This window comes from Lissotriton vulgaris, chromosome 5, assembly GCF_964263255.1.
Source record: "Lissotriton vulgaris chromosome 5, aLisVul1.2, whole genome shotgun sequence".
Lineage (NCBI taxonomy): Eukaryota > Metazoa > Chordata > Amphibia > Caudata > Salamandridae > Lissotriton > Lissotriton vulgaris.
This window is the reverse complement of record NC_141693.1, coordinates 1735996945-1736141123: the sequence shown is the minus strand read 5'-3', so window position 1 is coordinate 1736141123 and position 144179 is coordinate 1735996945.

The window sequence follows — 144179 nt, the reverse complement described above, 5'->3', positions numbered from 1 at the left end:
CGACCATGATCCCATGAGACTACTATAAGTTACAACTGAGTTTTTTGTATATTTCAAACAAATAACCTCCAAATGGAAGGTTGTTGGCGCCCTGTGACTGCTGGCATAGATTTGTGTGGCGGAAGTCCAAGCCTCTGCTTCTCCTCGAGGGAGCAACCAAGCCTGTGCTGGGCGGAGCGATGCAACATCTCTAGTTCGGTCCTTCCTGTCTGCCGCAGCCAGTGTGCCAGAGGAGTGGTGTGTGACGACACCCTGCTGAGCACCAATGGCTGAAGAGTGGTCTGCAGCAATACACACCATAGAATGTACAGTGGTGGAGACGCGCGAGCGCGTCAACCAAGATGGCCGCCGACACCGGAACTCCGTGATTCCTCAGAGCTTTTAGCTCAAATTAATGACGAAATCCTGTCAGAAACCCAGCGAAATTACTGGCGCTTGCCTCCTGAAGCCTCTACTCACCCGTTTTTGGACGACGGTAGTGTTTCTCCTCACCTCACATGCTTCTGCTCCTTGCTGCTACTCGAGGTACTGCCGAGATTGTGAGCCTGGGGGCGGAGAGTTATTTAAGAAAGAGGCTGGCTTGGGCCTAGCTCCGCCTACAGTTCTGTTTAGCTGCTGCACCTGGGTTTCTTCAGTGTTTTATGACGCATTTGTCCATATTTACAACACTTCTCCTCACATTTTGAGGATATTTTGTTTCACTCTATTTTTCCTCATATTAAGGCATATTTTTTCTCCTCAAAATGGATTCAAAAAATCCTCCCACTAATAAAAGGAAGCAGCAGGTTTCCCCTCCTCCAACAAAATCTAAAGTGGTGGAATCCTCAGAACCTTCTTTGGCTCTGATTTTGGAGGAAATTAAAGCCTTACGTTTGAATACTAACTCCATTGCCTCAGAAGTTAAAAATGTTCGTAAAGATATGGCTTCTATGTCCATGAAGGTGTCGGATAATACCATTAAAATCCAAGATAATAAGAATAAGTTGGATGCTTTTACACCTTTAATGACCAGAATTATGCCAATGCATACTCAGCTGTTGGACTTAGAAAATCGCAATAGGCAATATAATCTGCGCATCTTTAATTTGCCTAAAGAAGTTGAAGGGACCAATTGTCGGCTTTATCTTGAATCTCTTCTACCTGGTCTCCTGAATATTAAGTTCACAGAAAAATTTTAAATTGATAAAGCGCATAGAGTTCCGTCACTTCGTAATCCTCGTCATTCAAAGCCAAGGCAGATGATATTTAAGGTCCTGCGTCATCATCACTTGGTTCTTATTCGGAAAGCTGTTCGTGAAATACCATCATTGTTGGTGAATGGAACCAAAACCTTCATCCATCAGGATTTTGCTAAAGAAACTGTGGCTATTCGTAAAGAATTTTCTTCTCTTCGTCCGCAACTGAGGAGCCTTGGTTTCAAATATGGACTATTTGATCCTTCTACAATGCGAGTCTGGAAAGACAATGTCTCTAAATCTTTTCAACGTCCAGAAGATCTTCGTCTTTTCCTTGAACAGCAGGCTCCTCCATCAATGGATACACAAGATCCTAATTCTTGACTTCATCTAGCTGGATTCTTGTGACAGGTTTATCACTAAATTTCTTCATGAGCTCCAACGGTAACTGGCCATGCTTGAGGAACGGGTGTGCGTTTCCTTGTCTTTATTTATGTTGTATGTTTGTACCTTAATCTCTCTTTTTTGTTTCTCCCTTTCCTATTTTTCAGTCAGAGTTACTTTCTTAACCTGTCTTATCCTACCTTCTTCTTGTTCCCATTTCTTTCTTTTCCTTCTCTTCCATCCTAATGGCTAATGTTCATAATATTAAAATTGTTTCTCTTAATGTGAAAGGTTTACGACATCCAGTAAAACGTTTAAAAATTTTAGATTATTTAGGTAATTCTAAGGCTGACATCTGTTTTGTCCAAGAGACACATGTTGATGATAAAGTTTTAAGTTATATGAATTAAAAATGGGTAGACTCTATTGTCTCTTCGCCTGCTGCAGGTAAAAAGAATGGAGTCGCTATTTTCTTTGCCAAAAGGTTGCATTGTCAGGTTTTGCATAAGATCTCGGACTCTGATGGCAGATATATTATAGCTAAAGTTAAAATTCATTACTCTATTTTCTTTTTGATTAATGTTTATGGCCCTACGTCAGAGGATCCTGTTTTCTGGGCCACTGTTACGTCTGAAGTTTTAAAGTTGGGAAATGCTCCATTGATTTTTGGTGGTGATTTCAATATTTTTGTAGATCCCTTGTTGGATAGATTGTCTACATCTCGATTTCGACCGTCCAAGACTTTTCATACCTTTAAGACTTTTCTTCAAACCACCAAGTTAGCTGATATTTGGCGATTGCATTATCCAACTGGTAAAGAGTTTTCTTTTTTCTCCAATCCTCATAATTCCCACTCCAGAATAGATTATTTTTTCCTTTCCCCTTCCCTTATTCAATTTGCAAATGACCCTACCATTGGTACCATCGACATTTCAGATCACGCTATGATTTCTTTTGTTTTAAATGTATCATCTTCATTCACTAAACAGTCGAGGTGGCGTATGAATTCCGACATTGTCCTTAACGACACTCATAAACCCAAATTACTCCAGGCTATTCAGGATTATTTTATATTCAATCCGGAAGGTTCTACCTCCATTACCACTAGATGGGATGCATTTAAAGCCTATATTAGGGGTACCACTATCTCTATCATGGCTCATGAAAATAAGAAGTTTAATTCACATGTTAAATCTTTAGAGAAACAAATAGCTCCTTTTGAGCGTTTATTTATTACGTCTAGTGATCCCCAATATAAAGTAAAATTACAAAAGCTGAGGTATGAATTTTAATGCTATTCTCAGCACTAGAGCTGGGATACAACTCTCTAAATCCAATGCTAAATTTCGTTTTAACACCAATAGGTATGGTAGACTTTTAGCTAATTATTTACGTATTAAACGAGACAAAACTCAGATTACCTCCATTAAATGTCCTCAAGGTAAAATTGCTTTTTCCCATAATGAGATTGTTAATGAGTTTTTGAATTTCTATTCCACTTTATATAATAAGCCAGATTATTGTGACAATTCTATAATTGATTCCTTTTTACAACATTCTGATTTACCTCACATTTCTTCGTCTGATAAAATTAAGTTAGAGTTACCCATTACTAATGAGGAAATTCTCTCAGCCATTAAATCGCTGCCAAAGAAAAAATCCCCTGGTCCTGATGGTATCCCTGCAGAATTTTATAAAGAGTTTCAACATCATCTTTTGCCTTTTTTGAACCAGATTTTTTCTCATTTTTCTTCATCAGGTACTATTTCAGGTTCTTTTTCTGAAGCCTTAATTGTTGTCCTTCCCAAACCTGATAAAGATCCTACCCTTGTTGCTAATTATCGTCCCATTTCCTTGATCAATCAAGATTGTAAACTATATGCTAAAATTATTGCTTCCAGGTTAGCACCTATCCTTCATTCAATTATTCACCCTGACCAATCTGGTTTTATGAAAAATCGATATTCTGCTAATAATACGAGGACGTTATTACATGTTATTGAACAAAGCTCCACTTTCCTTAGCCCTGCTGGTGTTATGGCATTAGATGCTGAAAAAGCTTTTGATAAAATCCATTGGCAATTTTTATTTAAAACTTTGTTATCTTTTAATTTTGGCCCCTCCTTTATTCGTATGATTTCTGCTTTATACTATGCTCCCACAGCTCGATTATTTATTAATGGCCAGATTTCTAACCAATTTTCTCTTTTCAGAGGATCTCGTCAGGGTTGTCCCCTATCCCCTCTTTTGTTTTTACTTCGTATAGAGCCATTTCTTAATTACATTCGTAAATGTGATAACATTCATGGTATTACTATCAATGATATTACTGTTAAAACTTTAGCGTATGCTGATGATGTGTTATTATTTATTAGTAATCCTGTTTCCTCTGTTCCTTTTTTGCTGGATATTATTTCTAAGTATTCTACTGTATCAGGTTATAAGTTAAATGTTAGTAAAACTGAATTTTTTCCACTAAATATGTTATGTACTCATGATATGCTACCCTCACAGGATATCGTTTGGCAAAAGAATAAATTGAAATACCTTGGAATATTCTTTTCATCATCCCTTCATGCTACTTTAAAATTAAATTGTGACTTCATTCTAGAATATATTAAACAAAAAACATCCAAATGGTCCTCCCTTCATCTTTCCTGGTGGGGGAGAATGGAATCTATTAAAATGACTATTGCCCCTAAAATATTTTATTCTCTTGCAATGATCCCAACTCAATTTCCACTCAAATTTTATAAAGATATTCACAAACTTTTATCGAAATTTTTATGGAATAATAAACCTCCCCATATTGCTTATAAAAAATTAAAAATTCCCAATTGTCATGTTGGTTTTGCCCTACCTGATTTCCTTCTGTATCATAAGGCGTTTATCCTTAAACAGAGTTCGTTATGGTTTAATATCTCTCCTATGCTTACTCCCCCTATCTGGTTTCATATTGAGACTTCCCTTGTCAAACCTTTTCCTTTATTGTCCCTGTTAACTATGTCTCCCGTATCTAAAATTGTACATTCTTCTTCCATAATTAAATCATCAAGATTAATTTTTAATGATTTAGACTCCAATTTTGAATCCCCTTTACTTTCTACGGTACATTTGTCCTTATGGCATAGTGCCTTAATAAAATTAAATAGGAATATTTCCTTTTGGTCTTCCTGGATTGCTAAAGGTATTTTTTATCTTGGAGATGTTTTCATGGATGATGCTTTTATTCCATTTATTCAACTCCAATCAAAATTTAATCTGCCTTTATCTGATCTGTCAAAATATCAATTTCTCTGTAATTCTTTTTTAGATTCCTTCCCAAATGGCATTCCTTCTAAAATGACAGCTGATTTTATGCTATATGGTAATACTGTTTCTTTATCCCCTAAAGTGGTGTCTGTATTTTATAAGAAACTCACCTTATCCTTAGGTTCCAATGTTGATACAATTTCTACTTTTTGAAATAATGAGTTATCTTTATCTTTTCCAAACGATTCCTGGTCATTAATATGGACTCATTCTATTTCTGGATGTTTACCAGTGTCAATTTATCAAACTAATGCTTATATTTTATTTAATTCTTTATGGACACCATTGCGTTTATTTAAAGCTCACTTATTGCCATTTAATGTATGTTGGCATTGCAATTTGCATCCTGGTTCCTTACGTCATATGTTATTTGATTGTCCGACTATTTTGAAATTTTGGTCTGAAGTATGGAATGTTATACAGAAAATTTTACCTATTTCTGATTTACCTTCTTATAATTTAGTTATATGTAAATCTGTTGCTTTGAGCGTACCCCTTGATGATGATGAAGCAAAATTATTTAATTTTTTGGTATCGGCTGCGTTAAAATCCATCACTTTTTGTTGAAAGGATGCTAGTTCCCTTTCAGTCCATGCTTGGTGGTCTTGGATTATCTTTACAAGAAGAGGTGCTCAATTGTCATTACAAGGTGTTCATCATAATTCTTCAACTTTTCAATCTTTCTGGTCTCCTATAGATTCTTATGTACAGTTATAACTATTGTTGTTTTATTGCTCATATCATATTGGTAACTCTACTTATTTAAGTATTTATGCTAGGAAATGTATACTTCCCTTTCCCTTCTCCCTTCCCTTCCTTCCCCTTCTTATGTTTCCCTTTGAATGACAAATTTTTTCTTGCGATGAATTTTATTGATGACTGTATTTTTATGATTATTCTTTTTTCGCTGCTTTGTATTTTAATGAATTCCTTCTTCAATTTTTTGTATGTATTTATGTACTTCTCCATTCTTAAAAATTCAATAAAATCTTACTGAACTAAAAAAAAAAGAATGTACAGTGGTGTCTACACCCAACCACACTTGTGGTCTGGCCCATGTGAGCATGGAAGAGTGACTGGAGGACGGAACCCTAAAGGGGATTTGAAGGAAACCAGAATGTCTCCAGCATAAAAGATCTCATTGAAGAGTCACAGAAAGAGTACTTCATGAACCCTGGGTTCATGCTAAGAATTCAGCCTAAAATCACACATATTGAGAGTGATCCATGTATATGTAGCAGAAAGTTAGGAACAAAAGTATTTTCACCTTCACGTTGCCTGTAGAAAGCACAGTGGGGTGAAAGTATTCCTGCACCTTCATTGTTGTTACTTATTGCATTGCTTCACCACTGATTGGGGACACCGTGATTTGCTCTTCAGATATAGGATTGGAGTATTCGACGTTTTCCCCCAAAAATTCAAAGTGAGGACGGTGACAATTTTTTAAAATTTAAGTTAGTTGTATTGAATGTATGCTAGAAGGTCTTGCAGGGAGGCGACGATGACCAATTTCATTATTTCATATTTGCTGTTTTGTGTTGGTATTGAGGTATATTTTCTGTTGCAGAGTAAGAGGCATATTTACAAGGGCTTTATCTCCGCTATCTTGGCTTACAAAGCTAAAAAAGCGGAGATAAAACCTGCTCCCTATTTACAAGAGGGTGCTAACAGGCATAATCGCATGCTAGCACCCTTTTCCCAACGCCTCCCTTTGCATCTTCAATGAGATGCAAGTGGACGTTACTGGGAGTAGCCCAGATGGACTACCTTGCAAATATCACTGATGTTTACATCGCAATATTTACAAGGCAGCCCACATGATTTTAGCACACATTAGATTTTGGCAAAAACGTCTGTTTTCGCCAAAATCTAACGTCTGCTAAAATCCTGACTTAGCCATCCCTAACATAGCGGGTGGATTATGCTGATATGACCCTTTTGCAGGGAACATCACTAGAAAGCCAGCGATGTTCCCTGCTAAAGGGAGATAACCTCCTATCTATGGAATCTTTATTGCCCTGGAGTAACGCGTTGTTAGTGAGAAGGCGGGATTTTTCGATCTCTTATCTGATCACTCTAGATCTAAATCCCCACCTAGGTCGATGGAATCTTTGTTGCCTGTCATAGAGTAAAAAGCATTCCCCTACTAGGTTAATCAAACCAATAATTGGCACGACTCTGAAGAACCACTTACCACGAATAAGTTTTAAAGTTTTATTATAAAGCCAAAGATAATTGGAGATACAAACATCTCAATATAAGGTTCAAAAGGTATACTGGCACCAAAACAAACTTGAATTCTCTGAACGATCTTAGGCGACAGAAGAATACCACCAAAACCAACTCGAATATTAGCAGGTTTGCAAGAATAGACACAAGTTGTAACTTAAGCGTCATTTACAAAAGAGAAAAATCAGGTTAGCCTGTCCCTACACTAGGCTAGGTGACATTTCTACTTAGCGGAATCTTAACCTAAAAAGGTGTCAGCCGTGGTGACTTCCAAAGAAGTTCACTCACTTTCCCTTAGTCTTTGATGTAAATCTGTGCATCGCAGTCATGCCCTCTCTGCCTACCCATCCACTCTCTAAGGGTCCTCAGGCCATCTGCTCTAACTCCACCCCAGGGTGCTGTCCCTAATACAAAATCACAATTACAGTTGAAACGCCCCTCAGGGACGCCCCTCACGTACACCTCTCACGTCGTTTCGGTTCTGGCTTTTTCCATACTGATACTCCTCTGGGCTTCTTGTTAGCGTTGACCTTGCTTCCCAGGCTTCTTCTCGGCACGCCGGTACCCCCCAGGAAATTCCTGAAGCCTCCTCCAGGCCTGTGCCTGTCTCCCCGGACAGAGCTCTATTCATCACTCTCTTGATTGGAACCCCCTCACACCTGCAAACAGACACCCATGAATTGGGCCCCAAATTCCGACCTCCAGTTTATCTCTCAAGTCGTAAAACTTCGAACATGGTCAGCAATTTATGCTTAACGAGACCCGAATTTAACTAGCACATGCAGATCAAAGAAGCGACTTTATCTTTCCAGGCCTACTAAATTACTTTGCAAGAGGCCTGCACTCTGTGAACCTTTATTTCTTAAACTAAAACAAGTTCTACCTATTACACTCTGATTATATGAAACACTTCTATAAAACATAACTTTAACATATGATCAATAATATTCTGAATAATAGCAATCCATCTTATGTGAAACTGTAAAGGCACGTTTTCGTTCTTCAGACATTGCCATGAGGCCTGCACATTTCTGCGTTTGGCAGCATTAAGGGGCTCATGCATCAAACTCCCGTTTTGCGTTTCCAAATTTGCGAATTTTACCGAATCGCAAATATGGATTCGCAAAACGGGATGCATCATGGAAAGTGCAAAATATTTCCGATTCGGTAAAATTCGCAATTTTTACCGACTCGCAAATATTTTGTGACTTCAAAATTGCGAATTCGCAATTCCCATTGATTCCTATGGGCCAAAAGGCCCATAGGAATCAATGGAAATTGCGAATGGCACTTAGAAAATTTCATGGGTGCAGGGGGGGGTCCAAAGGACCCCCCCTGCACCCCCGAAATGTAATTTGAAATGGATGTTTCACACACACATGTCCTAAGGACATGTGTGTCTGTAACATGACATCGTTTAAAATGTAAATTAGTACATTTTAAACATTTTTCGCAATTTACCACGAGGTTCAACCTCGTGGTAATTTGCACTTCCAAACCTTGTTCTCGCAATTTCATTTCTGAATGATGCATTGCATTTAAGGAATCGCAAATTTGCGATTCCTTAAATGCATTCGCATTCTGGAAAGTCGCAAAATCAGCGAATTCCATTCAGAAATGATGATGCATCTGAAAAAGCACTTTTGCATTCGCAAACGGCCGATTTTAAGGAATCGCACCGTTTGCGAATGCAAAAGTGCTTGATGCATGTGGGCCTAGATCCTCTTCTGCAACAGCCACATAACATAGAGTCTTAACAGCACTCTAGCATTTCTAAACATTACTACATTAGCTTCACACTCTAAAATATGCATTCTACATTGATTAAACACTTGTGAGTATATGTATTTCTATATATTTTCGACACTTCTAAGTGCTTTAACTAAATTCGTGCATCTAACATGTAACTATGGTGTACTTATACATTTTACTCAAATTGCGCTCTCTCAGTTCCCCCCTTTGATGACCTCCAGGGGTCATCATCATCTCAACAACATCATTGAATTGAATCAAACAGAACTCGTTGCAATGCTCCCTCGTTTTATCATTTCTAGAGCCCTCAGACTCCTGTACTGGTTGTCCTGCATTGCAGCTAGTCTCTGCTCCTGTTCTCTCATGGATCTTTGCAACCTATTTGACCTATACCATTGATACAGCCTCACTAATCCCCACAATATGATTACACAGATCACTATTATGATGATAGGCTTCAGTATGTACCATATAAAGCTTTTCCCTAGATTGGCGAACCAACCTCCAACTTTACCCATTCCGTGACCCACTTTTTCCCACACATTTACTTTTGACAAATCTTCAATTTCTTGGTGTATTTCAGTGATGTTTCGTATGTACTTCTCAAGAGGTTTTGAATTGTCTGGAATGTAAGTGCAACATTCCTGGACCTTCAAAGCCTTACAGACTCCGCCCTCTTTGGCTAACAGAACGTCTAGAGCAAGTCGGGTCTGAAGAACCCTTGCCCTTATCGATTGCATCTCTCCCTCCACCAGCATTATAGATCTAGCAGTACTGGCGGATAGTCTGTCTACAACTGTTGCCAATCTCCTGATCTTAACATCATTCAGTATTAATCCTAGAAGAGGGAACATAGCGCCGAATACATCTCCAACTACCTCAGCATCGACTACATCTCTTCTCCCTCTGGCTTGAGTTTTTCCCTCGATGATCTCTAAATCCTTAGCATGATATATTTTGGGGAAGACAATTGCCAAATAACATGAACCATACCAATTATCCGGCAGTTTCACGTAGGCATTTCTTCCACAGACAAAATACACATTTGGGATCACCTGCATTCCTTTTAAGAAATCTTTCGTGTAGTATTCTAATTGAAAGGCATGTTCGCAACTTACTTCTCCCACGAATACATTTTCATAGTAGGTCTTACCCCTATGTATACATAGCTTCCCTTTTTGTGTTCGATCTAAAGCTATTGGACCGTTACTACCCTTTCTTTTGTGTGACTTTTCCTCCTCGGTCCAATCTGTTTTCCATTGGCCGGAAGCCTTCAGAATCTTCTGCCTCCGGTAACGGTCATCCAACTGCCCTATAAACTTTTTCTCAATTTCTGATACCTTGCAGGTCAGATTATTTCTTCGGGCATGTGAAGTATCTAAAGTTTTCCAAGGAATGAAAAAATTCCCTAATCGGTCCTCACTCTTATAATAGTCCCATTTATTCATATGCTTGTAAGCTGGGACTTCTGGTAACACTGCATCAAAATTTGAGAAATAGTATTCAAAACTATCTCGTCCATAAAATATACTAAGCAACAAACTACATGTAATCCCATAAGTCAATGGGACATGATGATACCTAATACCTTCATCTATAGAGGCTGGCAATTGCATACAAACGTAGTAGTCCTTCGCCTCCATAGCGTCAATGTATTCATATAGCAGCTTAGCATAGGCGTTTGATTTAAAGTTTCCCTGTGACTCATCTACGTGTAACCTACGAGCTTCTGCTGCTAGCAAAGCCTTTTCCTTCACTGTATTGTCCTCCTTTTTACCAGCAGTAGTAGGTTTCGATGTTACCACAACCTTTGCTTCTGTTGCTTTTGTTTCGTTTTCATGTCCCACTATATATGATACAGTAACTACTAAAACTATAAGAAAAATTACTCCCGCTAAAAGTGTACCTATTATGCATTTCGCTTTGCGGTTCGAGTTGCCGGCCTCCATGTTCTCCAGATAGTGTAGTTTTTAGTCTCTTTTCCAATGTAAAGTCTTTTCTCCTTATTTCTTCGACAGTCTCTCGTTGCTCATTCAGTCTTTCTCGAACTACACCTCAGGAAGCTGGCAATCTCTTTTGAAATCAGTCATTTGAACTGTAACAACAGACAACCCTAGCCCTTCTCCGTCAACTAAATGGAAAGGTCCCTAAATTTTTTCTTCTTCCACTTGGCGCTAGGTTATCTTCTCAATCTTTGCTAATTTACAAAATGTCTTTCGGTGTCTACGATCACCCGTGTTCCAGCAGCTCTGATCACATATTCTAACAGTTCTAGGCGAAGAATGGTCTCCTCGAGTACGGATACTGTTGTGCCAAACGTTGGAAAATTCTACTCTGTTTAAAACCAGTTCTCTTATTCTGCTCAGGTAAGGACTATTGGGAATAGTGAGTGTCAGTAACCCTTCAGCTTCAACTCCAGGCACCAACAACGCCACTTCCAACTTTATGATGGGATCACTGCTGGTCACTGTCACTTCCCTCACCCTCCCGGATCTCTGTGCACAAGACATCTGCTGCCAGGTAGGTCCACTCAGGAGTGGCGTATCTTCTGCAGGGCACACGCACCCTCCTTGATCTCCTTGGACCCTCCGCTTCTGGATTCTGTGCACCTTCGTCCAGGTCTGAGTCTTCGGATATAGGAGCAAGGGTTCTCTCAGGAGTTGACTTCAAGCTCGGCCTCTTCCTTCTTACAGGCCAACTAGTCTCTCCACGCCTTGTTCTCCTGCTTCTTGTCCTCACACTCGACTCTTGATCACTTGCAGCTTGATCAGTGTCTGATTCGTGCTCACAGCTACTTTCTCCTTCTGTGGCCATGTCAGTTTCACTGTCGCCCTGTCCTTCTTCCACTTGATCTGACACGCTCCCAGCTTCCTCCGACACCCCCACAGCTTGGCTGGTCCCCTCTATTGATTCTTCGTCCACAGCTGGATTTTCATCCGAGAGAGGAGCTGTTTCTTCCAGGGGCGCTGGAACTCTCCGCGTATGGGAGGCGTGAATCCAGTTGGGCAGCCCTCCAACTTTAACAGCAGTATTCGTTGTTAAGATGATTTGATAGGGTCCGCGCCAACGCAAGTCTAAGCAATTCTTCCTGACGTGTTTCTTCACCATGACCCAATCACCAGGGCACAGGTCGTGGCACAGGTCTTTGGACGATGGAATTTCAGCAGCCTGCACCTGAAGAGACACAGAATGAATGGCATCAGAAAGTCCCTTGCAATAATCCAGGATCAGATCATCTGTGATATTCAACAAAGCTGCAGTTGGAACTGATGGCAATCTCATTGCCCTCCCCATTAAAACTTCGTGTGGAGAGAGACCTGTTCTCCTGTCTGGTGTGCTACGTATACTCATGAGTACTAATGGCAATGCATCAGGCCAGCTTAAAGATGTCGATGAACACACTTTGGCAATTCGGGACTTTATCGTCCCATTGATCTGCTCCACAATTCCTGAAGCTTCTGGTTGATAGCTACAGTGCAACTTCTGATCAATATTTAATGCTGAGCAGAGCATCTTCACAATTTCGCTGTTGAAATGTGTTCCCCTATCTGATTCCAAAGAGGTCGGCACCCCGAACCGCGGTATTAACTCCCTAAGCAATAACTTTGCTACTGTGAGTGTGTCACACCTGCGTGTAGGGTAAGCATCGACCCATCTGGAAAATATGCAGACAACCACCAGAACATATCTGAGGCGTTTACATTTTGGCATCTCAATAAAGTCTAGTTGCATCCGGTTGAAAGGACCCCCAGACCTCCCTATGTGGCTCAATGTGACTGGTGTTCTCTTTCCCACATTCAATTGTTGACAGGTTACACACCGCTGACACACTGCTTCTGCGGCTACTCTAAACTTGGAATTATACCAGGTCTAACTAAATACCCGAAGCATAGCATCTCTGCCTAGATGTACCGGACCATGTATCTGTCTCGCCATTGGACTCACTAACTCATTTGGTAACACTGCCCTTCCATCTGCTGAAACCCAAAAATCCATTTCACTTTTTACACAACCTGCGGTTTCCCATGTCTTTTTCTCAAAGTCCGTTGTGTTTTCTTGTATGCCTTTTAAATCATCCCAGGTGTCTACAGTATCCAGCATCATAGTTAACTCTGTCTTTTCCTGTGTCCCACCCACTTCTACCTCTGTGAAAGAGTATCCTTGCTCTGCACAGTAACGTGCGACCTCGTCTGCGTATCTGTTTCCCTGGGACACAAACTCAGTACCTTTGGTGTGGGCTGCACATTTAACAACGGCAATTGCTGCCGGACCTTGCAATGCTTCTAACAACAATCGTACAAATTCCCCATTTCGAATAGGTGAACCTGAAGAGGTCATGTAACCTCTTTGAGACCACAATTGCCCATAGTCATGAACTACCCCGAAACCATATTGGCTATCGGTGTAAATGGTGACTTGAATCTTGCTACCTGCTAAACAGGCGCGTGTCAATGCAATGATTTCAGCTACCTGAGCGGAGTGTACTCCTTCCAGGCAAGCGGCTTCCACAACTCCAGTAATGGTGCAAACAGCGTAAGCTGCTCTCAACTGACCAATATTGTCTCTTACACATGAGCCATCAACAAAGAAAATTTCATCAGGGTCGGTCAACGGCTCATCCACAATATCTGGTCTCGGTTTGGTGCATAGTTCAGTTACATCAAGGCAATCGTGATCTTCACATTCTTCATCTTCTATATCATTGGGGAGTGGCATCAAAGTAGCAGGATTCAAGACAGAGCATCTCTTAAGGGTCACGTTCTCCGCAGCAAGAATAACTTGCTCGTAGCGCGTGAGCCTGTTATTTGTCAAATGCTGTGTCTTGGTCCTGGTCATTAACAGTTCCACAGAATGAGGTACATACACCACTAACTGGTGTCCCATTACAATACTTTCACACCTCTCAATGCTGACACCCGTTGCAGCAACGGATTTGAGACATCCGGGCAACGCTGCGGCTACTGGATCTAAAGTAGCCGAGAAGTATGCAACTGGTCTACGGGCATTTCCATGAATTTGGGCTAGAACCGACAAAGCACAACCTTCTCTTTCACAGCAGTAAAGTAAGAATGGTTTCTCGTAATCTGGCATTCCCAGAGCAGGAGCACGACACAAGTCCTCTCTCAGCTGCAAGAATGCCATCAAACAGTCCTTGTCCCATGGTACCGGATCACTCACCTCCTTGTGCGTCAGTTTTTGTAAGGGCTTTGCTTTCAGGGAAAAGTTAGCTATCCACTGTCGGCAATAACCAACCATTCCTAGAAACATCCTGACCTCTCTTTGTGTCGTTGGCGAATTCATTTTCATGATCGCCTCTATCCTGTCTGGTGACACCTTCCGTTTCCCTTTTTCAATTCTGTGACCCAAGTACTGTACTACTGTAAGACAGTACTGTAATTTGCTCGGAGACACCTTGTGTCCGTTCTCAGCTAAATGGTTCAGCAAGGTGATGGTGTCTATTTTACAAGCTTCCTCTGTTTCTGACGTAACAAGTAGGTTGTCTATGTACTGGACTAGAACCGAGTTCTGTGGCAGTACTAGACTTTCAAGATTTTTCTTCAGCAGCTGGTTAAAAATCGATGGGCTTTCTGCATACCCCTGTGGGATACGACACCATGTTAATACGCGATTTTCCAGCTTAAATGCGAAAATAAATTGGCTCTCTTCATCTAATGGGATTGAAAAGAAGGCCTGGCAAAGGTCTATCACTGTGAACCACTCAGCTTGGAATGGTATCTGAAACAATATCACTGATGGATTCGGTACCACTGGACAACACGAAAAAACTATGTTATTAATCTTTTGGAGGTCCTGAACTATTCTGAATTTCCCACTAGGTTTCTGCAAACCCATAATCGGGGAGTTACATGGACTACCCACGATTTCTTTCAGCATTCCCTGTCTAATCATGGAGTCGATCACGAGCTTTATTCCTGCAATCGTTTCCGGGGTCAACTTGTATTGAGGCGTTCTTGGATATTCAACATTTGGTTTTATCATGATTTTCACTGGCTCCACTCCTTTGATCAATCCTATCTCTTCCCCAGTGAAATCCCACACTTCAGATGACACCGTATCTCTTAAGTCCCATGGGAGCTCTTCCACCGTCAAGGTAGGATACAGCTCTATGCATACCTTTGAATTTGCATGAAAAGTAACACTCCCAGGCATACACTAAGGAAAGTACACAATAGATTCAACAAACAAACTAGTTCAGTTAGGAAAAATATAATTTTTTAATTTGATAAAAAAGGAATATTAAAATTAAGTGCATTAGTCACAATTGATAAAAATAGCAATATAATGATACATATGTATTCACAAAACAAATTAAAAAGAGGTTAGATGGCATCCAGTCGACGCGTTTCGACATATACAATATGCCTTCATCAGGACTTTAACCATCAAAATTCTGTAAAAAATAATCGTAGCAAAATATTAATGTTATTGATTTCCTATCGTGACAAAATTACAACTGAACTAGTTAACGGTTTGTTACTCCATTCTATTGGTAAGAGTATGATATTCATTCCACATTCTCGATGTACCGCTTTAATTAAACATCTCAACAACCTATGCGTAAACGTTGATCTCAAAAACAAAACATAATATAATTTATGTTCATAAATCTGGCGTTGATCTCAAAACCAAAACATGATATAATTTATGTTCATAAATCTGGCAAGGATAGCCTGACAAAAGAGTATTATCCTAATCATAGAGAACAGCAAATTCTAATTCTACTAGGGACAAATGGAAAAGATGGTACAGTTGTAAACTATCCTATTTCATGATCATATCTGAGGTAAAATGATGTAACTGATAATCATTATTGCATTTTTGCCACCATTTCTGTTTAGATGTTGGTACAGTTGTTAAAAATATCTTTTTATATGTTCGATTTCACAATTATTTGATACAATTTGCAAGAGACATATTCACAAACATGTTTACATATGTCTATCCCTAGACTATGAATAGGGCTGACTCATTCGTACTTATTAAAATAGTAAAGGTAAAGAAAAGGATGAAACAAGGGAGAAAAGAGGAGGGAAGGATAGGTATTCACATATTTCTACATTTATAAGTGATCGGTTTATCTCTTTATAGTTTCCTAGATGTTACTAGATTCCTTAACAATAATTCAGGTGGTGCTATTTAGTAGTTGACAAGTGAATGGTTGTCTCCTATTTCTAGATACTAACCTAAGGTCCGTTCACATAGTTATTATTTTCTTACCTAATACTCGTATCGGTATCAGTAGGCAACGGTCGTGGGCGTTGCTACAATTCTCTTCTACTTAGGCTATGGTATATAAACACAGTGGAATCCAGGGCGTGATCACAAACCTACGAGTGAATTATGCGATTCCATTAGTAGCCGTCCTATTGCTATTGTTAGTTATATGCGAGAGGGCACATATTCCTAGTTCTCTTACCCTGAAAACGGACTTTATATGTTTAAAGTCTGGGGTCCAGTCAATCAGTTGAACAACACCATAGAACATTAGCGTATAGTATAGGAATCCTATCAAAAAAGAAATACAAAATATGGAATAGATTCAATCACTGGAGAGGTAATCTGTTGTCAACAATTTAAGTACAGATACTATCCGCTTACCTAAATGGAGAAGTGAACGTGGCTTGTCGATAAAAATAATCCTTTCTTATGATGAGTTAAAATGTATGGCGAGGGCGTTCGTATGGAGCCGCCGATCACGTGAAGGCTCCTAATGAAAACATTTATGCTCCTTTTAGATTTCTATTTCCTAGTATAATGATGGTCATTTGATATATGAATTAATATTTTACCTTAAAATGGTAAAGTAATATTAGCCATGAAGTAAAAATATACCTTAATGATGCGGAGCAATTGTCGCAATGTCAACGAGCACGCCTCGCTCGCCAGGCGTTCAAGCTTTAAGAACCCGAGTCTTGGAGCCGACTTGATGTCGAGTGGGGTTAGGAGCCAAGCGCATCTAATTCCTATTATGCGCATGTAATTCCTATTAAGTGAGGGGCACAGTTTTAGTATTAGAGGCGATAAATATTTAGTTGCGGTAAAGTTTAGACTAATCTAACCAGTTTGCGCGTTCTCTTACCGTGAGCGCTACTGACGAACAGCTGCATCCGGGTATTCTGCCAACGGATCAGGTTACGAGAAAGAACGACTCTGATAGGGAGTTTCAGACGTTCTTTTATAAGGACATTTTCCATTGGATAGAATATCACCTGTGTGTCTTAAAGGGCAATACTAATATTGGCATTTCGTGTGTTTGTATCTAATCCTTCCTAGCACCCTTAATTTTATAACTTCTAGTTTTAATAAAAGGCGAGAAGTAAGGAATATTAGTTGTATTACGATCTAAGTGAGAAAAAGAGAAAATATACGCACTTGATGTTGTATTCTGTCTAAACTCCACAAAAAGATGGGTTCATATGTTCTGGTGTCGTGAAACCTACATTATAGTTGTATGTGGCAAATAATTTCATTGTAGGGTATAGTTTACCTATTCGGGATAAGGTTTCGGTATATATAGGGGATAAAAGGAGCTGATTCAAGATATGTCTGTATGAGGTATATGGACATATGCTGAATGAAAATGGGGACAGATTATCATTAACTGGGATCTTATTAGTCAAACAGATTACAGTATTTATAAGATTGCATTCTCCCAGGGCAGTTCATTATTGAGGCCCTGGGTGAAGGTCCTGAGGGAAAAGATCCAAAAAACTTCTCGTTTTTTTCTTATCTTTTCTCCTCCTTTACTGTTAGGTATACTGATCTTTTCCAAAATGCGCCATCGCAGGTCGGATGGAGCATGTTGGAAGTCCATGAAATGTGCAACTAAAGGCGCAGATAATTTTTTAGTCTTGATTGCTGACCTATGTTCGGTCAGCCGGGTTTTAATTGATCTGGAAGTTTCGCCCACGTAACCCAAGTTGCAAGGGCATAAGAGCAGATAAATCACATTGCTGGTGTTACATGTCCATAGGTCATTAGCTGTGATGTTATGACCATTTAGCTGAAATGTCTCTCCTGTTATAATGTCATTGCAGGATTGACAAGAGCCACATCTTGAGGTGCCTTTCACAGGGTTCGCACCTTGTATCGATTTCTGTATAAAGGGGGGCCTCTCAGAGGTACCTATGTGCCTTGATCTTACTATAAAGTCCTTTAAATTCTTATTTCTTCGATGGGCAAACATCGGTTTCTTCAGTTTAGGTTTAGATGGCTCTATATTCAGTAAATGCCAATTCGCATTTACTATCTGTCTAATTGTGGCATTCATGGTTGAATGTCGTGTGACACACACCAATTTAGGTTCCTGGGCTTCATTTTTAGGTCTCAAGAGTACATCCCGATCGTAGTATCGGGCTCTCTTATAGGCTTCTCGGACTAACCGATGAGGGTATCCTCTATCGAGGAATTTTCTCTTCATCTTTTCAGATTGAGTATCGTAGTCCTTAATATTTGTACAGTTTCGTCTTACCCTGAGAAACTGTGAGAAGGGTATTCCATCCTTTTGGCTCCTCGGGTGGTAGCTCGAAAAATGGAGCAGAGTATTTCTTGAGGTGGGCTTAGTGTACAGGTCCACTTCCAATTTATTGTTTTCATTTCTGATATATACATCCAGAAATTCAACTTGGGTGGCATTGAACTTGGCAGTGAAGTGGAGGTTTTCATCCGCAAGATTTATCCACTCTAAAAATTCTTTGAGAGTCTGTTCCCCACTGGTCCAGATGAAAAAAATATCATCAATGTACCTGTGCCAGTGGGAAACAGACTCGTAGAATGGGGCCATCTCATTATATATATTATGTGCCTCAAAGAGAGCCATGTATATATTAGCTATGGACGGAGCCATGGCCGCCCCCATGCTCACGCCCTTAATCTGCTGATACATACGGTTTCCAAATTGGAAGACATTCTCCTGTAATACTATAGACAAGCACTCGTGGACGAATTGCTTGTTGCAAGGTATCTGATGTAAATTTATGAACCACATGGTGGCATCAAGAGCTCCTTTCTGTGGGATATTGCTGTATAATGCTTCAACATCAAGCGTCACAAGAAGATCTTTATTCTCATTGAATGCTAGGTTTTCTACCTTTGCTATTATTTCTCCAGTGTCTTTAATGTATGATGGAGATAATGAAATGTAAGGTCTCAGTATATTATCTACATATTTGGAGATCGCTTCTGTGGGAGTGCCAATTGTAGAAACTATTGGTCGATAAGGTGGGTCCTGCTGATTCTTGTGCATTTTGGGCAGACCATAGATGCACACTAGTTTCCCTTGGGAGGTGTTTAGGAATTCATATTCTTTTTTGGTTATTATTTTTCTATCTAGTGCTCTCTTTGTTGTTTCACGGATTTTTCTTACTACCCTATCAGTTGGATTGTTCATAACTTCTTTATAGAATAGGTGATCGTTCAACATATTGAGCATATTAGTTTCGTATGCATTGCAGTCTATGAGGACAATACCACCTCCCTTGTCACTGCTTTTTATTATCAGTGATTTGTCATTTTTTAGATTAATTAATGAGTCGTGTTCTTCTTTCGAAATATTGTATTTTGATTTAGGGACAAATCTTAGGGCGTGATCTAGTTTTGCAAGGACAACTTTCTCAAACATCGCCATTTCTGGACCAAGTTGGTCCAATGATGGTGTGAATGTTGAGGGTAAGGCTACAATATTGTTTGTTATATTTTCCTGCTCAATTTCCACTCTATCCATAAAGAACTTTTGAAGTCTTATTTTCCTAAAAAATGCATGCACATCTTGATACATTTCAAATAGATTAACATTAGCATGTGGGACAAAGGTCAAACCTTTTGAGAGTAAGGATATGTCTGAGGCTTTAAGGTTATGTTTAGAAAGGTTGAAAATTGGTATCACATCCATTGCCTCTGGTACTGCCTGCTGCGAGTCTCCAGATAATGTTGAGGCTGAGGTTCCATTGGATGTTGATAAGACTGATGTTGACCCCGGGTAGACGGTTGGAAGCGTACTCTCTGCCGTCCCCGTTTCCCTCCTCGGTATCCTAAAAAAGGCTGGCGCATATTTCTACGGCCTTTGAATTTGCAACTTTAAAGGTGGCATCATCGTCGTTAGTCTGTACTTCCACTCCCTGAGGCGTGCAGTATATTGTGCAATTTAATTTGCACAACAAATCTCTTCCTAACAGACACACAGGGCTAGAATCACATACTACAAACTGATGTTCATCGCTGTATTTTCCTATTCGCACTAGTACTGGTTCCGTCAAAGGGCTAGTCATTCTCCTATTTGCAACTCCTACCACTTGAATTGTTTCCCCTGACATTGGCAGGTACGGAACCACTGCTGATCTCAGAGTGGATCGAGTGGCCCCCGTGTCCACCAGGAAGGTCGTAGGACACCCTGCCACTTCGGCCTCCACCTACGGTCCCCTTTGGTCCACCTCTAGAACTGCCCCCAGGGTGCAGTCTTCCTTTCTACTCACACGCTGTCCAGTCAACGGATCAACATAGTAACACTCTTCTCCTCCTACAAAAAGTGGCATCTGTCTATAGGTCTTTCCCCCTGTCGCTATTCTGGGTGGTTGAGGGAACTGGGCTCGAGGAGGTGAGGTCCCCCCTTTGACCCCCTTACCCTTGGGCAATGTCGTCCCTTTTACTGGGCTGCTCTGAGCTTCCTCATCCTCTATTTCCAGTTCTCCATTTTCAGGGTTATAGGGACACTCGCGTTTCCAATGTCCCACCTGGTGACTTTGTCGTCTTTGTCGTCTTTTTCAAGGTAGCCAGGTCTACTCTAGGTCTCGGATTTTCCTCATTGTCCCTATTCTGATTATTCGATCTCCTTCCCATGGTCCCTGTTCCCTGTTGCTGCTGCCCACCCTTTCCAGCTGACTGCATCTGAACGAACATCAGCTTTTCCTTAAGTTTTTTTGCTTTAGAATCAATTTCATCACTACAATACCTTGCATATCTCAAAATTTCATCTAACGGTTTGTTTTGCCAGAAAATTAAATGTTGCTGAATCATCAAGCAAATATCAGGTCTCAATCCCAAAACGAATTTCGACACAAACTGTCCTATGTCTTTGGGATCCATTACATCTAGTCCACTGTATTGTTTGAACGTTTTCAGTAGTCTCTCATAATATTCATGGACTGTCTCCTTGGGTTCCTGCCTAGTCCGATCTTTTTTGACCCAATCTATGTCCTGCGGTGGCACCTTATCTTTCAGCCATGTCATTACCCTTTCATATTTCTCCATGACTCTTTCTGACGGTCCATTAGTCTGAGCATCCCTCTCTGGTTCAGATGTGGGCCATTCTACGCTAACCTTACATGCTGTCCCCAAGTCTCCTGGGACTACGATATCAAATAGGGTGTTCAAATCAATCCACAGTACTTTAGAGATTTTTACAAGCCTCTCTACCTGTTTGTACCACTCCACGGGATTTTCTCTCAGCTTAGGAAAGGAATTGGTAAATGCAGCTAAATCTCCCCTACTCCAGGGCACATGCACATAGCTCCCATTCGCTATTTCTCGCAAAGGGTATGCTTCCATCCTCTGTAACCCTTCCTCCGGGGACATCACAATTGTGCTCCGCCTAACAGTCCCTTTCTTGGACCACCTTTCTTGCCACTTATCTAGATCTCTCCATGTCCTTATTCCTGTGATCAATTCTCTTATGTGTGTTTTCAATCCAATTGTTCTCCTCTCTTCGAGGTCCTGATCTGAATAATGCAACCTATGGTTACCCTGTAATGCCTTTGTTCTCGACAAGTCTACCATGTACTTGTCTGCCAATTCAGATAATTTCTCATGTACTGCTCTCGCTTTCCGAGTGATATCCTTTGCTATAAACAGTACCTCATCTTGCTCATACATGTCAATCCTCTCCAAAGGCAACGTGCCATCTATTATCTCATCCAAGTCAGATTTTAAACTGGTCACATCGAGTCATCTTGCCTTTATCTCAGCTGTCAATATTTTATTTTTAGAGTGTCCATTGACATCTCTCCCATCCCAGCTCCGAGCCCTACCCTGGGCTCAGGCAAGTTATGGGGAGTCCTCCCGTGTTCCCATCTTTCCAGGTCCCATGCAGTTCCATCCCCTCTTGGTATGTGGTGAAACGATGCTCTATTTCCCACAGTCCCACTCTGTCTATTCTGTTCGGTCTCTCTAAATGCATGATAAGACCTTCCATTGTCCCCCCTGCTTTCACAATTCCCTTGCTGTCTAGTATCACTCAACACATGGTAAGACCCTTCGCAACTCCCCATGTTCTCGCGATCCCAGTGTTGTCTACTATCGCCAGGTGCATGGTGAGTGCACTTAAAGCTGTCTCTGTACTCTTGCGTCCTTCGGTCTCCCTCACTGTGAATGAGACGAGACGCCCTTCCACACTCTGCACTCCTATCCTCTTGCTCCTGTCCATTTCCATTTAGGAAATGACGCGTAGCCCCTCTACTCTCCTGACTTTTGCCATCGCACTCCTGACCGCTTTCACTAGCCCCGCAGTGAGACAATGTTCCATCACCTCGACTTCCCCACTCGGCTTCCGCTCCTGACCTATTATTCTGGGTTCCCGTGTTAGCATCCCACTCTCTCAAGTCAGCCCTCAACTCCTTAAATGACTTCGGCCGTGGTCCCCTTAGATCCATCGGTCCTCTCGGACCCCCTTGATCTATTATGGGATCCACTGCTGGATTTAATGGGGTGCTCCGATCTCTTGGTCCTGGCAACTGCCTTCGGGAATTAATCATATTGTTCCTATTTTCCATTTCTGCTCTCTCCCTGTCTAGCCGTGCCTGTTCCTCCTCTTGTGCTGTCTCTGGGTCATAAATCGATACTATAGGACCTATGGTAACAGGTACTTGGAGAGCGTCTGGCAATTGATAGGACTTAGCACGCTCCGTTTCTGGCATTTTTTGTACCACGAACCTTCCAACTACTCTCTGTACTGGACTAGGTTGAGGTGTTTCCTCACCTTTGGTGTATTCCCTATCTGTTATAGGAGGTGGTCTATAATCTCCTATTCCAGCCCCATCCCCCCTTTGGAGCTCGGCACCTTCCATCCCTCTATTATACGGAGGCGGTCTGTCTATCAATAACCTATTTATCAGACTGTCCTCTGTCTCGCTCTCATCATCCTCCTCTGGTGATCTTTTGTCTCCTGCAACCTCTATCACTGGGTACAGTTTATCTACTTCAATAGTCTGCACTCTCCATTTTTTAGCTTCCTCATCCCATTTGGCGTCCTGCACTGCTCTTACTGATCGCCTCACTCTTTCTTGACGCCTGTTCTGGTTCCTGTTGTGCGCCGCCCTAATCCACGCATTAAGGGCTTCAAACTGTGTTGGTCTGGGCAGAGGTCTCATTGAGGTCATAACTGCTTTTAACTGGTGCAATACTTCTAATCTAAACGTTCCGTATTTCAGAAAAGTCAGTTCCTCGTTCCCCTCTGTAATCTTACTCCAATTAGAAATCCACAGTATAGTATGCAACCCAACATTCGTAGCCATATAATGAGCTGGTGTACCCTCTGGCGGGGCCTCTTCCCCGTCCAAAGATTCTCTCCTTTCTCTCTTAAAGATCGCTCTCAAGCATTTAAAACACTTCATGATCAAATCTACCAGTTTCCTTAATTCCCTGCGTTTGTTTACTTCCTGGTGACAATCCACCAATCTCAGCGCGGTTCTTGCTAATCACAGCGCGGTTCTTGCCAACCGGCCTATCCCAGCGCGGTTTCACACCAACCGGCCTATCACAGCGCGGCTCTCTCTGACGTCACTCGTCTCCCCTTCGCAGCAGTTCCCCTCCTTTCTCAGTTCGTATCCCGGTCATGCATGCGTCCCATTCACACTGTGAAAAATGATTACTTCCGACCAAGCGATCACTTTTCTTGACTGTACGCCCACAGTATAACTGTAATTGTCACCTCAACTGACGAAATGTCTTTCCGTAGACGTCCAGACAATCGCCTTAACTGATAGGTTACTTACACACAGTAACTTCCGACCAGCGTCCGTTACTCATACACTCACTCTTGCATTCCCCCTGTCACGGTCCTGCGGGCGATCAATGGTACCTCATGACCCCCTTCACAATGGTCGACAATTACTCTGGATGTCCGATACACCCGAACCACTTAAGCTCTTCTCTGAACCTAAGATTTTCACCAGGTTGCGCACGCTCACAACCCTGCCTCAATCACACTACAGGCATTCAACTCCGCATGACATTACAACACAAATACAACACAAAACACCGCAATCTGACAACGCATGACCCTTATTATACTCACTCTCGACCAACTCTGCTGCTTTTCTCTCGCACCATCAGCACTTTCTTCTGCAGGTGATTCTTCTGCTGGTCATCTCTCGATCTCTAGGGGCCTCAGGGTAATCTTAACCTAGTCTAGATCACCTTCCTCTAGAAGGCAACCATCCTAATTCTGCTACCAACTGAGAAGGCGGGATTTTTCGATCTCTTATCTGATCACTCTAGATCTAAATCCCCACCTAGGTCGACTGAATCTTTGTTGCCTGTCATAGAGTAAAAAGCATTCCACTACTAGGTTAATCAAACCAATAATTGGCACGACTCTGAAGAACCACTTACCACAAATAAGTTTTAAAGTTTTATTATAAAGCCAAAGATAATTGGAGATACAAACATCTCAATATAAGGTTCAAAAGGTATATTGGCACCAAAACAAACTTGAATTCTCTGAACGATCTTAGGCGACAGAAGAATACCACCAAAACCAACTCGAATATTAGCAGGTTTGCAAGAATAGACACAAGTTGTAACTTAAGCGTCATTTACAAAAGAGAAAAATCAGGTTAGCCTGTCCCTACACTAGGCTAGGTGACATCCCTACTTAGCGGAATCTTAACCTAAAGAGGTGTCAGCCGTGGTGACTTCCAAAGAAGTTCACTCACTTTCCCTTAGTCTTTGATGTAAATCTGTGCATCGCAGTCATGCCCTCTCTGCCTACCCATCTGCTCTCTAAGGGTCCTCAGGCCATCTGCTCTAACTCCACCCCAGGGTGCTGTCCCTAATACAAAATCACAATTACAGTTGAAACGCCCCTCAGGGACGCCCCTCACGTACACCTCTCACGTGGTTTCGGTTCTGGCTTTTTCCATACTGATACTCCTCTGGGCTTCTTGTTAGCATTGACCTTGCTTCCCAGGCTTCTTCTCGGCACGCCGGTACCCCCCAGGAAATTCCTGAAGCCTCCTCCAGGCCTGTGCCTGTCTCCCCGGACAGAGCTCTATTCATCACTCTCTTGATTGGAACCCCCTCACACCTGCAAACAGACACCCATGAATTGGGCCCCAAATTCCGACCTCCAGTTTATCTCTCAAGTCGTAAAACTTCGAACATGGTCGGCAATTTATGCTTAACGGGACCCGAATTTAACTAGCACATGCAGATCAAAGAAGCGACTTTATCTTTCCAGGCCTACTAAATTACTTTGCAAGAGGCCTGCACTCTGTGAACCTTTATTTCTTAAACTAAAACAATTTCTACCTATTACACTCTGATTATATGAAACACTTCTATAAAACATAACTTTAACATATGATCAAAATTATTCTGAATAATAGCAATCCATCTTATGTGAAACTGTAAAGGCACGTTTTCGTTCTTCATACATTGCCATGAGGCCTGCACATTTCTGCGTTTGGCAGCATTAGATCCTCTTCTGCAACAGCCACATAACATGGAGTCTTAACAGCACTCTAGCATTTCTAAACATTACTACATTAGCTTCACACTTTAAAATATGCATTCTACATTGATTAAACACTTGTGAGTATATGTATTTCTATATATTTTCGACACTTCTAAGTGCTTTAACTAAATTCGTGCATCTAACATGTAACTATGGTGTACCTATACATTTTACTCAAATTGCGCTCTCTCATTAGTTAAGCGCTACCAGGGTGATAACTACCAAGGATCGCCTGCGATAATATAATTATCGCTAAGCACGCTGTTGTTAACGTAAATGTAGAGTATTTATATAGCGCACTTCTACCCGGAGGCCTCGTAGCGCTGTATTCATACCGCTGTGGAACCCATCCTGGCTTTCTTGTGAAATGTCCACTCCTGGGCACCCCCAAGGTGAAGCCAGGGTTCCAAGCGCTGCTGGGGCCGTTGTGGAGATTAAGCAATCTATTGCCCAGAGTCACAGAGTGGGACCCATGATTAGACTAGGCGCCGAGGCAAGAATTATCAGGTCTGGGGAAATTGAGTCCAAGAGCCACCGAGGCGGGAATTGAACCCTGGTCCCGGGCCAGCCATCTGCATCAGGGTCTGCCGCTCTAACCATTGAGCCACTCTTCTCCAATATGCCGCTAACTTTGGGGAGAGGATGTGGTCTTAGGCTAGGGGGGGTGATTTCAAATCCTGGGAACCGGGTTCGAGTCTCGGCAATGACGCTCAACATCATGCAAATTACTTCATCTCCCCGTGCCTAACAAAAATCAATATTTCATTGTGGAACGCAACTGGTGCTCATGTAAAGCCCTCCGATACCTTCGGGTCGAGTTCGTGCTATATAACACTAGAAAAAAAGTTAGTAAAGCAATAGCATATAGTTCCAGTTACCAGGAGCTCCAATGACGTCTTTGAACAGTTCATGTGTAGGAGTAATGCTGTGGGAAGACTGGCATGAGGCATTTGAGACTTACATGGAGAAAGTGGGGGTGATGTATTCATGGCTAAAAGGAAATAAAACATGTTTAAGCATAGCATAGAGGATGAGGGAAGAAGAATTTTGAGAATACCCCCTGTGCTAGATATACAAATGGATGGAGCTGATGATGCCTGAAACATGGATGAAGGCTCAGATGACGAACGCAATGAGGCCTTAAGACCTTTAGGGGAAAATGTTGGAGAAAAAAATCAGCACCGTCGTGAAAGACATAGATTTTTCCATGTTTGCAACTGCAAGGTGAATCTGTCAAAAAATACTGAACGGTGCTACTCTCATTAGCAGCCATAAGCAGATTAAAAGAGCTGTTTGATGAGATCATAAAAGACGAGTTGATTAATAAAGCAAATCATTTAAAAATACAATAGATGTTGTTAGAACTTCAGTAGCCATCCTAAGAAAAATCGGTAAATGTTGTGAAGCGAATGGAGAACAGATCTCGTCATATGAAAGTGTTTAATACAAAAAGTAAGATGGCTAGATTAAGTCAAAGTTGTGAATCGAGTGTTATTGTGCAACCAGTGGGCGAAAACAAATGAAGAGAGGGCAAATAAGAAATGCTGGGAGCAGGTGAGAAACTGCAGTGTTACAGGTGTGGAATTATGAACCACATGGCAGCTCCCAGAGCGTGTCCTGTCTTAAAGGTGAAATGTTTTAAGTGTAAACCAATAGGGAACTTCTCCAGAGTTTGAAACTAAAGGGGAAGCCTGAATGTTGTTCGAACCAATAATAAGGCTAATAAAGAAAGTGAGGATGATAATGCTGTGGAGGTACAAGTGCTGTGTGAGGCAGGAGTATCTCGTGGAGAGGTTAACATTGTGAGTGATTACTATCACTGTGCAAGATGCTTAGTGAGTTTGTGTGGTACACATATTCAAATGTGGGCGGATTCATATTTGCTGCACGTGCTAATTGACAAAGATTGGCAAATCGGATTAATTCACGATGATATCCAGCCAGAGGGTGACTGCGGGGTCAAATTACCTATGACGGAACATCCTATTGGCTTTAAGGGGCTTATTGAAAGAGGAGCTGGATAGACTGTGTGGCAAATGTGATAGAACTAATAGATTCCTCAGCACGACTAAGTCCCATTGTGCTAGCACGAAAGACCAACAGAATGATAAAGATGTGTGTGGATTTAAACAATCTCAATGATAACATCTGGATAGATAGACACCTGCTTCACAATATCAACTAGTTGGTGATGGGTGTGAGGGATGCAGAGTTTTTTATTTCCATAGGTCTTTCTAATGCCTATCATCAGGTTTTGTCAACTCTGAATCCAAACATTTAACATCTTTGATAAAACTGGGGTGGGGGAGGGGCTTTCTGTTTTGTGCTGATGCTATTTAGCTTGCTTTTGGCTTCTGGGATGTTCCAACACCTCATGCAGAAACTGTTGGGAGATTTGCAAAAGGTGATATTTTTCCAAGACAATGTGTTGGTGTTCAATATTTTAGAACATATGTGTGCGGGCCCTCGTTTAAGTCAAAGACGGATCCCAAACCATTTGGAGATCTGTTTTCGATGAAGGGTGTCGGTAAGACAAGACCTGGAATGATTAATTGGTTCTATTGGTTGCAAGTTTACTCATTTGAGATCATGTATGTTCCAAGAGTAATGAATGTGAATGCGTACTGCATGTCTAGAATGCTGCTAGACGGACAATGAATGGTTGGTGGCTGAGGAAAGCAAGTGTGTCACGTTGCACTACTCAGAAGAGGAATGGAGGGGAGAGGTTTCCTGTGAATAAGGTTCTGAAGGAGGCGATTAAGCATTTGACCAATGAATGGCAGAAAACATGGAGTCATCGGGGAAAATTGATGTGTTTCATAACATGTGGTTAGGGTTTCAATCAGCGACGGCTCGTGGAGGGAGTTACGGTGGGGCAGGAGGGCGGGGAGGGGGAGGGGCAGGGCGGAGGTTGCTAAAAACCGGCATATGGATAATTGCAGGTAAGTAAACAATTTAATTAATAAAACGAATTTCGTAGTGCGCCTTGCATCGCAAAATGCAATGCAGTGCGAGCTACGAAATTCGTTTTATTAATTAAATTGTTTACTTACCTGCAATTATCCATATGCCGGTTTTTAGCAACCTCCGCCCTGCCCCTCCCCCTCCCCGCCCTCCTGCCCCACCGTAACTCCCTCCACGAGCCGTCGCTGGTTTCAATGTGTAAGGAGTTGGTGAGAACGGGTGACAGACTGGTAGTGCCAGAAACTCTATTAGGAAGTTTGATGAACTTGATGCATGAAGAACATAATGGTATGGCCACCATGAAAAGGAGGACTCATATGAACTTCTAGTGGAGATTTGTGAGCGGGTGTATTGTGTGTGCCAGCAGTGATAATTCACAGGTGGTAAGTGAGACAACAATATAGAGGTTTTCAAATCTGCCTGGCAAAATATTGGGATGGGTAGAAGGGGTTGTAGGAAATAAGGCTACTAGTTGAGGGTGGGGGGCCCTACTCAAGCAGAAATTATGATTCCTATCAGGGTGAAGTCACAAGGGAATCCCGAATTAACTCGTGCTCAACCCTCTGGTAGATTGGCCCAAAAGCAGTCAGGCTTAGCATAGATACAATGTGTAAAGTATTTATGCTGCACTTCAAATAGTAATTAAGTGAAATAACAACACAAGAAAAATCCCACACACATTTAGAAAAATAAGGTAAATCATTTGAGACCAAAGCAACAAAAATCGGATGTATGTTGTTACTACGCATGCTTTTACAACGCATGCCTTTACCACTCAATTTTTACAACGCAAGTCGTTACAACGACTTGCGTTGGGGGGCGCAGGATAGTGAATACTTTAATTTACTATTCCAACTCCAGTCCCCGTGGATAGTAGGGAAGGTTTTGGATAGTAAATTAAACCATTCCCTTTTGTTGTAACGACTTGCGTTGTAAAAGTTGCGTGGTAAAGGTAGTGCGTGGTAAACGTTGCGCTGTAAACGCTGTTCCCCCAAAAATCCAGACAGTAGAACGAAAAGTAGTTCCTAACTGCTCAAAGTGCCAACTGTGGTTTTCTGGTTGCACTGGACCAGGACAAAGCTAAAAGTTCAGGCTGATCACGTTGGAGCACAGGCCAGATACAGAGACCTACTTAGGCATGCTGAACAAAATACCTTAAATTCTAGTTGCAGACCATTGCGAGATCCCACATTGAGGATACGTCCTGCAGCGGCAGATCCGATATTCTGTGGGTGGTGATGTGAGCTCCTCATTTGAGGATGCGTTGCACAACAGTGGTTCTTATGGAGCCATCGACAAGGTTTGTGATGCAAAGTCCTGCAATAATGTCAAGAATGCTATTGATGGGGGTTTGTGATATGACGTCCTGCATTGGGGTGTGTCAAGCAGTGGTGGTTCTGATGAGCTGCGGGCTGCGATATGAGGTCTTACATTGGAGATGCGTCATGCAGTGGTAGTTCCAATGCGAGGCTGCAAGGAGATGCCTCATGCTTGATCGGTTCTGCCCAAGAAACCACACCCAGGCTGACAGAGCATCTTCAGGGCCACTTCCAAGGGTCCAGGACAGGGATGGCATCACTTAGGGGACAAGATTCACAGCAGGCAGACTCCAGGTACTGGGTTCAAGGTGGTGGGAGCCTTTTTGGTGCCTGAGTCTCTGATCAGAAGGTCAACCAACCAGCCCTTAGAGTCACTCTGGTGGTCCTGGGTTCAAGATGCTGGTCCAGTCTTTTTCACTCAGCCAGCAAAGTAGCAGGGTAGCAGCATAGCAGTCCTCTTGCAGCAGAACCGCACAGCAATCCTATTGATTCCTTCACAGGTCCAGAGGTGCACTGAAATGTTGGGTCTGAGGGTCCAATATTTATACTTCGTGGCAGCTTTGAAGTATAAAAAAGGTTCTGGAGGTTTTCATCCTTCAGAGGTGTTTGAAAAATCTTGCCTCCCTGTCCTGCTGGCCCCAGCCTGTCTGGGTGCACAGTAGACTGGTGTGAAACCCTTTGTGAGTCTGCTGAGACAGAACCTTAGTGATGTGCAAATGTGGTAGGTGACAGCTACCTCATCATCAAGTAAGAGAAGGCCTATCCTGCCAACACCTAGTCCCCCTTAGCCTCACTGTCTTGGAGAAATACATAAAAACCAACTGCCAGCTGCACCTAGTCATTTGACCCAGGATACAGGTTGCATGCACCATATGGTTAGGGCAAGAAAATGTCAACTTTCCAAAAGTGGCCTTTTCAAAATAGTGATTTAAAAATCAACTTTACCATTAAAGGGGATTTTAATTTACAATTCTTTTGACATCAGACTTCATGTTCCTACCTGCTCACAATTGAAAGTTAGCTCTTATAAATGTAATAAGGTAATCCAGTGTTATCCTATGGGGGAGGTAGGCGTTGTGGTAGTGAAAAACTAATTTAAGAGTTTTTCACTCCCAGGACATATACAAGTTTAAAGTACATATTCCACTTCATAAATACACTGTACCCTGCCCTACGGGCTATTTAGGGCCTACCGTATGGATGGCTTGAAAGAATTAAAAGAAAGATTTAGGTCTAGCAAATGTTTATTTTCCCAGGTCGAACTGTCAGTTTAAAACTGCACCCACAGGCTGCAATGGCAGGCCGGAGACATGTTTGAAATGGCTTCTTAAGCTGGTGGCTGCAGGTCCACTAATAGCATTTCATTTACAGGCCCAGGGTACATGCAGTACCACTTTACTGGGGACTTATAAGTAAATTTAATGTGCCAATCAGGTGTAAGCCAATGTTACCATGTTTTAGGTAGTAAGCACATGCACTTTAGCACTGATTAGAGTGATTAGTGATCAGTGATTAGAGTGCACACAGTGTATGGCCTTCAAAAACGAGATCAGCAAAAGTGGTGGAGTAAGACAGAACATTTGTGCGAGGACAACCCTAAGGCTGACAGATCTAACAGTCGTCTATCCAGCATACAAGTATTGGAAGGGAAGTATGCCATGGTACCAGTCGATTATTAATTAGCCCAAATGGGCAGAGGTAGGATTTCCACGGAAGTGAGGGGCACCAGTGGGGTACGTTTTTGTGATGACATTTTCAGAAGAGAGGGTTATACAGAGGAGGTAATTATGAACAACAGTCTTCATTTTGTTTCTCAGAAATGTGAAGCATACTTGCAGAAACCGGGCAACAGACATTTTAAAAGAGCTGCAGGAAGGGGGTGACAAAGATGTTATTGGGTTATAGGAACACCATGTTCTTTGACAGAAGAGACTTAATTTGTTTTTTTTTTTTGTCGCATACAGTAGTTTCCCCAACATGGAGTGGATGTAAAATTTTTGAGGAAAAGAGTGCGACACATGCAGAGTGGTTACACCGAGCGGCACAACACCAGAATCAAGGAGACGGAAAGGCGATGTAAGACTGTAGATAGGGTCTGCATGAGGGACGTAGATTCGCACAATTTACACAAAAAGTGAGCATCCAGGTATATACATCCAAAATGTGTGGTTAACTGCGCAATTAATCAGCAATTAAAAAATCTATAGAAATAATAAACAATTTAGGCAATGTCTCATACTTCATGTGCAACGTGCCACCACTAAGCATCAACTTCTAATACAGACCCAAAAAAGGGAAATAAAACGAGTTCAGAGGTCAACAGTGTGACTAGAAATTAGACCACAGAGTGTTAACTTATCTCCAGGACAGAGAAAGAGGAGCAAACCTGCAGCTTACACAGCCATGCATTCTATCACAAGCCATGCCGCTCTCCCTTACAGATATTTATTGTGTACTTAATTATGACTATTATACAGCCCTTTATTTTCTTTGATTGTAATGATGGCCAAAGTCTGTGTGGTTACTTGAGATAGAAATGGAAGTCAGATCTAAAACTGAGTTATGTATGTCATTTATTGATCACTGGCTTCAGACTCCACATTTATTACTTCATAGGGTACAAGTTAGATTTTAGACCAACTTGTATTTCCTTGTGTGAGTGCTTGTGTGTCTTCATCTATGTAACTGGTGTATGGCTGCAGGTGCACGGCTGATAGGTGGGCTGGCAGCAACTCAATGGAGCACTGTTCAAAAGCGTGTCACTGCTGCAGCATAATCTCTACTCAAAATATCCCCCAATTCTCTTATTACCCTGCTCCCCACCAGACAATAGTAAATGTATTCATCTCCTCGTTAAACCACATGCCAGAGGGAAGTTAATCAGATTAGCCACTAAGACCAAAGCATTTAATATTTTAGTGACTCCTTGGACTAAAACTTAGCCTATGTCTTCTTTCTGATATGATTCTAAATACATTGCTTTATTCAGGGACGATCCTGATCCAACCAAGGGCCATATTCCCACGCGGTTAAGAAGGCCTCCTTAAGGTTTTTGCTCAGTCCGAATCGGATCGGGAACGTGTCTTTCCAGCCGAATCAGAAAGGTTTCCGACTGACCGAGTACGATGCAAATTAGGCGTTAGGAATATCCCAATCCGAACATGACACATTCAGAATGACCGAGCTGTACGGAGCAGGATCGTACGTCTCTACGGGCCGTGTTTCCGAATGACCGATTACAATGCTGGATTCAGACAGCCTTTCTGAATCACGCATTCCGACTCGAATCGGCAGTTGGAATCAGACTTTGGGTGCCCGTAGTTGGGCCACTGCACATAGAGCCTTCCCAAATGGGCACTTGAGGGTAGCCATGGGTCCCCCTTTACCAGTCATGCACCGTGTGGCAGGTACCAGAGGGTGCCCACCACAGGGTGCCTGATTTTCTCCAGCCACACCTTTTTCAATGGGAGCTCATGCATTCGGTCGGAACACCTGCTCCCATTGAAGTCAACTGGAGTTCAACTAAATCATATCTGAAAGCATCCGGATGCATCGTACTCAGTCCATCAGACTCTCCCGATCCGAATCGGTCGTAAAACATTCCCAAACTGATTCGGTCAGAATGATTTCCTAACAAATCAGAATTGGGTCCTAAGTAATCAAAAATCTATACATTACTATGCAACCCTACCGTAGACCCTCAAATACTTTCCAATTATCACCCAATTTGTAACTTACCTATCAAAATCCTGCAAAGAATAGTAACTAATCAACAAGATTTCATAATAAAACATTGCTTCGTGATCTATTATTAAGTTTCCACCTATAAAGAAGAACTGAATAAGCCTTGGCGGACGTGATAAGAGCTCCTTGCCACCCTTGAAGGCCAGCAAGCGTCCTTGTTTCTCCTGCATTGTTTTGTATCCTATAGCACCATTGGCTGAGAGTGTGGTTGAGAATCTCCAGCTGTACCCTAAAGTGGATGAGCTCATTCCTTTGTGGCTGCATACAGCAAGTTTGGATGGACCTCTCAGAATACTCCTCCCATTTTTCTCTATATGGGTTTACCCAAAGTTCTACTCTTTCCCCTTCTCGGGTTAATGGTTACATACAGCTTTGTCGACATCCACATGTAAGCTGACGGCACCCATACCTGCATCTCACTGGAGAAAACCTCAGAGGGACATAACATCAACACCAATTGCTCAGGCAATATACAACAGTGGATGAAGCTTCTAAATGATAAAAGGAGGAGCCTAATCTGAGATGGTCAAGATAAAACATGTCAATTATTTCAATACCCAGACCCCCAACCCCTCTACTCAGAAATCAAAACATCTGTGAGTCATGCACGTTTGCTCCAGAGATCAAAACCATGGTTAAGGGAGTCAACATGTAATTATTCCAATTCAAACAAAATCCCCCTCCTCCTGCAAACCTCACATCAAATCAAATTGACAAGGTCTATTGTGTTGGGTCAGCAGGACTATTGAAATTTATTTATCTTACTTTAATCACGACTGGACACATGTGGATGCTTCTTATGTGGGATTTATCACAATCTCAGGACCCTTCAGACTGACAGTCAGGAGGAGGGGAACTGTACATCCGCCTCCTCACAGACAAGTCCCAGCTCGAGTGTCCCCACATTCCACCCTCCAGAATTCTACACCTACCCTGTGCATTCCAGTAGGCGAGGCGCGGTCACACAATAGAATACTCACCCACATAAACATGAGAACAACCCAATACATCCCCTCTTCCTAAATTAAGAAAATATTACAAACCATGAAAAAGCAAAACATGTACAGTGAAAATTACTTCGAAGACAATCAAAACCAGGAACTAACAGAATTGTATGAAGGAAGACAATTGAGCAACCATGACCTAAAAAAAAAAACCTAAACTAAAAATCGTCCAGCTCGTACATAAATCACGTGATTTAGTCACCACCGTTTCTTACTGATGGACTCTATTTTCTTAATCAATACGTGTGTTTTTGAATGGGCTGGCTACACCACTAAACACTTACATCACACTTACATCCTGTTACCTCTATCCACCCTAAAATCCTAAAATCTTCTATATATATAAATGAAAATATAAATTGAATTGAAGAGTTTGTGTATGTTTTCTTTTATTGTTTCGCACGTCAAAACCGTAATAAAAAATATTACCGTATACCTACTTTTGTTCAAGAATTTTTGCCAGCGGAGCACATTGTTATTTGCACTATACAGATCCAACCATAGCATCCAAACATGTCAACAGGTCCAGTACCTCCAGCTTCTGGCAGCCCAGCTCAGCAACCACACTGTGGTGGGAGGAAAATGGAGGCACAACATTTCTAGCCTATTGGAGACAGCAGCAGTGGCTCCCATTGGCTGGTGCAGCATGGTCAGCCGCACGTTTGGAGCCAATCACACACCACATATCCTCAGAGTGACCCGAAATGGGTGAGGATATGAAAACGGTTTGGGTCCATGAACCACACTTATGGCTCTCTTTGTATCCACCAGGACAACAGTCATACTAAATAAAACTGCATAGTAAGTAAAACAAATCTGTCATCATAATTTATTTCCTTTTTAAAACATCAATGAATCAGAACATAAAACAGTCATGAACTTCATGACTTAAATAATTACCATTTCAAGCATATTTAAATTGACACCACTGCCCTTTAAATCAACGTATTTAACTCATTTGGCATTTCCCACAAATACTAATGGTTGTCATTTTCACCTGCAAAAATATTTCTAAAAAAGAGTGATATGATACAAATCGAAGCACTTCTGACCAAGACCCTTGTCCAAAATAGGTTATATTTTCGTGTCATTTATTATGGAGCTTTGAGGTATTTCCTAAAACAGTATTCTAGTTCTCCTCAAACAACATTCTGACGTTTAGTGGTGAAAAGTGGTTTGGAGACACAGTGGATAATGGCCCAACATTGTATTGTATTGTAATTGCATTTATATAGCGCTTACTATCCCTGACGAGGCGTCAAAGCACTTTTTTGGCGGGTAGCACGCTACTCCGGGACCCATAGAGGATTAGTGTTGAATTAGTATAGTGAAACATGCAAGTACATTTTGAGTGGTGGATAGGTTAGTCAGTTATTTGGATTTGGAATGATAGCATAAGGATAGAGGAGGACAAAGGTTTGTATTTATTTATCGCTTGTTGACGCACGCTATTCAGGAAGCCTATAAAGGATTAGTGGTGAATTAATATGGTGACATATGAGGTAATTTCAGTGGTGGATATTAGTCTGTTACTTGGAGTGAGAAGGATAGCGGAGGGATAAAAGGGGAAGAAAGATTTGCATTCATATAGCACTTGTTACCCCTGATATGTGTTGAAGCGCTTTTCTGGCGAGTAGCACGCCACTCCGGAACACATAAGGGATTAGTGTTGAAAATTAGTATAGTATAAATATAAAGTAATTTGAGTAGTAGATATGTTATTTGGGCAGTATATTAGAATAGTTGAATATGGAATTTGAGAAGTGAACATGTTAGTCTGTTAATTTTGATTGAAAAGGATAGTGCAGGGATAAAGAGTGAAGGATTTTTTTTTAGGTCTTCGCAGTAGGAAGAGGCTTTATGATGAGTAAAAAGGAGTTTTGGAGGGGAGGAGTCAGAGGGGAGAGATTAAAAAGGTTTGTTTTAGGGGATCGTGTAGTAAAAAGAGGTGTCAGATGATGCAAGGAGGGGTAGATCAGGAGAGAGTCTAGAAAGGGTTATTTTGGCGATCATAATAGTCGTATGGGGTTTGGGATAAATGAGAGAGTGGATGTAGAGGATATATTGATAGATGTATAGGATGAGAGATAGGGTAGTGCATTGGAAGGAGTAGTAGAAAGAATTTTGATATGAGTCAGAAGGTTGGGCTAGAAGATATATTGAGCAAAGTATAGGCTGAGAAATAGGCTAATTCATTGGAAATGCTAAATTAGAAGAAAGTGATAAATATATAGATCCATAAGTACATTGAAAGTATATAGATACATAAAGGAAGTAAGTGTATTTAGATTAAATATATTGATAGAGGCAGAGGATGAGAAATAGGCTAGTGCATTGGATATGCTTTTTCAGGAGAAAAGTAACAGACACACAGATCCAAGTACATGGAAGGTACATAGATGCACAATGGAAGTATGAACATGTAGACCAAAGATGGTTTTTAGTTATTGATTAATATTATTATTAATATTTTTTTTCTTTTCTCTTAACAACATAATTATTTTACATGTTTTATAAAGTAATACAAAAAGATAGGTACATATCTATAGTGAAAACAAATGCTTATATACAGAGGGATATGCTGTAAATTTCTGTTTCCGTATGGTGCTTATGTGGGGAAGAGCCAAATCTAGAGTAGTTTTCTGAAGATAAGGTGGTTGTTGGTGGATCTTATGTTGGGGGGTAAAGAGTTCCATAGTTTGGCTGCTTGAACAGAGAAGGATGTGCAACCCATGGTTTTTTTCTTGTACGGTGGGATTTGTCAATGTTATGTATTTTGTGATGGTAAGTATTATGAGGTGTTCTCTGAAGATCTTGTTGTGCTGGTGTGTGTGATATGTTTTGCTTTTGAGGTGTAGTGAATTGGGGTGCTGATGTATATGTTTCATGCACTGGATTTGGTTGTGTAGTATTGTTTGTAAAAGGAGGTTGTGACGTAGAGGGGGTGGTGATCTGTTTATGAGTAGAGTGTATGTTGTGTGTAGGAGGGAATGAAGTAGAGGTGAGTGTTTATCTTAGACTGGTTTGTTGCAAGAGTTACAAAGTGTGGTGGTGTGCAGTGTGTGTGTTGTGTATTAGTGTTATTATGGTATTTATTTATTTATTTATTTTAAAAGTTTTATATAGCGCTAGCTTGACCCGTAGGTATCAGAGCGCTTTACATACATACAGTAAAACACAGAAAGAACATTACATTACATAGTAGGCCGGCAGTAAGGAAGCAAACCACAGGGGTAAAAATGCAGCATAACATGGTACTGCCACGCAGCCTACAACCACAGTGCACAGGAAGACGGCAACTATGGGCTACGCCAAGGCAAACGCCCTGCCTCTACAGCCGATACTGTACTTTGTATGTTACTACAGAAGTTACTGTGGGAGACCAAAAACCCCCTGTGCTGCCTGCGCTCCAAACCCCCACCCCACCCGGTGTGAAAGATTGAGATCCTGCTTAGAGCGTTCGCAGTGTTTTAAGGCCAGCCTATGATGTGCTCAGAACATGCTGTGAGTAGCAGCCGTGTCGCCCCTGTGGGACACAAAGAGCTAATAAAAGCACTTGGCTGTCTGTCCAAAGTTCACCGCGCTAAATTCACTCATTTGCTTGTGTCTGGATACCTGCCTCGTCACAGTGTCCTTCCTCATATTATTAGTGCGCGTCACCGCCAGCGTGTTCACGCTTTGCATGTTAAACGGTTGGGGCCTGTGAGCAGAGATGTGGAGGGGACGACTGGGGGTGCGTTGGATAAGATGTCAATCGTGGCGAGGATGTGATTCGAGGGGAGATTTGGCTTAGGAGGGAACAGTGGGAGTAGGTGTGCTGGACATGTTGCCTACGGGATGTATGTCCCATGTGGAGAGATATTGAGGGTGACATGGCATTTGGAATGATGTGTGGGGTGATATGATTTGTGGAGGTGGGTGTGGTGACGCAAATGTGATCAACAGAAGCACGTGCGGCCAATGAAGGGAGGTATCTGCGGGGAGGGGGGTATGTGCTCCAAATGCAAAAAGGTGGGAGAGGCGGTGTTTATTTAAAGAGATATTGGGCGGTGTGCTCTAAGACTGGGGCTGTGAGGTGTCCTCTAGCGCTTGACTTGCTCCCTGTGGACCCAGCTCCCTGTACTGCAATCTTAACACCCTCAATCTGATTGGTATCGGGGAAGAGAAGAGTGTTTGTTGGACAACTGATGGAAGGATCATTATATGTTTGTTAGTGATAAAAGGTGGTCTGTTAGGTGTAATTACAGCAGGGAGAGTGTGTCTGAATGGGATGTAGTTATGTATGGTGTTGATTGGCGTTGTGTTAGTGATGAGCGTATTGATTAGTGGTATAGGATAGAGTTGTGTACTGTTTGTGGGTGATGGTGTATATGTGTGGTATTTGGGATAGTAGGGTGTGTAGATGTGGTTTGGTGGGGTTTGTAGTGCAGGCTAGTACATTAATCTGTGCATAGTGTTGTGCGTGGTATACATTTGGTGCAAGTGTGTTGCTCTGTTTGTGGATGTGGATGGTGTGGGCTGGGTATTGCTAAATGAGAAAAAGGGCAGCATTTCTGGCCCTAGTCCCGACCAGTCTCGAACAGGATCAAACAGGCAACTACCCTTGTCCTCTCCGCCGTTAACAGGATCAAACAGGCAACTACCCTTGTCCTCTCCGCCCTTAGCCTCGAGGCCCGGGCTGAGACGCCCTAACCCTGGCCTTTTATAGCCCTAGTAATCAGGTGACCCCTTCGGCCAATGGGACCCCTACCCCTAACACTATCCTATCACAATACTAGCCCTAAAATCAAGAACCAATAGGAGACCAGGACCTTACAGCCCATCAAAGCACAAGTCTAAGCACCCAATCAGTTCAAAAACCCTGATCTCTTCGTTCAATAAAGGCCCTAGCCCTACCAATAGTCCCAACCCAAGTCCAAGCAGCCAATGGTACAGGTAGCCCTAGTCCCTACTTCCAATAGAAAGCCTAACCCTACTCTTAATCCCACAACTAGTCCAACAACCAATCACACCAGAAGCCCTAAATAGCCACTTCCAATTAAAGGTCTAACCCTAACCCTAGGCCCACCTTACTCCCAACAACCAATAACATAGGAAGCCCTAGTCCCTACTTCCAATAGAAATCCTAACCCTAGCCCTAGTCCCAACCCTGATAAAATATGCAATCACAGGCAGGTCAAAACTGCAATTTTAAACTGTAACAACCACATGCAAAGACAGTAATCACAGAAAGGGAAAATAGTTTTTAAACAACTTTTGTTTTGGGAAGAGACAGCACTAGTCTGTCTCCTTGCCACTTCCTGGACTCTGCTCACTGCAATCTGGGGCACAGGTAGGCTGCAATTCACAAGATGGAAGAGAATGATTTGGGGTGCACACAGCAAGGCCTTAAGGGGCCTGGGCAGGTGTGAGAGGAGGGCTCAGACTTGCCTGGTAGCTGAATAGCCAATGGTCTGCTGGCCTCCTAGGGGTTGGGGCTGGGGGAGCTGCTTCTCCTGTTCAGAATCTCCTAGGAGACAGGCAGGCCCGATCCACACCTTGGACTTCTGCAGGTAAAGGCTTCACTAACTCGAAATCTAACAATACTGTTTGAATAAAACTTTACTCCCCCTGCTGGCCAAAAAACGAAGTGCACAGGCCCCAGTAAATACAGTTTAAACAGCTCACAGAAGCACCCTCTGATGTAGAATATCCCTGTTGCTGGGGGTGGGGGGGGAAGCAGAGGGGCTGGCCTCACTGGCTTGTGAGCACAAAATGGTGGCTGGGGGTGCACTGTTTTAGCACACAAGTCTTAGCACAGAGCAGAGGAGAAATTTGGAGGGAAAACAGATTTGTCACCAAGGAATGGGAGGGACAAACTACAGAGGTTGGACTGCAAATCCCACAATTCAACACGGTAAATGCAAGCAATCATGGGCAGGGAAAACCACAAGTTTAAAACACAAAACAGGTGATATTATGAATTTTGTCTCAGCTATAGCAATAGCTAGTTATGATGCCTTACCAAGTTAAAGAAACCGGGACCTATGTTTAATTATACATCAGCTTTTTTAATTTTGGCACGACAACTCTGCATGTCATCCTTCCAATACCAATATAATGTGCACTAATGAGTGGCAACAAACGTTTTATCAGTGTCAATAAACCACTTTGTTGGTGGCTCTTTGGCGTGCTGTACTCTATTTGCTGGATTAAGAACCTCTGCCCACAATCACTGATCTGCTGGTATTCATTAGACAGATTTCCTCATCATGTGTGCGTGCACACATATCTTTGTGCAGACGTGGACTCTCTTGCTCAAAGACACTAACTGGAAGCTTCTCAATAGTGTGCTTCTCTAAGCCCCATGAGATTGAAGATCGTCATAAAAACTAAAAGTGCACGCAGAAGACACAAGAGGTCAGTTCTGACTCGTGTGTGTGTTTGCACAACTCTTGGTTAAGCAACATGTCTGCTCAGCAGACTGCAGTTCTACTGTATGTATTACATCTTCAAACACAGTGAAAACAAACCGTTTCAGATCCGCATGCTGAGTCACCCGTTTATGGCCTAAATCTAGGCCTGTGAGCCCCAGCCAGTCTCTATGACTGGCACGCTTGGCTGTGCAAGCTCGTTCAATGTCCGTTAGCTGATTCCCGAGAGGACAGTTTCTTGAAGTGTAATTTTGATGGAGCAAACATGGTGTCTGTTCTGTGCATTTCCACATCTGGGAGGATAGGCGAAAAATGCTTATTCCCTGGCTTTTGTGCAGTGGTCATAACAACCTCATAATGTTCTTCTACAAACACAACTGGAAAGGGGGTGGGGGTTCTAAAGCACCAGTCTACTCTAGTCAGTAAATGGTTGGAGAACCCACCCAGAAAAATGTGTTACACTACAGCTATATCATATATGAAACGTTAATTCTTTTGAAGTTAGTAAAAAAAAGTGTTTGTTCCTAATAAATTAATATTACAGAAACATTCTAAATGTTGTAAAATATTGTACAATAAAACATTGTATATATTGTATATATGAAAATACATTTTTTACAAAATGCATATAATAAAAAATAGAAACACTAAATTTAGAAAAAATATATTAGTAAAGAAACAAATTATACTAAAAATTACTGTAGATTTTTAAAATTTTTAAAAAAGAAATACAAACAAATGCTAACACATTTACTATTCCCACTAAAAACATAGCCATACAGGAGAGAGTTTTGAACTGTGGAGAAGGTATAAGTTACTATTTTCGCTTTAAAACTGCTAAACTGAAAGCATTAACAAAACCAAAACACCCATTAAAATGTAAAAATTATTAAATTATAATTTCAAAAAAATATCTAATAAAGTAAAAACACCAACAAAATTCCAAAAGTTAATGTAATCAAATTTGAAAAATAAATATGTAAATTTAGAAAAAAAACCAAATGTATTAAACAACATTATTTTAAACCACAACATATATAATTTAGTGAAATTGATGTATTTCTAAATTAAAATTACAAATAAAAAAAGCATTTTTAATATAAATAACAGGTGACAATTTAAAAAAAAATGTTTATTCATTAATACATACCAATACAGTATTTTAAAAATAATACAATTTAAATCATAACGACATTTAAATAACATGTAAATAAAAAATGCAACCGTAAAAAATGACATTTATTTATGTATTCATTAAAAATGTAATTAATTAAATTCAACTAAATTACAACAACTAAATTAATTAATTAAAAGTAAAGAATTAAAAAGCATTATATCAAATTTACATTTAATCATTTCATAATAGAATCAAATCAAATATAAATAATAGTTTAAAATGTAAAAAATAAAATAAACAGACTACAAGAATTTAAAATATGACAAGCAGCGACGGCTCGTGGAGGGAGTTACGGTGGGGCAGGAGGGCGGGGAGGGGGAGGGGCAGGGCGGAGGTTGCTAAAAACCGGCATATGGATAATTGCAGGTAAGTAAACAATTTAATTAATAAAACGAATTTCGTAGCTCGCACTGCATTGCATTTTGCGATGCAAGGCGCACTACGAAATTCGTTTTATTAATTAAATTGTTTACTTACCTGCAATTATCCATATGCCGGCTTTTAGCAACCTCCGCCCTGCCCCTCCCCCTCCCCGCCCTCCTGCCCCACCGTAACTCCCTCCACGAGCCGTCGCTGATGACAAGCTTATAAAAGATTATTTGAATTTACTCCCCACTCTACTCTATAAACTGAACACCCCACTCACGAACTAGTTTTTAAAAAATCACAAACCTTTTTAACAGAAAATACAATACATCACAATATTCAAGACACAGGACCTCATTTTGATGTTGGTGGGGCCACCACCGACAGTCCGTCCATGGTGGTCCCACCGACATCCAGGCCATCAGTCTGACCGCCGCATTATGATGTGGACAGTAGACCGCAGCGGACTAGGGCACAGACCGCCACATCTGACAGGCTCAAGGACCCCGTCAGGGCGGTGGTCAGACACTAATTCCTACAAAGAAGCAGTGCCTGCTGAGGCACTGCTGTAGGGATAGGATGTCCATTTCCCACAGCCTTTTCATGGCAGTCCCACTGCCATGAAAAGGCTGTCGTAAAGGGACTTTGGGGATCCAAGTAGGGCCCCCACAAGCTACTACTAAGTGGCAAGGGGGGCACATGTGGCTCCCCCCAAACACCCATGCATTGTGTGCCAAGCACCACATGTACATGGATGTTTGAAAAGTGCCTGTTTGTACTGCAACTTGTGATGAGGCCATTTTCCTGGGCTACAGCGCAAGCCGCAGTGCAAAAAGGCACATTCCCACCGCAGTGCTGGCGGTCCTGTCCTAATCAGGCAGGTGGGAACACTGACTAATTGTCAGATGGACACCTCCCCACCTCAATGGCAGTCAGACACTCGTCCGACGACTATTGTAATAAGGGCCACTGTATTCGTCTCTCATGATATTCTTGACACAATATTTTGGCAGAACAACTCTGTAGAAAACTAGGCATTGTGACAAGACACTTATGTACCATATGTCGCACAATCTCTGGTAAAGGAATGCGAGTGCTTAACCAGTGTCATGCAGGAAGGAGAGGACTGTTCCAAAATATTAGTACAAATAGGACAACAGGCGAAATTTCTTACTGATATATCATGTGACACTGTGAGGGTGCCGGTTTTGGACCGCCCACCACATTATGATGCGCCAATCAGGCCATCTGAATGCGGCGAAAACCCAGGTCGTCACAGATAGCGGAAAAAGAACCACGGAGCTAGAAACTTGAATCACACACGCCTCTCCATGTTCCTGCACATCATGGATCCTGCCCTACAAGCCCTGCCCCTGCTCTACCTGGTCCACTACCAACAAATACAACGCAGTCGCGGACCCCACCCGGGGTAAGTCCAAAACATATCCCTGCATGCAACTGCTTGACACCAACAATACACAATAATCGCTCATGGACAAGTTACCTGTCAACATCGGACACCCTGATGGACACAGGAACATATACCAATATTAAAGTAAACATACTGCACAAGAAGGTCCATTATCACCTCAGCAGTGGGGGCACCCATATTGATTCAAATAAGGCCATCTAGCCTGGCTGTGCCGGTCACATCACAGCAGCTGCGAAGCAGTGGGTAAGATGCCCATATGGATGCAGAAGTTCTGCAGAAGAGTACCGCCTTGCAAAATCTCCAGAGTATTCTCCAGCCCACAGCCACCCAATAGGTAGCCCAAATTAGCCCAACATAGCTGCTGCAAGGAATGACGGGCAGGGACAGTGTTCATAGTGACATCAAAGTAGGTTCATGAGGAATGGGATGAGCAATAGGAGAGATGGAGGAGTCACCAGAAAGGGTCAATGGCGATCATTGCAGTCAAATCATGGTTAGTCCTGCTCCAAAGAGGAATAGAGGAGGCAAGAGCAAACAGGATGTGTTTTGGGAGCTTACAGTAGTGCAATGAGGTGAGAGATGAGTCAGAGAGCAAAGGTAGATGACATATTAAAAGAGCTACCATTGCCACATAATCTTAGGTTAGTCCACACACCCTAAGCAGACATTGATAGGCTCATACCATACAATGGCAGACCATCCCACATAACGACAGGCCAGACCATTCACCCCTGTAGAATTATTTTGACATGAACAGTAAACTGAAAGGAAGCACCAGTGGGCATTTGTCTCATTTGTGTTATGCTGCACTAGATATCCCCATGTGAGTACGTGCTGTACCACAATACCACTGACTATCCAGCAACTCCAGTTAACTCCTCCAAACCAACACTCCACATTGTCAAATGTTGAACAAAGCAGAAAATCAGGACAGAATGCAAATGTGTCATGAATATGCCATTATGAAAGCTGTGAACCATGACCAAAGTACCATGACAAACCTCCTCATTCTCACACCTGCCATTCACTACTGTGAATAAACTAGTACAATTGAACACATAATTAGTCATTGCGCAGATTACAAACCTTTCACTGGTCAGTCGCTTGTCAGCTCCATTATCCACTCTCTGCAATACTTCAAATAATCATTCTGTTCCTCCTCCACAAAGTGTAAATCATTAACACAGTATAAGAACAAGTAAACTATTCAGAAGTGAAGGGACCTGTGCAAGAAATGTCTGGAGATATGAGTGATGTTCATGGAATATAAGAGGTCTCACATATACGACTACACTTAGGGCATCAACTGATCCATGTGTGGCACAGAGAGTCAAATAGAATGAAAGATATCATCAGTGCAGTATCACTGTGATCCAGCTATGCAAGTAAGTCATTGGACCAGAATGAGAGCACTTGTCATTAGCCAATCAGGGATCAGCACTCTATTTGTCTTAACTAATCTGTCATGTATATGCCACTGGCACACTACTCATACCTCACTGTGACCTTCCCTCTTAGCCAAACTTGAAAATACCAATCCCACTTAACCCTCACCTACGCATCCATCACCTTTCCTGCTCTACACCCGGCGCAATCTCTGATACAGGTGCCACACTACTCCTATGAGTTCTCTGCTCCAGAATGCTTCACACTGGTGGGTACACTGACATCCCAGAGCCCAGGTCAAGGATGTCAGATGCAATCCAGTAGTACTCAAGGCAATTGCTAAAGACGTTTCTCACAGACCACATCAAGCATGGATATGTGCAGCAAGAGAGGAGAAAGACCAATATGCTCCGAGTCCTCCCTGAAACAGATATAAGCCTTTAATTTGGCTAACTGCACAGACGGCATAAACCACCCAAAACATTTTTACATGACCAATGAAATGACACATATAACCCCAAAGTGTGCTTCATCGAGACCAATCTGGCAACCCTGCCACAGATACTCTACTGGTCACAAAGGGACCATGGTGACAGTCTGCCTCCCAAACATTCCCTGGCACCATCCAGAGACCTGACTGCTCACAGATAGGGGGCCATTGCACCATTGGGCACACTCAGCGAGCAAATTAACTAGACTCCACATTGCCTGATGTGACATGGCCAAAGTAAATGCACAGTACTAAAGCAACACTCTTCTCAGTGCATTCAAAGACACACACTCCTTACATACACACTCTCCTGAAATAACAACAGAACACACACATACACTTGTCAGTAGAAAGAGGCAATACACCTAAAAAAAGGCATCCCTCCCAATCAAAATCATAACGCATTCACATCCTAATACATCCCCCAGCAAACATAGCTTGACATCAGGGGCCTCACACTTGTCAAGGATAATGTATCAGCCACTGACAGCAGTGCATGCACAGTAAGCAGTCAGTGAACACCACTACAACCAGGGGGACACATATCTGTAATCACCATCAGGTACAAGAACATCACAAATTATCACAGCACACAGATCACTCTCCATTATCCAAGAGTCACTCTTAATATAGTCCTCATTGCAGTCTCACACTTCACACTCCATATGCATCCCAATGAAGATCTACACGTACAGCACAGTTGCTTCCATGCAGAAAAATAACATCACCACACTGCACACTCATGGTACAGCACATCGAAGCAGCAAGTGCATGTACATATCAGTGACACACATACTGACTGATCTTCCAAGCACAAGGTTATCTCATCCTTACCTGAGATAGCATACATACCAACCATACCAAAACATAAGCAGGTACTCACACAGCACATAACACCACCACCCTTTAACATTAAGACAGTGGGAAATCTATTGAATCACACATCCATGCCCAAATTAAATCCACTGTGACCATGTATGCTACATCTCAATCGCCAGACCACCACTCACATGTAAGTGGGTTACCCTATGTTCACACAAGTCACTATGGACACACCTACACAAACCAAAGGAACTACTGTGCCCACACCACAAATCCTTTCTGTACAGTATGCAGCCAACAGTCCACACTAACTGCACATCAGCAGAAATTACTGATCCTGCATCTTGTGCCACAACCTCAAATGTATCTTCACATACTAGACATACTCAGCTAGAACACACATCAGCATAGGTGGTGGTGCCTCAGCAAACACCTAGACACTGCATATATCACTTACTGATCTACAACTCCGGCAACCACAAATGGATAAGACAAGCCTAGAGGACTGTGTTATAAATTGAACTGTACAATTCAGGATTTCCCATCACTGCAATTAAGTAGACTCAATTAGCACATATCAAATTAGGAACCAGGCTGAGGTGCACAATGTGTTTGGACACACATGATTCTGCCATATTATAGTGTCACACTATGGAGTGGTGTGGAGTGTTAAACAGTGGCGTGGCATAGAGTGGAAGGTTGTTGAGTGAATTTGTGTATACAGGAGTATTGTACAGGTGAGGAGTGTACAGAGCAATGGGACATAGTGGAATATCTCACATTGTATTGACCTCAAATGGACTTATGTTGACTGTAGTTTCATACAGTGGTGACAGGTACACTGTAACAGAACACAGTGGAATTTTGGAGACTGGGCTTGTGTACAGGACTGGTACGGAGTGGAATACAACAAAATGGAGTATATATACTGGAATGTGACATCAATGCATGGCTAATGGCACATATTAAGTATGTTTTCCAGAGTCAGTCAGCACAGTTATTTCAAAGGTAAGCACAACCAATGTCTGATCCCCAAACCATTACCTCACACATTGGAGTAACACTCTCTGCATACTCCCAGCTGATGTGGCTGACAAGTAGGTGTACAGCGAGATCACACTGACACATTGCGCATTGCATCTACACCAACGTCCACTTGTGCACACAACCTGCTGCATGTGTCTGAGCATGCAAATAATCAGGCACTCACAAGCTGGAATGTGCATGTGTGAAAGGGTTATGCTCAAGTTCACAATCAACATTACTACATCTGCTTTTCACATGACTGTCTCACTGTATGAGTAGTCAAGAGCACACATGTAAATGTACCCATGTGACTATGAAGCCATACCTATCATCAAAATAGATACGTCACATATGATGCACCCTGTCCACCACTCAAGGCATCCTGTAAATATAAAAAGCTTGTATTGATGTAGAGGACCCAGAGATGACGTGTACAATAGCAAAACCCAGACAAATAAATGTAGAGGCCAAGAGTAGACCATCACAGATAAGCATCATGGCACAATTAACACTCTGGCTCAATAAGCACACTACCTGCTCGGAGCTCTGGGGACACCTGCAACTGCAAATTAAGTACATGCCACTGTGAATGTTTCATTTAGAGCATGGAACAGCTCATCATATACACATACATTGTTCTGCATCATTAGCAAGGCCAGCGACAAAGCTCAGAACCAATGTATATACCTTTGATACATTCTCCATTAGGAAAAGAAAAAGAAAAACAACAAGGCCAATGGCCAGTCCAACTAAAAGTCTGCACTTGTCTGCATGAAAACTTGCACAACAGTCCATTGCCATGGAATCCTCCTCAGGATAGGGGCAGCAAATGGACAGTTCAGGCACCACTCAGAGAGGAGGTGGGAAGGGGGAGGCTGGCTCAAACCTTGGGAGAATTGTAACTAGGAGGTGAGGCTTGGCTGGGGTAGTGGGAGGACTGGACCTGGGAGGGGGAGAACTGGCTGAGGCAGTGAGAGCAGTGGATGAGGGAGTGGGAGGGCTGGCTGGACCAGGTGGAGTCATCACTCAGGGAGGGGGTGGGCTGCCATGGGGCGGGTCAAGGGTTGATGTGGCATGTGGAGGGTTGGATTTTAGTTTCTAGGGTTTACGATACCCACAAAATTGCTTGGGGGAAGGGAGAAGTGGAGTGACAACAACAGCCTCCTTCTCCCCAGAAAGTGCGGCAGGTGGTGGGGCTTCTTTCTGGGGAGGTTTCCTAGATCTAGTGGCACGATCGGGAGGGGATGGCCTTTTCCGCTTCCTCCCCCATTGGGGAGGGACATCCAACTCTTTTGGCTTGTGGCCATGCTCCTAAGGGGGGTGGGTGGGAGAGGAGGCTTTGGGCAATCCAGCCCTCTTACCTCTGGGTGGGGGGGAAGCAGTGGTAGGCCATAGGTCCAGGACAGCCAGGGTAAGGGTCTCAGAGGCTGTGGGAGGAGGTGTCGATGCATGTTTTGGGGCTAGAAGGGTGGCGAATGGGGCAATCCAGAGCTCAGTCTATCTTTTCCCGAATAATTTGCTCTAGGTGTAAGTAGTGCTCAAAGGGTAAGGATGTCAGCCCAGCATCCAAAATTTTCATGAACATAAACCTAGGCCCTGAGCACATATACATAAATGTCCAAATAAGAAATGATTGCCACATTGTGTTTCTTTTTTTCAGGCTAGTATTCTTTTATTCTGGTAATCAAAACAGCCTCACACCAGCCAACACGTGTTTCGTTTTCAGGTTACAGTCACCCTGCGACGCAATCAATACAACATGGTCTTAGTAAACACATATTCTAGTATCCATGACACCTAACCACTGGTGATGGTGTTACACTCAGATCTGTGGATACCACGTTAATCAAAACCCAGAGTCACCTTGCCACCACTCTAAGGCCGGCAAACTAGGGTAAAGTATGCTACCAACACATCTGTGTCAAGTGGGAATAAACAATACATGCTCATGTTGCTAGCTGTTTTACACAAAAACCATAGTACTCATGAAGGTCACTGCCACCAGGAAAGTAAAGTGAATTGCCTCATGCATAGCAGTGTAAGAAAAAAGCAAAAAGAAAAAGAACTGGAGGAGTACTGTACTAATGCAGTAAAAAGATACCTGCAAAACTTCGGGTTGGCCTAGCTGAGGGAAAAAGGATCCAGAATATAAATTAGTGCATGTGCACGAGTCACGTACCATGTTTCTAGGTCTAAAATATACCCCGCACCTACCTCGTGTTATGTAATAGTCATGTCTGCTATATCTCATTCACGTCTCAATCCAAGTATAGTAGATGCTCCTGTGTCCTTTGGTGACACCTCCTGAAAAGTATATATATATAATATATAGATATACATAATATATATATATATATATATATATATATATATATATATATATATATATATATATATATATATATATATATAGATATATATATATAGATATATAGATATATATAGATATAGATATATATATGTATATATATATAATATTACCTACTGGCAGTCGCCAGTAGGTAGTTATAGTTAGGATTTTTTTCAAGGCAAAATCTCAAAATTCTATTTGGAATAACTTTGGCGCCGGTTGACGAATCTGCCTGAAAATTTCCTCAAATTTGCCTCATCGAGCTCCGGTCCTTCCCTAAAAAGTTTGGGGGGAATTCGTCAAGCGGGGTCCGAGATAAAAGGGGGGTCCCAAAACATGTTTTCCCCATGTTAATTTCCATAGGGTGGTCAAACTCACTTTTAGCCCGAACGGCTGAATTGATTTCCACCAAACTTGGCAAAATTGTAGGGACTGGTAGCCCGATGTGCCTTTGCTATGTCTCAAGATATGTGCTCCAGTGGATTTTGAGTAATTTAGGTTCAAAAAAATATATATATCTATAAGCGCGCCCCGGTACGCGCTCCGGGGAGAGCACCGGGCGCGCCACGCGACTTGCGCATGGAAAGCTGATTGGCTCTCGGGTGTCTCTAAACATTCGAAACAGTCCGGAGCGGCCGCCATCTTGTGTCTCGGTAAAATCGAGACACAAGAGGTGGCAAAAACAAAGGGGGAAATGACCATAAGGGGGCAGAGTAGACCCCCTCTGACCCGCTAGGTTTGATGTGGGGGCCATAAAAGGGCCCCGCGGGGCAAAACTTTTTTTTTTTTTTTCGATTTGCAAGGGGGAGCGCCCGGTACGCGCACCGGCGAGCACACCGGGGAGTGTACCATGGGGAAAAAAGAATGACAGATTTTTAAACAAAATTAGCATTTTTTTAGAAATTGGAGGTAGTTCTAAAAAGAACTGTTTTTTTAATTCTTTTTGTGGTTTTATATTTTTTTTATTGGTTTTTAAAAAAAAATTCTTTTTTTGGCTTTTCTGAACATTTTTTGTTTTTTTGGTATTTTTTTAAGGGGAGAAACAAAAAACAGAGAATTCTAAAGGGCTCAACAGGAGCAAAAAAAAGGCGGAACAAATTAATGTTTCCTTGGGCACTTGTGGTTATCCCAAGCACGATTAATAAGTGTGATGCATTGCTCTCCATAGCATATTGTTTGTCCACAAAAAATACAAACCATTTTAAAATTGGAAAATTTGGTTTGTATGGTGGAGCATATCTCCCTAACTTCTGGTCCCGATGGGGTGGAAACATTAGTTTGGGAGGTGCTGGCAGAAGATTAGACAGGGTTTCTGGCTAGTTCCCTGACCTCTGCCCTAGCATAGTTATTTGGATGCTTTCGAAGCATATGTCTGATCATCGTGTGGTTGCCGAAGGAGTATTTTTTGTGGGGATTCCCTCTTGACAGCTCCTGATGACAGATTAAGCAGGTTGCCTTAGGTGCATTTACTTTTTTTTTGTCGTTGGGGATTGAAAAAAATTGCCAGATGATGTGCTCTTTAGGTTTGTAGATAATATTGTCCTCTCGGACGAATCTACTCTCCTCCTCCTCCTCATCCTCCTCCTGTTCTTGATCTCCACCACTGTGAAGTTGTGGAGGTCCTTGTGGTGGTGGTGGTCCAGAAGATCCAGCAGCTGCAGCTAATGTAGCCATTTTCGACTGATATAACTGCAAGTTTACCTCTCTCAAAGCACAAAGGTAGAATAAGGAAAAAAGGTGGGGGCTTTCATCATTTGGAAAAAAAAAGATCCTGAACCAATGAAAAGTGTTATTTTCAGTTCACATGACCAGGGGTTTCATCATTATGAAACCAAAACTGTTATGAACCAATGAAAAGTGTTATTTTCAGGTCACATGACCCGACGCGCTTACGCTGCGCGCCCCGGGGCGCGTCGCGTAAGCGCGTCGAATGCTTCCGGGTGCGTTTACGCCGTGCGTATAACGCGGACGCGGCTACGCGATACGTCACTATCATGTTTTCGTTCGCGACATTGGCGCTAAAGGGACGCTTCCCGGTTCGCGCACCGGGGCGCTTCAAAATACTACGCTTTCCGGGGCACTCACCGGGGTGCGCACCGGGAGCGCTCCAGGGCAAAAAAAATAAATAAATAAAAAAAACAATATACAAAAAAAAATTTGGAAAAATTGTAGGGACTGGTAGCCCGATGTGCCTTTGCTATGTCTCAAGATATATGCTCCAGTGGTTTTTAAGAAAATTAACTTTGAAAAAATATATATTGGGCTACATTGGGCTATATATATGTTAGAGCCCAAATTTAGCCCAAATGTAGCCCAATGTAGCCCAATGTAGCCCAAAGATGGCCACCAGAGACAAAAAAATACAAATGTAGCCCAAATATCAGCCAGATGTAGCGCAACTATAGCCCAATGACAGAATGTACCAGAGTGTTCTAAAGAACAACTAGAGTGCTAACAGTCTTACTTATAAAGTTAGACTTACAGTTAGGAATTAGCATAAAATTACACCATCTATATACACATCCACTCATTCACCAACAGTTCTATATAGTCACTCATACATATACTCACTCATCATATGTAGTGATACCCCTATACATCCTGTTACACACCGACAGTCATCCAAAAGTTACTCACACAGGCGAATAAACTATTGAACATCCATTTATTTGCATATACAACTATACACAAACTACCACCTTACTTCTAAGAAAACTTACACATACTTGCTCACTTAAACAATCACTTATAGAAACACATATTTATTTAAACAGGAACTCTTACAATCTCTCACTCTCTCATATACTCACTTATATACATCAATACTCACATATACTAGATTAAAACATATCTTGTTACTGATAAAGACACTAGTGAGACAGCCATTTACTCACTAACACACACATATACACACTCATCCACCCATACAGTCCTGCACATATGCTGTCTTCAAAACACATACAAACAGTGAGTCAGTCATTGATGCATCTATGTGCTAAGTAATACCCCCACCAAACCATACAGACACTCATACTGATACTAAAAAAACATCTAATAACCCATATACACACACATGTAGCTACTCACCAACCCATGCAGCCACTTATACACAAAGTGAAACACTGATACATATATTTAAATATTTAAACATTACTCGCTAATATATGTATTCACTAAGATACACTTAATAAGCCAGTTAACCAATCAAATTTTTTTTAAACATCTTTTTAGACACTTATTTAAACATGTATTCTTCCATCGACCTTTACATATACATATATAAAACATATTTATTTTTCAAAAAGACACACATTCACTGGATGGTGTCATCAGTGATGTCATGAGTGATGTCACTGACCATGTCTGAGTGATGTAATATGTGATGTCATCAGCACTGCATTGCACGCGCAAGTTATAGTGAGTCCAACTAACTATAACGTGGAATTTCAATGGTTTTATGACAGTAAAATTTCCAGTTAACTATAACTGGTGTGAAACCTATGGTTTTTTCAGTGAATTTCTTAGGTTTTTTAAATGCTAATTCCTAACTATAACTGGTGTGAAAGCTATGGTTTTTTTCAGTGAATATATATATATATATATATATATGTATATATATATATATATATAACCCATATCAGAAATTGCTTGTCACGCACAGCGTAACCTGTGCATCGAAATACATGAACACATTAAATTTGGGTTGAGAAATGGAATCCGTCAATCTAAAAGGTCAATCCCTTGTATTAACCAGAACTCCGTGGGAAGCCATTAATTATTAAGCACCACTGAGACCCCACAGACTGGTAAGCACCAGAACTCCAGTCCCAAATCTTTCCCGAGTGCGGAAAGCAAGGTCCTCCACAGTTTTCCTATCTGAAGTAGCGTTCAAGCCCCATTACCCCGGTAACACGTGTACTTATACACGTGTCCCAGCCCACTTCCATAACATGCGCCATTGTGGTATAGTGATTTATCCACCAATTGAATCCTCTAACGGTATAATCAAGCCGGCTGGTTTTGTAAACCTGTGCCATCTTAAAGCAGTAAGTGTTAACCCCTTAATTCAACAGCAGAGTGTAACAAGGTTGAAAAGACCAAACTCGTCCCAACTCCAATGTTATATGTAATAACGTGTCCGATGATTAAACAAATAAAATTGTAAATAGAAGTCTATGTATTTGATGGTCATGCAAGACTCGATCCAAAATCACCAGCACTATCCAGAAACCCACACCATCTTAGAACAGTGACAGATGTACATCTATATATTTGGTGGTCGTGTTAGACTCAATCTAAACTCACAGCACAATCCAGAAACCTGCGCCATCTTAGAACACTGATAGATGTACGTCTGGCTCAAACATGTCAAGTATTATAAGGTCCCACTTGTGTAAGCAAACGAATATACGCACAAACATATATTTGAAAGGCAAAGCCACGTCCTACTGTCATAGTTAAAGTTATTCACAGTAATAATACTGGGAATCTGAGCAATAGTACAAACACTACCCGTAACATCACTGCCAACCCAGTCACCATCTTGAAGTGGTAGGGATAGAACCAACTCCTGTTTATACTGGACATGAATAAAAAAGGGTTCCATACTTTAAAAAACACCAGATTGTTGTAAGCAAATTCCCTCATCCTACGTTACGATAACCAGGTTAGTGTGAGTGGAATGGCAAAACAAATGTATGTAGTAATAACAATCACAATATACACATATAATGTGTATGGTATAAACCCTGAGGCAGTAACCATTATAAGCACTTTACAACAAGTAATACAAATTGTAAGCATACAATGTGCACTAGAAACAGACAAATCATGGACATAATATAGATACGCAGTTAGAAGGTAACTCATCATTGAATGCAACTTTACAAACCCCTAGATTAGGAAGGGATAAGATATCAAAAGCCACTATAACAGGGATACAGAGAAACTTATTGATTCACCTATCTCCTAAAAAGTAGGGAAGCTCTTGGTCTGTATTCAGTCCAGACTCTCCTGTATGCAGGCATAATATCCATTTAGCCTCACATCCCAAAGGGTTAATTCCCTATTTCCTCCCCTCAGATCCCCTGGAATATGGTCTATTCCAAAGAAATCAAAGCTTTTGTGTATGCCTTGCTGTCCGCACTAACTTATGTGTTCTGCTACCGGGTATCTTGATTCCCGCATCTTTAATGCCCTCATATGCTCATATATCCTGTCCTTGAATCCCCTGATTGTGCTCCCAATGTACATGAGTCCATACTTGCATATTATGGCATAGACCACAAATTTCATGTAACACGTGATGTTGTGACACATCTTGTACTTTCACCCTTTTGTTTCGACGAGCTCCGAGTCACACAGTGCAGTGCCCGCATTTGTAGAAACCTGAGGTGAAACCTAAGGTGTGTGGTGTCAGCTAATTCTCATGTGGTTGAGACAGTGGGTAGCTAGGACAAAGAAGAGTCCTTAGTATGCGTTTATTTTTTATTTATTTATTTTATTTTATTTTAATTTCTTATATAGCGCTGGAATCAATCCCGTAAGGGTATCTCCGCGCTTTGCCAGCCGTAGAATGATCAGGTAGTGTGATATAAGAGGTTAAGAGGACAGAAATGCTTCTTGATAAAGAAGGGTCTTTAGTGTCTTTCTAAAAGACAGATGGTTGGTGGTCATTCTTACATCGGTGGGGAGCTTGTTCCATAAGGCAGGTCCAACCGAGGAGAAAGCACGGTCTCCTTGTCTGGATTTCTTTGTAGCAGGGGGTTTTAGAAGGGCTTGATTGCTTGAGCGGAGAAACCTGCTAGGCTGGTACAGCTCAAGGGATTGTGACAGGTATTTAGGACTTGCTCCATATAGGCACTTGTGGACCGTACAGCATATCTTAAAGTTGATGCGCTGCCGTATGGGGAGCCAATGTAGTTCTTCCAACAAGGGCCTAGAGGGAGTCCTGGCCGGTACACTCATGACCAATCTCGCTGCTGTGTTCTGGACTACCTGCAAACGACCTACTGCATCTGCATTTGCTAATGTCAGCAGGCCGTTGCAGTATTCCAGACGACTGGTGACCAAGGCCTGTACAAGTGTCTTTCTATAGGTGGCAGGGAGATACGGGAAGACACGTCTAAGAAGGCCGATGGTATGGAAGCACAACCCTGCAATGTAATTGGTGTGTTCCTTTAAGGTCAACCTTTGGTCCAACTTCACCCCTAGATTCTTAACATGAGGTTTGGATGTGGGTACTGGGCCCAGATCTATTGGCCACCAGTCTGGGGACCAGAGGAGACTCGCCTTACCAAAGAGCATGACCTCTGTTTTTCCCACGTTACATTGGAGGCAATTTACAGACATCCAATGTGACACTGCCCTCATACCCTCAGCAAAGTTCTCCTTGACTTTGGGGCCAAGGGAGCTGAAAGGGTAGAGGAGCTGGGTGTCATCAGCGTAGGAAACCGGTATGAACCCATATTTCCGCAATCTCGTTCTCTCTGGTAACTAACTGAGGGGTAATTGGTCAAAACTTCATCTAACACTTTATCACTCTTGAACAAATGGCAATGCCTACTAAGGTTCCTACGGTATCTGTTAGACGTGCTGCTGTTATTTGCAATACAGTGCACTATCTTTGAATCCTTTCTCGTGTCAGTGCGGTGTTGTAGCATTTGTAGTATCCAAATAAGTAATGAAATCGCACAGTTGTGTCTCATTGTCTGCCCAAATTAGCAAGCAATCATGGATGTCCCGCCCCCAGTACAGGATAGGATCGATCCATTTTTAACCTTCCGGGCCGCAGATGTGCCCCTCCTTGAAAACCACCATGAAGAGGTTTGCGTAGGAGGGAGCAAACCTGGAACCCATGGCAGTCTCCTGTAACTGTCTGTACCATGTCTGATCAAACAAAAACACATTATTCTCCAGAATCATTTTAGTCATTGTTAATAGCACATGGGTATGTTCATAATAGATTGCTGGTCTGGTATTAAGAAAATGCATCAGTGCTGATATACCATGCTCGTGTGAAATAGACGCATACAATGATGTAACATCGAGTGTGACCAGCCACAATGCTGAATCCCATTGCAAGTCCTGTAGAACATTTAAAACATGTTTGGTATCCCTTTTGAATGAGGGGAGCTTTTGAACATATGATTTCAGGAACAGATCAACATATTCTGAGATCCCCCCAATCCCAGAAACAATGGGTATTCCTGGAGGGAAATGATGCCGCTTTGTGAACCTTAATGTATACAGGCACGGATATCTTGGTCTGTCTATATCCAAGTAGTAAAATTCATCTATAGGCAATAGTCCATTATCATACCATTTTTTCAGTTGTGTGTTTATATGTTTGATTTGATTTTTGAATTTGTAAAGCACATCAGTTACCCGAGGGACTCAAGTCAAAAATGGGATTATTTAGCAAACCTCTCATAACATTGTGTATTGCTCAATTGGGACATGATTTCATTATTGTAGTCAGAGCGATTCGTAACAATCTAAGGGCCTCCCTTTCTCCCCTAGTTAGATTAGATCATCTGTTCCCGTCATCTGTTGCCACCAATTCACATTCTCCAATTTATCCACATCCCTACACATTATGGTGTAAAATGTATTGCCACTCGGTAGTTGTGGTGTCCGACGAGATTTGTTTCTCAGCACTCCTGTCAGATGGTACATTCAGGGACTCTAATACACTTGCTGCTGTCGTTATATCATCCTCCATGTCTGTGGTTGAAAGTAACATCATTGTATCATGCAAATCCTGTATGGACAAGTAATCACACAATAAATAAGGTTTAGGTATTTGATCTGTTTTATTGCCAGTAGGGTTCATGGCAAAAAACATTCTCAATTTCAGTTGTCGAACAAATTTAAATAGGTCGATTTGTATATTTCACAAGTCACCTGTGGCTCTAAGACAGAAACTCAAACCCCATTTTAACAAGGAACCCATATCTGAACTGAGGGATGTGTCTGACAAATTAATAATGGAGACCCCTGAGTTATCTGTATCTATTTCTTCTTGCCCCAGGACCTGGTGTGCATGCCCTTCTGGTCTTCTTTTTTCTTTACCTCCTCTCCTACCCCTTCTTGTTTTCTTCGGTCGTTTCGTTTGATCTTAGGTTCTGCTCTCTGTTCCCTCTCCTGATTTACTGAACTTCCTGTAAAAAAGTGGTATTCCCTGAGAATTGTGGCAAGGTTCCTGTGCCCTGTTCTGAATCCCCCTCACTGCTAATATTAGTACTCAGTGAAGTTGAACTATTAATCGGAGTAGCATTAATGGAGTCCTACTATTTGGGTGACTAATGGTAGAGCCACGTGGTATGGGCAGTGCCAAATTTGTGCCGGTGTTTTCCGGTGCTTAGCACTGGCACTTATTTATCTGGGTCGGGTCTTCACCATGCGTCTGCACATTATATGGCATTGTAACATAGTAAATATAATTACCCCACTCCGTGGACTGCGTCTCTTGGTGGTTCACTTCACAGTTCTCTGTGGTTCACTTCACACTTCACTTCATACGTATGAAGTTCATACATATGAAGTGAAGTGTGAAGTGAACCACTGAGTTACGAGTTCGAGGCCTGTCCTGAGTAATCATGCCACCGGCGCAGGACACGATAGACAGACTGTGTAGGTCTGAGGGTAACAATACATTTTGTTTCACTATTGTTCACGTATTTACAGCCACTGTAAAATACATACATGGGGCTGCTGTCTTCTTCTCAAAGACAAGTGTTTAACTCTTAAGGCTACTCTGTCAGGTTGACAGAAGCATTCTTTCGAGGTCAACAAAAGGAGTGGCCACAACTTAAGTGGTAGCAAAGCTGTTCCTATTACCCTACGGAATGGCAAAGTCTGCATCTGAAAGTGCTATATAAAGTCACAAGTTAGTGACCAGACCAAATGTGGCACCAGCAAATAGTCTACAATAAAATCTCGGTCTCTTTATCTATAGACACGCACACACACATACAAATATACACACCTAAATAAACAACATGTGAGTCTGTTTTGTGATCAGGAGCAAGCCTTTAATCGGAGGTCGTGCTGCTGCCTCCGATGATGGATAAAACCCACGTTCCATGAGTTTGAAAGTGTTCAGTGATGGGTATCACATTTTTGCTGAAAGAAGAGCTCAGCTGATATGATATTTGGAGGAGTGGCGTAATGAAACTTGACTGAGGGGGGGCTGCAAAGTAAATGGAGGGTGGCCTGCCTCCATGCTCTCGACCGTCAGGAGCTCTCAGGCCAGGAGCCCGCCGCCCATGAACAGTGCTGGAGGCGGTCCCCTGGGGTTCAGAGCCCGCTGCCCCCTGACCGTGGTGACTTTTTTTACACCTCTAATTTGGAGCCAGTACCTGGTGCTGTAGGAATACACACTGGAAAACTTGTGATGTGAGGGCAGCTGTGTTGCCTATGAGAACACTAAAGCCCAGGCGTAGCATGACTCGCCCTTAGTGCGATGATGTCATCACAAAGCATCTGTATTTACAAAGTTCTACAAAGAATAGCCAGTTAAGATCTATCAGCTAACATCTGTGAGTTCATGTTTGGAAAAGCCAACTCAGCGTTTCATCATTTTGAAAACGATAAATTCAGTACTTTCAAGACTTGTAAATGAGAAACGAATGCAAATAAAAAGAAGAAATTATTTCTTTTTCTGAAAGTAGTTTGGCATGGTTGCATTAAGTCACCAACAAAATCTTATGCTTTTAGCCTCCCTACTCCTGCCACAAGTGCTGACATTGTCTCAAGGTGCTGGCAGTATAAGTGGTATAGGAAGCCACTTCACAAAGGAAAACAATACAACGAGTACATCTTTTGATAGAAATCCCATCACACAGCCGGATCGCCCTTCAATAGTGAAAAGTAAGACATTTTATTCACATCTTTTTTTTGTAAAATCCATCAAATGTTTTGCATCAGCTTTTAGCCCGTTTACTGCAACAAGTTAGTAAATAAATCTCATAATCGCCTCACCACCTGTTTCAGCTGATTAATGGCCCTTCTTCAGCCTCTGTGGTGGGATTTCTATTTCAGAATCTATTCGTCTATGCAGTTTCCCTAAAGTTGCCTTTGACAGTGCAATAACTTCTAAGTGACCATCGATTAATTAGATAAGTATGGCTGGTAAAACATAATATATGCATGTACATATGTTAATATGCACACACTGGTGAGCCCTAGCTTCCTTGGTTCACCTGAGTAGCACTAATAGCAGATCAGGACTTAAGCACTAGTATACCACAGTTGTCAACAGTCAATAAGCCTTATTTATCAAAAAAGTCAGTAAACACGATTGTTCAGCCAGACATATTTTTTGTAAATTAAATAGCTTTTTAAACGAGCAAGAAGCCTAAAATGCAAGGACAATGAAATGGATTGAAGAACATCCAGCGTTTGTAGCACTAAATGTTCTGAATTTATGACCTGAAACAGGTAGAGGGAAGCTGGAGTGCAATACGGGAACTAATGAGAATGGTTTTATTCTCTGTGTGCAGTGCTCTTCAGTGGCAGTTCGGCAGAGGGAACAGTTAGGGGGGTTGTTCTGATTGTTACAGTGGTGGGCAGGACAGCATCAAGGTGCGCACTGACAATGTGCATTCTTAGAGGAAGCAACCTTCTTGCTTTTGGTAATTGCTTAATTTGAGCCGGTGTTTCCGGTGCTTTTCATGAGCTACAGTTAAGGACATTAATGCAGGAGGAGATCAAGTGATTCGCCCAGAAAGAAGATGTTGAGCCGACGCCAAGACTCGAAACCCCACATCGAAGTTGGCAGCTCTGGCCATTACCCCACATCCTCTCTCCACTTTCATGGTTGTTCTTTTTTAGGCGGCGCCAACATGAGAAATAGGCTGGTGCAAGCTGCTTCGTGGCGAGAGGCCCGGCACTTATATTTTTACAAATTAACCTCTGGGTAAGGGCTAGATAGATATGTATATGTGTCTGGGAGATTAATGAGATATGATCTTTTTTTGAATAGTTTGTTTATTGGCACTGATCTTTATATTTTAGTAGATTCAAGATTCAAAAGTACTTTATTCGGTTAAAAACAAAGAATAACCATAAAAGTAGCATGAAAAGGTACAATTTACATGGGTCAGGTGATCAATAGTTAAAAACCTCTGAAAATACATATATACAGCATAAAAAAAAAAAAGTTAATTGATTTGGATGGATTTACGGCATTTAAGAACCGATTTAAAAAATTCAGCAAGTGATGCTACCATAAAAACAGTTTCCATTTTCTGACACTCTACAAACGCTAAGCGGCATCTGTAAACATTTAACTCTTTGAGAATGGGAATAATAAGTTTTCTTCGATGAAAAAGATAAAATTTACAAAAGAATAAAATATGCATATTGGACTGTGGGGAGACGTCATCACATGGGCAAGGGCATAAGTCTTTCGCCCAACAATTCATCACAGGAAAAGATAGTAGCCTAAATACAATGCTAAATCTGAACCGGGTTAAAAGGAAACGTTCATGATTGGACATATATAATGATAGGTATGGCTGTAATTTCTCTCCATTTGTGATTACTTGGTGGGCAGAAACCGTCTTTTTTTTCACCTCTGCCGTTTGTCTTTTGACCCTGAGGTGAGCGATACACAGATTTTTCAAACCTCTTCTTGATATATGTGCCATTGATGACGGGTCCTCAAAATATTGAGCACAGCTTAATTCTTCAAGAAAGTTTCTGACATAACATATCCATTTGAAATTGTTAATATTGTCCAGTACAAGAATGTCCTTTAAAATGGCCCGGTTAACCACACATTCTTCATTTGTCCAGACCCTGTGCCAAAGTAAGATTGACTGAATCATGATTATATCAGTCACAAACACCACACCCAATTCAGCATGACATATAAGAGTCGCAGTGCTCTCAGGTACGGACAAAATGTGGTGTAAAAACGTATTTTCCATGATTTGAATTGAACTAACATTCGAGTAGCCCCACAATCCTGAGCCATAAGTAGCTACGGATATACAAGTTGCGCTATAAATAGTTAAAATTTCCTTTATGGGTTTTTTTCCTAGCTTTTTCATAAAGCACTGTAAAGCCATAATAGTTTTGGAAAAAAGCAGGGTTCTAGCATTAATTGCAGAAGTCCATGAGCCATTTTCATGAAACAAGATGCCCAGGTATGGGAAGGTAGCAGTCTTCTCTAAGGGATTGGAATTTATAAAAGTTGGCTTCCAATGCCTGGTTGTTCTTGGCCCACAATACATAGAGTAAGTTTTGGAACAGTTAGTTTTCAAGTCCAAGCTAAGCATGAAGCTATTAAAAGATGTAACCAGAGTTTGAAGTGCCATTGGGGTGCGTGCCATCAGGACAGCGTCGTCAGCGTACAGCAGGGCAGGGACGGGCCTTCCACCCACCATAGGCATGTCCCTGCCCTCCTGCACGAGGCGACGCTCCAAACCATTTATATATAGCAAAAACAAAAAAGGCGCTAAAACGCACCCTTGGCGTACACCGCGACCAATCCCAAAGTGTCTGCTACATTCTCCCTCTTTCCCATACCGGACAGTTGCAGTGGCCCCAGAATATAAATCTCTCAAGAAGCATATAATAGGATTGTCTACCCCCAAATCAGCCATAATTGCCCACAATTTATTGTGTGACACACAGTCAAAAGCTGACGATAAATCAACAAAAGTGAGGTATAGACGTTGTTTTTTAACCCTTATGTACTTCTGTTGCAAGATAAACAAATTTAGACCTTGCTCTATAGTCCCTAAACCCCTTTGAAACCCATATTGAAAATCACTTAGCACTCCATTTTCTTCTGCCCAGCTTTGCAACTTAACTAAAACCACTCTCCCAAGAATTTTTACGGAGGAGTCCAATAAAGAAAATATATTTTAGTAATTTTACACTGGTAGAACCACAAGAGATTGATACAGTACAGGATGCACAGGTTACGCTTTACGTGACAAGCAATTTCGGCTACGCGTTAGACATATATATTATATATATATATGTTTACTTTTCAGGGGGTGTCACAAAAGGACACACAAGCATCTACTTTACTTGGATTGAGATGTGAATGAGATATGGCAGACATGACTATTAAATAACATGAAGTAGGTGCGGGGTATATTTGTGACCTAGCACCACGGTACGTGACGCGTGCACATGCACTCATTTATATTCTGGATCCTTTTTCCCTCATCTAGGCCTACCCAAAGTTTTGCAGGTATCTTTTTTACTGCATTAGTACACTACTCCTCCAGTTCTTTTTCTTTTTTCTTTTTTCTTACACTGCTATGCATTAGGCGATTCACTTTACTTTCCTGGTGACAGTGACCTTTAAAAACACTATGGTTTTGTGTAAAACAACTAGCAACACGAGCATGTATTGTTTATTCCCACTTGACATAGATGTACTGGTAGCATACTTTACCCTGGTTTGCCGGCCTTCGAATGGCGGCAAGGTGCCTCTGGGTTTTGATGAACGTGGTATTCACAGATCTGAGTGTAACACCATCACCAGTGGTTTGGTATCATGGATACTAGAATATGTTTTTACTGAGACCATGTTGTACTGATTGACTAATTCCAGCACTAAAGAAGTCGTAGGGTGACTGTAACCCGAAAACGAAACACGTGTTGGCTGGTGTGAGGCTGTTTTGATTACCAGAATAAAAGAAAACTGGCCTGCAAAAAAGAAACACAATGTGACGATCATTTCTTCTTTGGGCAATTATGTATATGTGCTCAGGGCTCATGTCTATGCTTTTTTGGGGGTTTTATGTTTCGTTTTTTTAGTTAACTTTTTTAATTGAGAATTCTGCAATATACAAAGGCACAGCACATTATCCATCAAGAGAACAAGTCTCCAACATTCTCAGATTTTTGCATCAGATAACTGACTGAGATTCAAACAACAAAACAGATACAGAGTGTCTCTTCAGTGCAAACAGGTACCATCTCTGTCACACATTGTGCTGAGACAGTACGTTAATTATCTTTCAAGTATTAGTCATATGTCATGTGGATTCCCCCCCTGGTCGTTTAGACTGCGTGAAACGAGTATCTTAAGCTATGCCTGGGTCCAGATCCACTTCCCCAAGAGAAATCTCTCCGCAAGCCTGAGCAGGCCCCACATCATATGCCTGTAACTCCCGCCCAACCAACCAACCAACAATCGGCTAATAGCAAGGGGCAACATGCATTTGTACATCCCATTCACTGTCCCATGGGGATAATCTCATGAGTTTAAATCTGTACAGAAATTTCTGTCAGTCTCCAGGGGATATGCTTGCAAGTAGGCCTTTAATGATTGACAGATATCTTTCGGGTGTGCAGCCGGTGGCTGCAATGTGGCATATATTTCACGTGTGGTGTCGCAGTATATCAAGACACAGATCCAGGCTTTCACAGTTGGGGTCTGCACACTACCCCAATGCTGGGTGACCTGCCGTTTCGCAATAAGCAGGGCAATCGCAATGTACCAGCGCACTCCCTTCTGTAAGGGTTTAACATACCCCAGTAAGGACATTAGTGGCGCAGGGTATAGTGTATGTTCAATCATCAGGGGCAATTGCTGGAAAACCTCTCCCCAATATGACAGTATGGGTCTGCAGTTCCAGGCCAGTTGCGAGAAACCTGCCTGATCCGCAGTGCATCTAGTGCATGTGTGTGATGTGCTGGGGTCCAATTAGGCAAAAAGGTTCGGTGTGATGTACACACAATGCAGATATTTAAAATGTAATACCTTGTGGCAGTGGTTATTTGATACGTAATACGTTTGTTTGCAACAATAAGATCACATCTGGTCTGTCAGTGGGAGGCCCAAGTGTTGTTCCTAGGCTTGGCATGCTTTATCGCCTACCGCCAGGCGAAGACCCAGGGATGAGTGGTAGAGAGGGGATACCAAATGAGCTCCATCCGCTGCTGTGATAGCCACTGTAAGTGGTGGAAAATCTGGAGGTTCCAATGACGCAGTTGGGAGCGCCTGCATTAAGGAGCATCACTCCTGTGTAAGAGGAATCTATCCATGTATGTTGCGTCTCTGCTCGAAGTGAGATCTGCCATGGTACGTAGTTGTGAATCTTTGAAAAGGTTGCCCACAGTGTGCAATTTGAAATGGGCCAGGGTGTTTTTAGTAAGAGTTTCTGTTGTGGAGGGTAACCAAGGATTGTCAGCTAATGGTATATGCGGGGAATATAAGCATTTGGCCTGCAGGTATTGTCATAACTTGGACCATACCTAATAGGTGGAAGATCGTGTCTGAATCCCAGCACGGATCCGTGGTAGCCCCTGTGGTAGGATAGCTCACAGCGAGGTTGGGTATATCTGAGAGCACACTGGCTTCATATATTGAAGACCGGCGTCCAAGTGATACCAATACTATGTAAAGTGAATTTGTGTGATCAAATAATTTAAACAGAAATCTGGGACCCCAAACCCTCCCCAGGGTGGGGGTTTATGTTTCTGAGTGTCCTGTGATGGTGTTGTTGGTGTGGAGTCATGGGTGCTTTTTCTGTGTGTTGTGGAAGGTGTGGTGTGTTTGTGTTGTTTTGAGTGGTGTTCATGTGTGCTGCATGTGAATATTTGGGTGCCTGTGTGTGCCGGTGTGTGTGCTCTGGTCAGGTGGGGGCACTGGGAGGGTGGAGGTGGAAGGGACAAGAGCAGGACTGGGAGGTTAGTATTGCTGAATGGCTGCCATCACTGTGGAGGTCAAAGACTGGACAGTTCTCTGCAGGCCACCTGTGACAACTTGTTGCCATGATCCTGGAGGGCATTTAGGACTGCAGTCTGACCCACAGAGATCAGTCGCATGATGTCTATGGCTTCAACACTAAGGGCAGCAGGGGAGACAGGGACAGGGGCAGCGGTGCCAGGGGGGGAGGACATTCTATCCTTCTTAGGGCTGCAGGCCTGGATAACACTTTGGGGAGCAGCAGGAAGGGTGGACACAGGACGTGGTGTGGCAGATGGAGATGCAGATGTAGAGCTTCCTTGGTCCACCAACACCATGGAGTTGCTGCTGGAGTGTGAAGTTGTCGAGCAAGGTATTTCTGCTCCTGCCTCCTCCAGGGCACTTCTGTCCCCCTCCGAGGCACTGGTCCCCTCAGTGTCACTGAACTCATGGGGACCACTCATGCCAGCTGCTTCCCCAGTGGTGTCAGGCCCCTCTCCTTCCCTGCCCTTGGTAAATGCTGTAAGAGACAGAGACATAGGTTCAGTACAATGGCCTCTCACAAATATGGCCTGAAAAACAAAAAGAAATCATTTCACTTCAGAACAGAAATGTACTTGTACATGTACTGGCTGCATCTGCACAATCTTTGGCCTGATTGCATGATGTATTGACACGTGACTTGTGTACATTCATGCAACATGATGCGTTGACAACTTCAAATTTCTGTGGATGTGCCAACATTTTAGAATCACATCCTATTGTGTGTAGCTACGCCTACATGCTTCATATCAAGAGAGCTACACATCCAGTTGTGTAGCGTTTCTCTGACGTTAAGAAGAAGCTCCCTAAACACAACACATACAAACTACAACATGCAAGTAGGTAAGTGACATTACATCCATACATTAAAAACTATTAGTACCGCAGCACACCTACTGGTGATCATTGACCTCAGATTTTAAACGCATCACTGAGATGGAAGTGGACACCACAAATATCCCAATCCCCCATAACAAAATGTTCTCTGTGTTCACTGCCAGATGATGTCTTTGAGATTTACACTTCTGCAGACTTTACATGGACACATGTTGAGGAAAAAATGCAATGAAGCACCATGTATAACTGTTGACAAAGAACAAGGCACATTGGCCTGAATGGGGCAGTCCAATGCAAGGGCATTGCATGTGGTAAAATGTCACATACCAGACATAAGTCGATATCAGGCAGGCCTGGAATGATCCAAGGCATCAGAATTACTTTTTAGGTAAAGATTTGAGTGTCCTGCATAAGGGCAGGTAATGGGTGGGAAAAGCAACTGCCTGACGTCTGTCATCCATATGTTGAGTTGACTGCTGACACACAGGGCACATCAATGTCACAAGAGCTCACTCACTGATGGAAATTGGTAGCCACAACTTGCCCATGCACTGCTGCATATATATGTACACCCTTCCTCAATGTACACACCGTAAGTAGTGCCACTCAGAGTGACATTGGCTGATTTTCTCATAATTTACAGTACAACACTTGTTATACATTACAATTTCCCATACACACTGATCACATGCAACCAAGTAAAAACCTAGGGCAAACACATTCTCCAAATAGCCACATTCTGCTCCATAGTTGTGAAGTGTGGCTCACTGGTTAGAGCAGGCAGACCCTGAAGCAGAGGTCAGACCCGGGACCAGGGTTCAATTCCCGACGCGGCAGGGTCTTGAGCTCAAATGTCCACAGACTCGTTAATTCTCGCTTCGGTGCCTGACCTAATCATGGGTTCACACTCTGCAACTCTAGGCATTAAGATTGCTTAATCTCCACAACGGCCCCCCGCGGCGGGATGCCTGGCTTTCACCTTGGGGATGCCCTTTAGGGGCTATCTCACAGGGAAAAGTCAGGACGGGTTCCCAAGGCAAGCGCTTAGAGACCCCTGGGTGATAAGCGCTATATAAATCCAATATACAATACAATACAATACAAGTTGCAAGCTTCAACTGTCTGACCATCACAAAGACATGTTGCCACGTACACAATGGCCAAATGTAGATCATCCAATGCCAAACTGTACTCATCACCATCTATGCCATCAGCACGTGTGCAATTGCTGTAATTGTGGAAGGGAATGAACTAATGTGATGCCATGCTGCTGATATCCGACAAAATGTTGAGCTGTGACGCTGTCATCTGTATCATTTGGTTCTACCCAACACATAGGACATTTGTAACCTTTGCTAACTCACTGCACCCTGAGTCTTCATTTGTCCATGACTCAATCCACTGGCTTTTAAAAAAATTTTTGAGTCCTCATTTCACCGTTGGCAAATGCAAATAAACACTAGCAACCCTCATTCTATCCTGGGCGTACTGGGCTGAAGTTTTTTGCTTATGCCTAGGGCCGGCCCGGCCTGTCCCATTGTTCAGGGCATGGTGTAATCATAAGACCCTTGGGGCTTTAAACCAGCCTCATTTCTTTTCCCCACTCTATCAGAGGTTCCAACACCATGATATTTACATTATGTGTTATACCAGATTCCAATCGTGCAACTCTCAGTGCAGCTCTGAGCCAATTCTCATATAAGGGGGGGGCTCGAGTCCTTCCATATCTTGCAGATCTCTCTGCGAGCAATAAGAATAAGGTTAAAAAATAAAGCCACCTGTGTCTCCCTAAACCCACAAATAAGATCAGTGTCTAAGCCAAAAAAAACTCTAACTGTGTTCAAAGTAATTTTAACCTTATAAATGCCCTCCATTGCCCTCTCCACATTAGCCCAAAAGAGGCCTAAGCTAGAACAATCGTAAAATACATGAATATCGTCAGCCTCTGCTATTCCACATCTGGGGCAACAAGGTGGTGGTGTGACAAACTTTTCTATTTTTTTTGGGGTGTAGTACAGCCTATTTACAGCAAAGAAATGATTTTTCTTAAGAGAGGCGGACTCAACATATCTGTACAGGTATTGAAGAGATGTTTCATATAATACACCTGAAGCGGCCTCTAAGGTGGATGAATTCCAGACAAGATGTAGCGAGGGTGCCTGGCCTTCCTCCACCTCAAGCATTCTTCTATACCAATAGCCAACTTCCCTTTTCCTATATCTAGGAGTTTGGAGGGCTGATTCAATGTCCCAGTTACCGCCGATGTTCACCTTCTCGGCGGAGAACCAGACCAGGAGCAGAGTTGGATATATTTGAATCTAGAAAAGGAGTCCCCAATCCTTAGCCACAATACCTCCCAGGGAAGAACCCCTTCTGATGTTACCAAGTCTGACCAGACTGTTATTCCTGCTCTCCTAATGGAAATGGACAAACTATCCTTGAGGCAGAATGGGAGACCAGGAGATTCCCAGATTGGAGCAAGCTCAGAATAATATTTATGCCCCATCTTGCCTTTACTCTACTTCAAACTAAGAGAGCAAGTTTCAGAACGTTGAGGCGGACCTTCTTATAGAACCTTGGGGCCCCAAACTTATACAGAAAACCGGGCCCACCCCCTTCCTGGTGAGCTATAATCCCCAGAATCTGCCCCCAGTTGGAATCATCTGGGTTAGAGAGAAGGCTACTGATGTTCTTTAGCTGAAAGGCAAAAGCATACCAAAGAACATCCGGGAGGGCAAGACCCCCCTTTAACAGCCTTCTTTTCAGTTTTTTCCACGATAACCTGGAATTTTTATTGGCCCAGACAAAACTTCCGATTTTTCCCTGAATTCTTCTCAGCATTTTATCGGGAAAAATCAGGGGTATCGTATTGAATAGATATGTTAATTTGGGCAAAATTACCATCTTGACCAGATTAACTCTGCCATAGATCGTCAAAGGGAGGTTCTGCCATCTCAGAAACAACTGGTCAATGTCCTTGGCCAGCAGCTTTATGCTAATCTGGGGTATACTATGAAAATCTGATGTTATTAATAAACCCAGATATCTAAACTGAATACTTTGTGCTCTTTCTCAGTTGTTAATTCCACAGCACATTGTTTCAGTTTTTAGGGTGTTAATCTGATAGCCAGAGTACTGGCCAAAGTCAGACATTATCTCCTCTACTCTGGGAAATACATCGACCGTATTACTTGTATAAACCATCAAGTCATCTGCGTATAACGCAAGTTTACAGCTATAGTCATTTACCTTGAACGGTGTTATCCTATCGTCCAACCTCAATGCCTGCGCCAGAGGCTCAATGTAGAGGTTGAACAGGAGAGGCGAGATGGGACACCCCTGCCTAGTCCCCCTCCTGATGCTAAAACCTGATGTCAATAGTCCGTTCAGCAAAATAGCAGCTGAGGCACCCTCATAGCAACTTCTCAATGCATGAGTAAAAATTGTCCCAAAACCCATGATGTTCAGGACATCCTACAGAAATTTCCAGTTAACAAACCGAAGGCCTTCGCAGCATCGTATGCCGCCACTGCCAAGGGCTCCGACCGTGCCACTGCCAAATCAATACTGCCAATCAGCTGTGAAGTCAGCTCATGGATGAATCTACCAGGCATAAAGCTCTTCTGGTCAGAATTGATGAGTAAAGGAACCAATTTAGCCAATCTCCCTGCCAATATGCTAGTGAAGATCTTATAATCCGCATTTAGCAGGGAGATTGGCCTGAAGGAGTCTGCCTTAAGAGGATCTTTCCCTGACTTTAATATAAGGACAATTGTGGACTCCTTCCATGATGGCGGAACCTTACCCTCCAAGCTATACACATAATTAAACAATTCACATAATCTTAGTAACAAGACATCCTGAGGTACTTTATATACCTCGCCAGGGAGGGCATCAGGACTGGCCTCTTTATTGTTTTTTATCTTTTTTATGTGAAGTCTGACTTCTTCCTCTGTAAATGGTCTATTGAGGATATCACAGCCTTCGTCATTCAATCTAGATAAAGCCTTACTCTCCAACCACCGACGTGTATTTGTAGAACTTGGAGACTGTTCTTCGCTATATAGTTCAGAGAACATAGAGAGAAGACATTTTTCCATGTCCTCCTGTTTACAAGACACAGGGCCCTGATCATCAATGATTAATCTATCAATATTATTTTTGACCCGATCTTCTCTGATCTTACTGGCCAGGATTGCCCCTGCTCTTTCTCCGTACTCATAGTTCTCCATGGAATACGCGGCCCACTGTGTCCTGACTTTCAGGTCCAGCAACCCTCGATATTCTGAACGGAGACGTTCTAAGTCTACCAAGATTTGTGGTATATTATCTACATGGGATTTCAGCCTTAAGTTCTCCAAAGTTAATATTTTATCCTCTGAGGTTTTAAACTTCATTTTATCTTCCCTATTGTTAGAACAGATCAGACTATGAAACTGACCTCGAATATGGGCCTTATAAGCATCCCAAACTACTTCAGGTGGGGCTGAGCCCATATTGTCGGAAAAATAATTAACAGTAGAGGTGGCCACCTGGGTGACCGTATCCTTATTATTCAAAACTGCCCGTTTTAATGTCCACCTAGGAATTGCTGCTCTCCTGGCCACCGCCTTCGAAAGTGTAAACATAACAGGGGCGTGGTCAGATAGGATACTTGGCAGTATTTCTATCTCTACTAAGATGTCTAAACATAATCTATCTACGAGGATATAATCCAGACTTGAGGCATGGCCATGCTTTTTACTAAAATAAGTAAAGCCCGGCCCATTCGCGCTCTTGGCCTTCCAGGCATCGATTAGACCAAGCTCATGCATCATATTTACCATGGCACAACGGGATTTTAGGGTAGTATTATAGCGGCTGTAATTAGAACGATCCTGTTGGGCACATTGGCATGAATAGGGCAATCTGATGCAAGGGCATTGCATGTGGTAAAATGTCACATACCAGACATATGTCGATGTCAGGGCAGGCCTGGAATGATCCAAGGCATCAGAATTACTTTTTAGGTAAAGCTTTGAGTGTCCTGCATAAGGGCAGGTAATGGGTGGGAAAAGCAACTGCCTGACGTCTGTCATCCATATGTTGAGTTGACTGCTGACACACAGGGCACATAAATGTCACAAGAGCTCACTCACTGATGGAAATCGGTAACCACAACTTGTCCTTGCACTGCTGCATATGTACACCCTTCCTCAATGTACACACCATAAGTAGTGCCACTCAGAGTGACATTGGCTGGTTTTCTCAGAATTTATAGTACAACACTTGTTATACATTACAATTTCTCATACACACTGATCACATGCAACCATGTAAAACCCTAGGGCAAACACATTCTCCCAATAGCCACATTCTGCTCCATAGTTGCAAGCTTCAACTGTCTGACCATCACAAAGACATGTTGCCACGTACACAATGGCCAAATGTAGATCATCCAATGCCAAACTGTACTCATCACCATCTATGCCATCAGCACGTGTGCAGTTGCTGTAATTGTGGAAGGGAATGAACTAATGTGATGCCATGCTGCTGATATCCGACAAAATGTTAAGCTGTGATGCTGTCATCTGTATCATTTGGCTCTACACAACACATAGGACATGTGTAACCTCTGCTAACTCACTGCACCCTGAGTCCTCATTTGTCCATGACTCAATCCACTGGCACATCATCACATAAATCCCAATAATCTGGGAGCCACACAGCACACACAAGGCTGACAAGCGTACTGTGCTAGACAATTCACACACCTCCTTTTCATGCGTATAAGTGGGTCAGTTCAGTCATCATTTTCCAAATAGAACATGCTTACAGGCCAAGATGATTTGCCCTGACACTGGTCATGTAAATCATACATGAGATTTCAACTGTTTTACTCACACTTGGCACTTCATGTCATTCTCACTGAGGCAACTTTGAACAGATTGCATCACACCTGAGACATCTCTGAGGTCCCTAGGTTGATCATGGCTGGGATTAAGGCAGTCAGGCATGTACAAAGTCACACCCAGCCTGATACTCACCCCCAACCTGCTGCTGTTGGGCCCTCAAGCGTCCATCAGGCTCTGGCAGGGTCCCTGCTAGGATGTGGGCCTTTAGGGGGGGTCATTGTCTGGTGTGCCAACCTGCCACTTCGAGGGGCCAGCCCCAGCTCCATTTCAGCAACCTTCTTGCTGATGCTGCAGATGTCATCCCACCTCTTGTGGCAGTGAGTACTGCACTGGTTGGAGACCCCCAGGGTCCGCACCTTGCGGGTGATGGCCCTCCATTTGGCTTTGCACTGATGGACCTTGAGCTGTAGGCATTGGAGACATGAAAAACACATTTTCAACAATATGTAGTGGACAATTATGTGCCAGTCCAGAAGCAATTATACACATACCACACACATTCATTAATGGACAGCAGAGTCTGATAGACCATGTTACATACTATGCTAAGAGCAAGCTTGATGAGTACTATGACAACTTCTATGAGGATGGACCTACTACCTGGGCATACTCATGCAGATGGTGTGCACTTACATCAGGGTGAGCAAGGGCCTCATCTGTGGTACATGATGTGAGTGACCATGACAGAAAGTACACGTCCCTGGGGGGGTTCAGGGCGGGGGGAGGTAAATGCAGTAAAAAAACATAAGCACAGTAGGTTTGTTATTCTTGAAATTGGTTGGTACAGAATATGTTTAAGATTTTTTAATTTTATAGATGAGATTTGATCCATGCAATATCCTGTCCAATAATGCGAATGGGTTGCTCAACAAGCAGAAGTACGGCACCCTTTTGAAATGGGCTATAGCCCTTAAACCCCAGGTGGTCTTCCTTCAGGAGACACACCTGAAAACAAATTCTCCAAAGTTGTTTCTGCCAAGATATTTCTCCCATGGGTTCTTTTCCTCAGCTGGGGTTGCACAGAGGGGTGTCGCTATCTATTTCTCAAGAAATCTACCTTGGGAAATTGTACAGTTGCAAAGAGACTCTAAAGGTAGATGGCTTTGGGTTGTAGTAAAACTGCTGGGAAAGACATTCAACTTTGTAAACTACTATGGCCCAATTTTTGATGACACCTCGGCCCTGACTGAAATGAGTGAAATCTTTAGGGGTACTCCGGGGCTAATTATAATAGGAAGTGATTTTAATTATATTCAGGATTTAAAGAGGGATACCTCTAACAAGAATAAGAAACAATTAAAACCAAGGACGAAAGGGGTGCTGGAGGCCCTTATGTCAGAATACCAACTGCGGGACTCTTGGTGCTCCCTGAATCCCAATACTGAGTCCTACAGATGTTATTCTAATAGATTTTATACAGCCTCCAGAATAGACTTTTTTTTATCCTCCAGATCTCTTCAAATCTCCAACGCATTGATAGGTTGTAATCCGTTCTCAGATCATGGGAGGGTTGAAATTGAATTGATTCTGGAGGGTATAGAGGGGTGCGTTCTAGGTGGCAGCTGGATCGTACCCTTTTACAGAATACATTATGGGTAGAGGGTTTCAACGAGTCGATAAAAGATTTTTTTGTAGTAAATAAGGATTCAGCAGAGCCTTTTGCAGTATGGGGTGCATTTAAAGCAGCAGCCCGGGGACAGATTATAGCATTTTCCAGTAACAAGGCAAATGTCCGAAAGGGAAAAATATCTGCCCTTCAGTGTACTGCTGAGAAAGAGTATGCATTAAAACTGCATCAAATGCCTAATAAATGGGAACAAGCCAAAGCATCGCTCAGGGACTTCTTTACTCTGGAAGAGATAAACAGCTCAAAGGCCTTCCAGCAAAAGCTGTATGAAGATAGCCAACTGATGGGGAAGCTTCTGGCTAACTCGATTCGAAAAAAACAAGAGTCTTCTTTTATTTTGAAAATCCAGGATCCCCTCGGTGGTATAGATACTCGGAGTGAGGGGATCGCGAAAATATTCCTTGATCATTATAAGAGAATTTACTCTCCAGATATTCAAGTGGAAGAAATATTGATCAGGGAATATTTTGATAATCTGGATATACCCAAAATTTCTGACTCTAGGCGTAATCAAATTAGCAGCGAAATAAATTCCCAGGAAATTCAAAATAGTATAAAAGAAACAGCGGGAGCGAAAGCCTCAGGTATAGATGGGTTCCCGATCGAATTCTATAAGGTGTTCTTGAAGGAATTAGAAGATCCCTTGAAAAATTTATTTAATTATATTAGAATAGGCGGTAAGGTTCCTTCTGAGTTCAAAGAGTCCACAATTATTAGTTTCATTAAGAAAGATAAGAATCCGGAGGATGTGAATTCCTTTAGACCAATTAGTCTATTGAACTCGGACTATATGGTTTTTATGAAAATCTGGGCTCAAAGATTTGTGTTCGCAGCCCAGGAGGTAATACATCAAGACCAGACGGGGTTTATAGCCGGTCGATATATGGCAGCTAACACAGAATATTTGATACAGGCGCTAGATTATTTTAATAATAATTCAATCTCTGCATGCATCTTAATGATTGATGCAGAAAAAGCATTTGATTTAGTTTACTGGTCAGTATTATTTATTTCCCTGGGTTATTTTGGGTTCCCTGCCCCAATTATTAATATGCTACAGAATATTTATGAAGGGGCATCAGCCCAGGTGATAATCAATGCTAGGCAAGCAGGGAAGATAAAAATAAATCGAGGCACTAGACAGGGGTGCCCCTTATCTCCCCTGCTTTTTACCTTTGTTATCGAACCTCTAGTAATAAAAATAAGGAATAATGTAGCAATATTTCCCCCAATCGCTGGAATGTCAAAGTTAAAATTGTTCGCGGACGATATTATCTTATATATGGCTCCCGATAAAGAAAATATTTTACATCTTATGAAAGATCTTAAGGAATATGAAAAGATTGGGGGCTATAAGATCAATGAGAAAAAAACGGAAGTTCTTGTTTTAAGTTCAAATCTAGATTTTCTTCCGTTAGAACTTCAGCCTCAAGCAGAAAAACGGGATCCAATAAGATACCTAGGAATCTGTGTCACCAGGGAGTATCAAGGACTTTTTCGATTGAATTATTTAAAAATGAAGAACAAAATCAAGAGCTTGCTTGAACAATGGGACCTGTTGCCCTTGTCTTTGATTGGCAGAGTGGCTTTGATAAAGATGAACGTACTGCCTTCGCTTTTATTCTTGTTTAATAATATTCCAATTAAAGTCAATATGGCCTTTTTTAATGAACTTGAATCCATGATGAGAAGATTTATTTGGAATAAAAAGGCCTCAAGAGCTAAGCTCTCGGTGGTACAACTTTCTGTTAACCAAGGTGGGCTCGCTCTTCCCCATTTTAAAACATATTATGAAGCAGCTTTTTTTGACATAGTGGCGGGATTATTAAGGACTAGACAGACAAGAGACAATTTTTTTTTGGATAAAATGCTTGAGGAATCAGGCTCTCAAATTTTTTTCTTTTCAAAAACTGCAAAGCTTCCTAAGAAAACAAGATATAAGACACTGATAGGATATTCATCAAGATTACGGCTTTTATTTAAAAAATACGGCTCAGATGGATCTATTTATTTGAAATTGGTAGAATGTGCTAAGAAAGGTTTTAAGATATCTTTGAGTCACCTGTTAGAATGGGAATCTGCTGGATTTTGTGAAATAAGGCACCTACTTATCCAAAATACTGTAATTGGCTGGCAAACGGTAACAGATAGAGCACATCCTAGACGTCTTAGGTTTTTTTGAATATTTACAACTGATTAATTTTATAAAAAAAGAAATAGGAGGGTTAGACACAACACCCAATGTTTTGTTAACAGCTTTATACAGGGAGAAACATACGGGTATTGGATTCTGGTATAAAAAGCTATTCCCTTCTGGATCATCTCCTATAATTGCTAGTCACTTAGAAAAAATAAGCCTTACGTCACAGTGTGTGTTTACAGATAAAGACTGGGTTTTATATGTCATTTAGGAAACAAAGCACTCCGAGCAGCTAATTACAAACGTATGTCCTTTTTTCCCCGCTGGCTGTTATTCTATACCCCTGAGGCCTTGCAGAGAATATTCCCTGAATGTGAGAATAAATGTTTCAGATGTAAAACTAGGGGTCAGGGTGGTTGGTATCATATCTTCTTCTCTTGTCCAAAGTTAGAATTCTTCTGGAAGGGGAGTTTTGCAGACTTGGAGATGGCAATTGGGAAAATTCTACTACCAGAGGCAGAGGTGGCCCTTTTCGGTATCTGCAAAGAAAGGAATAGGTTTAACAAATCAGAATAAGTGTTTATTTTTATCTCTATGGCTGTAGCACGGTCTTTGATCCTACAAAATTGGAAATCTACGATAACCCCATGTCAATTAAAATGGATTAATAAAATGAGAAGAACATGTAATTTTGAGAGAGCTTATGCAGGTAGAGTGGGTGCGATTGCAAGATTTGAAAGGAATTGGAAATATTTTGAGATGCTTGAATTGATAAAAGGAAGTTGATTGTTTTATTTAAGTCAATTTTTAGATGGTATTGCTTTTGCATTTAAAAGAACTGCAAGTATATATTTGCTCTGTTATATCATATCAGCTGTTTGTGCACTTTATCGTATATATATTAGTCAATTTTGCGCGATTCTGCATTTGCACTTTAAAAAAATGTAATAATACCTTTGCTGGTATATATCGGCGGTTTCTGCACTTTACTGCACTAGTCACTTTATGCCAACTTTGTACGTTACTGCACTAGCACTTAAAAATCACAATAATACTCTCGCTGTTTTAAATCAGCGGCTCTCATACCTCATAGCACTAGCACTTTATAAACCGTATTGTAATCTTGATGGTTTTTTTTCATATCAGTAGTTTATATATCTCTCAACTGAGCACATCTTTGTACTAGCACTTTATGAAAGGCAAAACGCTTAGTCGTATGCTATTGCAGTTTGTGTACTTTTTTGGTGGTATTTTTTTTTTTTGTCTAGTGTTGTCTCTTGTATATTGTCTGGAAATCTTTGTCTAATTATGAAGTATTTAATGTACCAATGTTTTTCCTACGGCTTGTTCAATAAAAAAATTCTAAAAAAAAAAAAAGAAAGTAAACTGTAATTGATAACTTGTGGAAATACTGTGTCTATTTTCTATTTCTATTTAGGGAGTTTTGTAAAGCGCTTGGTGACGCCCAGCGGCGTGTCCCCGCGCTGAGGAGCAGATACTTACTGGAGCCTACAGAAGTGGAATACCTTACTGTTCAAATAGTGCAGTTTTAAGCTTGGCCCTAAATATTAGTTCTGATGGTTCTAGTCGCAATGCTATGGGTAGTTTGTTCCATCTAGAAGCTGCAAGGTACCTAAAGGATCTTCCGCCCATCCGTGCTCTAGACACCTTGGGGATAGCCAGGAGTCCTGAGCCGGAAGATCTCAGGGAGCGGGACGGCTCGTAAGACGTCAGCAGTTCTTTCAAAGGGAGAGGCGACCTCCCATTGATGATCCGATGGCACGTGCATAGTGCTTTGAATTCTACCCTGCTTCTGATCGGGAGCCAATGCAAAGACCGGAGGGCCGCTGAGGATGCGGCTCTTCTGGGTAGTCTAAGCACTAGTCGGGCAGCGGCATTCTGTAAAACCTGTAGGCGGCTCAAATTCTTCTCCAAGGTCCCTAAATAGAGAAGATTGCCATAGTCCATCTTTGATGTAACTAGTGCATGCACCAGGGTTTGACGGGCTCTTACAGGTAAAAACTTCAATGCCTTCCTGAGACTTTTTAGGGTCCCAAAGCATGATCCGACCACCCGATTGATCTGGGGGCCAAAGGTCAGGTCAGAATCGAACCAGATGCCCAAGTTCTTTGCTTTCTGGCACGGGATGGGTGTTGGACCTAGGCAAGGTGGCCACCATGCCGACGTCCACGCCGATTGGCCTCCCCCCACGACCAGCATCTCGGTCTTGCCTCCGTTAAGGTTGAGGCAATTGGCGGACATCCAGGCAGCTAGATCTTGCATGCAAGCTCTGAAGATGTCCGCCGAAAGACCGGGCGCGCGCGACAGGGAGATGACCAACTGCGTGTCGTCGGCATAAGACACCATTCGGAGGCCGTGACTCTCTACCAAGGTGGCAATCGGGGCGACATAAAGATTAAAAAGTGTTGGACTCAGGGACGAGCCCTGCGGCACCCCCTGGTCCAAAGCGATTCGCTCAGAGTAATGGTCACCTTGCCTCACTTGGAAGCCTCGGCCTACAAGAAATGAATAAATCCATTTCAGCGCTGCCCCTCGCACCCCACCTTTGTTCAGACACTGTAGCAAGATGGAATGAGCTACAGTGTCGAACGCTGCGCTGAGGTCTAAGAGGATTAAAGCCATGGTTTGTCCCTCGTCAGCACCTTGCCTGAGGGTTTCGGTAGCCCTGAGAAGGGCAGACTCCGTGGAATGACGGGGCCGAAACCCAAATTGGGTAGGGTGAAGAAGGTTGCTTTCCTCCACATGTTTCATTAGCTGTTTGTTTACCACCTTCTCCGCAACCTTAGAGAAATAAGGCAGCAGAGAAATGGGGCGTAAATTGTCCAGCTTCTCAAAGCTAATGTTGGGCTTCTTGCGGAGGGGAAGCACCACAGCCTGTTTCCAATCCTCAGGTATAGAACTGGATCGGAAGGAGACATCTAGCAGGTGCCTGATGTAGGGTTCAAGTGTCTCCAGACTGTCACTCAACCTTTTTGGGGATACAGGATCTCGAGGGGAGCCAGATTTAACAGATCTGCAAATTTTAACTAAATCCTCCGGTAAGGGGATAGTAAAATGGAGTAGTGGATTTTGATTGGCTTCCTCTCCTGCTGAGTCTGAAGGCTCTTCCGCTGCAGGTGGTATATCGGGAAATCGATCAACAAAAGGAGAGACAGGGTTCAGAGGCACTCTTAGTCCCCAATCAATAGATACATAAACAAAGGAAGAGTGTCCGTCAGTGAGGCGTGGGTGTGATCAGGATAGCACGTATTAATATGAGGCCAGCTGTAGTTGGTCAATATACTGGGCTAACTTTCTAGAAAAAGCAAATTATTTCTTCAAGAAACCCTCACTCACCCTAGTGGTGACATGCTTCATCATCGGGTCCACTCGGGAGATCGAGTACCTCCCGAGTGTGCTACGACGCCAGGAGACTGCGGAGCGGGTTGTTGTGAGAGTGAATGTGAAAAAGAAGGTGTGGTTAAAAATGTCAGAGGTTGTCCCAAAAAATCATTTATTCGCTGGTCAACTTGACATATTAAAATTAATGCTATGTGCAGGGAAACTATCCACAAGAAATACAGGTGTTTCCCTGTTAGGGGAAGGTCAACATGTTTCTGCCCTTTAAGTGTATGAGTTTACAGGGCTTTCGTCAGGACCAGTAAGTGGGTGTTACCTCAACAGGTATAGGCGCGCTAAGGCCTACCCTGCTGTAGGTGTGAAAGTTAAAAATAGTGGCACTATGTGTAAAAAGTGCGTGAAAATACAAACCAAAGGCTGGGGATTTACCTCAGTTGCGAGGAGCCCAAAAGTCTGCAGGAAGGTAAAAGACAGACAGACAGACAAGACACGAAACACATAAATGAGCAAATGGTCATTGATGATCACGGTTTTGCCATGCAACTTTAGGTGTGGCGTGATACGTGCTATCAGACCTATCAATGGCCGTGGTATATCGGGAAAAGCAGAATAAATCTTAGACACTTTGGGGTCCATCAGGATGGCGGGCGGAAACAGTCCGCCCGCCACCCTAACGGAGATCAGGACCGCCCGCCTAAAGGGCGGGGGTCCCGACCTTGGCATTAGGATGCGCCCGCCACTGTGGCGGGCGCATTCCTCAAAGTAACATTGTGGTGGGCGGTGCTCACTGCACCGCCCGCCACAATGTTAAAAACAAATGCACGCATTTGCATACTCGAAGCGGCAGGCACCGCGCGGTGCCTGCCGCTGCGATTATGCGAATGCAGGGGGGTACCACAGGTACCCCCCCCCGTGTGCCACCCCCCTTTGCCCGTCAGTCTGGGGGCCCACAGGGGCCCCCCAGAGTGAACACCGCATGCCTTTCCGTGGCGGCATTGCCGCCACGGAAAGGCATTGAGAAATGCCTATTCTAATATGGCTGGCGGTGTCTGATAGACACCGCCACCATGTTATCCCTTTTCTGCCCCGGCCGCTATGCGACCGGGGCGGAAAACAGGCGTGCGGTCTTTCCGACCGCTGCGGTCCCCTCCGCCATCGTAATATGGCGGGGGGGGAATGCAGGGAAGGATGGCGGGCGGATTGCCTCCGCCAGGGTGGCGGTGGCCACCGCTACCCTGGCAGAGGCAATCCGCCCGCCATCCTAATGGGCCCCTTTATCTCCGAAGTAGTTAGCGATGTGATTGCATGCTGCTACTGAGTGATCTTCATCTTGAGTGAAGGTTTTTGGGGTGGATAGGGACTTATATATGCTGAACAGTTCCCTGGCTGAATTTTCTGCCCCGTGGATTCTGTCTGCATAGTATGTGGCTTTCTCTATCCGGATTTTGTTATGATAGGTACGCCTCTTAATGAGATAGGCCTCTTTCATCCGGTCATCATATGCCACTCTCCATTGTCTTTCTGCTCGTTTACAATCCCTTTTGGCGCAGCGCAGCACCTCGCTGAACCAGGGGGCAGTTCTTTGTCTGCGGACACCTTTGGTTGGCCGGCCCAGTGGGGCTGTACAGTCCAGAGCAGCCGTGATGCGATCATTGAGCAATTTATTTGCCATTGCCACGTCATTGCCTCCTGGGGGCCCTTCCGCGGTAAGAGCCTTATTAAACTCTAGCAGGGAGAATCTTGCCCACCTGCGTCGAGGGTAGTTGAGAGGGGTGGGAGCGCTAGCTTTATGTTTGGGCAAGTAAATAATAAATGGAACAAAAAAGTGATCTGTCCAGGGCAGGGGCACTGGGGGAGCAACTAAGACATCCTCCCAATTGGCAAATATAGGGTCTAGCAGATGCCCACGATTATGTGTTGGAAGCTGCCCCTTTAGCTCTAGCTGTAGGGTGTGAAGATCTTCCCGGAACTCCACTGCTCCTTTGTCTAGTGAGTCTTGCAGGTGTATATTTAAGTCTCCCAACAATAAAAACTTGTCCCTCGTTATCGCTGTTTCTGTGACCCACTCTAAAAGATTGCCTTTAAATCTGGACATAGGTCCCGGTGAGCGATAAACTAGCAGACCCTTTACAGTCATGCTCCCGTCGATTGTTATGGTGAAAACACCCGCCTCACATCCAGCCAGATTAACTAGTTCTAGTTTGCAGGCCCATTGCTGTTTAAAGGCGATCGCAATTCCGCCTCCTCTGCCTACCGGTCTGTCCAGGCGCACCATCTGATAGTCATCTGGTAAGGCCTGAATAATATCGGGATCAGACACTACACACACCTTTACATCCTGGCCCATTGCGTAGCAACACGAGTTATTGAGGTCACAGTAAGGTACCTGACACTACGGGGCATATTATCAAGAACCTCGTTAAAATGATCGCAGTTTTAGCGGCAGGATACTGCCGCTAACACGGCCATAATGGGCTTGCTAACATGCATTATAGAATTCCAATAAAAACCCAGGTTAGATGTGCAGGACCGCAGTGGCTGACTCCTACCGTGTAGGTAATCCCATTTTCCGTTTGCCATTCTCTAGTTCAAAATTGATGCACTAATCTCCACACAATTTTCGACATGAAGTGAACCTTGTGAAGGGATTAGATAGTGTGCCATTTCTCTACCAACACATGTAATAGCATTACACATGGGATTAAAAAAATTGATTTGCCCTTCCTCACCGGTCATTTTCATTCATGTGGGCATGGACACACATTAATAGTGGATTTGTGTTTCCTGTTTGTGAATATTGAAATGTGTGTAATGCAGACTCCTCACATAGGCACAATGGTCTGACCACAAAATGTGCATATATGCTCTACACAGTACTGTGAATTGATGAAGTCTTGTCCTGCTTCCAATCACTGCCAGCATATTGGAATGATGTTGTGCTTTTTTTACCTCAAGGTGGGTCTGGTTAAGTGACCACAGCTATATACAACTCTGCTGTCATGCTGTTTGCCGCCTATGATGTGTTACCTACTGATTTAGCAATTAACCATATGTCTGACACCTGGGCAATTATGAAAATTGTAGTAGTTAGTATGTACACCTTAGTAACCGAAATAACTACAGGATCTCATGGTGTGTATCCATGTCACTTGTGCTTGACACTGATTCAACAGGTCTGTTAATGTTGTGCTTGTGTGAGTCACTGTGTTAGTTGTTACCAACATATCATCTTTGCCTATTTCCACACATGTGTCCCCTGCCAGAGAGAGCAGGAGAAAAGATCAGTCTATTGGCCTTTGCCAGACCAGTTGACCATGGAGGATCGAGACGTCATCAAGAAGTTCCGGCAAATTGCGTTACTCTTCAAGAGCTATGTGGTCAGTTGGAGCCCCATTTAAGGGCTTACAGAAACTATCGAACAGCTTTAACACCAAAAGTGAGAGTGATGGCCGCCCTGCATTACTTTGCCACTGGTTCAGTTCAATACATGGTGGCTACATCAGGTGGAATGTCACAACCGATGTTCAGCATGGGGTTGCAAGATGTCCTGTCTGCACGGTGTTGCGTTATGTCCTGTCTGCATTGTTGACATACATGGATAGTTATATATATTTTCCAAGGAGAGATAATCCTACAACTGTGAAGGGTGAATTTTATGACCTTGATCGCATACCACATGTTGTAGGAGCAAGCGATGGCACACACATTGACCTTTTTCCACCTCAGGCATGTGAGCACATCTACAGGAAGAGAAAACAGTATCATACAATTAACGTGTAAGTGGTATGCCTAGCAGATTGGACCATTTCCCATGTCTGTGCCAAATTCCCAGGGTCTGCACATGACTCATATATAATGCGGAATAGCACCATACCACAGTTGTTGTCAAATCTTCACCCAGAGAGGGCCTGGCTTGTTGGTGAGTGAGATGTGTCAATATTTTGCTTGTATGTGTGACGTGCTCGCCTCCTCCTCCTCAAATACTTCAATCAGATTGTCCCTCCGTGTGTCTCAAAACTAGGTGACTCAGCATATACAAACTGGCCTTGGTTGCTTACCCACTGAGAAAACTTAACTTTTGATCTTAAATTTAACTTAAGACCAAAACTTAGGTTTAACTGAGACAACGTTTTGGTCTTAAGTTTAAGTTTTGGTCTTAGTTTTGGTCTTCAGTTTAACTGAAGACCAAACCATAGATTTAACTGAGACCAAGTTTTGCTCTTAAATTTAAGTTTTGGTCTTAAGCTTAATTTAAGTTCAAAATTTAAGATTAACTGTGACAAAGTTTTGGTCTTGAGTTTACGTTTTGGTCTTAAATCGAATTTAAGACCAAAACTTACATTTAATTGAGACAAAATCCTAACTTTATTGCTCCGAAATGCCCTGTGTGAATACCGAAAGTCATAAAGTTAGGATTTTGTCTCAGATTACTTTTGTGAATCTGGCCCATTGTGTCTGTTGGGCCAATGCAGGTTTGTTACTGTTCGCCTAGGTTGATACGTTTTTGTGTGCAAATTTGGATGTAGCTATCCATGTGTTGCATTATTGTATATGATGTAAAGTATGTGGGAACACGTACACATGTCCTAGGATGGTCAAGAGTGGCTGACACATCTTTTTGGAGGGTACCAGTGCAGATTAGAACTTTTGACCCCCTGTTTCTTTCACCGTTTCTCTGGCTGAAACTTGTTGAGGCCTACTTCACATGTCTGTGAATGCACTAATGTAACATCAGTCTGAGTAATCTGGTGAGATTGGGCAGTGCGTGATGTTTCATATACATACTTGTAAGTGAGATGTTGATATGTATAAACTGCCCCACTGCATGTTCCATTGTTGACACGTGTGTTGTCACTATGTGGATGTCCTTGTCCTTGTAGCCACCTATGAGTGTGACAATTCACTGCAAAGTTGTGTGTAGTTTTGACTTCAACATCTATCAATGTTGACATATTTTGTATACTCAACTGTTAGCTTGCACACCAACTAGTGACTGCATAGGTAGATTGTCACAATGTCATCTGGTGATGCATTCACATTCAAGTTTACATTGCCATTACTCTGATGACCATACAACTTACTCAAAGCCAAGGGTGATATTTATTTCTATTTTTATGCATACGGTGATTAAAATGAAAGTGGATAACATTGTGATTGTGAACACAGAGTGGTTTAGTTATCAGTGATGGTAAAATAGAAAATTAGAGTAGTAACCACAATTGTGGAATTCCACAGTCCAACAGACTCCTGCCAGCAACATGGCAATGTGGGGCAGGATGGTCAACAAAGTCAATGGTCTGTGCAACAATGGTGACATTAAGGATAGCTCAGCTTCTTGGCTTGGCTTGGTGTGTTGCCACTAGATTCTCCTGTGATGTTTCTCAGACATCCCCGGTGATGAATGGGGGGGTACTGCTGCAGGCTCGGAGGTGTCTGACACATCGGGTTGCAGCACCTCCCTCCATGTGGCAGCTGTAGAGGTGGATGGAGTATCTGCATGCTGGCCACTGGAGGCGGGGAGGCGTTGCTTTAGCTGCATGGACGCCCCTCAGAACACCAACAAGCTGGCCCATGAGATCAACTAATTGTCCAAAACGGGTGTTCATGGACCTCTGCAGCAGCCTTCGACTAGCTGTCGGATGGATTTCTGCCAGATATCATAATCGGGCCCTTAGTAACTGTTACCCAGTATCCTTCATCATGGCCATGATTACTTTACATTTTGGAAAAGAGTTATCGAGAATTGTAGTAGATGACAGAGGAGTCACTGATCCTAGTTTTTGGAGAGCTGCATGGTAAGCATCAGCAGGCTGCCTAACTTAAGATACTACAGGTACTTCTTTACCTGTATCTCCGAGACAGTAGCCAGTGTGGTTAACACTGTCACCTTTCACAGGGTAACACATTGTCTGGGGTCTAATTGAGATGATAATAGTCCTAATATGTATTAGTGAAAAATGTAGCAATGTTCTATTGGAGTGCTGTGTCATGTTGAAATGCCATTGGAAATGTATGGTAGATGAACCAATGGATCAAAGTGGAGAAAAGTTCCTTTAAGGAGTATGATGCACTCTTAAAATGGTTTGAAAAATATATTTTAGTAACATAATGATGTATTTATAACACAATAATACATGGGAGACTGCAATCCATATATAAATGCCTGACTCTAATATCCTTATTACAGATGACTTGTGATGCCTGTAGTCACCTCTAATGAAAGATTGATGTAGCTGCTCAACTCTAATAAGTTATTATAGGTGACTTCTGACATCATAATGCATGTAGCCAAAACCAGTAGCCATTTTGAAAGGCAGGTCAGAGAGAATAATTACTGTTTAAGTAAGGAAAACAGGAACTGGTTTTTACTTCTGATAACTTTTTCTTTGTATAGAAAAAGATGTCATCTGAAAGGAGTTATATATTGCAATGTATTTATTTATTTCATACTAAGGCTCATTACAAGAAATATAGAATCTCTGATTGTTTCCACATATTCTGAGTACAGCATTTTTAAAATCCTGAGGTACATTTAACTGATAATATCTTTTTTCAAAAATGAGTAACTGCTTTCTGGTGGGCTAAGTTCCACACTACAATTCCTTATTTTATTCTTGCCTTCTTTTCTTCAATGATCATGAAAGAGAAAGACACCAAGGCGCTGGTCAGCAGTGTCGGCCAAATAAATTGCATGAAAAGCTGTAAGACAAATTATAACCTGAAATGTTACTTTCTAGAAAGGCCCTGTGAGAGAAGGGTAAAAGCTGCAAAGGTACATATCACATATGTGTAATTGTGTGTATATGTGATATTTCAAAAAAACTGTACGGTGTATTGTCCCAATTCATATTGCCAGAAACTCCCCCCTCCCCCATCATGGTCTGATTTGAGCTGGAACCAAAACATATCTGATGTTGGTTTTATGTCACTATATTGCAGTCGAAATATCAATTTACAAAAATATTGCAGCCACTATATCGCGTACAACTGCATTGTCAACACTTATCTTGTGAGGCAGTGGTGAGGTCCATCATGGCAGCCTTTAGCATGGGTGAGCTAGGCCCAGGCTCTGGGCGCCAATTTTGTCGGGGGCATATGTTTCTGTGTGCATTAAGGTTATTCCAACTGCAGCGTCATTCTCGTCTTATCCCAGCCTTGTCCTTGTCCCTGCCTGTTCGTTTTTTTGTCTGATTTGCCACTTTAAAGTGGTTTTAGTCCTTCATTAACATACAGTGGGCAATGTTTTTAACATCCCTTAGCCCCCTTCCTTGCCCTCTCTTCACCCTCTGACTCCTGCTGGAGTCATCTGTGTGAGGCAGGTAAGCTATCAGTGGTTTAGGTGAGCTTTGGGGGGTCCGGGGTGTTTGTGTTCAGGGGCTAGTCCCTGCTCATCCAGGTACTGACCAGTGAACACAAAAGGGACCCCCTTCCAGCGGTGGGTCCTCCGCTAATGCGGAGGAGCATCGCCCCACTGAGTGCAAAAGGAAAAAAAATGCTAATATCACAGCGTTAATACAATACGTTATTATTTTATTTTTAGTACGGGGCGGGACTGGGCTATTTGGCGAGCAGTGGGAGGAGTAGTTGATGCACTTAAGTGCGCATTTATGTTTGGCCAGCCGTCTTGGGTTGGCCAAACATAAATGTACGCTTAGCATTTCTTCACCGAGCTGTATTACACAGCCCGGTGGAGACCATGCATACGCCCCACTCCCTGTCTGAGCGCCGACCAAGGACAGTCAGACCAATCCTGAAAGCTGCTGTAATGCTAGTGACAGAAGCGTCGTGATTGGCTTAGGGGTGCTCGTGTGTTGTCGGGGGCCAGGAACAGAGAGAGTACGAAGAGGAGAGCCTGAAGACGTATTCAGGCAAGCGAGTTTTTATTTTATTTATTTTAATTCCTCCCACCCTCCCTCCCACCCACCCACCCACCCACCACAATTTATTCCCTAGCGGCCGCCACTGCCCCCTGCTGCCTCATGTAACTCACTACCATAGGCAAGGGCTCCACATTTCTCTCCACCTACGCCCTACGCTCAAGGAGCTATCAAAGCAAAGGCCGGCTCTAAGGTCGATACAATGGATGCAACTGTTGTGTAGGTCGATGTGTCAGTCAGTGCTTAACGGTAACACATCTCTCGGGTTATATACAGCACCTCAAGTTTGAGATACCTCCTGTGCAATAAAAATGTTCTTTCTAAAGCTCTGTACTTCCCCTTGGGAAGAGGTTTGCCCTTTAACAAAAACCTACAATAAAAGTATATATACTCATTATGTGGATCAATATTCCTCTCACCACAGCTTGACGATACCAGGTGAAAAATTAAATGGTGCAAAAATGTATTAACGTGAGATACATTTCAATGGGTCACTAAAGGGTTTGAAACTGGATTTCCTCATTTTAAAAAGTGTTAAAACTTTTTTTGCAGGTCACAGTGTGGAAAGGCTGCCGCTGCACACTGAGGTTTTTAATTCTGTTTACAGCATCTAGATACTCTCCGGTTAGGGTGAATTCAGTATGTAAAGCTCACAAGAATAGAACGACTAGAACTGAGGGGTTTTGAGTGAGTGCAAGTCACTGTGAACAGCGAAGCGCCTTGGTAAGGGCTGGAGGCGCCCTTCCGAGATGAGCACGAGCGGCACATTCGGCCAACATGGAAAGTTCTGGAGAGGCGCTGCCAGAATCCACGTCAGCGACATGCTGTGGGCTGAGGTAAACCGGCCCGTCCTTGGCGCTGACACAGGGTCCTGGTGACACAGAGCAGTCCCGGGGAGGGGTAGGTGGCAAACTCAGAGGCCTGCCACACCGCGGACAGCGCGCAGTGTGGGATGTGAGCGGGACCGGCTGCCAAAGCAAAGCATGCCTGTGGAAGCGCGAGGGCCGGGCCGGAAGTGAGCTGTGGGCCCATTCGAGCCTTTAATTCCCTGTGGGAAGGATGGAGCAGATTGCTGCTTCCGATGGCGGTGGCGAGCCCTGGGGTTGTGCGTGTTGTTTTGGTAATGCACAACTGAAGACTTCTGGTCTTAGGGAATGTTTGTGCCCTCGGTTAATTTAGCTTCAAAGAAGTATCTGCACTCTGCTTTTTGTGCATAAGAGAATCTGGGAAGGAAAGCTTAAAGGAGCAGGGAATTGGAATGCTTATCGACAAGCCTCTGAAACTGGACTATGGAGCCAGTCACACATTAAGCTGTCAGCCATGGAAGGTAATGCACGAGATTGTGCACTCAGGGCTTTAAGTGGGATGAAAAACTGATGGGGGGGGGGGGGGGGGCGGGGTGTTTTAAGTGGCATGGCCGATGTAATTAAGGGCGTGGCTTAAAACACGTAAGCTAAAAATCTGTGCTTATTTTAGCATAGTGCCATATATCAGGCACTCGGCACTTGGTGTGCCGAGTGCCTGATATTTTGTTGCTTCTGCCATTGCACCCGGATATATAATACAACAAGTAACCTTACACCTACACGCATCTAGTTGTATTGGTATTTGTCAAAGGTTGTTAGTTGCATAAGATAAATAGGCAATAATATGGCTTCGTTGTGTGTAATATTGAAAAATGCCTCAGTTCTTGTGGGAGAGATTGTAGCGTAACTGCTAGAGCTGCCGACTTTGGAGCTCGGGTAGCAGAGCCTTTGCTCAACATCATGTGATTCAAAAAATTATTATGTCCTTGTGTAATGTAACTGGTGCTCATGTAAATTGCACCAATACCTTCGGGTCGATTTTGTGCTAAATAAATCTGCACAAAAAAGTACTGAAATGATGAGACTGTGATAGAACCATAGCAAGTTTCTTTGGAGTTACATCAAAAGGAGTGGAGGGTGCTACTTCTGCAGAGTTAAAAAATAATTCACCCTGAGGGCGAGGGCAACAATGGAGAACCTGCTAGGGACCTGTCTCAGCACCTGCTTTTTAGAGCTGCCGGAGCTGAGCACCGTCAGGACCCGGCCCACTTAAGGCCCTGGGTGCATTGGTGAGACCATCGAGGGTGTCGGACAGAGTGCAAGCCTATCAACTCATCCGCATTTGACGAGTGTCACCCTCTTTTTACTTCTATTCACCTGCCTAGCAAACAAAATACCTCCACATACTTTAATGGAGTCACCTGCTTATCACACCTATTACACCCTTCTAAAAAGTGTTCATTCCCAACTGACCTAATGGTATCTTAAACATCTGACCTTGCCCATATTTTGTAGGCAAGAGGTTAATGTGTAGGGTAGTTAGGTGAAAAGAGGTGCTCCATTGGCATGAAGTGGTGATGGTTTAACTTTTATTTATTGAAATATGCAGATCCCACAAACCTTACTACAGGAGTAGCAGAGTTCTTTACAAACAGCACTAAGAATAACATCCAGTAGTAGGTGAGAGGATGTGGGTTAAGGTCGGTCTGGAGCTTCCGACTTTGGAACTGGGGAAGAATCTGAGGGGCATATTCTCAAAGAAGTGGCGGTGAGAGGCAGTAGCCACCTTGGCTTAACGCCTCTCACTGCCATTTCGGAAATGCCAGGATGCACCCTATTCACAAGAATGTGGGGCAGCCTGGCGTTTCCCCCATCGACGGCGCTAAGTCTCACGACTTAACGCGAAAACAGGCACCTTTGCACCAGAGCGCAAGATGTCTGTGGGCAGGAAGGTTTGTTAAGGCACAGGAAGGTGTCCCTTCCTGTACAATAACAAACCGAAAATGCCAATTTGCTTTTTCCATGTGTGCTGCAACATGCAGCACACATTGAAAAAGAAAAAACAAGGAGAAATAAAGCTTTCCTCCTCGTTTAGCCACCTTAAGACCTGATTTTTCTAGGTCTTAAGTTTGGCGTTGCCACCTATTATCGCTGCCCTTGATTATAGGCGGTAGCGTCAAATTCAATGGGTGTTGCGGGGTACACCCACCGCAATGCCCACTTCATGTGGCTTTAAGCCATGTTAAGTGAGTTACTGCTGCCTAGAGAATAGGGCTCTGGCCCTATCGCCACGGGAACGTAAAAAAAAGTAATGTTCCCGTGGCGATAGGGGCTTGTGAATATGCCCCTGAGTGTCAACTCAACATTTTGTGATTCTGGGTAAATTTAGATCATGGCGGACTTGTTACTCCAACACAATGGGGTATCCCGTTTGCCGAAATATAAATACCATTATATCCTATGGGATATATATTTTTGTGGACGGGATATCTGTCACCGTTGTGACAGAATAACCTGTCTAAATCAGGCCCTTAATCTTTCAGTCCTTAAAAATAATTGCAAGCATGTGTAATGTAACTGTGAAGAAAAAACATGGATATCAATAATAATAGTAGATTTAGTGGTAAGGTATCTCACAAAATTGAGCAGAATGATAGTTGTGTAGATTTTGAGTTGCTAAGTTATTTATTTTTGACTCACCTGGATGAAATAACTAAGATACATTATGAAATGAACGTTAGACATATTACAGCTGAATACGAGAAGGTTGAAAGAAATATCCATCAGCATGGTTGTTCTGGTGATTGCTCTGCCCTTATTCCGAGACAATTTAACTCTCCTCTGTGTCACCCTTCAAAATACTTAATCATTTGCAGCACAAGGAGCTTTCCTATCCATCGGTTTAATACTTGTATTTCTCTGTCATAACAAGTTGAGTAGCTTACTGCAGCTAGCGAATGCCTCTCAGTTCGAACAAGGATCAGCTAACACTATCAGTTCTACATTTTGGACAATATGGATGCTGCCATCGAAAATGATAGGTTGTAAATGTGCACAACTAGTGTTTAAGTTTTGTGGATGGTTCCCGGTGGAGGGCACAGCACTTATCTTTACCGACCAGGACATATTTTCCAGCCTCATCCTTTGACCAAGAGCAAGAGAGAGAAAGACAAAAAAGGAAAAGAGAAGGAGGACAAGAAATACAGGAAAACAGTAACAAGGGAGAAATAAAGAACAAATCAGCATCCGCTAAGCCGATAGGTCTTACCTGGTTGAGGTATTCGTTTTTTTTAAGTGTTAGCCATGTTCTACAGTAGCAGCACTGCTGTGCAGCATGGCAGAAAGTCAAAAAAGGAGATATGATTCAACCAGCATGGCTGCATCATAGCACTTTTTAAAATTGGTGGTAGGAGATAGGTTGGGGCGTCAGGAAAGAACCCAACCATCCTTCTCATCTCCCGCTTCGCACGCAAACACGCCGTTGAACTCTGGGACCTACTCGACTCAACCTCCCCAGACGTTGCCTTCCTGACGGAGACCTGGCTGAACCCCGCCTCGGCACCTGACATAGCCATAGCCATTGCAGAAGGCTACAAGATCACCTGCAGGGACGGCACCCCAGGAGCAGTAGGAGGAATCGCCATCGTCCACAGGAACACTCCCAGAGTCTAGACCATTACCGACGACACCCTCAGCACCGCCGAACACCTGCACTTCCAGATCCACACCGACCCCAACACCACCCTCAGAGTAACCCTCATCTACAGACTCCCCAGACCCCGACCACAGTTCAGCGACTTCATCGCCGACTTCATCAGCATACACGCCCTCGCCTCCACGGACTACATCCTCCTCGGGGACCTGAACTTCAATCTCAAGAACAACAACAACACCAACTCCACCACCTTGATCGACAACCTAGCCAACCTCAGACTCAGACAACTCGTCACAACACCCACCCACTCCGCCGGTCACACGCTTGACCCCATCTTCTACGCAAGCCCCCACGTCTCCTTCAACCACACCACCGAACCCCACTGGACCGACCATCGCTGCATCCACTTCACCTTCAAGAAAGCCACCACGCACCACCGCACCCAACAGATGCCTCGCCGCTACTTGAGCAAAGCCAGCGAAGACCAACTAATCACCACCCTCTCCCAGAGCCCACCCGCCGACTCCACCGACCCTGACACCGCCGCCCACAACCTCAGACAGTGGCTCAATGACTGCACCAACACCCTCGCCCCGATCAAGAAACCCTTCAACAGTCACATCAACAAAAAAGCTATCTGGTTCACGGAAGAGCTCCGGGCCTCCAAGCAAACCTGCCGAAAGCTGTAGAAGATCTGGCTCTGTGAACGAACACCGGACAGACACGCACCCACAAGAACGCCACCCGCAGACACCATCCCCTCATCAGATCCACCAAACGTGCCTCCTTCAAAAACCACCTAGACAACAACGCGCACAACAGCAAAGAGCTCTTCAAAATCGTGAAGGAAGTCTCCAACCCCAGCTCCAACACCAATGACGTCCCACCCTCGTAAGACCTGTGCGACTCGTTGGCCACCTTCTTCTACCGCAAGATCGCAGACATCCACAACAGCTTCAACGCCACGACTGCCTCTACAACCACTGAGACCTCCGTCCCCACAAACACCATCCGCACCAACCGCCTGCTCTCCTGGACCAACATCAACGATGACGACACCATCCAGATTATGAACACCATCCACTCAGGATCTCCGTCAGACCCATGCCCACACCGCATCTTCAACAAAGCCAGCACATCCATCGCACCCCATCTCCAGAAAGTCATCAACACCTCCTTCCAAGACAGCAACCTTCCCGGGAAGCTGGTAGCACGCGCCGAGATCAACACCCTACTCAAGAAACCCAAGGCGGACCCCAAGGACCTCAAGAACTTCCGGCCCATCTCCCTGCTCCCGTTCGCGGCAAAGGTCATTGAGAAGACCGTCAATGAACAACTGACCCCCTACCTCCAGGAGAACAACATCCTGGACCCTTCCCAGTCCGGGTTCCGCAGCAACCACAGCACCGAGACTGCCCTCATTGCCGCCACTGATGACATCAAGTCCCAGCTGGACAACGGAGAAACGGAGGCCCTCATCCTCCTGGACCTGTCAGCCGCCTTCGACACGGTCTGCCACCACACACTACGGACACGCCTCCACAACGTCGGGATCCAAGAGAAGGCCCTGGACTGGACCACCTCCTTCCTCTCCGGCAGAATACAGAGCGTACACCTTCCCCCCCTTCCGCTCCGAAGCCACCGATATCATCTGCGGTGTACCCCAGGGCTGATCCCTCAGCCCAACTCTGTTTAACATCTACATGGTACCGCTCACACACGTCGCCCGTCGGCACGACCTCAATATCATCTCCTACGCCGATGACACCCAGCTGATCCTCTCCCTCACCATGGACATCCACACCGCCAAAACCAACCTTCACGAAGGAATGAAGGCCGTCGCTGAATGGATGAGGAACAGCTGACTAAAGCTGAACTCGGACAAGACGGAGGTCCTCATCCTCGGATCCACCCCTTCGGCCTGGGATGACTCCTGGTGGCCGACCGCACTGGGAACCGCTCCAACACCCACCGACCACACACGCAACCTAGGGGTCATCCTCGACTCCACCCTCTCCATGACTAAACAGGTCAACGCCGTCTCCTCCTCCTGCTTCAACACCCTCCGCATGCTCTGCAGGATCTACAAGTGGATCCCCACTGAAACAAGAAGAACGGTCACCCAGGCCTTCGTCCGTAGGAAGTTGGACTATGGAAACGCCCTCTACGCAGGAGCCTCGGCCAAACTCCTGAGACGGCACCAACGCATTCAGAACACCCCTGCACGCCTGATCCTCGACATCCCTCACCGCAGCCACATCACACCCCACCTGAGAGACCTGCACTGGCTCCTGGTCAACAAGAGGATAACCTTCAAGCTCCTCGCCCACGCACATAAAGGCACTCCATAACACCGGACCAACGTACCTCAACAGATGACTCAGCTTCTACAACCCCATCCGCCAGCTCCGCTCCGCCGAAATAGCCCTCGCCACAGTCCTCCGCTTCCGAAGAGCGACCTCCAGCAGCAGATCGTTCTCCCACCTCGCCGCCAAGACTTGGAACACCCTCTCCATCCACCTACGGCAGACCCAAGACCTGCTGACCTTCAGAAAACTCCTCAAGACCTGGCTTTTCGAGCAGTAGCAGCATTCCCCACCCCAGCGACTTGAGACCCTCATGGGCGAGAAGTGCGCTTTACAAATGATATGATTGATTGATTGAGGCAACACAGAAGGCTGGTGAGGCAAAACACCATTATGATGCAACATGGGTTGTTCGTGAAATAGCTGTTTTTTAATGGTGAGTGCCATGACAACATGGACAACAGAAAGAGGACGTATGGGTGAGAGGGGCAAGAAATATGGATAACAGCAAAAGAAGGAAGGGAGGGCTATGGCAAGCAATACAAGCAACAAGGGAAGAAAGGATGGCGAGGAAGCAACACAGGCAGCAACGGAAGGCAGGCAGGTGGGGCAAGCAACAGTGTAAAGAGGAGGCAAAAACAGAAGCAGGGTGGAGCAATCAATAGAGGTAGCAAAGGAATAAGGCAGCAGGTGGGGCAAGCAATTCAGGCAACAAAAGAAAGGAGTGGGGGTAGGTAGAGGCAAGCACCATGGAGAACAATGGAGGGAGGCCATGTGGGGGCTAGTAACACGGAGAGCAACAGAGAGAAGGCAGGTAGAGGAAGCAACATGAGCAACAACAGAGGGCAGGTGCGGGCAAGCAACACGGCCAACAATGAAAGGAGGAAGGGCAGGTGGAGGCAAGCAACGCGAGCAACAACAGCGAGTAAATGAAGCAAGAGAAAGATGGACAGCGTAGTAGGGAGAAGTACAGAAGGGAGGCAGCTGAGCAAGACACTCTGGTAGAGTGCTTAAACGCAAATAAAAATAGCGCCTATAAAAATGAGCAGTGGAAGGATACAAGTAATGCATCAATGGTCCAGTGGAATGACAAACACATGAAGAAGAAAGAAGCCTACGGCAGTTGACCTATTAGAAGCAGGCACTGAAGTGACAATGAAACCAACAAATGGTAAGCAATGGGATGTCTCTAACCCCTGTGATAGAAAACAAAAGGTCTCAAAGAGGGACATCGTCTACGTGAGACCAAGAAATCAAGGTAAAGGCTTAGATGCAGAGAAAAGAAGTGTAGTATGGTGGAAGGAAGAGGCATTGTGTGAAATTAAGACTACGTAGCCGTGACTTTCAGCAGACCCAGCATTTGGCCATGCTGATGACAGGCTAGGAAGGGAAATGTTGTACTTTGCACTTCTTTATTGACAAATGAATTACTGAGCACAACCTACTGATAAAATCTATTTAAGCGCAGACTGTTCTGATTCTCTAAAATTAACACTTGTATGAACGTGTATAAAATTAATGCTTGTTAAAGCACAGAATTAAAAGTACAAGAAATGGAAGTGCCACACTTTGTGCACGTTCTGTGACACTTCCATTTTGTTGGCCCTCCATCCTGTTTCAGCGATAACCCACATCGGAGATGACTATACCCACTCATGTAAATGAACTGTGAAAGCCATCAAACTGAATGATGGCAATTAATAACACCCAACGCTGCATCTAGGTCAGTGCTTAATTTGAGCCAGTGGTTTCAAGAGATCGGCACTGGAACTTAATTGTCAACACTGGTGCTTAGAACAGTCTGGTGTCCTCATCTGCTTCTACCTGTCTTGTAGAATATTCAGTGCCAACGCCTTGTTAATTTCTCTTATCTATCCAAGAAATTCAACAAAGAAATACAATTAAAGGAAAGTAACTTTTCAGAAGTTACCTTTTCCTTGCATAAAGTCCCTGGAGGCTCATTTGCACTTGGAAGGGGATAACACAGGATGTCAAGACAATTCTTGTAGATCCACTGTCTGGTTACTGAAGGAGTTTACTTTTGCCCTACCAGATGTCTTTCTCTTGGTTTATTGTAGGTACAGTTATTGTTTCAAACTGGATTACACTTGGATTTTTTCCACACACACGCAGCCAGACCTCAGAGCCAAAGTTTAGTGTGGCCTAAAACCTTAGGCATCTTGAAAATACCAAAATTGGGTAGGCTTTGCCCGGGAACATATACCCTATTGGTTAGGGCATGTTCAGGAGTCAATTCCACCCACTACCTAGTGTCAGGTATAAATATGGCAGCTTCAGAACTATTCTTAGCATATCAGAAGAGGAATGGACCTGCAGTATGTTACCTGCTCTTTCATGCAGAGTGTACATTTCCATGCTGGGATAGCTAGTGCTCCCGCCTTGGCCTCGAACTCCTTTACCCATTAGTCATTGGGGTTGTGTTAATCTGGTTAGTTATTTCTGATCTCTTTATTTATTAGCATATTCAATGATGGATCACACCATTATCACTTCCCTGTTTATTACTATAGTAATTGTTTTCAGATCCCACAGTGTGTGCTGCACAATAGTTTTACACGAGCCATATTTGTGCACTGACAACTGACCACATGTGTACATGGACTGTCTGTTCGGACCTTATGCAATCTATATTTTTTCACTTATTTAATTGTTTTACCCCATCCCTTCTTTTTCTCCTTCTTCTCTTCTCCCCTTCCCTCCTTTTAGCAGTCATTTTCTTCTCAGGCATAATTCCTCATGTCCTGATGATGGTCCTCACAATCAGTGGAAGAATTGAAATGTCATCGACAAACAGTACCATGACTTCTAAGATTATAATGTCATACATACATGAGCGTTGGTACTCTCTACTCTATATGACAACATTATTTTGCCTTCATTATAGTCACTTCAAAAATGTCTGAGCTTTGAATTTCTTTTTGTCATTTTTGACTTCTTTTCGTTTGTGTTTACCATTTCTTTTATGCGTTATGATATCATACTCTAAAGGATCTTTTCTCCTTAAAATGCTTTACCCCAAAACAAGGTTTTCCTTGTTTTTGAAAACACATACACCAAATATTAGCCAGGACTATTTGCTTTGCCAATGATTGTTAGCTGTTTCAGGTAAAGAGATATACAAGAGTAATATGCTTCATAGGAAACACGCGTAATAGAAACAGGAACAGCATCTCTGATTTGAAACATTTTTTACATTTATTGTTCAGAAATGGATGTGCTTTTGTCAGTGAAGTTAGGGACATGAATATAGGGCCCAATAGGAACATGTTTCGATGTCAAGTTTTAATTTCTGCAAGGTCCATGACCTGATGGACCAGGCCCACTTAATGCTCTGGAGGCAGTCTGACTGTGCAAGGCTAGTAGTCCTTGGTCACAGCAAGTATCCAGGTGATGCTCGTCTCGCTGGCCACAGGCCGGCCAGCTGGAACTGGCTTGAGCAGATTCATTGAAATCTGCTCCATTCACAAACCGAGACATATGCTCTTCTCTTTACATTGAATTCTAAGAGGGTGAGAGGGGTGTGAGGAGAGCAGCACAGAGTAAGGCAGGAAGAAGTGTGACTAGCACTAACCTCTAAACACAGTGGCGCACCCTACTTCCTTAGAGCCTAGACACATCCAGGGTTGAGCCAAAACGGGGTACACCACCACACTCACATGCAAACATGCACCTGGGCAATCAGGGGGACCAGTCATGATAAAATACAGGGGTGCGGGGTTACTGGGGTGTAGGTAGGTAGTCCTGCACTATAGCACCGCAGAAGGACACGACTAGAATGTGGCCGCAGGAGCCTGGTTGTGTCATAGCAGCCCAGCAGGGTCTGAAAGCAGCTCCTCATGGGCAACCCACCAGGAAAGTGGCAAGGTGGCAGAATTGCCAGTACGTCCATGGTGGCCACCCAGCCACCGAAGCTCTTCAAAAAATGCCAGCCTTCGAGAAGGCCACAAAACAACGTTTGCCAATATGTGACTATGCCTTTTGGCTCATGCAGGTGCATAGATCACTATGTAGGCACACGCAGAGCAACAAGGAACACATATTGTGAGCAAATACCGGGCTTGGCCTAGCACTGCATGGAAGCAGCACGTACATGTGACTGTGATTATTTAGTTATGACAAGCTCACCATTGACGACTCCCATATTAGACTCGTCATAAATAATTCATGCCATTGAAAACTCTGTTTCCTTTCAACTGAGGTTGGTTGCTGATGGATTTATGGATTTTTGAGTCATCTCCCCTCCAACTAAACATTTGCACCAATTCTCCTCCATAGATGATAGAACACACACTGGTATTCCCCCTTAGGACATCTCTTGACTTATCCATGTTAGCTAATATTTGCCTTTTCTTGCTAACATACCATGTGTCAAGAGTTGCTTTTTCTGGCAACCTCCTGCCAAAGATCTGAGTTTTTCAAAACTCTTGCAAAACAAGAATGTTACACGTTTGACCATTCAATAATAGGTAGTGACAGCAAGTGGGTAAAGGTGAACTATTTATAAAGGCGCATTGTCTTTTGTTAGCAGTTGTTCTAACGCGCGCCGGCCTCGGTGCCAAAACATTTGTCACTCCGCTCAGATGAGATGTCTCCGCGTCCACTTCCGCTTTCGTTGCCAGGGAGACGCTTCCACGCAAGTTCTAAATTATTTCCATGCAGAAAATGTTCCTAGTTGAAAGAGCGTCGGTTGGGGATCCGCGTATCCCTTCGCAGCTTTCTAACAAATTGGGCCAATTTGGGGTGATTAGCCAAGAATGCGCATGTGGTGAGCAGCCAGCTCACTGGTCCCCGAGCCAAGAACTCATGTACGCCATTAAAAGTCATTCTCCCTGATCGATCCATTTGTCTTTGTTGTTAGTTCTGGCATGGGCCGTGACAGCTCTTTGGCCAACGAGGGGGCGAGTCTCTCCCTCAGATGGTTTGGGGGTGAGAGGGGAGGGGAGAGGGCAAGGCAGGCTGGGTAACATGCGCCTCAAGGCCGGCAGACAGCAGCGTGAGACATGCCAGGTGGGGTTCTGGTTCCCGAGGGCCCCATGCAACACTTCCCCCAGCTCAGAGAAGTCCTTGTTGAATGTGAGGCAAGATGTAGTTAAAGCAGGCACCTGAGAATGGGCAATTACAGGGAACAGGTGGTTTTGGGGAGATGTGTTGTGCCTGCAATCTAGCAGGCAGGCAATCTGGGGCTAGCATTTCACTAGAGGCGGCTGCCGTGTCCAGTGGTATGATGCCCCCCCCCCCCTCCTGCTGAATATGAAGAGAAGCCCCTGAGTATGATATCTCACAAATATTAATTGTCCTTGGGTGGCATGAGACTCTGCTGAAGAGTTTGGGGGGTCCCTGACGGGTTGGGGTCACCCACCATGCACCGCAGGAGCTGCAGTGACCTGTGTTACACTCCTGGCTGGGTCCTCGCGTACAGGCGTGTGACGCTGTGCAAGTATGAACACTGAGACACTTTATCAGTTTGGTGTACATATGCTAAGCGCCCAGCACATGTAAGGAAGCCTTTCATTTAACCAACACAACACGTCACAGGAAAAACAGAAATAGGGCCAGTCCAGCTGAGTTCTACCTTCTAGTGTGGCACATATGCAAAGCTGCAAAGGGCCGAACATGCTATATTCATGAACAGATGAAGTGATAAATGTGCAAATAAATCTATATCAACCCCTTTGGGGGTCCAAACTAGAGGTTGATGGATGGGCCTGTTTCACATGTGGGAGCAATCTACCTGCTCCCTGAACCAGAACAGTGGAAATTGTGTGCTAATATCCTGCCAATGTGAAACATGAAATGGTTAATATATTTTCTGAATTTTTGGCTCCCGAGTGGCCAAGAAGTTCAACTAATCATTGGCACTCAAGCCATTTGGCAATTTGGTTGGCCAAATTGCCCTAAATCCTGAGATAGATTAATCGGTCCTACTCCTATGTCAAATAAAAAAGGTAGTGGAATAAAGTTGTATCTTCTAGAATGATGAATCTGAACCTATTATCCGTGGACCACTGGCGGGCCCACAAAGCATACTCAAAGAGTCCACAACTGTTTAATAAATTAAAAAATATTAGCCAATTATTTAATTATATGCATAAAAAAGGCAAAATTGAAAAATGTCCAAAGTTTTGTAAATATGAAGGAATTTGACATTGAATACAAAAAATTAAGTTGGTATCTTTAGCTTGATTTGTAGGAGAACCACAGTACAGCAAACAGTAGTATAGACAATTGGTGACCTCAATTGAAGCACTGTTATGCACTGCCAAAAAGAGAGCATGTAATAGGACCAAAAAGACAAACAGGATATGCTAGAGCCTCGCTTATCGCTATGTCTTTCAGAAATAAGTCAAACATTTTAAAAGCGCCACCCTTCTTATGACAATTTCGAATTTTGTATGTATTTGTTTGCAAATTTAGGAAAATGCCATATTTAGGGCATTCGTTTGATGTATATTTGTTTCTGTATTTGTATGTGGTTTTTTTTAGGTTCAAATGCCCAGCTACCAATAGTGATTCAGGAGGGGGGGGGGGGTCCACAAATGACAAAAGATTTAGAACAACTGTTCCATACATTCTTTACCGTCCAAATGCAGGTTAAACTTGTTGCCAATTTCCAGGCCAGAATCTGTGTGGGTAATGCATTTTGTGCATCTTCAAAAAGTGATGTTTGGAAAAGTATAAAATCACACAATCAAGTATTTTTAATTCCATATTGAACACTGTTGGATCATGATTTTCTGAATTAAATATGTTGTGTGAGGGCAGCCAGTTGGTGCTCTGTTGCTTTTTTCAGAGCTGTGGGATAGCAAACATGTTATAGGCCCTACTGTACGCGAGGTGTATGGGCCACAGCCATAACCTGGGTGCATTGTGCCCCTCACAACATGTCACGGCAACCTGCTGAACTAACTAATGATAGTTCCTCCTGTACTGAGTGCAATGGGTGCATGATAAAAAGGTTAATTCTTAAAATAGAGATACGAAGTTGCTGAAGCATGTATATGTTAGCGCACGCACCAAAGTCAGGGTGCCAAAAAAATCAAATTGTGCACGGGTACTGACAAGTCAGATACAATCCACTAAACTAATATAATATTTCATTTTGAGACATTTCTACGTCATTAAATTTGGGGGCAAGGAAGTGCAAAAGTCAATAAGTCAAAAATCAATATTTGAATTTTATATCATTGAGGCATTTTTTTAAATATGCTGACTTGAAGCCAAAATAAAACGTCACGTGTTTTTGTCAACAGCATCCATGTATATACTCGAATTTGTTTAAAAAGACAGTTGGTCTTGTTGGTTAAAAGTGAAAACTTTATGAAGTTGTGTAGAACATTTTCTGTCCAACAATTACAGTCTTTTAAATATTTTATTCCAGCTAAAGATGTCTTACAATTTTATAATAAGCATATTTTCCATTTGTATTTAGTATTGTTAGTTTAGTTGGCAGCTTACTTGTCAGACAATCTATAATCTAGAGAACATAAAATGACAAAGTCATTGTTCTATTCCCTTCACCGATCTTTAAAAACTAGCATATTGACATCTATATATCAAATTACAATGTTACAAGGGTTCTTCCCACCGCGGATTATATTCTTTGCATATTATTATTTTTCCCTTAAAATATAGTTGGCAAACTAACAACACATGAATAATAGAGTCCTCTCCCTTTGTCCCATGTAGGAAATTCTCCTTCAAAAAGCAATCACTTCCCAAGTTCCCTATTATGGCTCAGACCTTCAGTTGGTCATACCTTAGTGTGAAAAACTGGAGGGCTATGGGCCAGCTGTACATAGAAACAATTTGCATAAAGTGGTTATAGATTGCACACCAATATTTTCAGGATCAGTTATGGGTTTGCAAATTCACCACTGTACTAGTAGGTCGGTATGCAAGATCACCATTCCAAGTGCAAAGTGAAAATAAAATAAATAGACACAAGCGGTCCAGTTAGTAGCAGGACAGAATATATGACGGCCCATAAAAAGTTTTCTGAACTGCTGTGTGAATCACAGGACAAAGGATTTATTGAAATTGAGGAGAACTGTTTTTTCAAATGCGATCAGACTGTTTTCCTGACATTGTACATACTTCCTACGGTCCATAAAGGCAAAGCTATTCCACTAGGGAGACCTATGATTTCATGAATAGGGAGCTTTGTTGAAATCACCTCTAGGTATGTAGATTTTGGATGCTTATGTCACATATAAAATGGTTGTTTTCAATGTGGCTGCCCTGAGCAAGGCTTTTGCTGAAACGCGTATGGTGTAAAGTGTCTGAGTCTCACCAATAAACCTTTTCATCAGCAAATACTGTGAGTGCGCTGTCTTTGTAATGATGTTGCTGCTGCGTTATCCATACTAATATAATAAAGAGAGAGCCCACACCTTTGAGGCGGGTAATCTCAGGAACCACAGCACCAATCACAACACCAAATACAGCGTTGGAAAGGGCAGTTGCAGCAGAAGGACATAGGCTATGCAGACGCCCACCATATACATTTAAAAGGTAAAAGAACCGTGCCAGCAAAGTAGTCCCTTGTTGGCGTGTCTGCGTTGTGCTGTGGGTGTGTGCTGGGGGCGTGTGCTGGGGGCGTGACAAACGCTGGGGGAGTGTGGTACGTTCTGCCCTTCATGCCATGTCTCATATTGTGTGCTAATCCCACCCTGCTCCCTTTAAATACCCCTGCACCCCACAATCATAACCCACCCTTACTCCTTAAAATACCCCAACACCCTTAAACACTAACCCATCTTAACCCTATAAATATACCCTGTTCCCCAAAACCCAAACCTATCCCTAAACCCTAAAAATAAACCTGTACCCCAAAACCCAAACATAGCCCTGAACCCTATAAATACCCCTGTACCTCAAAATCCAAACCTACCCCTGAACCCTAAAAATACCCCTGTACCCCAAAACCCAAACCTAGCCCGAACCCTAAAAATACCACTGTACCCCAAAACCCAAACCTACCCCTGAACCCTAAAATACCCCTGTACCCCAAAACCCAAACCTAGCCCTGAACTCTTAAAATACCCCTATACCCCAAAACCCAAACCTACCTCTGAACCCTAAAAATACCCCTGTACCCCAAAACCCAAACCTAGCCATGAACCCTAAAAATAACCCTGTACCCCTAAACCTAAATCTACCCTTGGACCCTAAAATACCCCTGTACCCCAAAACCCAAACCTAGCCCTGAACCCTAAAAATACCCCTGTACCCCAAAACCCAAACCTAGCCATGAACCCTTAAAATACCCCTGTACCCCAAAACCCAAACCTACCCCTGAACACTAAAAATACCCCTATACCCCAAAACCCAAACCTAGCCCTGAACCCTAAAAATACCCCTGTACCCCAAAACCCATACCTATCCCTAAACCCTAAAACTACCCCTGTACCCCATAACCCAAAACTATATCTGAACCCTTAAAATACCCAAACACCCCAAAACATACAGCTCAGAACCCCAAAACATATACCCCTATACCCATACTTACCTTATCCAAACATTTTTAAAAAACATGCTTTTACCATTCATGCATTTACAACGAATTTCATTGTAAATGTATGCGTGGTAAAAGCATATAAAATGTAATGCCATGCGTTATAATGGCATTGCGGAGTCATGGTACTTTCGTAATGAAAGTATGCGGAGTGATGGTATGCGGAAAGAAAGTTGCGGAATAATGGGCGTTTACCCTCCCCGGTAAGTACATTGGTGGCACGGCGGCCCACATCTCCAGCAACATACTCATATTTTTTCACCACCCATTTGAAAAATGCACAGGTCTCTCTCATTGATGGCCAGCACTGACATACACTTTTAGACACACCTACCGCCACAAGTTCTAGAATTGCGAACTTTAGAGCTGGGGAGCTACGTTTGAATCTCGGCATCAGCTCAACATCCTGTGATTCCAGGCAAATCGCTTTGTCTCCCCTCGCCTACCACCAATGAATGTGTTCCTCTGTAATGTAAATTGTGCTCATGCCATGTTTTCGTGTTTGCGCTATATAATATTGCAAGGAAAAATAAAGTAGGGAAACTCGAGTTCACACACTACTGATTGCGCACTCTTAAGTGCATCAGCAGTGCACTGTGAATCGGAGCGTTTCACAGGCCTGTCACAGATAAGAAATGCTATCAAAACGAAATCCTACAAAACAATATACTACTGGCCGGCAGCAATTCATACCCGGACAACGTCGGGACGGGCTGCTAGTTGATATATATATACACAAACACATATATGTTTAAGTATTTAAATATATATATATATATATATATATATATATATATATATATATATATATATATACACACAGTCACCCCTAGCTATAGTTAGGTTAGAGTTTCCATATGAAAAGGGGTTCGCCAAATATTGATTTCCCATGAAAAATCCCATAGAAAACGTCTGTCATTCATACAGATAAACAGCTAACAGATTTATACCAAATTTAGCAAAAAGTTAGAACTATGCTTAGAAACATGCCTTTTGTGATTTGGTGTAAATCTGTACAGCCATTTTCATGAAATGTGTGTTTAAAGAGGTGATCAGTGTGGTCATGAAGGAGCCAAAACAGGTATATTTGGATAGTTGGTCCAGTGGGAGTCCCCCAGTACCGAAAATGTAAAAAATGGTGCCCTCTGATTCGCTGTAAAGCATTTTCTCCCATCGGTCTTTTTGGTGTTGCGCAATTTGTTTTTCCAGCCAAAACTTAGAAGAAAATGTTGGTGCATCCTTGAAATGAGGGATACGTGATTTGCACAAGTTAAATTGTTGCCCTGTGACTTGTCAGCAATATAATATGAAAACTTGTTAACCTGACTGATCCATCTTTCATGTAGATAAAAAGTCGGAAAGCTCAGATAAACAAAGGAAGTGGGGTCCCATAGTACTCCAGTCATAGGATGAAATGGTGTTTGGTCAAATAGATAAACATTCAATGGTTGGGCACAGGTGGATTGAGATGGCACCAGTTCATGCCTTGAATTAATAGCGTTTAGACCAGGCATATATGATAGAGTTGATAATCCTTAATTTTGTGAGAAGTTCTATGGCACAAGGCATTCAGATGAACTTCAAAACACAAGATAAGTTTGGGGCATCTGACCTCAGCGGCCTTTGATTTTGTTGGCTTGGGATCTTCAAAGTGTTATTAGGGTTTAATAAAGGGCAAGATATCCAGCCATTGTAGTCAAGGTAAATGGACAAGAGAGGAGGAGGGACTAAACAGGGAGTGGGGTTCTTTATACTGATTGAGGTGGTTTGGTTAACACAAAAACAGGCCACTTTTGATTCTCAGGGACTTAGATCAAATCAGGGTAAAATACATGTTATTGAGAATTATACAGTATTTGTCTAGCTTATAAGCAGTCAAAGTTCGGTAAAGATCATGAAAGTGTACGGTGAATAGAAGGGTGCTGGGGTGGTAGATTTTTGTGGGTTTTAGGAACATCACCAGGATTTTTGGGATTAATATTTTTGTTACTTAAACTAGAATTTGACAGCCATTACCCGTGGCCAGCAAGTTCATTTAAGGTGTGTTAGGTTTATTTGAAAGGTAAGTACCATCCGGTATGTGGATACATTGGGACGTAAGGCCTGATAAGGAGACAGGTAGGTACCAAGAGATGGAGCCATTAGATCGTAGGGGCATGTGTGAGGTCATGGAGGTAATGCCTATTTGCAAGTGTTGTGGATAAGTAGAGGTGTGACCCGACATTCAGGCGCATTACTTTGTGCGGCGGTGTGGCAGGATGCTGAGTTTTTTTTAAGTGTATGCCTGCCACTAATAGTACTATGAAACCCACCATGGTGCTAAATGTAAGCCGTCCTCCCGACAGGCAGAGAGAGGCAGAAACCTGCATTCCAGCTTAGCATCTGGCCGCAATTCACCTGCGAGAGTTCAGGAAGGTTGTCTCTAATTAACCCCAAGTTCACCCGTTCTTTAAATAGCCTCAATTATGTCTAACAAGAATAAATATCAGAGCTAGAATCCCAAAATTAGCTCTTGACGGGACCTCAATCACGCCCTCGACCTCAGCCCCGGGCCCTCCAATCACTGATGAAAGAACAAACTCCATGTACTAGAACAAGATCAACAACAGCAACCACCCAGACACCATCACACCATCACACCCTCAGTAGCCACCCTCCATGCTGGGGCTTCAGGCAAAAACGCAGATACAGAACACACGCAGGCATAGTACTAGGATACACAGGATACATGACCAGAGACACGTACATAATCACACTGATAGCCAAAGGCAAAGCAGGGAAGGGCATACTCTGAGAGAGAGAGGACACACGCACACACACACACGCACACATACACACATGCGCGCGCGCACACACACACACACACACAGACAAAAAGTTAAGGACCCTCTCCGCTCCCTCCTCTGACACACACACTCTTTTCTCTCTCTCTCATCTACCAACACACGAAAAGACACAGAACACACACACAATCTTAGTGTAAATACGCCAGGGCACATATTCACAACAAACCCAAGAGCATGTATAGAATCTCCCCACGAGACATGAGTTCGAGGAAATTAATACACAGGCTGAAGAACACAGTGAAACTTGCAGAGTCCAGACCCAAACACAAGGGCACAAGGACAACTCTTGCAAGAGCCATGAATATACATATGCACAAGCACACACACAAAGAAAGTAAGAGTGTGACAATCAGCAGTCAAAAATGATGTCAGATAGCACACACTAATTCATTGACAGGCAAACAGCATAATTTACATTGAGAAAAAGATGTGTACAGATTGGAAAAGAAACATACATTTTAGGAGGCTCACAATCTGAATCTCAAGGACTGATGTCTACTCACTATCTGGGCTCACCCAAACATGTCAGTTGTGTAAAGTACACAAAGAAAAACAAATAAAGGAATACACAGACATATGCACTGCAGTGGGCTGCTAAGAAAAGCTAGAGTAAACACTGCCCCTTATAGTCTGTTGTCTCTATTGCTTGGTGTCACAGAGTTTGAACACTACATGAATACATAAAAAAATCAGTTTCAACTACAAGGCAATTATGCTAAAAATCCATTAGGTTTTTAAAAAGAACCCTCACCCACCAAACTAGTTGGTGGCATACCTCATCATTGGGTTCCCACCTATTTGCTGAGTGCATCCTAGGTGTGCTTCAGTGCCTGATTACAGCAGAGAGGGTATTTTTGTGAAAGACAGTGAAAAGGTGAATTTTAAAATTGTCTAAAGGATCCCCTCCAAACTAGGAGTACTTTTGATAGCTGGTCCTGGGGTAACCCCCTACATAAAAAAATCACCAGATAATCACAAACGTATCCCTCCCCTCTCTCCACCTAGTCCAGGTGTGCCCTCTGACAGTGCTAGAAGACCTCTGGGCTATAATGCGCGTTACAATTGTAAATTACAATTACAATTACATACTGGTGAATAGTTGGCTGATATACACAGTACAGCACTAAAATTATGGAAACATTAGGACTGACTTGCCAAACACCTGGGTAGTTTGGTTTCATATTGGCCAAAGGCCTAGAAAAAAACAGTGCTTGAAGTAGAAGGGGATGCTGGTCCTTCATTGGTGGAATTGAATTGATCATTATACTCCTAGACGACATCTGAAATGCTTTCTACAGAATCGACTTATACATTATATCTAGAAAATAGTAGGAACCACAGAGGAACCTGGGAAAATGTTGTCTTCTTTGCCCAAGTCTTCCTAAACGGCCACTTCATCATGGGGCACTTCAATTCACTCAAGACCATCTCAAACTGCAAGGTGTCCACCAAAACATCCCAGTCCACAGTATTTTTCTGGAGGCTAAGGCATGACCTACTCACTGATCTAGCCGTTGTGTTTCATGTGTCTGCGGAAGAAACAAATATCTTTTTCAAAATATCCGGAAAACCAGCCAGCGACTTGGAGAGTTCAGTCGCCACATTTCTATCACCAAACAGTGGTTAAATGCAAGCTGGTTGACCGTCAAAAACGACAAAAACAATATATTGAAAGTAGGCGCAAAGACTAACATCACAAAAATCATTTGTTATATTTTCACTGAATCTTTGTATTTTAAATTATGTCCATTCCTGTTCTAATTGCATTCCTTTCATCTTCACTATACAGAACATAGGTATAGAGAAACATTGCTCCATTATTAAGCATCGTTGTTTCTCATATTATTATCAAAATAAAAAGTATAGAAAAAATGACACAGGTGACTTATAGATTCAAGTTAATAACATGCACAGTAAAGCACAGCACAACTTTGTCATTTTTTCTTGCACATATTTTAAAACAAACTTAGGATCACATGGACCGGAGCTGTGTCCATCAAAAGTAGTACCATTGCTTAAGCAGTGGGTCAGATCCCTAGTTTCATGAATCGTTGAGTCTTGCAGAACTTGCGCATATCATTAAATAAATAACAGGTTAGCAGAGTATGAAGAGAGGGTACCCAAACGCCAAGGGGGCAGCATTTTCTGTCATCAGTCTTCATTGCCTGCCTGGCATCTCTGTCAGTGAAATCGTACAATACCTCAATTTTAAGTTTCCAGGTTCTTGCCGCAGGACTGGATCGCCACATCTGACCGAATAATTGTCATCACTCTTGCATATTTTATACGCCACCAAGTGGTCTAAAGCTTTGTGGATTAGGGAACCCTGTCTATCCTGGTTCTAGTTGATCAAGACAATGAACATTTTTAACTTGACTTTAATATGGGTAATAAGAAAAACAGAATTGAAAATAAAGTACTGAACTTGAAATTCAATTTTAACAACTTTCATCAGTTTACTGCACTCATGAAGCACAGCACTCTTTGATTTTAGTGTAGGTACATTTGACTCCCTATACCTACCGAAATCATCAACAAATAGTGTGTGAAAATACTCAAACCAACTGCTACTACTTCATGCTCAACAAAACAATTGAAGGCTTCTTGCAAAAAACAAGAATACGTGGTAGATAATTTAACTTGGTCTCCCTAAATATCTCATATATATATATATATATATATATAGCAAACAATCCTTCACAGCAAATCCTCCCAGGAAATGAAGGAGGCGGACCACGAGAAACCAGCAAGAAGGTAATTTTATTCTCCCCTCGCTCTGCTGCGACGCGTTTCGAGCACAGCTGTGGTCTTGCTATATATATATATATTTTTTTTAGAAACAAAATACTGTAGGAAGAAGATTTATAAATATTTCCAGATTAACCCAGGTCACTTCCCAATCCTCAGTAAATTCTGTAATCTCTGAGTCGAATCAAGGATCAAGTTTGAAACTGCTCTTATGGTTTACAAGACCCTTCAATGGTAATCGTATATATATCGCCAAAGAGATCAAGCACTTTATTCGTTCATGAATCCTGAAATCAGCAGCCAAAAACTGAGCAGTAACGCTGCCAGGTAAGCCGGAAACTGTAGGTGGATAAAAATTGTCTGTGGAATGTCTCAGAATCTTGAATGCTTTACTGTTCAATATCTGAGGAGAGCCAAATCACACTTAATTTCACAAGATGATTCTCTTCTGAAAGAAATAGGTGCTTTCCCATGTAGACCATCACCCACTTTACTGTTTGTAATGAGTAATATTAGTACTTTTAAAACAATTTATAAATATTAATCACTTGGTTACTTTTAATGTAAACAAACAAAAAGAGATCACAATTTCTTGAGTAGGCAAATTAAAATATATTGTAAATCATTTCAAAACAACTATTATTTAATTCCAAACTGATAAAAGTTTATTAATAAAGAATGAACAAATTCCTAACACTCTGGTGAGTACTTACGACATTACTATTTGTATTACTCTACCAGTTACAGTCTCATATAAACCTACATTATTATACATTTGTTACAGACCTGACATCCCATCTGGTTCTAATGTCCTAATTCTCAATGGCCTAATAACAGACACCAGATTATCCTATGAGTTATTTAATATAACCATCATCTGGGCTAAACACAGCCATCTCCTTAGTTCTACTTGCCATAAAGCTATAAAGTTTGGCGAGATAATGATTACATGGGTTCTCAGGAACTACCGAATTGTCCCGATTTCCGCTTGTTCGTGCCTCTTCATCGTATTAGTATAAATTACACAGGGGATGAGTATTGTGAAACAGCACACACCAAGTGCGTGAATATCTCAAGGTTTAAGCACTAGCTAAAACAGTTTTCTATATGTGTGTTGGAGTTTATGTAGCATTTATTTATCTGGGAAGCAATAACGCAATGTACATCAAAGGCGATTTGGAGAAACGTTCCGGCTCACGAGTTGCATTTAACTTATTTGCATTAGAGTTTTAAATTGCATGTAATTATAATTTGAGACACGGGGGAAATTAGGTGATTTGCTCAGACACCCCCGCGCCGCACGGCCACCAGCTGCTGCGTGTGCCCCAGTGCCTGCCTTCTGCCTCAGCGCCGGCCTCGCTGCCGCCTGGAGCGCTCCCCTTGGTTTTCGCCGGTTTTTTACCGTAATTTGTGCTTGTTTTTCCTTGTATGCCGTATGATAGTTTGTTAACTGTTTTGCCTCCGTTTTTGACCGTAATTTGTGCTTGTTTTTCTTTGTATGCCGTATGAGAGTTTGTTAACTGTTTTGCCTCCGTTTTTGACCTGCATTGTTGCCTGTTTATTTTTGTACCGTTTCTTCTTCGTGTAGCCCTCCATTTGGGCATTTGTGCTTGTCTCCTTCCTGTTTGCCCGCCTACCTCGCCGCCCTCCGCTCTCCCTCCCCGCTCCCGCTTCCCGCCACCGCCACTAGCCCCGCCCCTTTCTCTTCTGTTCCCTCCCCGCTCCCGCCTCCCAGCTACTCCGCCCACCCGCGCACTTGGCCTTTAAATGGCGACCGTGCGACGCAGGTGAGTGTGACCCACTTGTGGGACACCCCCGCGCCGCACGGCCACCAGCTGCTGCGTGTGCCCCAGTGCCTGCCTTCTGCCTCAGCGCCGGCCTCGCTGCCGCCTGGAGCGCTCCCCTTGGTTTTCGCCGTTTTTTTACCGTAATTTGTGCTTGTTTTTCCTTGTATGCCGTATGATAGTTTGTTAACTGTTTTGCCTCCGTTTTTGACCGTAATTTGTGCTTGTTTTTCTTTGTATGCCGTATGAGAGTTTGTTAACTGTTTTGCCTCCGTTTTTGACCTGCATTGTTGCCTGTTTATTTTTGTACCGTTTCTTCTTCGTGTAGCCCTCCATTTGGGCATTTGTGCTTGTCTCCTTCCTGTTTGCCCGCCTACCTCGCCGCCCTCCGCTCTCCCTCCCCGCTCCCGCTTCCCGCCACCGCCACTAGCCCCGCCACTTTCTCTTCTGTTCCCTCCCCGCTCCCGCCTCCCAGCTACTCCGCCCACCCGCGCACTTCGCCTTTAAATGGCGACCGTGCGAACGTGCAGCGGTCACGCGCAGCGGGCGCGCCGATTGTGCGCCGAAGGCGCGCCAAAGGTAAGCCCGTCTGCGCCCGTCCGCGACCGGATCGCGTCCAGCGCCAGGACCCCTGGACCCCGAAGACCCCGACCGACCCGCCTGACGTACTCCGCCGCCACCCTCACCGCACTCAACACCGGCCGACTCCCAGAATGCCATCAAGCCACTCCACGACGTACCCACGGACCTTTCAGCTGCCACGCCTGCAAGTTCTCCTGCATCCGGACCAGCCTCGCACCAGCACCCGCCAAGTCGAACACCAGCAGCACCCACCTCAAGTGCATTCTGCTCAACACCCGCTCCGTCCACAGACACGCCATCGAACTCTGGAACCTTCTAGACGCCACAGCCCCTGACGTTGCCTTCCTCACGGAGACCTGGATGAACGCCTCCTCAGCTCCCGACATCGCCATCGCTATCCCAGAGGGCTACAAGATCGTCCGGAGGGACCGAAACGCCAACCAGATGGGAGGAGGCATCGCCATCATCCACAGGAACACCATCCGTCTCACGACCAGCACCGACAACACCCTGACCAGCGCCGAACACCTGCATTTCCAGATCCACACCAACCCGAACACCACCCTCAGAGGCACCCTGATCTACCGACCCCCTGGACCACGCACACAATTCAGCGAGGACATCACCGACTTCGTCAGCCCGCATGCCCTCCCCTCCGCTGACTACATCCTCCTGGGAGACCTCAACTTCCATCTAGAGAACAACAACGACCGCAACACCAGCACCCTGCTCGACAACCTCGCCAACCTGGGACTCAAGCAAATGGTGTCCACCCCCACCCACCTCGCCGGACACACACTCGACACAGTCTTCTCTTCCAGCACAGACATCGACTTCAGCCACGCCACAGAGCTTCATTGGACGGACCACAGCTGCGTCCACTTCACCTTCAAGAGAACAACGACCCACCAACACCAGCAACAGGCCGCCCACAGAAGCTGGAACAAGATCACAGCAGACCAGCTCGCCACCTCCCTGAGCCAGCACCCTCCTGCCAGCTCAGCGAACCCCAGCCAGGCCGCCGACAACCTCACGAAGTGGATCAGCAACTGCGCGGACGAACTCGCCCCACTGAGGACCCCGCCTAGCAGACCCGGCAGCAAGAAGGCTCCATGGTTCACCGACGAACTCAAGAGCTCCAAGAAGAACTGCCGAGCCCTCGAGAAAGTCTGGAGAAAGGAACCGACACCGGACAACAGGACCTCCTTCAAACTTGCCACCCGGAAACACCACCAGCTGATCCGCGCCGCCAAGAAAACAGCATTCAAGGACCGGTTGGACAACAACGCACACAACTGCAAGGAACTCTTCAACATCGTGAAAGAGCTTTCCAACCCCAGCGCAGGAAACAACGACATCACCCCATCGCAAGACCTCTGCAACTCCCTCGCTTCATACTTCCACAACAAGATCGCGGACATACACAACAGCTTCTACAACCAACCAACGCACACCATGACCGAACAACCACAAACCACCACCACCCTCCACGCCTGGACCCCGATCAGCACCGAAGACACCATCCGCACGATGAACTCCATCCACTCCGGATCACCGACCGACCCCTGCCCTCACCACGTCTTCAACAAGGCCGACGCTGTCATCGCACCCCACCTGCGAGACATCATCAACACATCCTTCGACACCACCATCTTCCCTGAGAGCTGGAAACACGCCGAACTCAGCGCTCTACTCAAGAAACCAACAGCGGACCCCACCGACCTCAAGAACTACCGCCCCATCTCGCTCCTCCCGTTTCCAGCCAAAGTCATCGAGAAGACCGTCAACAAGCAGATGGCCGCCTTCCTCGAGACGAACGGATCCCTCGACCCCTCACAGTCCGGCTTCCGAGCCAATCACAGCACCGAGACCGCCCTCATCGCCGCCACCGATGACATCCGAGCCCTGATGGACAATGGAGAAACAGCGGCCCTCATCCTCCTAGACCTCTCCGCGGCATTCGACACGGTCTGCCACCGCACCCTAGTACGGCGCCTCAGCAACATCGGAATCCAGGACAAGGCGCTGGAATGGATCATCTCCTTCCTCGACGGAAGAACTCAGAGAGTCCGCCTACCACCGTACAAGTCAGAGGCCTCCGAAGTCATCTGCGGCGTCCCTCAAGGATCATCTCTGAGCCCCACCCTCTTCAACGTCTACATGAGCCCCCTCGCGGCCATCGTACGCAAACACAACCTCAGCATAATCTCCTACGCCGACGACACCCAGCTGATCCTCTCCCTGACCAACGACCCCACCGCCGCCAGAGCCAACCTGCACGAAGGGATGAAAGAGGTAGCCGAGTGGATGACGACCAGCCGCCTGAAACTGAACTCGGACAAGACGGAGGTCCTCATCCTGGGCCCCTCACCCTCCGCCTGGGACGACTCCTGGTGGCCTCCCGCCCTGGGCACCGCACCCAAACCGACAGACCATGCACGCAACCTGGGCTTCATCCTGGACTCCTCCCTCTCCATGACCAGGCAAGTCAACAACGTCTCCTCGGCGTGCTTCAACACCCTACGCATGCTACGGAAGATCTTCTGGTGGATCCCCACCGAGACCAGGAAGACCGTCACCCAGGCCCTCGTCACCAGCCGACTGGACTATGGCAACGCCCTCTACGCCGGTACCACCGCCAAGCTCCAGAAGAGACTCCAGCGGATCCAGAACGCCTCAGCCAGACTCATCCTCGACATCCCACGAACCAGCCACATCTCCGGACATCTGAGAGACCTTCACTGGCTCCCCGTCAACAAAAGAATCACCTTCCGCCTCCTCACCCACGCACACAAAGCCCTACACAACCAAGGCCCGAGCTACCTCAACAGCCGAGTCAACTTCTATGCTCCCAAACGCCACCTCCGATCAGCCAACCACGCCCTCGCCGCCGTCCCCCGCATCCGAAGAGCGACTACAGGAGGAAGGTCCTTCTCCTACCTGGCCGCCAAGACCTGGAACTCCCTTCCGACCGACCTGCGCCTGACCCAAGACCACCTCTCCTTCAGGAAGAAGCTGAAGACCTGGCTGTTCGAGCAGTAGCGGCACCCCCCCCCCCCCCCCCCCCCAGCGCCTTGAGACCCTACGGGTATGTAGCGCGCTTTACAAGTGTCATTGATTGATTGATTGAGATTCCCTCAATTTTTGTTTAAGTGCCAAAAGTGGGGTTAGAAGAGCCACATCGTTTAAGCTGCACGGCCGCAAACCTCCCCACGAGGTCACAGATTTCTTCACTCTCATACACTGATGCTAAAAGAGACACACAGATGCATGTACACTCCCCACATACACACACACATCCCTATTCCTTGCCCCCTCCACCTTTACACTCCTACCAATTGCTAGCATGGTGATACCTCTGACTCCTTGTGGAGGGATGGGCGGAAATACGGCCTACGAAGCTTGCTTTTAATGTGTTTAACAATGATCATTTAAGATGCATCAGTGAATTTGCGTCACTAAAAAAAAAAACTTGCGCCACCACGGATGCGTTGCATTTACAAAGCGAAGCACCTTGGCGCAAAGATAGATAGATGCATGACACATCTATTGGCATAATGGCAATGCATTGCTGGTGTCGTGTCGCAAGCATGACACAACTCCAGCAATGCTTCAGAATGCCCATTTCAATTATGCTGCATCACTGACACAGTGGCATCGTAAAAGTAAATCAGTGAAATCTTGTAGATTTCACTGCGTCACTTTTATGAGGCTTTCTTAGGTCGGAACGCCCAACCCTGCATACATTATACATGACGCAGGTATAATGTAGCGCAGGGCTTTACAATGTGACGCAGCTCCCTAGATGCGCCACGTTATTAAATATGTTGCACCGTGGCGCATTGTTTATAACACCGCTGCGTCACAGAAGTGACGCAACGGCGGCATAAAGTTGTCGCAAAGCAAGGGGATTGTAAATCTGAACCTTGGTTTTCAATGTCTTTAGGGCTTTATAGTCCGTGATACCTTGGGTGGGATTTCGTTTCCAACTTGTGACTCTCTCTCTGTCTTTCTCCCAGGTGTACAGCTAGTCGACGGACCCACAGAAGGGATCACTGACAAAATATCGACCTACAAAATATCGACCTACAGGAATATCGAGTCAAAAATATCGAGGGCAAGAATATCGACATCACATCTACAACACGGTAAGTACAAAAATATCGAAGTAATAATATAGATGTTAAAAATATTGATGTTAAAAATATCGTTTTTTTTCTTTTAAAACATAAATGTAAAATAAAGAAATAAGACTAATAAATAAAATCTACATAGTTAAAAGTATCTAATAATGTTTAAAATGAATGAATAATACATATATAATAATACATTAATTAAATATATACAGTAAATATATAATATATTTGTACTGAACAATAAGTTGTAATAATTATTTTACTAATTTATAAATTAATAAAATATATTCTAAATTACAAATACATTTACAAAAATAAAACAATAACATAAATAAAATGTAAAAAATATAAAAAATTAAATTTACTTTTAATATTTTTAAAATTAATTATATAAAACGTTGGATAGCGTAAGGGTATAAATTACTATTCCCACTCCAGAGAGTGCAACAGTAGGGAAAGCGTTGGATAGCGTATGAGTATAAATTACTATTCCCACTTCAGAGAGTGCAACAGTAGGGAAAGCGTTGGATAGCGTAGGGGTAACAATTACTATTCCCACTCCAGAGCGTGCAACAGTAGGGAAAGCGTTGGATAGCGTAGGAGTAAAAATTACTATTCCCACTCCAGAGAGTGCAACAGTAGGGAAAGCGTTGGATAGCGTAGGAGTAAAAATTACTATTCCCACTCCAAAGAGTGCAACAGTAGGGAAAGCGTTGGATAGCGTAGGAGTAAAAATTACTACTCCCACTCCAGAGAGTGCAACAGTAGGGGAAGCATTGGATAGCGTAAGAGTAAAAATTACTATTCCCACTCCACAGAGTGCAACAGTAGGGAAAGCGTTGGATAGCGTAGGAGTAAAAATTACTATTCCCACTCCAGGGAGTGCAACAGTAGGGAAAGCGTTGGATAGCGTAGGGGTAACAATTACTATTCTCACTCCAGAGAGTGCAACAGTAGGGAAATCGTTGGATAGCGTAGGAGTAAAAATTACTATTCCCACTCCAGAGAGTGTAACAGTAGGGAAAGCGTTGGATAGCGTAGGGGTAACAATTACTATTCCCACTCCAGAGAGTGCAACAGTAGGGAAAGCTTTGGATAGCGTAGGGGTAAAAATTACTATTCCCACTTCAGAGAGTGCGACAGTAGGGAAAGCGTTGGATAGTGTAGGAGTATAAATTACTATTCCCACTCCAGAGAGTGCAACAGTAAGGAAAGCGTTGGATAGCGTAGGAGTACAAATGACTATTCCAACTCCACAGAGTGCAACAGTAGGGAAAGCGTTGGATAGCGTAGAAGAAAAATTACTATTCCCACTCCAGAGAGTGCAACAGTAGGGAAAGCGTTGGATAGCGTAGGGGTAAAAAGTTACTATTCCCACTCCAGAGAGTGCAACAGTAGGGAAAGCGTTGGATAGCGTAGGAGTAAAAATACTATTCCCACTCCAGAGAGTGCAACAGTAGGGAAAGCATTGGATAGCGTAGGAGTAAAAATTACTATTCCCACTCCAGAGAGTGCAACAGTAGAGAAAGCGTTGGATAGCGTAGGGGTAAAAATTACTATTCCCACTCCAGAGAGTGCAACAGTAGGGAAAGCGTTGCATAGCGTAGGGTAAAAATTACTATTCCCACTCCAGAGAGTGCAACAGTAGGGAAACCGTTGGATAGCGTAGGGGTAAAAATTACTATTCCCACTCCAGAGAGTGCAACAGTAGGGAAAGCGTTGGATAGCGTAGGAGTAAAAATTACTATTCCCACTCCAGAGAGTGCAACAGCAGGGAAAGCGTTGGATAGCGTAGGAGTAAAAATTACTATTCCCACTCCAGAGAATGCAACAGTAGGGAAAGTGTTGGATAGCGTAGGGGTAAAAATTACTATTCCCACTCCAGAGAGTGCAACAGTAGGGAAAGCGTTGGATAGCGTAGGGGTAAAAATTACTATTCCCACTCCAGAGAGTGCAACAGTAGGGAAAGCGTTGGATAGCGTAGGAGTAAAAATTACTATTCCCACTCCAGAGAGTGCAACAGTAGGGAAAGCGTTGGATAGCATAGGCGTAACAATTACTATTCCCACTCCAGAGAGTGCAACAGTAGGGAAAGCTTTGGATAGCGTAGGGGTCAAAATTACTATTCCCACTCCAGAGAGTGCGACAGTAAGGAAAGCGTTGGATAGCGTAGGAGTACAAATGACTATTCCCACTCCACAGAGTCCAACAGTAGGGAAAGCATTGGATAGCGTAGAAGAAAAATTACTATTCCCACTCCAGAGAGTGCAACAGTAGGGAAAGCGTTGGATAGCGTAGGGGTAAAAATTACTATTCCCACTCCAGAGAGTGCAACAGTAGGGAAAGCATTGGATAGCGTAGGAGTATAAATTACTATTCCCACTCCAGAGAGTGCAACAGTAAGGAAAGCGTTGGATAGCGTAGGAGTACAAATGACTATTCCCACTCCACAGAGTCCAACAGTAGGGAAAGCGTTGGATAGCGTAAAAGAAAAATTACTATTCCCACTCCAGAGAGTGCAACAGTAGGGAAAGCGTTGGATAGCGTAGGGGTAAAAATTACTATTCCCACTCCAGAGAGTGCAACAGTAGGGAAAGCGTTGGATAGCGTAGGAGTAAAAATTACCATTCCCACTCCAGAGAGTGCAACAGTAGGGAAAGCATTGGATAGCGTAGGAGTACAAATGACTATTCCCACTCCACAGAGTCCAACAGTAGGGAAAGCGTTGGATAGCGTAAAAGAAAAATTACTATTCCCACTCCAGAGAGTGCAACAGTAGGGAAAGCGTTGGATAGCGTAGGGGTAAAAGTTACTATTCCCACTCCAGAGAGTGCAACAGTAGGGAAAGCGTTGGATAGCGTAGGAGTAAAAATTACCATTCCCACTCCAGAGAGTGCAACAGTAGGGAAAGCATTGGATAGCGTAGGAGTAAAAATTACTATTCCCACTCCAGAGAGTGCAACAGTAGGGAAAGCGTTGGATAGCGTAGAAGAAAAATTGCTATTCCCACTCCAGAGAGTGCAACAGTAGGGAAAGCGTTGGATAGCGTAGGGGTAAAAATTACTATTCCCACTCCAGAGAGTGCAACAGTAGGGAAAGCGTTGGATAGCGTAGGAGTAAAAATTACTATTCCCACTCCAGAGAGTGCAACAGTAGGGAAAGCATTGGATAGCGTAGGAGTAAAAATTACTATTCCTACTCCAGAGAGTGCAACAGTAGGAAAAGCGTTTGATAGCGTAGGGGTAAAAATTACTATTCCCACTCCAGAGAGTGCAACAGTAGGGAAAGCGTTGCATAGCGTAGGGTAAAAATTACTATTCCCACTCCAGAGAGTGCAACAGTAGGGAAACCGTTGGATAGCGTAGGGGTAAAAATTACTATTCCCACTCCAGAGAGTGCAACAGTAGGGAAAGCGTTGGATAGCGTAGGAGTAAAAATTACTATTTCCACTCCAGAGAGTGCAACAGCAGGGAAAGCGTTGGATAGCGTAGGAGTAAAAATTACTATTCCCACTCCAGAGAATGCAACTGTAGGGAAAGTGTTGGATAGCATAGGGGTAAAAATTACTATTCCCACTCCAGAGAGCAACAGTAGGGAAAGCGTTGGATAGCGTAGGGGTAAAAATTACTATTCCCACTCCAGAGAGTCCAACAGTAGGGAAAGCGTTGGATAGCGTAGAAGAAAAATTACTATTCCCACTCCAGAGAGTGCAACAGTAGGGAAAGCGTTGGATAGCTTAGGGGTAAAAATTACTATTCCCACTCCAGAGAGTGCAACAGTAGGGAAAGCGTTGGATAGCGTAGGAGTAAAAATTAACATTCCCACTCCAGAGAGTGCAAAGTAGGGAAAGCGTTGGATAGCGTAGGAGTAAAAATTACTATTCCCACTCCAGAGAGTGCAAAGTAGGGAAAGCATTGGATAGCGTAGGAGTAAAAATTACTATTCCCACTCCAGAGAGTGCAACAGTAGGAAAAGCGTTGGATAGCGTAGGGGTAAAAATTACTATTCCTACTCCAGAGAGTGCAACAGTAGGGAAAGCGTTGCATAGCGTAGGGTAAAAATTACTATTCCCACTCCAGAGAGTGCAACAGTAGGGAAACCGTTGGATAGCGTAGGGGTAAAAATTACTATTCCCACTCCAGAGAGTGCAACCGTAGGGAAAGCGTTGGATAGCGTAGGAGTAAAAATTACTATTCCCACTCCAGAGAGTGCAACAGCAGGGAAAGCGTTGGATAGCGTAGGAGTAAACATTACTATTCCCACTCCAGAGAATGCAACAGTAGGGAAAGTGTTGGATAGCATAGGGGTAAAAATTACTATTCCCACTCCAGAGAGCAACAGTAGGGAAAGCGTTGGATAGCGTAGGGGTAAAAATTACTATTCCCACTCCAGAGAGTGCAACAGTAGGGAAAGCGTTGGATAGCGTAGGAGTAAAAATTACTATTCCCACTCCAGAGAGTGCAACAGTAGGGAAAGCGTTGGATAGCATAGGGGTAACAATTACTATTCCCACTCCAGAGAGTGCAACAGTAGGGAAAGCTTTGGATAGCGTAGGGGTAAAAATTACTATTCCCACTCCAGAGAGTGCGACAGTAGGGAAAGGTTTGGATAGCGTAGGAGTATAAATTACTATTCCCACTCCAGAGAGTGCAACAGTAAGGAAAGCGTTGGATAGCGTAGGAGCACAAATGACTATTCCCACTCCACAGAGTGCAACAGTAGGGAAAGCGTTGGATAGCGTAGAAGAAAAATTACTATTCCCACTCCAGAGAGTGCAACAGTAGGGAAAGCGTTGGATAGCGTAGGGGTAAAAATTACTATTCCCACTCCAGAGAGTGCAACAGTAGGGAAAGCGTTGGATCGCGTAGGAGTAAAAATTACCATTCCCACTCCAGAGAGTGCAACAGTAGGGAAAGTATTGGATAGCGTAGGAGTAAAAATTACTATTCCCACTCCAGAGAGTGCAACAGTAGGGAAAGCGTTGGATAGCGTAGGGGTAAAAATTACTATTCCCACTCCAGAGAGTGCAACAGTAGGGAAAGCGTTGCATAGCGTAGGGGTAAAAATTACTATTCCCACTCCAGAGAGTGCAACAGTAGGGAAACCGTTGGATAGCGTAGGGGTAAAAATTACTATTCCCACTCCAGAGAGTGCAACAGTAGGGAAAGCGTTGGATAGCGTAAGAGTAAAAATTACTATTCCCACTCCAGAGAGTGCAACAGCAGGGAAAGTGTTGGATAGCGTAGGAGTAAAAATTACTATTCCCACTCCAGAGAATGCAACAGTAGGGAAAGAGTTGGATAGCGTAGGGATAAAAATTACTATTCCCACTCCAGAGAGCAACAGTAGGGAAAGCGTTGGATAGCGTAGGGGTAGAAATTACTATTCCCACTCCAGAGAGTGCAACAGTAGGGAAAGCGTTGGATAGCGTAGGAGTAAAAATTACTATTCCCACTCCAGAGAGTGCAACAGTAGGGAAAGTGTTGGATAGCATAGGGGTAACAATTACTATTCCCACTCCAGAGAGTGCAACAGTAGGGAAAGCGTTGAATAGCGTAGGGGTAAAAATTACCATTCCCACTCCAGAGAGTGCAACAGTAGGGAAAGCGTTGGATAGCGTAGGGGTAACAATTACTATTCCAACTCCAGAGAGTGCAACAGTAGGGAAAGTGTTTGATAGCGTAGGGGTTAAAATAGCATACTTATAAATAAAAGCTTTTTTTAATAATAAAAATATAAACTATTAAATAAATATAAACCATATACAATACCTATACATAATTATAAAAAACATGATTAGCTAAATATATTTAACCAAAAATAAATATAAAAAAATACCATTTTATAATATTTAATTACCAGTTAATAATTAATTAACAATTATATTATTAACAAAACAATTATTTTAAAAACATTATTACTTAATTACATTTAAATTACTTCCCACCATATTCCCCTATAAACCCACTACCTGCAACAGAACACATGTATCTATTTATGAATTAATTAAAATTATTTACCAATTAATTAAAATTAATGATCAATTAATTAAAATTAATTACCAATTAATTAAAATAATTTATAATTCCTACTAATTAATAATTAATTAAACAGAATTAAATTATTTCCCACCCTATTCCCCTATAAACCCACAACCCACTACAGAGCATATATATCAATTAATCAATTAATTCAAATGAAATACCAATTAATTAAATTTATTTACCAATTATTTAAAACTATTTAATAATAAGTACTAATTAATAATTAATTTAACATAATTAAATTACTTCCCACCCTATTCCCCTATAAACCCACAACCCGCTCCGGTACAGAAACATATAATTTGCTTATAAATAAATGTATTAATATATAAAATTAATACACATATAATATTAATTATTTTAAATACTTAAGTTAAACATATAACACACACACAACAAACAATTGGGGAAGGGTCTAAGGGCGGGTTTACCGACCAACCAGGTATGTGCCCCAAACACAATATTATAACAACAAATAATACCTGGGGGTCAAAAAAGTGATAGTAAGTCAGACAGAATGGATCACGAAACCAAAACTACGCAGAAAACACCAGTGAGAATTTCATGCAAGCTAGTGACTACAGGCCTAGTTAAGGCTCAAGAGCAAATGGAGAAAATAGTTCCCATCAGAAGCCACACTGTACCGCCCTCTTTCTCATCATTTGGGTTCTCCTTACCCAGGAGACAAAACGGCCGGTCAGATGTTACCGTGACCGATAAATGTGGCAAGTGGGTAGTATGTTATGTACAAGAACTACTAGTGGCTACTGAAAAAAGCAGTGTATGGTGATGAGGGTGAAGAGTGAGGGGTATTAATAAAATTAGGTGAATTGGGTAGAAGAACAGAATTTATTAGTATCTCCCAATCCCTAAGATTAAAAAGCAAGTGCAAGTGCGGGTTTGAAATAATAACCGCACTAAATGGTCAACATGTTTCTGCATTACATAGAACAGAGTTTCAAATGCATTCTTCAGGACCTAGTTAGAATGACACTACTGCTTTAATAGATAATAATGAAAAAATATCACCTGAAAGTCCCAGGTGTACTCAACCGTATACCAAATATGATGGTTGAGAGGCTTCACCCCACCTGGCTGCAGCGCAGGTATAAGGAGCACCGCTCTGTCCGTCGGTGTCTCCCGGCAGTCATCTGTACTAGATAGATGACTGCCGGGAGACACCGACGGACAGAGCGGTGCTCCTTATACCTGCGCTCTCCCGGCAGTCATCTGTACTAGACAGATGACTGCCGGGAGACACCGACGGACAGAGCGGTGCTCCTTATACCTGCGCTGCAGCCAGGTGGGGTGAAGCCTCTCAACCATCATATTTGGTATACGGTTGAGTACACCTGGGACTTTCAGGTGATATTTTTTCATTATTATCTATTAAAGCAGTAGTGTCATTCTAACTAGGTCCTGAAGAATGCATTTGAAACTCTGTTCTATGTAATGCAGAAACATGTTGACCATTTAGTGCGGTTATTATTTCAAACCCGCACTTGCACTTGCTTTTTAATCTTAGGGATTGGGAGATACTAATAAATTCTGTTCTTCTACCCAATTCACCTAATTTTATTAATACCCCTCACTCTTCACCCTCATCACCATACACTGCTTTTTTCAGTAGCCACTAGTAGTTCTTGTACATAACATACTACCCACTTGCCACATTTATCGGTCACGGTAACATCTGAACGGCCGTTTTGTCTCCTGGGTAAGGAGAACCCAAATGATGAGAAAGAGGGCGGTACAGTGTGGCTTCTGATGGGAACTATTTTCTCCATTTGCTCTTGAGCCTTAACTAGGCCTGTAGTCACTAGCTTGCATGGAATTCTCACTGGTGTTTTCTGCGTAGTTTTGGTTTCGTGATCCATTCTGTCTGACTTACTATCACTTTGTTGTTGTTATAAACATATAACACATACGTAATAAAAAACAAAAAAATAATACAAATATCGATATTAGTGTCATCGAAATTAGTGACATCGATATATATGCTATCGATATTACTAACTTCGATATAAAGAATTTCGATATTACTTCCCTTAGGGTCGATATTCTATCCAACGATATTCTTGACATCGATATTCTGCACCTTCGAAATTTCAAACACAATTTTTTGGGAGGTCGATATTTAATCCTCGATATTTTGACTGTACCCCTCAGAAGAACAAAGGGCAAGTAATTGTAAAAGAGCCTCAATGGTCTAAATTTTAAAAAGCTTTGTTTCCCTCCTTTTCCTCCCATCTATAATCCTTTCATCCAACTTAAAAGAAAAAACATGGTCTAATTAAAAGCTGTGATACCCTTCCTGCTAACCTTATATTTAAAAAAAACCTGTATAGGTGCATTAGGAGAGTTATGATCCTGTAAACCTTCTCCAGTGGGAGGAATGTGAACTCCGTCTGGTCTGGATCACTGTTTTCCAAGTCTTATAAACGAGTCCAAGATTTCCACTTCAATCCTTATCACAAATTTTGAGTTGGCTTAGCGTGTACCCTTCTCAATACTCCAGCAGGGCCGACAGTGTACCTTTCTACAAAAAAACAGCGAAAGAAAAGTCAACCAAAACCAGTAGGGAAGCCAAAGTATAGTATGTTCTCCTATCCTCCCTCCACCCTTTGGCTGTTTCACTCCCCCCCCCCTCCAGTTTGCCACAGTCCTCCAGTACTGAGCCTCTGTCGGTAGTTTTTATAGGGGTTATTTACAAGCCTCTTGCGTCATTTTTAACATGGGAAAAGTGACGTAGGGATGGCGCAAGGGAATTGTAAATAAGCCCCTAGGAGTCTTCCAACCAGGTATCCTTTAGGTCTTCCTCGCTCATCTTGACTAGCTCCTTGTCATGCTTGGCATCGAGGCGCTCAGGATCTCCTCCTCGATGCCCTACTAGTTCGGGCTCTTGAGTGCTCTTTGTCACTGCTCACTTGGCTTCCTCCACCTTCTGGAAAATAGAGGCCTTTTTTATTCTCCTTTTTGCAGCTTCCTCGCTTGTTTTCCCTGGTTCCCCGTGTCTGTGTCAGTCTTCTCTTTCCTGTATCCTCTCTCCCTGTTGTTCCCCTTTCTCTCTTCCATTGACCCTCTCTTTCTGATGTTGTCTGTCTTTGTCTAGAATTCAAGGATGCAAATCAGCCAACACACGGGGACCCTGCACCAATATTCCCTTTAACATGTACCCCTCACAGTCCTCTTTTAATTTGTTATGGGAATGGCTGCGTACCTCACAGTGCTACAGCTTCTCTCTACCTCACCTTCTGCATGCTACCCATAGCTAAAACATATACATGCACGCAAATATTGCATTCCGCACACCACTCATGCACATTCAACCCACATAATCTCTTCAGCATATCATGTACCACCTCACATACAAAAGACTTACAGACACCTTGTTCATACCAACCACCACACACATCCTAGAGTCTGTATATGTGTCCTATAACACTACAACTCCCAGCGCATTGATGAGCTCATTCAAATAGAAGGGGACTTTGTAGGTGTCTGTCGCTCATTGTGACCATGCCCACTTTAGCAGCAAACAACCTTTTGTAGTGTAGTTCCTATATTCCCAATATGCTCTGCGCATTGGAATAACATATACTATAGTTTGGACGTAGGACTGAGGTCGACTAGATCTCTATCGAATACATTAAACTTAATTGTGAGTGCCAGCTAGCTCAGAAGTCACTAGAGACTTTCTCGAATTCACAAGAAGGGATATTTTCTGACAACCGCATAAACATGACAACTTTGTTTCCCAAGAATAAGAAATCAATCTCTAGAGTCGTGGAAACAATAGATAGCTATTTTACTCAGTCAATCGTGCATGCTTCGTTTCACCAGAGGTGCTGAGAAAATAGAGACACAGGCGTTTTCAATAAAAAGTTTTTATAGAACAGTCTTCTTTCTCAAGCATAAGAAATGTACTGCTACAATCGTAATACTGGTTTTAAAGTACAATCCTTATAGTACGAAGAGTATTATAAAATAATACTGTAAAAGCATGGTATGGTTTCTAAGCCATATAAAATAATATATAATACATACATTAATAAATAATGACTAAAAGTACTCAACTGGTGCTTCTAAAATACGCCTACCCCAGTGTACCTAACCTAGGTCTAGTACAAGGGAAGAAGTAAGTGAGGTGTAGCTTAAGTTTAGTATTCTTTTTGCCAAGAATCTATTCCAAGAATTCTCTAAGGGTCTAATCAGCTCCGTACCTTGGTTTAGAATGAAGGAGGTCTTGTATCTCTCTCCCTGGACTCAATTTCCCAGCAACCCGCAAGGGTAGCCTGGAAACACTGGAGCTGGATTTCTCGTTAGGCGAAATGACTGCGTCTCTCAGTGCATCAGCTGGAGGGTCAGCTTCCTGCGGCACTTGCTGCTGCAGGGCGCGTCGGGCAAGTAGATAGTCGAACTGCTCCAAACCACCATGTGTTTGTCTGGGCAAGTGTGAGCATATTTATACCTTGAAGGTGCCGAGATTGACGTAAGGTTGGACATAATAACGTTATCAAAGACTCAGTTCTTTGAAAACTCCTTGAGTTCTTGGATAAATCAATATTCAAGCAGGGGGAAATCCTTGACTGCTGAAAGCGGGTTTTTCCAAGAAATCGTTGTGGATTCTCAGAACTAGTGGAAGTAGCCCTGCCGTATTTGGACTGCATAGGCTAAGTCTAAATATGGTTATGAATTCTATGCCTATATAAGGATAGGGTGATTTATACCTATATATGGGCATGAATCGGGAAAATTACACTAGGGTCCTGAATTCCTACACAACACTTTAACTCCTTCAAGGTCCACCACCGCTGTTTTCCTCTGCTGCCCACAGCGCTCATCATGTTCAACCTCATTTACCGTGCACTGGGTGCCAACCCTGCTTTCAAAGCTCAGAATTCCAACCTTGTCACTGCTGCCTCAACCAGTCACACTAACTTCTACCTTGGCAACTTCAATATTTTAGGCAGTGTTTCATCAAGACAATGAATGGTGTCCTCGACTATCCTCTAGTCACTGCTGACATTGCTTAGCGCAAGAGCCTGCCTACTCATGCCAAGAGGAACATTCTGCAACTTGTGTGCATCTCCATAACCTACCTAGCTTGCCACCCACTGTAATATATATAGACTGGATTGACCTTCTGTAACCTCCTTTGCACCCCTGGCCACATAGCTCTCCCACTAAGGTCAGCCAAAGTCATCAAAGACGAAACGAAAATCCTTCAAGCGATTCTCGGTGGATGATCTGCAAGAGAGACATTCCTAGCTGCCTCATATGGCCCCATCAATAATCATAAGACACTACTGCATGGGTACTCACAGACATTTTTCCGGTGGCAGCAAAGTTTGGTCTATGGTGTGACCGCGGGCCACGCTGATGCCCGCGGGGGAGGAGGTGGAGGGGGGTTGTAAAGTGGGTGTAGGGGAAGCAAAGCATGTATATCTAGTGGCTGTCTTTATAAAATGAAGGTGTTCCTAAAGTTAAGGGCCTAGCTACTTCCTTTCCCTACCTGCGATTAACCTTTAAATAGGTTCTTGCTGTATATTTTTTTAAATGTCCATGTTAGTGCTGAGTCAAGTAAATAGCAGCCCAGTGCTGCTGCTGCCCAGGGGGCCGCATGCAGCCCCCAGGCTGTACTTTGAGTATCACTGCACTACTGTTTGGCTTTAACAATATCTCCCTCATCATAGCACAGGCTAAATCCCCACTTGAAGATTTGCTTCACAAGATACTAGCCTTCCATTGGGGCAGCCAAAAACTGCCTAAGACCATATGAGTCTTAGATGCCAGGAGAGAAAGTGGCAGTTAACGTAGTGGCAAATAGACCTGAAGATGATAACTACTTTATCCACCATCTCCAGGGAGCACAATGTATAGGACAAGGCTGCCTACTGCAAGATCACCATTGGTGAAGCATCCAACAGAAACAGATGTTCTTCAGAGCAGTCAAACTGTTGTGAATCCCACGCCTCAACATTCCAAGAGGTTCATAGGTATAAATAACTTCTTCATAGACAAGTTTGGCAAGTTTGAACAACATATAAACATTACACCCACATCTGACAATGCCATTATGATCCTACCATGTAGTTAGCCCAAGTAGACTACTTACAACCCTCTCTACCCTAATTACTAGGCAAGCATTCACAATTCCCAGAAAGTCTCTGCCTATGAAGACGATGTCATACTAATCATATTAAACAAAATCTCAGGTGAAGATCTTACATCTCCATTTAACATTGTCAATGTGTTCCTTGGCCAGGATTTGCTTAGTGATGCCTGCAAGACAGGACATATTGTGCCATCCTGAAGAAATCCAACCAAGACCTTAATTACCTTGCAAATTGCTGTCTAAGTGATTCCTAACACTAAGTCAACCATTTACCTATCATCCCTGGGGAAGATCATTGAAGAGGCTGTCACCAGATATCTCCACTGTAAGACAAACATGCCTATTCTGGGGTCAGAGACGGGAACCATCTAAATGTTTGAGGATACCACGCAGATCTATTACAATGACAACTCATGCCTCCTCGACCTACCTAATGTCTTTTGAGCCTTCAATGTGGTACACCGCTGAACCCAACTCAATACCTTCACATACCAAATGGGCTATGAAAGTCTCACTTCACCATAGCATGAGTCATATCTGAAGAGCACACCCACCTCGACTGGTCCACATTAGTTTCTTCACATCCCATCTGATGCTGTTATCTCATGATGCTCCCAAAGCTCCATCTTCTATCTAGTAATCTACAATGCATTTGTGGTTCCCAGGGAATTGTGCAGCCTAAGAAGAATGTCAGAATCCATTGACATTTTGGTGGAGTCTCTTCTGTGTACAATACAGATTGCCTGAAGGACTGCCTTGCTAACTTCCAAGGCAGGATGTACAGGGCATAGTTCAAAAATACCCTTGAAAGAAAAATGGGGCTTATTTAAAAGCTATATAACACAATGGACCCTACCACTGCTGGATCTGAGGGAGAGGGAGGGGATTCGCCTAAAGGCCAAGGGCCATCGTTCGTGTTCTCCCTATCAATATAACTTCCACCACAGAAATGAACAGATTCCTATGTTTACTAGCCCAGCCTTACATACCTTATGATATAAGTGTTCCTTCACCGAGGAAAAACTCTAGCTACTCTGTACGATATTTATGGACCCACACAATTGTGCTTGAAAATTTATAGAGCAGCCTCACACACCATCCAGGTGTCAGGCTTCATCATCGGCCATCCCACATTTGCCAAATAGTCCTCTAATGGCAAACAAGCCCATACTAGGGCTGTGGTTCAAGCATTAGTAGGAAACTGAGGAGAAAAAGAAAAGGGAAAGGGGTCCAGTACTAAAAATCCCTACCGCCTACGGGTAGGCTTCTCAGGTGGGCGGATGGCCCACCTTCCTGGCAGAAATTGACCCAGGTCCACTGAAAAAGACTATTTTGCATCTGCCCTCTAGGCTTTGTTCATTCCCCATCTTATTGGAGATAACATCCTGGTGGCCAGCTTCCGTGAGGTCTGCCTGACTCATCTGAAAAGTGAGGTAATTCCAAATAGTAGCGTGCCTCATCAAAGATCTATGTAAGATTGCCATGTTCACATCGATCTAAAAAGAATTTGCATGGCTACCACTATCTGCATGTATCACATAGCTGCACTGTCAACAAGGCTATGCAGTTGAGGTGCTCTGGTTGAGGATGCATGTCACACAGCAGCAGCATTTCCTGTTTTTCTCCTAAGAAGTAAAAATACATAATTTTCCAGAGCCACCACGTTACACCCTTTGTCACTTCCACAAGCTGAAAAACATTGATTTAACTAACACCTCATAAAAGGGGAAAATGCCAAAATGCAAAAACACCCAGCAGAATTTCCAATCTGGTCTCCAGACCCCAACTCCACCACCTTCCTGGACAACCCCTCCAACATCGGCTTGAAATAGCTCATCAACATGCCCACCCACAAGGCAGGACACACCCTCGAGCCCATCTTCACAGGAGCCAACAACATCCACTTCAGTCACACCATGCAACCCCCCTGGACGGACCACCACTGCATACACTTCAGCATCGACAAACCCACTGCCCCCAAACCTGCAACACGCCCTCCTCAAAGAAAATGGAGCAAGATCACAGAGGAACAGCTCAACCACACCTTCAGCTGTGACACCCCTACCTCCTTAACCGACGCCAACCTTGCAGCCAAAGAACTTCACACATGGATCTCCAACTGCGCAGACAAACTTGCACCCCTACGCATCACCAACAGACAGCGCCCCAGGAAAGCCACCTGGTTCACCACCAACCTCCAAAAGTCCAGACGCACCTGCAGATGTCTCGAGAAAATCTGGAGAAAAGCAAAACCCCAAAAGATCAAACCACCTACAAGACAGCCATGACAGAATACCACCAAGGCATAAGATCTACCAAAAGAACCTTCATCCGAAATAAGATCATCACCAACTCCAGCAAGGCAAAATAACTTTTCAACATCATCCAGGAATTCACCAAGCCCCCCAGTGAAAGCACGGCCATCACCCTTTCCCAGGACCTCTTCGACAAGCTCGTATCCTACTTCCACCTGAGAATCAAGGGCCTCTATGACCACTTCAATGGCCCAATACCGGACACCAAAACCACCGCCCTCTCCAGCCACCCCAATGGGCCTACCCTCTCCTCCTGGACCCCAGCCAGCACCGAAGACATCACCTCGACCATGAAAGGCATCCACTCAGGAGCCCCCACGGACCCCTGCCCACCTCACATCTACCACAGGCCAGCCACTGCCAGCGCTCCCGAACTAGGATGCACCATCAGCAACACTTTCAAGACTGGCACCTTCCCCGACGACTGGAAATGCGCAGAAGTCAGACCCCTGCTCAAGAAATCATCAGCAGACCCCACAGACCTCAAGAACTACTGACCCATCTCCCTCCTCCCTTTTACGTCCAAAGTCACAGAGAAGATCGTCAGTGCCCAGCTAACTTTCCTCGCAGAATACTCCATCCTAGAGCCCTCCCAATCCAGATTCTGAAGCAACCACGGCACTGAGACCGCCCTACTCACCGCCACAGATTACATCCTCACCCTCCTCGACCAAGGAAACACCACAGCCCTGATCCTACTCGACCTCTCTGCAGCATTTGACACCATCTCACATCATACATTCAATGCTAGACTCTGCGACGCCGGCATACAGGGAACTGCCCTCAAATGGATCAACTCTTCTCTCACCGGCAGAACCCAAAGAATCAGACTACAACCCTTTCTCTCCTAGCCCATGGACATCAACTGCGGAGTACCCCGAAGATCGTCACTCAGCGCCACTCTCTCCAACATCTACATGGCCCCCCTAACCGCCATCACCAGACACCACAGACTCAGCATAGTATCCTACGCCGACGAAACCCAACTCATCCTCTCCCTTACCAAGGACCCCATCACCACCAGGCTCAACTTCCAGGAAGCAATGAAGGACGTTGCATCATGGATGAGTGACAGTTGCCTGAAGCTCAACTCGGAGAAGACAGAAGTCCTCATCCTCGGACCCACCCCCTCCACATGGGACAATACCTGGTGGCCCACCGCCCTCAGCAGCCCTCTCACACCCACAGACCTTGCATGAAACCTCAGCATCATCATCAACTCCTCCCTCTCCATGACTCGACAAGTCAACGCCATTGCCTCCAGCTGTTTCAACACCCTCCACATCCTCCGAAAGACCTTCAAATGGATCCTCGCCCGAGTCAAGGAAGATGGTAACCCTTGCACTCATAATCAGCAGAATGGACTACGGAAACGCTCTCTATGGCGGTATCAGCTAGTCTCTCATCCGCAAACTACAGACCATACAGAAAACCACAGCAAGGCTCGTCCTCGGAATCCCCCAACGGGAACACATCACATAACACCTTCGCTACCTCCACTGGCTCCCCGTAGAGAAGAGAGTCACCTTCAAGGTACTCACAAACACGTATAAATGCCTCCACAACACCGGACCCCAAAACCTTAATGAGATAGTCTCCTTCTACATACCCAAGAGAAACCTCCGCTCCGCCGACCTCGCCCTCGCAGAAACCCAGCGCATCCGAAAAGCCAGAACAGGAGGAAGAACATTCTGCCACATAGCGGCAAAGAACTGGAATGAGCTCCCGGTTAACATCAGAAGCGCCCCTTCCCTGAACATCTTCAGGCAGTCACTCAAGACCTGGCTATTTGAGTGATCGTAGCTGCCAAAATCCTCCCACTCCCCCCCACCCCCCCGGCACCTTGAGACCCTTTCGGGTAAGTACCACGCTTTACAATTCCCTGATTGATTGATTCACACTGTTCACCTCTCATATCTATATCTCTGACTCTCATCTCACAGCCCAACCATTTTTTTTTTAAAGTAAGTTTTTATTGCAGCCGTACAGTGCATAGAATATTTCCACATATACATTACATCTCTGCTCCTCACTGCCCTGTTCTCCGTTCAACTCTGTACACAGCCTTTAAGCCCACATCCCGGAGGTCGGGCGGTTGCAAACAGGAAATTGTTAAAAGCCTGAATATGTTAGCAACTATAACCCCTTTGCTTGGAAGTGTGCATGTCTGCTTTTCACTTTCTTCCCACTTTTACCCCCCTAGTGTCTTTTAACAGTCCCCAACATCCTATCCCTCCCCACCTCCCCAGTTCCCACCACCCACTTAGGAGGATTCGCTGCGCTCTAGTCTATGGGTAGAATCAGGAGGCCTTGATTATCTAGGTGTGTGATGTGCCCGGTGTGTCTTGGGAATTGTCCCCGTTCAGGTCCAGGGCCTCCTCGTCCTCTTGTAGTGTGTTATCCCTTAGGGCTTGCACTAACGCTTCCCATGCCACTGCCGTGTCCAGTGCCCTAAAGTCCAGTTTCCAGCGAGCCGCTTGGTATCGATGTGTACTTTCGCAAGCCCATCTCAGGAACTCATTGAGCCAACGCCTGTGTGTGGGACCCGCTCTTGCCTTCCAATGTCTTGTGATTTCTCTTTTAGCTAAAATCAGGCCCATATCTATGAATTTGCTTGTGGTCTTGTTTTTGGGCGTGTGTGGGAACCAATGTAGTATACAGACCGCTATATCAAATTATAGTGTTCTGTCTGTTACTTCGTTCAGCGTATCGCCAATCGCACGCCAATATTCCCGAAGGTTAGGGCAGGACTATAGCATATGTCCCAGCTCTGCTCTTTCCGAAGCGCATCGTGGGCATGCCGCCTCGGCCACCCCGAAATATGTCCTGATTTTACCAGGGGTCATGTAAGCTCTATGGAGAACGTAAAAGTGAATTTGCTGGAAACGCGCATTCCTCGTACTGTTCCGTGCTTGTCGCACTATCCGGGCCCAAGTCGTCTTAGGGATCTCTCTATTAAGGTCCGACTCCCATTTGGTTTTTAGCGCCGTTAGAGGCGGCAGGTTCTCCCGGAGCATTCTGGAGTATAGGCATGTTACAGCCTTGTAAGTCCCTACCGCCATCATGGTGTATTGACAGGCCATGGTCATCTTTGGTTCCGCGAGTCCCCCCTTCCAATGCGCCTGTATGGCTCCAGTTACTGCAGCATGCAGAAGGTATCCCCCTCGCGGTAGGTCAAACCGCTCCTGCAGCTCCTGATACGGGATGAGCGCCCCATCCTCGTGGTGGTCTCCAATCATCTGTATTCCCGCGTCCTTCCAGACATGCAACTGCGACCAATCTCCACCATGGGGGAACGCAGTCACCATACCCAGGGGTATCTCTGGAGTATATGGATGTCGTGTGCCCGCGCGGCGTTGGGATCGATTCCAACAGAGCCTGAATGTTTGTTCTTTGAGTGTTAGATCTCGAAGGGCGATCCTCTGTTGCAAGGTGATATAGGCCAAGACATGCCGCGGCGTGCCCACATCCCTCTCATGTTCCGGACCTCGGAATACTCTCGCCACCTCCTGTGTGAAGATCTGCAGTTGAGCTGCAAGAAAGTAAAGCTCGAAGTCCGGGACCGCTAGTCCTCCATCTTCTTTCGGGCGGGTGAGCGTTGCTAATGCTACTCTACATCTGCCCGAGCCCCATAGGAACGAGGTCAACTGTGACTTCAATTGACAAAAAAAGGATCTAGGTACCCAGATAGGGAGGGTGCGAAAGTAATATAGAAGTCGCACCAGGGCGATCATTTTCAGTAAGGAAATGCGGCCGGTGACCGAGAGCGGGAGTGTGGCCCAAAAGGCCATGCTTTCCTTCAACGCCCACATACAGCGGCCCACGTTGCCTTCTAGCATATCTGCCGCCGTGTGGTACACGTATACTCCCAGGTGGGCTCCCAGTTGAGCAAGGGTCGGTGAACGGGCCGTGCCATGTCTCGTCGCAGAGGAAACAAGCAAGTCTTAGACCAATTGACTTTCAATCCCGAAAGCTCTCCAAACCAAACCTCTCGAGCAGTCCCTCCGCTCCCTCCAGCGCTTCTGTCCCGTCTTCTAGGAATAATAGTACAAGGAGATGAACTGTTGACCTCCTCTACTGTCTATCCCCTTAAAATGTTTACCCGTCCGGGCCTCAGCCACGAGGGGTTCAATCGCCAGGGCAAATAACAGGGGGGATAGGGAGCAACCCTGTCGGGTGCCCCGCTCCACCGGGTATTGGTGCGAAACGAGGGATCCTACCCGCACTCTTGCCACTGCCGCTGTGTACAGAACTCGCGTCCATCTGATATAGCCGTCCCCCAGGCCAAAGCGTTCCATAGCTCTGTATAGGTACTCCCACTCCAAACTATCGAACGCTTTCTCAATGTCTATCGATAGTACTAGGGGGTCTGGGCTTCTGGATATATGTTCTCCAACAGTCGTGTGAGTCTCCTAATATTTATCGTCGTATTACACGCAGGGATAAAACCAGACTGGTCTGTGTGGACCAAGTCAGGCATGTGCTGCAGTAGTCTCGCTGCCAGTATAGCACTCAATATTTTGTAGTCCGTGGTCAACATGGAGAGTGGCCTATAGGAGGTTGGGCTGCTGCTTTCCCTCCCAGGCTTTAGTAAAGGGATCACCAGCGTCGCGCGCATAGATTGGGGCAGGCAGCCGGTAGTTCTGGCCTCATTGTATATCGCTTGGAGACGCGGTGCCAGAAGGTCTAAGTATTTGCTATAGAATTCTATGGGCAAGCCATCTAATCCCGGCGTTTTGTTGCGGGCCATCCGTTTTATAGCTCCCCTGATCTCCCCCAATTCTATGTCTCTACCCAAGTCGTCCGCCTGTTCCTGGTCCAATTGTGGTAATTGTAGGCCCTCAAGAAAAGCATCAATGCCATTCTCTTGTCCTGCCAATGCGCTCCTGTAGAGGACCTCATAATATCTCTGAAAGCTGTTCAGTATCTCCGTCTGGGTATAATTTATGTGGCCCCCTTCCCCCTCAATGGCCAGTATCGGGGAGCTTCGTTTAGTGGGGTTAGCTAACCATGCCAGCAGTGTCCCAGCTTTGTCCCCCTCAACATGGGCCCTGAGCGTGTAAGCTCTGTAATCAAAGCTGCGGAGGCGCTCCACTTCTACTGCTATTGCCTCTCTAGCCAGGTTGACCTCGTCTTGGAGCTCAGAGTGGCCCGGTCGCGCTTTCTCTGCTTCTCGCAACTTGGACTCTGCCTTGTTCAGATCATCCAGTAATACCTTCCGCATGCCTACATGTTTCCCTATGCACTGGCCCCTAATTACCACCTTAAAGGTGTTCCATTCCATCACTCTAGAGGCAGTGGGCCCCTTGTTTTCGGCGAAGTATTGGGTTATCCCTTCCTCCAGCGCCGCGTGAAACAGAGGGTCGTCCAATGTCTCAGGTCGCAGCTTCCAAGTCGGGACGCGTGATACCTCACCTGCCCAATCTAAAGTGATCAACATAGGGTTATGATCCGAGATTGTCCTGGTAAGGTACTCGGTCCGTGTTACAGTTGACATCACGACCGGAGAGCACAGTATTGCATCAATCCGGACGTGGAGGTCATGCAGGCTAGAGAAGTACGAGTAGTCCCGCTCAATCGGGTGTTGTGTGTGCCAGGCATCTGTCAAGCCCCACCCCTTTTGCCATTCCAGTCTACCCTTCATGAGGCGGTGTACAGGGGAGTCCCTTAGTGGTGGGTGGAATCTATCTAGGGTTGTGTCCGCCACCGAATTGAAGTCTCCTCCGACCAAAACAGGGCCCGCTAAATAGTGTGCAAGTGTTCCTGACAGTCCCGTCAAGAAGGTCATCTGTTCAGTGTTCGGTGCATATATGCTACATAGTACTATGTCCCTGCCCTGAGGTCTGCCCTCTACTGCCACATACCTACCCTCAGGGTCTATTATGTGTCTTGTCGCCTGAAAAGGGGTGCCCGCCCTTATCCATATTAAAGCGCCTCTAGCAAATGCTGAGTAGGTAGTGCTAAACACCTGTCCCCTCCACCTTTTCTGCAGAGCAATACCCTCCGGTTTTGTGAGATGCGTTTCTTGCAGCAGTGCGATATGTACCCCCCTGCGGACCAAATAGGCGTGTACCTTGTGCCTTCTTGCCATTGTGTGTAGTCCCCGCACATTCCAGGTTATACATCGCAATGTGTTCGTGTTAGCCATTGTCCCACAGTAACCATCGAAGCATCACACAAATTCCTTTCTCTGCGTAAGTGGTTTTACCCCCCAACATGTCCTCAAACCTTCAAATGTCTTGTCTCCCTTTTGCTCAGAATCAAACAGTTGCCAATAAAGAAGAACAACCCCAACAGTTTCCTCTCCCACACCCCCCAGAACAGGCCCCAATATCGAGCTATCAATTCCCATCCAAACTCAGTCGATCCTCTCAACTTCCCACCTAAATCACGGTCGTAACCGTGGGTGCCTTAAGGGCAAGTGGAGTGTGGCTCAGACGGGAAGGCAGCTACGCAAGCCCCCCTCGCATCCCCCCATGATCCCCCATGGTTAGCAGCGGTATGACATACCGGTTGGTGACCCCCATCTGCATTACCTTACAGTTCGTAGATACTCCCACCATCAGTATTGTCCACTACCTGTCGCCACCGTGTCAAAGGCTCAGGATCTCTTCTGACGTTTGCGGCATTACCAGCGGGCCTTCGGTGCTGTGTACTTCTGAATGGTCCGTCTCCGACCCTGTGGCGTGGTCCTCCGATTCTGTGCCCTGTTTTGAAGGGGAAGCATCAGATCTCGATAGCGACTCTACTGCATTCAGCGCAGCCTTTCTCTCCACATCCGTTTGAGATGCAGATGGTTTCCGAGAGCCTTGCCGCCTTCTACGTAGTCTCTGTGATTTCCGCACCAGTGTTGTCGTGCGCTCTCTCTCCTCTCGGAGTCTAGCACCATCCGTGCCCGCCTTGTACATCTCCCACCATTCCCATGCATCCGCCGTCGTGAGGAAGAAGTGTGTCTTGTCGCCTCGCACCACCTGGAGCATAGCCGGGAAGAGCAGAGAGTACGGAATGCCCTCAGTTCATAGTTCCCGTTTGATGGTCAAGAAGGAGGCTCGCATCCGCTGCGTCTCGAAGGTGTAGTCAGGGAACAGTGTCACTTTGGTATTCGCTATCTGAAATGGCCCCGCATCACGGGCTCTCTGGAGCAGCAAGTCCCTGTCCTTGTAGTGCAGCAGTTTGGCTATAACCGGTCTTGGGGGCTGGCCCGGCCTGGTCGTCCTAGTCGGGACACAATGGGCGCGCTCCAGTGTAAAGAATGGTAAGAGGCCTTCCGGCGCCACCTTTGTCTTGAGCCAGTTGTCCAGAAACTCGATCATATCGTCCCCTTCCGTTTTTTCTGGAATGCCCACTATTCGGACGTTACTGCGTCGACTCCTATTTTTGGCATCCTCAGCCCTCCTCTCCAATGATTGTATTCGGTCTAGAGCGTCCGCTAGCTTCCCCTCCATAGTTTTGTGGGCTGGGGCCAACTCACGTAGGGTATCTTCGGTGTCCTTGACCCTGTCTTTAAGTTTATCGTGGTCAGCTCGAAGGAGACCCAATCCTGATGCCACTTGCGCAATATCCTGTTGAAAAGTGTCTCTCGTCGTCGCAATAGCCTCCAGTATGCGGTCTTGGAGTTGTTGTAGATCTGAAGGCCCCGTGGGAGCCCATACTGGCGTTTCGGAGGCCGTGGCTCCCTCCGTTTTCTCCTTGTTCTTAACCATGGTCCCAAGTCGCCCTTTGTTCAGGTACTCTTAGCGTGCCTTGCAGCTCCTGGGATACCTCCGCGGTCGTCTTCCAAGTGCGGGCTCGTGGCGGCTATCCCCGTCGGTTCCACAGCTCCTCACCTGTGTGCTTAAGGGGAGAATCAATCTCGGTCCTTCCAACAGGTAGGTATCCGCGGCATCCACCATCGGCTTGTCTCCTTCCTCCGCGCGCCTTTGCGTCAAACTCAGCAGCGGGGCTTCCCCTTGGGCCTCCCCACGTCTCGTGCAGTCTATCTGAGCTCAATGCTCTTGTTCGTATAGTCAGGGAGAGTTCCCGCTGTGCTTGTCGGCGATGGCGATGGATCTTGCGGTTCAACACCCTTCTCAGGCCCTGCACGTGGTTAGGGCTTTTACCCCTGCCAGGCTCTGCTTGTCGGGCAATCTCGTTAGCACCCCTGCTCACCGGCCTTATCCCCTTCTACCTCTGTGCCCCACTGCAGCGCTCACCGTGATCCAAGGCCACTCTCGGGCCAAGGTGCTGTCCGGGGGTCCGGCCCCTGTCCAAACTCTATATTCTGCCTCCGACCGAGTAGCCGCACTCCTTCCGCCCACTCTTGGTCTCACCGCACACCGCAGCATTGTGGGCTGTGTCCGGGGTCTCTCAATCATAGGCGGAGGCCGATGATATACCGCGCGCCTCTCCGATGATGGCGGAGGACTCGTCGGGGCCACTTTCCCTCCAAGTACCGCAATCCGCTCCTCACCCTGTGGTCAGATTGGGGCTCCCACTGCGGGTGGATTCCGCGTTACCCACCAGCGCTCGGCAGTTCCTCCCACGCTGCTGGGCCAACCAAATCCGTTCAGACCAACTGCAGGCACTCCAACTCCGCTGCTTCTCTCCCCGCCGTCGTCCTTCAAAAGGTTTCCTCCGTGCCGGCCTCGTCGCGCTGTGTATTTCCGCCTTCCCCGTCAGGGGAGAACGTCTGCCGTCTCGTTCCGTTATGCACCGACAGGCGTCCCTGAATCAGTCCATGACAGCGGACGAGCACTTCGCTCTCCAGGCTCTCGGGCGTCAGTTGTCGTGCGCTCCGTAGGGGCAATGAGCTCGACCCCCCTCCGCTACTGCGCCGGTCCGGTTGCACCGCTTTTCGCCGCTACCCCGCCTGTGGAAACAGTCCTTCAGATCACAGCTCGCAATAGCAGGCGGCGTCCCGGGTATTCTTTCGCTCCTCAGATGGGTAGGGTCTCCGCAGGATGGCGGCCTCAGATGCACTGCAGGTCCCTCGCATCGGATCACGCCGCCATCTTGTTGAGGATTCTCCAGCCCGGTTCCGTCCCAGCGGTCGGTTACCGTCTCGAACTGGGGTTCCGGGGCTCACCACACCTACGTCCGTAATCACCCGGTGGTTTGTTGTGCTCCACAGAGTGCTCTGCTCCCGGGGTTGCGTCTCTCTTCCGAGCTCGCCCTTCAATGCTCTCCGGCATCGGCGGTGTCCGCCATTTTAGGTCTCTCTGTGCGCCGGCACCTCGTCTCCCCTTCACGGCCAGTGCCCTCTCGGTTGGTCCCGTGAGTGTTCCCAGGGGTGCCGCTTCGATTCCCCCTGCCTCCGGCGTACAAATGAGGGTTGTCACGGGCTTCGCCGAGCTGTTTTACAGGATTATTAAGGGGATCGGGCACGGAGCTCCGAGTTCACGCCGCCATTCCCTCTGGCGTCCAAGCCACGCCGCCCATCTCACAGCCCAACCATCTTTGTAAGTCATACTCCAGTGCGATTTTCTCTCCGCTTCAAAGCAGGGGCTCTGTTACATCTGTGTTGAGAGTTATGCAAAAGTTTACCTGAGACAATACGCATTCTGGGAGCATGTTGCTGAACAAGTGCTCAGCACCTGGTTAAGTGTCATTAGCATGTAGAGCGCACTGGCATTTTCATGCTTGCTGTCATCCATAGGCATGTTCTTTAAGCTTTGTGGACCATGAGTCATGAAGAGGGGTTGTGAGACTGTGGAATTCAATGCTGAACAAAGGATGTCAAACTTAGCCTACTTTGTGTGGCAAATGAACAACAGTATTTTCAGGAAGGGGCATGGACAAGCCTTACAAACTGCTATTTTCAATATGGTGGTCAGTCCATAGAATCCAAGATGAAGTAGTATTTTCCTCTGATATCGAAGCCTGTTAGGATAATTTACAAGAAGGTGTTTCCAGTGAAGGATGCGAGCAACGCATTCACAGATATTTTTCATTACTTCTTGGCCCCCTTGCTGCTATTTTTGGATCAGTTGGACTTTCTGCTGGATGTACTTCTGGATATTCTTGTGTGGCTCATTCCTCCTTCCTGGTGACAGAGAGAAATGTGAGTCTAGCTAATAACTTCAGTATCAATCTTAATCAAGATCTACTAATTTGCCATGGACGTTTTTTCCATTTGTGTTTTTCTCCATCTAACTGGGACACTTAATAGCTTTCACTTGCACTGTTCAGTGCAGAGTGACTTCTCCTTGGGCAATCAAGAAGGGGGGCAAAGTGGTGTGGTCGACATGACGGCCGAACAGAAGTGAAAGAACGGAGCTGCGATGGCAGCATTAATAATACGGAGATAATGCTGCTGCTAAGTACTCATCCCAGGCCCCCCATGAATAACTCTGCTGCAGGCCTGGCCACTGTTATCCCGTAGCTATCTGGAAATGACAGCAAATTCAATCAGACAAGCCTTAGAAATTGCTTGTGCTCCGGTACTGTGAAGGACTACAAAATGGCAGTCGGAGCCTGCGTCCCTGCAAAAAGAAGATTTTTGATGTGGGAACCACATGAACGTCCCCTTGGCTGAAGACGATGTACCAGTGAGACCAGGAAACCGAGGTGTTGATGAGAGGTGTGGACCCAGCAAGCTATACAAGACCTGAGGGCAAGCACTGACAGGGGACCCCAGGAGACCGCGCAGACCTGGATCACCAGCCCAGCCAGATGTGAGCTGCGGACTTGTAGGTTGCGGCTGAGTGTACATCAAGTTTGCTGCAGCCATTCAGCCTGCAGTGGGAATATGGACTGGAGTGGGGGAGTCAGGCAACCGCACCCAGCAGTGGGAGTACCTGCAGGGCGGTGACGTGGGGAGGGGGAGGGTCAGGGTGAGGGGTAGTAATGTATGGATTACGGAGTTTTACAGGTAAGTAAACATTTAAATAAATAAAACGAATTTCGTCGCACGCACTGCATCGCATTTGGGGATGCAGTGCACTCAACGAAATTCGTTTTATTTATTTAAATGTTTAATTACCTGGGAAGCTCCGTAATCCATACATTACTACCCCCCACTCTGCTCCTCCCCATCCCCACGTCACCGCCCTGCAGGTACTCCCACTGCCGGCCGCAGCTGGGGTCAGGGTACTACTGGTGGAAGCTAGGGCCTACTGGGTCTCGCCCTTGGCCTCCCCACTGCACGTGAGTCCAGCAAGATAGCCCACACAAAGCAAGAGGAGGGGGAGAACACCCCAGGTACCCAGTAAGAAGCACTCTATGAGGTTTCCTGCCCAGGGCAGAGACGCCAGAGGATGTCCCTGCTTTGCACCAGTATCTGTTCCCGCCAAATGACACCGAGGGGCTCATCAAGACAACAGCAATGACCCCATGTGAATGGAGCCTTGAGGTATTTGGGGATGGTGCAGAATTCCATCCTGAGGCACCCTAAGGAACGATTTGTGGCACCAAGAGACTGGGTCAGAACTGCAACCTAGTGATGTGGCCTCACACACGGAGGAGCAGAGGGAATTGTCAGGTGGGAGGGGGTCTAGGGTCCACCTGGAGGCATTGCCCAATCCCATATCAGCTCAGATGAAAAGCAACAAGCACAGCAACTAACTGATCGTAAGACAAAGGGAGTGCATGTAGGTAGAACATAATAACCAATAGAGACACCTGGAAGAGGGTTAGAGCCAAGAGACAACCCAAAGGCAACATGGAAACACACACACAGTGGATTAATAATTGCACTCCCTTTGATGGGGTCTGAGGTCATATTAGACTCTAAAGAATCCCTTAGGGTAATAGATCATATAGTATTAGATACTCCACGGTTGATAGTAACTTCTAGGAGTATAGAAGTGTGGGAGGATTTTGGGGAAAGGTTTGTTCAGTAACATTATTGCTCTTAAAGATTTTCACACAGGGATTGGCACAAATGGAAACAAAGTTTACAAACGCTTTTAAAGATGATTCCTGACAATAGATAGGACACTGGCAAATTTCACATAATATCCTGGAATGTAAACAGTCTGAAGGATTACATTAAGAGGGAGGCGGCACTGAAATATATAAAACAATACTTCTGTATGGTAACAATTTGGCACGGCTCGGCACCCATTGCGGTTTCCTGTGCAGGCATGAACATGCAAGGGGTTTCCACGCCGGTTGCACAAAAGACTCACGGGGAAGGAAGACATTCTTTAACATAAAACATTCTCCTTCAAAGTTCTGGATCACAGCGCAAATGGCCAATGTTGGGTTTTGGCGGTGAAGGGGGAGGGAGGTCATGTGTGCACCCTTCTAAGTCTATATGGCCCCACTGACCTCATGGCCATATTGGGAGGCTTGAATTGCAGCAGCCCTGGAGGGAATCACAATAGCCGGGGGTGACTTTTGTACTGGTATAGATGTAGAATGTGGATTATGTAGCAGAAAACAAAACACCTCTCATTAGGTTAAATATGTGGCATGAGGAGAAGGCTTCTTGGGCCTGTTATGTTATGTTAATTCTTTTTATATAGCCCACAGCTGCCTCAAAGAGGCATCCCGGTGCTAGTAGCAGTGTCAATTAGGAAACACGGGACTAAGACACAGGAAAAAGGTAGGTTTTGGCAGCCTTACGAAAGGACAACACGCTCTCCAGACAGCAAATCTGCATAGGCAGGGAGTTCCACAGCTTAGCCGCTAAACAGCGAAAAGATCATACTCCAGCTTGGAGACACTTTACTCGAGGGACTGTAGCCAGATATTGCCCAGCTGATCGTAGCTGGCGCGTTGGTATGTAAGGTACCAGCAGATTGGACAGGATCTCAGGGGAAGAAAGTTTACAAATTTTAAAAGTCAGACACAGGTTTTTAAATTCGATCCTTTTGTCATAGGCAGCCAATGTAGGCGACGAATAGCCACCATTGCGCCGCAGGTTCTAGGAAGCCTCAGCAGGACTCGGGCTGCTGCGTTCTGAACACGCTGCAAACAAGTCATTTCTGCCTTATTAGCCCCTGGCAGGAGCTAATTAGCATAGTCCAATCTGGACAAGATGGCCGCCTGTACTATCATCTGGCGGGTAGATGGGTCAAAGAACCCCAACAAGGGCCTTAATCCCCGGAGTAGGCCAAAGCAGGTACCTGCTATTTTCTTGGTGTGCTCCTGAAAGCTGAGAGTGGCATCTGGCCAAACCCCAAGATTTTTTACTGCCAACATGGGGGTGGGAGCGCAACCCAAGGTCTTGGGCCACCAAAGCTCACGTTATTGTCCCTTATCTCCCCTAGTAGATGTATGGATGTACTGCACCCTGCAGCAAAGAAATGCACCCATTACTCGGTCACAGACACCATCTGTTCATTCATTGATCATTTCCAGATCCCAGCAGCTGACACTCCAAGGGTAACTAAGGTACAAATCCATCCTAGGGGCTTATCCAATCAAGCACAAGGACAACCCCTGGTGAGTGAAGGAATAACCAACCACGGGAAGTGTGGAGATTAAATACATGGTGACTTTCAAATTGCAGGGTCACTCATTTTCTGGGAGAAGAAACTGATGTATTCTTTAAAATAAATACTGGTACCGTACCATCCGCTGGCATACGCAGGAAGTATATAATACGGTCATAAGGGGAAAAGTGATAGCATAATATTGTTGCCAAAAGAAATATCAATATAGAGGAAGGATTGAAGAGGGAAGGGTTTGCATTAATATAGCGTGTGGTCCCAGAATCACGCAGTGAATGGAACAGGGTAGTGGACCTGCAGTTTATAACGCAGATATTTGCAGACTATTATAAAAGTATTTACAAGGCATGCCTGCCTGTGCGCCAGAATGTGTGGGCCAAGATGCTGATGGACTTGCC